Source organism: Podarcis vaucheri (genome assembly GCF_965113315.1).
Source record: "Podarcis vaucheri genome assembly, chromosome: 11".
Taxonomy (NCBI): Eukaryota; Metazoa; Chordata; class Lepidosauria; order Squamata; family Lacertidae; genus Podarcis; species Podarcis vaucheri.
The window spans coordinates 58,421,298-58,565,476 of NC_138749.1; the positions used below are offsets into that span (position 1 = coordinate 58,421,298).

Consider the following 144,179-nt stretch of genomic DNA (forward strand, 5'->3'; position numbering starts at 1 on the left):
TATCCTAAATGTTCTAGGGATGGCTCACAAATCACGGCAGACTTTGGAAGAAAGTTGGAACATAAATGTAATGGTGGCTACCAGGTTGGCATGCCTGCAGGTTAAAAAAGCAGGCCATGCCTAAAGGATAGCCTACAGCAACCTCTTAATATAAAAACTGCAGGGAGTAATATTCAGAGTTCACAGCTACTGCTAAAAAGTCAAGTTGTTGGAACCAACAGCTAGCAATGCTCAGTTTGCTGGTTTACACGAATGCAGCTAGGAAATGAGGAATGATGAAAAAGTTGCAACAGGCAACCATTTATTTGTAAAAAAACCTTTAAAATTTTACTACAACAAAGATTAAGGAAAAACAGTATTAATAATATATACATACATTGTATATGTATATACACATAATGTATCTTGTACAATTAAAATTACATGCTTTTCAGAACAGAAGAGTCTTGATCCCTCATACCAACTTTTCTTACCGCAAGAAATTCTTGCTTTCCTTAATTAAAATAAAAATCAAAATCAAACTTTCAAGTATAAGAAATAAGCACACTAGTATCTGAAAGTGAAAAAAACATTTGCTTTGCACAAATGATCACTGTTAAGTACAGAGTAAATCTGTTTAGCTAACACTTGTATATGTGCCTTGGTGAACTTTACAACTGTGTAAAATCTTTACCTGAGATATGTGGAAAGAATGGAAGGTGCAAGTTCATGGGGTTTCAATTTTTCCATTCCACTTCAACGGAAATAAAAACTGATAATGTCTTAATGTTTGTACTCGCACGGTATTCAACATGAGAGCTCTTCAGCAGAACAATTTTCATGTTACCAAGTATCTTAAACTCCAGAAAAACACAGAGGGCAAGCACCACTTGTAGCAACCAGCATGCAGAGACAGTGAAATAGAGGTAGCATTGTCTTATAGCTTCAACAGGATCACTTGATTTTAGCCACATTATCTTCTGCAAAAGGCACTCACTTTTTCATTTCTAAGTCTGGTGTTAAAATTGAAATATACTAGCATTGTTTTACTATAAATGGTTTTTTCGTTTTTAAATTAAACAAGCACGATAAAAAAGGAGAGGACTTAGGAAACGAGCTTTGTATCACTACGTATGCTTCTTCTGTTTGGAAAAATGACTTTAAAAACCTCTAGGTACCGAAAAGCTAGAGTCCTCCCAGTTAAAACGCCAGTATTTAAGCAGCACGATGTATAATCAGAAACAAACTGTGAAATACCCAGAAATACACCAGCCTTTTATAACTAAAATAAGAGCAAGAGGTCACAGTAAAAAAATAAGATGATTGGTCACTTAAAAAGTGGTGCTGGGAGGCAGCGGCAACCCATGAATGTAGAAACTTATAAATACATACAAAACTGTCGTACTTAATCCTTTGTCGCTATCTGCTATTAGAAAAGTGTGTGCTTTCTCGTGTTTGCTTTTACCGAGAGACAACTGAGCTAATTGAATTATAAGATGTCCCGCTGTTACAGCTTGAAGCATAGGCCTCCTGGCCATTTACATCTAAACTGACTCTAAACACAGAGGATGCTTTCATTAAAAAGTCGGCTGCATCTCTGCGCCCCAGTTCCCTCAGTTTAGACATTAGGGTGCCCACAGTACTTTCAGGGCTATTTCCCCATTCCTGCAGAAGAGCATAGGATGGGCTCGGGACAAAGTCATTCTGACTCCCATTGTTTGTATTGTATTTCGCAACCAGATCAGGAAGACCCAAGTTCATAGCAAGAAGGCACCAGTCCTTGCCCATGGGATCAGGTGGATCCAGAAGTCGACTCAGTTTCCTTCGTGTAAGCAGATTCAGATCAGACACGTGGATGTCCATCCCCAAACTCCCCTGTGAATAGACATCTAGACACCCAAAGCACAGTATACTGCTAAAGCTTTCTTTGTAGCCACCCATGGTATTAGTCAATGAGGTCTCCTTTTGACTTTGTGCGCGGAAAAAATCTCTCGGGTGGTAGATCATTATTGGCTCATGGTGTTCCCTCAGCTGCTGAGGACTGAGATAGTGTTTGACTGTCAGGAGTCCTGGTAATGTTGTGGCCATCAGGTTATCAATCGTACTGCACACAGAGTCCAGGAACAAGCAGCATTTTATCTTCTCAGTTTCCAGGCCTCTAACTTGAACCTCAATACCCTGACCATTGTTCACAAGGAGGACAAGGAGCTCAGCTCCACGGTTCACAATCTTTGACCCATTGATCCACAAGCGTATGTCTGCATCTCCCTCTGTGCTCTGTTGATGGATCCATCTACAAAGGTTCACCTGAACTTTGTGGAATATCCCACAAGGCAGTGGGGTGAGGTGTTCCACAGGAACAATTCTAACACCACCATAAATCATAACTTCATCCTCCTCGTCAGCCCAAGACCTATGGAGGCTATCAGTCTTGATTAAAGCAGGAATGTCAATCATTGTTCCACTGCTGAGATCCCTGGCACAGATGTCCATAGCGTCCAAGATTTGTATGAGTTCTTCTATATCGCTATCTGGGACCAGGCGCTGGATGTCCTCTATGGTGTAACGGCCTCTGTAGTGATGGAGGGCCTTGGGGTTCTCCACGGACAGGAGTCTTCCAAGCACATTTGAGCACAGCCAGCGAGGATCCAGCAGAACAACATCTTGGACTGTCTCGCTTTGCATGATATTGATCTGTTGAACAGAAGAAAAGCCACAAGTCAAATCCAAATACGAGAGGAAGGAAGAGTTTTGCAGACATCACAGCTTTAACTGTAAGAGGACTACAGGTTCTCATATGGTCCATTATCTACATCCAATGAAAAATGTGAATTTGAGAAAGGGAGGAAAGCTTCTCCTTGGGCTGAGTTCTCTGGCATACAGCACTTAAAGGACAGTGCAGACCACAAGTTATGGCTGGGTATCAAGCTGAGCCAAAATTCATTCACCTCTTTTGATGGCCAAGCTGCAAAGAATGCAGAGTTACCTACAGAATTAAAATTGGATTAATGCAGTTTACTTACTTCTCCTATACTGTGTAGTTGCTGGGCAATGTGCCTCAGCTCATCTTCGCTTGCTAATGGGTTAAGCTGATCTTGCACGTCATACACAAATTGCTGCAGTGACATGAGCTGGTTGGGTCCATTCACTTTTCTCCATGAAGGCAGCGTGGAGACGATTTTTTCGCACAAGTGTGTCATGGCTGGACATGTCTATGGAAAACACCAGATTGGACATTAGCTCTAATTCGAGAAGGTAAACTGTTATTTTTTCGCTTAAAAATATACATGCCGTCAGTCACTCATATCCTAGCAGGAACAGACCCAGTGCGGTGGAACAGAGTCACAGAGCCGCACTTCTGAGACTGGTGTTACTACAGCTTAGCCAGATGGGTCTGTGGCAGGGCAGGTGTGATGCTACACAGACACAACAGCAGAGCCAATCTGCTGCCGCCACTGGTGCATCTGCACAGTCTCTACCTGGCCAGGTAAGCTGAAGTACTGTGTGAGGGCTGGCTCCATGGCTCTGCCACACCTCACTGGATGCTGAAGAATAGAGCATTGATTCTATTTGGCCATGTATACTCCTCTATTGGTAATGATGCTAGAAGTGGAAGTTATTTCCACAACTGATGCAGCCCTAGCAGTACTGGCTTGCATGCTCATTCTGCTGAATGTGAAGGCTGTGCTATTCTGTCATTCCCATTTCAAGGCAATGCATTCTGTAAAGGAATACAAGAATGAGAGAAGCTATCAAATCACAGATTATGCTAAGTACTTAGTCATAGTCACTCCTGCTCCAGGCATCATGTAAACTGTATTTTCTTAAAAAAACAACAACGAACAAACCCCAAAGCAAACTGCGACAGCATAACTGTAACACTCATCCTTTTTATATTTGTAATGTGAAAGTATGTCACAGTACATTTTCCTCAGTTTTTGACGAGACAGTTAACAAGCCTTTTCTTTTCTATTACAAACATTTCAGCACAACGTGTTAGTATGGCTTGCATTAAATCTGTACTGGCATAAGCAGACGGGCTCTTGAAGTCTTTTTAATGGAAAAACTGTGCAGTAGCACAAACTTTCTGGAACAAAACAAACCCCGTTTCTTGGCACCATTTGGGCAAGTTAACAGAATGAACTTCAAGTGCATGCATGTGCTGCAGAAAAAGAGCAGTTAAATGATCACTAGTTTAGCTGAGTGGTTCTGGCAAAGAAGGACCAGCTTTTCACCACAACATTGCAATCTACGAATCATGTGAAAGCAGGAATCAACACACACTGCTTAAAAGGGGTTGCATTCTTCAGACTCCTGCCTCTGGCGAAAACTCATACTGAAACGAACTGTATAGCTGTTGCCTGTTTGACAGCATTGTTAAATACTTATTCTGGGAGTGAGAAACATTTTACACACCAAAAAAATCTGGTGGCAAACCCAGCAGTAGGAGAGTGTAAGAATTATGCAGCAGAGGAGAGATAGTTGATCTACACAGAAAAGTATGCTTCTGTATGCATACTATTTATTTTTTTACAAAAGCCCCCCACACAATTGGATGCCAGACAAATTAATTCCTCTTTCAAATCTGTTGGAAGTGAAAGTGGCTAAGTAAATGATGTGCAAAATTAAACATAGAAGCAGTGAGACCACCACTATGGTATGCTGTGTAAAATATTGGACTAGGACCAGTGTTCAAACAACCACTCAGCCATAATACTCAGTACGTGACCTATGGCAACTCCTGTGATATGAGGATAAAGTGGAATAGCTCATTTATTCCACTATGAGTTCCTTGGAGGAACGGCAAAGTATAAATGAGGAAAACAAAGATGACTCTCACTGAAAGGTTCAGGATGGTTTGGTCACATGCAATTCAAGAGGCCAAAGCTTTTCAGAAGAACTAGTTCACATGTTTAAAAACTTGCTATACTTCAATAAAATATTTATTAGGCCGTTTCTGCAGAATGAGACAAGTATATTTTCTATCTAAATTTACTTGCCCCCCTTTTTTTTACAAGGTGTAAGAAGGAGCTGAAAGAATTTGTGGGCTCATGATCTATTTAATACTTCTTGCTCACCACCAGAGGGCACTCAGGCCAATGAATTTAATTTATCCCATACAGACCTTGTTTGTACCTGATTCATATTTCTAACTCTCTTCCTTCCTTCCCATACTTATAACCACAAGGCAACTTCATAATTCAAGGTGCACTCAAAATGGAAATACTCTCATGAGGCCTGGGCCAATGGATGTACTAAGAAGATGTGACTTACAGAAATAATTTGACTACGTAATTCTTGGAGGTGGTTGCGGAGAATCTTCATATCTTTAGACCCAGATGCCCCAGCATCCAAAATAAATAATCTGTCTAAAATGTGAAGGTCATTTCCAAACCTGAAAGGAAAAGAATAAAGAACCTGTTTATCATTTTACAGTAATGCATCCATCTTTTTCGTTCTTATTCCATGTATTAATTGAAGCACTTTGAGGAAGCAAGTTCTACTAATATCATATATCTAGTAAAAAAAAACACCCTTGTAACTTGATCCTATTTCTATATACTCAGATCCTTCCAAATTTAGTGGTGCTTATCCCACAGTAAGTGTGCATATTTTTGTGGTACACAGTGCCCTGGTTTAGTTGAAATTACGTTGACCCCCTCATGCATGAGGGAAGGAAACTGAAACCTTCCCACTTTCTATTTTGAATTAACTGCGGTTTCCCATTATGCCCGGACTAAGAAAGCTGTGGGTTACTCTAACTGTGCTCACTTCAAACACGATCTGAAAACCATGGCTTAATGCTGCTTCGCTTGACTCAAGAGTTCAAACAAAATAGAAAATGGATGTCTGTTCAAAATGGAAAGCAAGCAGTTGCTTGTATGTGGAAGAAGGGAATGCCTGAGCTCACGTTTGCTGTGGCACATTTTCATAATGGAAATCCATTGTTTTAGAAAAACATAAAAAAAAGATTGCTCAGGCTTTTTACTGATTTTATATCTACTGATTTTTGTATTTTTTACTTTTGCTACAATAACTGCCTTTGTTTCTGATGTTTTTGATCTGTTTTATATTTGCTTTATGGTTCTCTTTGTTGTTGTTTAGTCGTTTAGTCGTGTCCGACTCTTCGTGATCCCATGGACCAGAGCACGCCAGGCCCTCCTGTCTTCCACTGCCTCCAGCAGTTTGGTCAGACTCATGCTGGTAGCTTCGAGAACACTATCCAACCATCTCGTCCTCTGTTGTCCCCTTCTCCTTGTGCCCTCCATCTTTCCCAACATCAGGGTCTTTTCCAGGGAGTCTTCTCTTCTCATGAGGTGGCCAAAGTATTGGAGCCTCAGCTTCAGGATCTGTCCTTCCAGTGAGCACTCAGGGCTGATTTCCTTCAGAATGGATAGGTTTGATCTTCTTGCAGTCCATGGGACTCTCAAGAGTCTCCTCTAGCACCATAATTCACCATAATTTATAATGGTTCTCTTTAGTTAACGATAAAAAAGGGAATCCATTGTTTCCTTTCTGCATCTGAACCAGTCCAATGGAAGGTGTAGATTTTCTTTATTTGTATGCAAGCACAGCCTTTTCTTTTTAAAAAAAGTTTAGCTCAAGGTCTTAACATGCACACAAGTTTTAAAATATACTACCGTATTTTTCACCCTATAGGACGCACCGGCCCATAGGATGCACCTAGGGGTTTTTTTTTGGGGGGGGGAAATAAAGAAAAAAAAATTATTCCCCCCCAGCCGCGGCTTCAGCGCGCCCCGTGCTCCGGGCAGCAGGCTGCTATCCGCAGCCTAGACATCCCTGTGGGAACTCCCGCAGGCTCCCCAGGCTTGCTGATAGCTTCCTGAAGCCTGGAGAGCGAGAGGGGTCAGTGTGCACCGACCCCTCTCGCTCTCCAAGCTTCAGCGAAAGCCTGCATTCGCCCCATAGGACGCACACAGATTTTCCCTTCATTTTTGGAGGGGGAAAAGTGCGTCCTATATGGCGAAAAATATGGTAATTTCTTAGAAAAGCAATTATTCCTTTCTTAAAAAATACAATTCCCCCGTCTTACCTGTTCCTGATTTCTTTCAGAAGAGATGTATCTTTGTCATACTGGAACTCTCCTCCAGCAGAACGCGGAAGATTGACAATGTCGGCATGAGTAGCCACCAGTGCAACATGTAGTGGGTTTTTTAGCTTTCCTCCAAATGCTTCAGGAGAAAAAAAAAAACCACAAGGAAGACTTTGAGAGGAAAAGCTTTCTCTTCTAATGGCATAGTTCAAATGTAACATATTATGGTATGTTAAATTGTTATAATTAGTTGACCATTTGAACTTGGACCAGCAGCTTAACCACGGTTTATTAACCACGAACAAAGCATACCTGTAAGCCATGGTTTGTTATTGGTCTATAAACTTTGGCTTAGCGTGATATCTGAACCTGGCGCTCAAGTCAGGGATTGATTAAATGTTTCCCCAAACTTAAGAGGCTGACTGTGGCTAGTGTGATTACATTCATAGCACAAAAATCACACATTCATCATTCCAAAGCAAAATTGATGGTCCATGTCATAAAACAGAGACATATTGCAAATCACAATAAATCTTTGTAAACCATCTATTTCGTTTCTAACAAAATATATGTTTGGAGAAGGGGCAATGCTTTTTTCAGCTACAGCTACTTTTTAAAAAGATCATCCACTGACCGCACTAGTCTATAATACTATGGTTGAGATTATTATAGGCAGGAAACAAACGATCTAAAAAACATTCATACAGTGGTATGAATGCAACTTTACAGTACTTACACAAACAAAGAATTCTCACATAAGTGAGAGTTAAGAAGGAAAGCCTGGGAGATACCATGAAAAAGAATGAGAGAGAAAGAGATACAAATGGGATATGAATGAGGTAACAGCACTGAACACAAATTTGTACAGCCTGCTTGCTTATACATCATCTTGATAAGATGAAAGTATTTTGCCAAATTTTGGAAAATACTGAATTTAACTTTATTGCTATTACAAGTATTGTGGCACATACTCTAGAGGCAATACCACAAAAATCCGAATGAGCAAGGGCCATCATATGCTAAACACATACATTCTTCAAATGCAGAATACAGATAAGCATACTTCAGACTTCCATGGAACATAAGCATGCCCAATACAATCCTTGGTTTCTGTTTTGTGCTCTTTGTAAATTCTATGCAAATCTAAAGGTAAAGGTAAAGGGACCCCTGACCATTAGGTCCAGTCGTGTCCGACTCTGGGGTTGCGGCACTCATCTCGCTTTATTGGCCGAGGGAGCCGGCGTACAGCTTCCAGGTCATGTGGCCAGCATGACTGAGCAGCTTCTGGCAAACCAGAGCAGCGCACGGAAACGCCGTTTACCTTCCCGTCGGAGCGCTACCTATTTATCTACTTGCACTTTGACATGCTTTCGAACTGCTAGGTTGGCAGGAGCAGGGACCGAGCAATGGGAGCTCACCCTGTCGCGGGGATTCGGACCACCGACCTTCTGATCGGCAAGTCCTAAGCTCTGCAGTTTAACCCACAGCGCCACCCACGTCCAACGTGCAAATCTAGAACACCCCAAATCCCTATATTGGTTCCAGCGCAAATATGATCTGTATTCATTCTAATGTGTAGCAGATCATGTGCTTTGCATGCAGAAGGTCCTATGTTCAATTCAAGTAGGACTGGCAGAGAGCACTGTCTCAAACGCCAGAGAGCCATTGGTAGCCAATGAAGACCAGGGGTGTTGTTAGATGACAACTCCCACCAGCTCTGACCATTGGCCATGCTTGCTGGGCTGTTCAGCAACATCTGGCAGGCCAAAGGTTCTCTACCCCAATATAGACAATGCTGACCTAGATGGACCAATTAACTGGTTCATCTTATATTCTTATATTCATAACAAGCACTATGGTCTTTGTTAAACCGTCAGTCCCATGATCGTTTAATTAATGGCTTTGTTGAACACATATCAGCAACTTTGCTGTTGACGAAGTGAAGCCAGACATCATGACTTTGTTCTTCCAAAAAACTTCCACAGTAGGTGAAGAGTAATTTACCATAATGAAGCTAGATTTATGATGTTAGCTAAACCTATATATTTATTACTTCTCCAAAATATGGAGCAACTAAGTTCGTTGGCATACCGAACTTTAAAGCAACATGCCCAGTTAAAATATTTGACCAGTGATCTCATTTAAGAAGTATACTGAACAGCAAAGAATTCTAAAAAAGTTAATTTGTATGAATCAAGGCAGTAGAGTAAAAAGAAGGATGGAATGGTTCAACATAGCTCTACAAAACCATGAACCCGTGTTGAAGGGCTGGCAGAGATAAAGTACTTGTGGCATACCTATGGATTCTTCGACTGGAACAAGAGATTTTAGGAAACTAAGCCAAAAGGTCACTTGGTTCAACTGTATTTCATAGGGCTCTTCAAGACTAAAAAGTACAACGTGAACTGAGGTGGGATCATTTGCAGCAAAATAGTCGTAGCAGCAGAAATACACAGGATTCCCAGAGAATTCCCACACACTGAAATCACCAACTCCTGCAACAAGCAAATATATATTATCAAGACATTAAGTAGAACAAGTTTTACAAACATTTTTATTCTTGTCGTTGTTGAAGTATACATATCATTATTGTTATTATTATTATTATTAGTTGTTGTTGTTGTTGTTGTTGTTGTTGTTGTTGTTGTTATTATTATTATTATTATTATTCAGAGACAGAGGCTGCAATCCTGATCACAGCTACATTTACTGATTTCAAAGAACCAAGCCACGTATACTGGGTGCAAGACTCCAGTCAAAATTAGACAGGTTTATCCACTGAAGAAATTCAAGTCTTCTTTTTTTTAACACAGTGGGTCTTACATTAGAAGACAAACTTTCCCCCACAACTTTTCTGTAAAAACTATAGAAAACATGATACAATATACCTACGACTAAAGCTGTAGTTTGTGCAGAAGTACACGTTAAGACCACTGCAAGAGAGTTAATTGCTAAGATATTAAATGAGTAATTTTATTATTTTTGTCTTGTTTGACAGAATCTGAAGCATACTATTACACAGGCATATTATTGTGCTATATAAAGTGTCAAAACAGGAGGTTTTCTATTTTAAAAAATGAGAACAGGCCATTTTGTTTTACAAGACAGTAGAATAATAATGTGTAATTGTAAACTCAGAGAGAGATTAGAATAGTCATAGTTCATTACTAACTGCCATTTTATGCAATACTTTATCATGCAATTTTAATTTTTTTAATTTTTCTGAAGCTGAGAGAAGCATATGTTTATTCCTTGTCCTCCAGAGAGTAACAGGCATTTTTACAAACTTTAATTAATAGGATTTATAAATAAATGCATCTCAGGAAGGCGGGAGCACTAGAGAAATGCCTCAGCATTTTAAAAGGAATTGTAATTTCAGATATTAGTAGTTCAGAAATGTTATCTTTATTAATCTGGAGGATTTGAGCAAATACTTTGGCTAGTGTAATAATCTCAATCTGTATATATAAACAGGATGTCAGGCTATAGCTGGTAGTGACAGTATGCTAATTCCAGGCTGGAATTTAAGCCCCAATGCATACTATCTTTAGGAATTCCTTCAAAAATTGTGACATTTTCCTAAGCTCATGATTTCTATGACAAACCCCTGGCACTTTTGACAAATACTGTGTCCTATGACGGTGGAGATGCAATCTATTCCTCCTTCTCGTGGAATATTTGGCTGCTGTTTTTCGAAGCTTTGAAGAATAACGAGTAAACATCTGAAATATCTACCCATTAGTACACCTGCAGGTTGGAATGACTTCAACCTTTCTTTGGGTACAGGTTGGCTGAATGAGAGCTTCTTAAACAGCAGTCTAGACCTGGCCCTGATACAATGCTCCCATCATGTCTGTTCAACCCTGCGTTGAATACCCGGGAGAAGACTGTCCCTCGTATAAGGGTTTCTTTGCAGACTGTAAAAGGGCCTATATCTCCTCAGACAGAGAATGTCTCTCTCCAGCTTGTATTCCTCATAGAGATGCTTGTACAGAGCACACAGCAAGTTAAATCACACTTCTGGGATTCCATCAATAAATGCAGCTCTTGCTGAAAATGTAATACCACCACTGGCTTTGGCCAATATCTCTTGGCTCTCAGAGGATTAGTGCTGGATTGAGATACTACACTGACACTGAAGAAACTTTAAAATGGTAATGTTTTTTGAGATATTGTGTTGAAATAGCAAATGTAACACCTAATTGTAAGCTTTTATTGTGTTGGTAGAGAGTCTGAAATTAGGGATAAAGGTAAAGGGACCCCTGACCATTAGGTCCAGCTGTGACCGACTCTGGGGTTGTGGCGCTCATCTCGCTTTATTGGCTGAGGGAGCCGGCGTTTGTGGCCAGCATGACTAAGCTGCTTCTGGCGAACCAGAGCAGCGCACGGAAACACTGTTTACCTTCCCGCCAGAGTGATACCTATTTATCTACTTGCACTTTGACGTGCTTTCAAACTGCTAAGTTGGCAGGAGCAGGGACCGAGCAACAGGAGCTCACCCCATTGCGGGGATTCGAACTGCCGACCTTCTGATTGGCAAGTCCTAGGCTCTGTGGTTTAACCCACAGTGCCACCTGCATCCCTGAAATTAGGGATAAAGCACTGATATACTTAAAGTGTGCCCCCTCTTAGAGAGGTTTGAAGGGTGGAAACTATAGGGGAGACTTGTGTCTGCAGAATGCTCTCCCCAATGATGCTCACCTGTTTTCACTGCCAGGTTAACACTTTCTCATTTCCAGGACACTTGATGGAACATGATCCAGCTGTGGTCTGGGTTACTGATAAATGTTTGTTTGCTGGTTTTCTGTGGTGGCTGGCACTGTTCTATGTATTAGTTTTCCATGCGTGTTTCAAACAATTATGGATTTTTTCAACCCAATGTAAGCCACCTAGAGCTTGCTCTGTGTTTGGCAACTAACAAAATAAACCAATAAATCATTTAAGTGGATTTCAGACTGAAGCATTTTTGCACAAAGGACCCAATTAGTTACATTGAAAGAAGAGGATTTAAGTTCATGTTTTACCATTCAAATATGCATTCTGAACGTCAATGGCCTTGGTTGACTGGTCATCTGCTGAGCAGTGGGAATGGTGAGAGGGCGAAACAAAGACTTCCAACATCCCTTTGGTAAGGCCTGGCTCAAACATCATGCTCCGGCTTCTCACACTAACATTCTCACAGCCAGGATACAGATTTGTAATACTTACTGAAACTGGATCACAGGAAGAAAAGGAGAAGGGCAAAAGAAGATTAAAAACCCTGAATTTTTAAAAACGGCATTATTACAAAACCATGTGGGCAGACCATTGTCTGCACAGAGCAGTTTCAAGAGTTGGTGGCAAAAATAAGGTGCTGGTGCTATCAGCAGCTGCCTGGAATATTCTCCTTTAAGACACACAAGTACACAACAATCAATCACAACCAAAGCCCTCCTATCTTCTCTAGAGGTGAATCAGCAGTTCAGAACAGCCCCTTGGTGCCAAAGGAGGTCATTCCCAGTTCACAGCTGGGTAGATTACATATGGTTGGAGACCTTCTTTTTTGAGGGGGTCGAGGCATTGTTACTTTACTTGTGAGGGCAATATTTTATCCCTCTCCAATTATCACTGCAGGGATCAATGATTTGAACAAGTATGTTATTATCTAAAGATTAAGGAGACTACCTATTAAGCATCAGTTTGAATAATAAATAGCAAACCATGAAGAAGAGGAGCCATTTCATTATCCATAACTTTTTCAGGATTAACGGAAACCATGCAAATTTAGTACAGTGGTACCTCGGGTTACATACGCTTCAGGTTACAGACTCTGCTAACCCAGAAATAGTACCTCGGGTTAAGAACTTTGCTTCAGGATGAGAACAGAACTCGTGCGGTGGCAGCGCGGCAGGCCCCATTAGCTAAAGTGGTGCTTCAGGTTAAGAACAGTTTCAGGTTAAGTACGGACCTCCAGAACGAATTAAGTATGTAACCCGAGGTTCCACTGTAAATATGTATAATTAGTACTTTTGGTATTGAACTAGCCTCCTCTAGTGGTTGAAATAATTAAGGCACCCCTGACATTTCTGAAGGCGCAAGTCAGCTTTGATCAACTTGGTGCCCTGTTTTTAGACTACGGCTCCAATCAGCCCCAGCCAGAACGGCCCTGGAGGGCACCCCGTTGGGGAAAGCTGAAATAAATATAAATACATATTTTAATATGAAAAACAGTATTATCTTAACTGCACCTTTAATGCTACACTGTGAATCATTCTCATCCATCTGAACAGTGGTGCATCCACTCTTGTTAGAAACCAAGTACTATGCTAGTGTACTACTGAAATATAAAATGTCAGGAGCCAAAAATGAATGGTGCAGACCATCACCACTCCCCAAGCAAAGCTCTGCCATTTTGTGGATCCTTCCTTCTAAAAATACCAAAACATTTCTTTCCAAGAGTTTAACACCTGCCATCTTTAAAGCTGGCATGTACCGTATTTTTCCATCTATAAGACGCCCCCATGTACAGTGGACGCTCGGGTTGCAAACGTGATCCGTGCGGGATGCACATTCGCAACCCGCATCTCTGCACGTGCGGGTAGCGATTCAGTGCACCTGTGCATGCGCAAAGCGCAATTTAGCACATCTGCGCATGTGCAACTGCCAAAACTCAGAAGTGACCCATTCTGGTACTTCTGGGTTTCGGCAGTCCGCAACCCGAAAAAATGCAACCTGAAGTGGACGCAACATGAGGTATGACTGTATAATTTTTGGGGACTCAATTTTAAGAAAATGAGGGGAGATGGCCCAAAATTGTTGAGCTTCTCCCCCTATGCAGCTGCGGGCAGAAAACACTCCCTAGATCGTTTCCCACATGCAGCGGCATCGGGGGAAGTTGCACTCCTGTCAACCAGCTGGCTGGCGGGTGCGTTGCTTCTCTTCCCCCCTCATGCCACTATCCGTGTATAGGACAACCCCTGTTTTTTGACAGGATTTTTGAGTCAAAAAAACCTCGTCTAATACATGCAAAAATACGGTATCTAGCAAGCCCCACTTTCCTGCAGGAAGGCTACTCTTCTGCCTTCTCCAATTTTGCATGAAAATTCATCACTGCATTACTGTAACTAGATTAGGCTCAGCACAAACACCACAAATTAAAACAGTTGCTGTAAATTAGTAAGTTCACCCAATGCGCTGAGGTAAAAAACAATGGCTATTAAGAGCAACAATATAAAAAGCTTTAAAATGGTACCTGATGGCTTATTAGATAAAGGTGAAGGGGGAAAACGGACAGAGTTTGTAGAGGAAAGCCTTGGTCTGCGCCTTCGGAAAAAGCTCCGCAGAAGCCCACACTTCAGAGACTCCACAAGAGTAGTTTTCCCAGATGCCGAGTGTCCAAAAAGCTTAAGTTTTATTCTCGGCTGCAGATTATGAGTAGGTCTAAGATGCTGGATGAAAAGTGCTCTGTGTGTATCCTGTAAGGTGAAAGCAAAGAATAAAACAAACACGTAATTGTGAAGAGAAACGCCAAACATCAAAATGCTTCTGCTTCTTTAAACATCCCATATTTTCCAGAGTAAAGCAGTTGTGCAGGAATTAGTATTCTGATTCAAGTAGCAGAAATATAATGAATGACAGGAGGGATAGGGGAGACAAAGCCCCATGGCACAAGAAGAAGCCTTTGTGCTAATGGAACAACTTTGCTGGATACGACCCTGCTTTCCTCTAGGGAAAAGGGAATGCTTTACCCTTAGGGCATTTTGTTAAAATTAAAGTGATATCTGTCAATGAATTACTAACCATTACTAAAAATTATTTTTCGATCTATTATTTTTCATAATATTTTGGGTTCAAGTGAAAAGGCGAAATAAAGATCGATTCCTCACTCATCTCCTCACCTTTTTTAATCTTGTAAGCAGACTGGCTACGTGTTCGTGTTGCTCTGCTCTAGCCAGGTCTTCTGCTGTTTTTCCATCCTGTTAGAAGACAAGTGATTAGCTCCAATGACTTCTGGCCCACAAGGGGAAAAAAAATGTTCCAGTATCCTCAGGGTGGTAAGAAAATAAATTATGTCAGAAGCAAATGGATTAAGGAAAGAAATAGCAAGGACCTCCTAGCTGGAATCTCTATTTTGTTCTCTTTCTGCTCTTTTTTCTCTTAATGCTTCTTTTATAGAAGCATCCTGATATTACAGAAACACTTGAAGCATTTATTTATTTTTACCACTTTCAGCATGATTGCTCCCGTCTTTACAAAGAAACAGGCAAAATGCTTTTTCCAAGCCATGTGTTCCTAATACTGCACATGAACAATATGAATCTTTAAAATGCAACTACGATGATCTGTTGGTGCTCATTTAAATAGGATGCAAGAAATCAAGAATTGTGTTTATATAAGCTATGAGAAATAGAGAGGGGGAAATGAATTACTTGGTTACTTTGTCTATCATCTCTGGGAGGTGTTAGTGCAGGGAAGATGACAGCGCAGCTTTAAACAGCTTAAGCAAACAGGAGCGGAGCAAATCTGTCTTCAGCATTCTGCTTTTGACTTTTAATTGCCGACATTCCATGAGTCAGCAGTTTGGTGCGAAATGAAGTATAAGAAAAATTGCTTACTGCAATAGCTTCTTAGGGCTGCATTCGTGTAACTGTTATAACTTGAGGACCTACGCATTCTGTATTTACAATCTTTTCTGAAACAGAACTGCATTTTCGATTTAAGCAAGGAGAGCTAATGCAGTCCTTGTGATAGCGTGTTAGCATGTCTTCCATTAAGACCACCAAGATCAACAAAATACTGAAACTCAAAGTGGTTCTTTTCTGCTAACCATTTGAAGACACTGTGCTACCTCATCTATCCAAAACTATGCTTCCATAATCACATATCCCTTAAGCTATTTAAATGAATGCACTTTATACCCATCCATTAAATAAAACACAAGAGTGTGGTGAAAGAATGAAAAAAGCAACCCCCACCCCCCAGTTTTTCAATATAACCTTATGATGCTGACCAAGTAGTAATTCTAATTGTTATTAGCTAGCGTGCATGCAAGTGTGGACATAGGTGGAGTTATTCTGGATTATTAAGTTCCAAGTAAAAAGTTAAACTCTTCAAAATGAGGCCCCTTTATTTCCCTACTCTGCAGTACGGTTCATGGAGATTCCTTTGAATACGTGAATTAGCTTTAAATCAGTGCTGTAGGGGCGATGCAAGCAGGTACATAAATTGCACACAGAAATTCTCTCTTTCTGTTTCTCTTTACAGTAATGTTGTGAGTCTATGACAATAAATAATAATAATTTATTTATACCCTGCCCATCTGGCTGAGTTTCCCCAGCCACTCTGGGCGGCTCCCAATCAAATGTTAAAAACAGTACAGCATTAAATATTAAAAACTTCCCTAAACAATAAAACTATTTGGCTTACAGCAGGAGAGCCCTGACAACTATGCAGGTAGACCGAGGGGAGAGGGCACACATTTTAGGTGCAATCTCTAGGCGCCTCCTGCAGAAAACCCCCACATGTTACTTAGTTAAAGTGCAGGCAATGATGTGTGTGATAGCTATTTGGTTCTTCAAGAAGGTCAGTTTTAGGAACATTACTCAACCCTGGTGAGAGCTGAAAAGACAGCAGGTGGTGCTGATTGGAAGCAGTGGCGCAGATCCGTTGGACAAGCAGTAATTGTTTTACAAGTTCACCTGCAAAGCTTGCTGATCCATTCACTCTGCCTCCTACACATGCCAGTACACTGTGAATTATCCTTCTTATTTTTAGCATGAAAGCTTTCCAGAGGAACTAATTTCAAAAAGGCCTAAATATTGTATTTATAGGTTTTCAACACACATTGTCAGGGGAATAGCTAACACGTTACTGGAAACCAAGTAGCCGAGTTCTGAGCAAGAATACTGTCGCTAAGCTAGGAACCACGTTCCAAATTAAATTATTTTAGGCTTAGTGTCAGAAAAGCCTGTATATTGTGTGTAAGATTTTTAAAAAACCTAAGTGTTTTAGCTCAGAAGCTCTTTGTGTGTTGGGGGGGGGGGGGAGGAGAGATTTCAGAAAATTGCCAAACCCATATACTAGGTCATACTTACAGAAGTTAACGCCTCCACATTTGCTCCACTTAGGCAAAGGTACCGGACAACATCAAGAATTCCATTGTTCGCTGCCAGATGTAAAGGTGTCCTACCATACTATAAAATATAAAATAAGACTTTGCTGAAACGATAATCCAGTCAAAATATTAAAATGTTGTGATTGGCTTGCAGACAGAGACATGGTCTTGCACTCAGTCCTCCTTTCCATGCAGCTGAAAGGAGACGTTTGGCGAACAGAAGTTTCCTATTTCCCCCCGAACTGGGAATCAAAGTTTATCACTAACTGCGGCTGGTTTAAAGACGTCACATTTCCTGAACCATGGTTTGAAGTTAGCTTGTTTGAAACCGGACCATATGGTATTTAACTATGATTCCTGGATAAAGTGGATCGTATTAAACTTTGATTCCTGGTTCAAATGAAGTGGGTAGCTGTAGTTGAGCAAAAGTGAAAGGTGTTAAACGCTTCCTCTTGGCAATGTGAGAGAAAGGAGGAGTTTGCAAGATCAAGGCTCCTTGTGCGCAGCATTATATCTGAACAGGGTCATACTCTAGGAGCCTCTCAATATACCAGTTTGATATAATCATGCCTCTTGAAGTTTAGTGACTAAACCATTCAGCACACCATAATCTAGCAAGGCGGTTTGTAACCCAAGAAGTGCACTCCCAAGGCTTAATCTTCAGCAGAAGCAAACAACTTTACAGTGGTGCCTACTTACTTTTTCCTCCTTAAAGAAACTTCCATGAATCAGTGTTTAGAAACAACATCTGACAGGAATGCTGAGGTCACAGTACTATAGTAATTCATCTTGCTGTCTGGAGAGGGGAACTATGGATTCACACTAAACACATTAAAGGAATTCCTACACTTGTTGATAACTTTTGCTTGAGGGCACTCTACTGCCCAGTACTAAAATCCTAGATATCTGCATTGTTTTCTATAGGCAGTTCTCATTTCCTCGGCGGGGGGGGGGGAGAAGGAGAGAGGGGGGAAAGCATCTAAAACAGCAGTGGCATCACACACACACACACACACACACACACACACACACACACACACACTTCTGCTATGACTATTATTTAGGGATTTCTATAGGATTGCAGAAACACAAGTGTCTGCATATTTTAAAGCTTGTATTAAGGCTTCTAGAAGTTTTACTTTTAAAATATGAAGTCATTGCAAATTACATACAAGTCTGTGTTCCTTTTGTAGGATAATTAGAACCATGTATGTTGTTACTTCTTCCATCGTTTTTGTGAAATCCTGGCTTTACTGCCAGACACAAAATGGACATTTACGTGGTTAATACATTTTCTGTGCACCTTCTAGGCAAAGCTGCTTAGTGATATTACTTTATCTGTGCTGCTGTAATTTCATCAAATATTATGACCTTTTAGAGCACACGCACAGTAATATTTCACCTTTCCTTAATTAATCTGGAGAAGCAGCAAAGAAAGTTAATAAGAGCTTGGTGGTTTGAGAACTACTTGCATCTCCAGTCAAAGGATCTTCAACTGAAGAGCTGGGAAAAATATTTTCCCCAAACTCTGCAGAACCCTTGTCAGTTAGAGTAATCTCCACTAGGCTGAACAGATTATTTACCTGACACTATGCAAGACAGTGACATATCCAATAAACTGCTTAATGTCACGTTTAAGGATCCAGAATGGATGCTTCATTAAGTCCATTATTCCTTGTCAAAAGATTTGATTGTGAAGATGATTTACAGAATGTTTTGTGCTCAAAGTCGAACAAGCTAGTTGAATAAAATTCATGGCATCTAATGATGTCACAAACCGAAAGAGCTTAAGGTGCAAACGATCATACATGTGTAACGAAACTACTTGACCTCTTTAGATGGAGGGGTTTGCTTTTTTCCCCAGGGGGAAACTGGTGCCAAGCCACTGAGACCAGTATAAGATTTTCAGCCATAAAGTCAAGCCTTTAGCTGTATTAACTCTGCTTCCCTGAAAACTGAATTTCTATCATGGTTCTGCATTTAATTGCTCAATCAGTCAGGATTAAGCTAACACAAGAGGGCAGAGGGCTTATTATCATAAGCTTTTTACTTGGCAGCTGGTGATACTTAAATTTAAAAATAATCCAAATAAATGATTGCACAGGGTCAGCCAAAAACCCGCAACTTTCCATGGTGGGTTGTAGAACAGAAGGTCATGGAGGGTGTTTAGGTGGTCAGGCTGTATTGCAATATTACAATGTTCCTTAAAAGGAATTCAAGGACTCTTGAATTGAACTGATATGTGTCATATAAAAGCTGCATTATTCAAAATAGCCCCCACTTCTGTAGCATTATAGAATCCAAGAATTGCCTCCCTCCCTACCTATACACACAGAGTGTGTCAGCTTTAGGATCTCTAAAGCCATTGAAATTAGCACCAGGAAAAATCCTGAAGTTCTACAAACTCCTACATGGAAAGTCACAAGAGTCAAACCTGTTAAGTACTGTATTTCGCTTTCCCACATACTGCCGAGCCATTTTCACAAAGAAGTAATACCAACACCACAGAGGCATACAATGTTTTTGCAATGCTATTAACAGCAATCTTCTAATGCACAAAGGAACAAGAGTTGCTGAGATGTATTATTTACCAGCTGCATGGAAGCAAAATAAAACATGAGAAGCTGTCTAAGGGATCTAAGCCTTTCCACCTTAGGACCTAAAATCATCCTTACACCCACATGCTACCTATCACCAATGCACCTTTTCCCCAGTTAATTACTAGTTCGCTTAATGCAGCAACTTTCTTGCTCGCTTCTGCTACCTCAGAAGCAGCTGAGCACTGCCAGAAGGTAAGTGGCCAACTTGCCAGGAGGTGGGTAGGCAATGTTGCTGAAAAACAGCTTTGAAGGGGTCTATCTGCCTCTATAATGTCAGAACCAAAAACTGCACTGATAAATTTCTGATTGCACAAGAACAGTAAGAAGAATTTTGTGTAAACTGGGACAACAGTGGTACCTCGGGTTAAGTACTTAAGTACTTAATTTGTTCTGGAGGTCCGTTCTTAACCTGAAACTGTTCTTAACCTGAAGCACCACTTTAGCTAATGGGGCCTCCCGCTGCTGCTGCGCCGCTGGAGCACAATTTCTGTTCTCATCCTGAAGCAAACTTCTTAACCTGAAGCACTATTTCTGGGTTAGCGGAGTCTGTAAACTGAAGAGTATGTAACCTGAAGCGTATGTAACCCGAGGTACCACTGTATGTGTCAAATTCAGATTCTCAGGAAATAAAATGAAGAGTGACTTAACCTGGCATGATGAAATAAAAATACATGTCTAGAAGATACAGTGGTACCTCAGTTTAAGAACACTCCTGTTTACCAATGATTCGGTTTACGAACTCTGCAAAACTGGAAGTAGTGTCCTGGTTTGCGAACTTTACCTCAGTCTCTGAACGGTGGAAGGGCACCGGCAGCGGAAGGCCTCATTAGGGAAAGCGTGCCTCGGTTTTAAGAACGGTTTCAGTATAAGAACGGACTTCTGGAATGGATTAAGTTCGTAAACCGAGGTACCACTGTATAAGTATATTAGCCTGCATGCCCGCCCAGCTTAGTATGTGAACAGACGAGGGAGGATAGAGTGTAACTTCTCTGGATACTGAGGCTATTCAAGTAAAATAATATAAAATCACCAAAGGACATGGGGGGGGTAGACAATCATGAGAACGACCTAATAGGTACTAATTACACTGATCAACGAGCATTCACTCTTGAAATGGAACCCCTAGCTGTAGAGAAATGTCCCCTTTCCTCCCTCAGAGATTAGCAATTGCGTTTTCGGTACTCAGAAAATGGGAGTTCTCATTTAATTGTAGCCTTTTTTTGGGGGGGAAGAACTATTTGATCCCTCTCAAGTGCAAACCTACTGTGCATTCAGTGCTGGAACAATTTGTCATCTGGAAAAGCCCTTAGTACAAGCACTGTAGGGTTGCTGGGTGTTGTTGTTTTTTTAAAGTACCTTATTGGTTATATCGATGTTACAGTTTGCTTCACAGAGTGCCATCACAATGGGAATGTTTCCATCTTTGCAGGCCACATGGAGAGGAGTGTTCCCATGTCTATCCTGGAAATCTATGGAGCATCCCTGTATGATAAGCATTTTAACCACTTCCAGCTGACATCTTCGGACTGCAAGGTGAAGGGCTATGTGTCCGTCCTAAATGCACACAAAAAAAGAATGACCAGCTATTTCTTGTATTGCAAACAAAATCAGTAACTGTTTTTTTAACATGTTTCTATCAGAAGCAAATACAATAATATTCAGTCATTTTGAGCACCACAGAGCTCCTTTTGGGCTTTGTGGAACCTGATAACTTCCTTGCTAAGTCAGTGTCTGCAGTTGGATGCAACACTAAACCGTGGTTTAAAATTACTAGAACAAGATTCACCTCCCTCTGGACTGCTGTGCTCCCTCTGTCCTCACATGACTGTGAGGAGGAACATTACTGTGATGTGTCTGGAATCTTCCACTTCAGATTAACTGCCATTTGGTGTGTCAACTGAACTCTAAAGTATGGTTAATGTCAACTATGTATATAAACCAGCTTAATAACCCATTAACCAAAGTTAAGATTAATCACACTTTAGAGGTTTCAGAAGGCATCCTAAACCGTAGTTAATTCTAGAGAGGGAAAGAGATGCTTCCATTCTTCCTTGTGGAACACCAAGGAAGGAGGAAAATGCAGGGACCAGAGGCTAGGATTGCTCTTGTAAGCTAAATCATCACATTACTTCTGTGGTCCAGTGGGCTGGATTGTAGAGGAATGTTCTTAATGCCCAGCTTGACCATGAAGTCCATTTGATGATCTGGGGTCCTCAACTTCAGAGTTGCGGTTAGGATAAAATGGCAATCACCATAGGTTTTCAACCGTGACCACCTTGGACTGAGGTACAATTGGTTTGTCCCATAAAAAGTTACATCCTTTCCTGCCTTGTTTGGGACCCAAATGAAAAAAGAAATGTTCTAGATAAACGAAAGAGTAGATTTAAATAGCACAGCTTAGCCCATGTACATTTCCCTGGTACTGAAAGCTACTCCTTGCAGGTGTCAAGAAAAAGACCAAACAGGAACTTCAAAACTACCTCATGAAAAGCTAGTCCTGTTTAATTAGCTGCACATTCAGTTAGCATTGTGCAGTGCTTAAAAGGTGAGGAGGAAATTTCTATATAAATCTATCACAGACAAAACCACTTGAATTTCTCCGCTTTCCGCAATGATTCTTTTGCTGTAAGCACAGTACAGATGCAGAGAATCGCAAGTAAGACTCACAATGAAAACTCTTAAACTGCAAAAGAAACAGCTATTTAAAGAAACCCCGAATTTCTAGTAAGAGAGATAGAATTGTATTTTTCTTCTTCAGTACACCTTGATGATAACAAATACTGCTGAGTTTGTACTCATTGTGAAACTTCTAAGCAGTAAGTGGAGCTTTGCTGGAGAGACTCTAACCTCATATATGGGAAAGAGACCTTGTGGTAAACGGAGGACTCACAAACACACTAGAGTTTCCTGGATTTCAGATACTTAAAAGTTGGAAATAAAAGCTTCATTTGCTTGCTCCCGGTATATGGGAAAGCATCTCTGAGTTATTCAAAAAGGGGCCCCAAATCTAAGGTTATTGTCAAAGACTTTTACATTTTTTGATTTGTTTCTTATACTGCTCTATCGCTCTATGTCTTAGAAGTAATTCACACTGAATTCAATGCAGCTTACTCCCAGGTAAGTGGGAAAAGGACTGAAGCTTGAACTTCTTATTCAGCTAAAAATGCCTTGTTTCTTTCCCCCCTTTGCCTTTTAAGTGTCTCTCAGATTGATAAAGAACCAAACTGAGCTCCTGCTGCAGGCAGGACAGAGGGCTCTGACCATGGATGAGAGGCCATCAATCCAGACTATGGATTATCCTTTCATAGGGTCAAACTGGAGTCGGAGTTGGATCAATCAATCTTCAAAGACTGGATGCAGACAAGGAAGAAACTGCAAACTTCTAGTAATCTATCTGTATGCTGAGCATCATACATTTTCACCATCTTATTTCTACTTCAAGTATTTAATAAAAATTAAAAAGTCTTGCTATCATTTGGGATGTTCTGGTGGAAGAGCCTTATGTCTCCCAAAATGAACAGCTGACCCACAGAGGAGATCACTATACAGTTATATGAAATAAGCATAGTAAATGCAATTAATTAATTTTTCACAGTGCTGTATCCTACTTCTTAAGACAGCCTTCATTTAATGATTAACAATGACATGCAATATCCAAACAAGTTATGAAAGCTATTTAAAGCTCTTCTCTACTATCCAAAACCTTTACAGACAATTTCTTGCTAAATGCGACGCAATTCAACCATAACTAACCTTGTCAGTTGCATCAAGGTCAGCGCCATGCTCCGCCAAACATTCCACAATATCATGGTAACCTCTAGCCGAGGCTGTCAAGAGTGGAGTTTCCCCTTCCTTATTTTTAACATTCACATTGCAGCCTGCCTTGCAGAGTGCTTTGGCAACAAGGTAGTATCCATGCCAAGCAGCACAGTGCAAAGGAGTTTCTTCTTCCTACAAAATAATTTAGAAAGATTGCTATTAACAAAGCTGACATTATGCTTAAACAACACTTCCAATTTTGACTCCATAAATCTACCGTATTTTTCGCTCTATAACACGCACCCGACCATAACACGCACGTAGTTTTTAGAGGAGGAAAACAAGGGAAAAAAATATTCTAAACGAAACAGTGGATGTATGATTTTTGTGGTTCATGCTGTGGCCACAGACATGTGATCTGATGGTGAACTTGGGGTGACCCAGTGCAAAAATCCTGAGGATCCATGTGGATCCGTGCTTTGTAACCACGTTTTAAGTGGGGAGGGAAGGAAAAGCACTCAAGGGACAAGGAGCACGCGTGGGGTGGGTGGAGAAGGATGCTGCTAATAATGAAGAGGGGTATAAGGGGAGAAGGCTCCTCTCCTCTCCCACTTTGCTCCTTTAAAGCAAGCAGCCTCTGCTTTTCTCCCTCCTCCCCGCTCATCCCCGGCTTAGCGAGCTGAAAAACTTTGCTGCTATGTAGCGAGCTGAGTGGGGAGGAGAGAGGGACAGAGAGCCTGCTTGCTTTAAAGGAACCAACTGGACAGGAGCCGCTTACACTCATGTAAGCGGCTCCTCTCCTCTTCCGCTTTGCTCCTTTAAAGAAGCAGGCTCTCTGTCCCTCTCTCCTCCCCACTCAGTGGCTCTTCTCCCACTTTGCTGTTTCAAAGCAAGCCACGGAGGAGGGAAGGAAGGGGAACCATGGATCCTCTGCTCACGACTGCAGCAGATCCCCCCACCATCCGTAGGCATTCGCTCCATAACACGCACAGACATTTTCCCTTACTTTCTAGGAGGAAAAAAAGTGAGTGTTATGGTGCAAAAAATACGGTAACTCCTAGGCAAATGTTGCAACCCCATTAAAAGGTTATTAACAGGATGTGCTTCGTATTTGTGAATTAGTGCCCTTCAATGCATCAATCAGGCATAGTGGCCCATGCACTGGGGTCGATATCTGAGGAAGCACACACAAGTAGGAGATTTGTGCATAGGCTTCATCCATGCAGATGTCCTTGTCATGGTCTCCAACAGCAGTGTGCTCCAGCTCCCCAATCGACATGCGGCAGACTTGTGAAACTGCAAATTCTATTAGTTTCATATCTATAGATCACAAACAATCCCAAGAGTTAATTCCCCCATCAACAAACACTGAAAAGAATATTATTACTACTACCATGATGATATCACTAGTAATACATGCAGTGAATGTATTACTGGCCTGCCTCAAGGGATACAGGGTAAATCCCACGTAGCACAGCTATGAATGGGATAGGGAAGGGGAACTCTTTATAAAAAAGGGGGGGGGAAGCTTATCATTTATTTGCAGAATTTTTACTTAGGACCAGATAGCCCAACAATCTGTGTGAACACGTGAGACGTCCCAACCATTCTGGAGCAATCACAGTGGGAAACAACTCATAAGGCTGCACTAAATAGAGGAAGTGGAGTTGCAATTTATTAAATCAGCAATGACTATATTTGTGACTGACTGGGTCCCATATGCTTCTCTACCAAGTTGGCAATTGTAAAACATTCACAGAAACATTCAGTGAGAACTAGCCTTAAACAGGCCTTTTCAGTCCAATATTTAGTGTTGGTGATTAGTTGGTGAAGGGCCAAAGTTCAGCAGTAGAGCACGTGGTTTGCATCTTCAGGTAGGCCTGGGAAGGGCTGCTGCATGAAACACTGGGAAGCTGCATGCTGTTACGTAACCTTGCTATATTTATAGTACTGAAATGTGGCTTTTTGGTGTGTTATATTTTGTTTTGCTTTGTTACTATGAAATTATTTTGCAGCTTGTTAGAAATGCATCCCTGTTTCTTTGCTGTAAGCCACCTGGAGCAGGCTTTCTTGTGGAAAAGTGGCAAAATGAATGAATGAATGAATGAATGAATGAATGAATGAAGAAGAAGAGTTTGGACTTGATATCCCGCCTTTCACTCCCCTTCAGGAGTCTCAAAACGGCTAACATTCTCCTTTCCCTTCCTCCCCCACAACAAACACTCTGTGAGGTGAGTGGGGCTGAGAGACTTCACAGAAGTGTGACTGGCCCAAGGTCACCCAGCAGCTGCATGTGGAGGAGCGGAGACGCGAACCCGGTTACCCAGATTACGTGACTACCGCTCTTAACCACTACACCACACTGGAATGAATGACTGTATTTTTTGCTCTATAAGACTCCCTTTTTCCCTCTGAAAAAGTAAAGGGAAATGTGTGTGCGTCTTATGGAGCGAATGCAGACTGCGCAGCTATCCCAGAAGCCAGAACAGCAAGAGGGATTGCTGCTTTCACTGTGCAGTGATCCCTCTTGCTGTTCTGGCTTCTGAGATTCAGAATATATTTTTTCTTGTTTTCCTCCTCCAAAAACACTAGTCTTGTGGTCTGGTGCGTCTTATAGAGCGAAAAATATGGTAAATCTGCTACTAGTACATGCGTAAGCATGGACTGCAGGCCTCATTACATGGTTGTCAGACCCATAGAAACTGGAATGTTAGGCCCACTAATTTCTACTCTAAGTAAAAAACCCACATGGTGATTTCAAGTACTGAATGGGAAGGAATCCTGGTTTTGCTTAGCAGCAGAATAAGGCTTAATCTCTACTACTCACCTTATCTTGAAAATTTGGATTTGAGCCAATGCTACACAAGACTTGAACCACATCAACGTGACCATACCGAGATGCCACATGAAGTGCAGTTTCTCCAGACTGAGAAGAAGACAAAACACACACAAGCGTTATTCTTCATGCCACACTGTGGAATACAGTGGTACCTCGGGTTACATACGCTTCAGGTTACATACGCTTCAGGTTACATACGCTTCAGGTTACAGACTCCGCTAACCCAGAAATAGCGCTTCAGGTTAAGAACTTTGCTTCAGGATGAGAACAGAAATCGTGCAGCGGTGGCAGGAGGCCCCATCAGCTAAAGTGGTGCTTCAGGTTAAGAACAGTTTCAGGTTAAGAACGGACCTCCGGAACGAGTTAAGTTCTTAACCCGAGGTACCACTGTACTCCCACCATCATGGTTCCTATAAATACTGGATGGGAACAATCTATAGAGAGAGGTTTGCCCTTTTCCTCCCATGCCAGTTCAACAGCAGCAATAATATGAATACTACAAATAAACATAAAGGTTCTGCTTTGGAGCTTGTTGTGGGCTACTGCTGGCTGGAAAATAGCTTGGGGTAGCATTACCTACAGGCATCCACACTGACTGCTGAAGAACCCACCCCATCCCAGTGCAGGTCAGCAAATGGCTACCTCTGGCACATACTAACCTTACTCTAACAGAAAACTTCAGGAGTTAGCATAGAACAAGTACTTTAACAGAATCAATGTTATTTAATTTTTAGAAACACTGTAGCCTGCCCTAAACTTGAGCACTGGATGGGTCAGGCTGCATTCACATACACATTTATTTCGGAGTATGTCCCACTGAAAGGGACGCGGGTGGCGCTGTGGTCTAAACCACTGAGCCTCTTGGGCTTGCCAATCAGAAGGTCGGCGGTTCGAATCCCCGTGACGGGGTGCGCTCCCGTTGCTTGGTCCCTGCCAACCTAGCAGTTTGAAAGCACGCCAAAAAGTGCAAGTAGATAAATAGGTACCACTCCGGCGGAAAGGTAAACGGCGTTTTTGTGAGCTGCTCTGGTTTGCCAGAAGCGGCTTTGTCATGCTGGCCACATGACCCGGAAAAACTGTCTGCGGACAAACGTCGGCTCCCTCGGCCTGTAAAGCGAGATGAGCGGCACAACCCCAGAGTCGTCTGCGACTGGACTCAACTGTCGGGGGTCCTTAACCTTTACCTTTCTTAGGTCCCACTGAAGTCAGTGGGGCTTATTTCTGAGTAGAGAAGCTATACGATGGCACCACAAGGCTATCTAAAATAGAAGTTTTAAAATAATGCTCCAACAGATTTAAAAGTTTGCCCTTACCTTGTCTCTAACATCCAAAGGACATTTATTTAGATGGAGGAATTTCAGAGTTTCGACGTGACCATGTCGAGACGCCCAGTAGATTGCATTAGATCCTGCCTGTCCAAAATATTTGATGATGGCAATCAATAAAACCATAAGCAAATTGCAGCAACATATTCCAACATACTTAGGATAATGTTACACGATGAGGAGAATTATCAAGATCTAACAAAGCGACTTTTCCAAAGCGGAAACATTTTGTTTAGCTATTCATTCAAATAAAATGAATTCATATGGGTATTAACTTGCTGATACTAACGAAAGGGTGAGAAATGCAATTGCTCTTTGCCAAATTTAGAATATGACTGGCTGAGCTGCAGGAATGATTGCAATCTATAATCTTCATTTACAACAATGTAAACAAATGTTCAATCTGTTTCCTTCTAAAATGCACTGCAAATAAGTAACACATTTAGATACCAATCTAAACAATTGTCTCACCTTATCTTGGACATCAATACGGGCACCTCGCTTTAGGAATAACTGAAGCATTTGAATATTTCCACATCCAGCAGCAATCAGAAATGGAGGTGTCCCATGCTGCAATGAACAAACTGTTAAAAACTGATCACTTTTCTCAATAATAATAATTTATTATTTATATCCCACCCATCTGGCTGGGTCTCAAGAGATTATGGGAGAGAACAACGTATATATATATATAGCTAGTTGATAGTCTCTGATTTAATTTTTTAACAGACTTTATTATATATGAAGACAAGATTGTAAACCACTTTGATTTTCTAATGATATAGTAGTATATGGATATTTATAAATGTTTTAGCTGATGCAAAATCTGTGTACGAAGAGTAAGCGTCTGCTTTTGAAGAGCGGCGTCAAAATCGCTCTGAAAGTCCAGATACATTTAACAAACACCCCAAAATGCAAAGCAATGAGTTTCTGAGAAAGATTTAGAGTGGGTCTGGTGCACCATGTACAATAGCTCTCTGTATGTAATAAAACCTATAGCTAACATGCAGAGTCTTTATTTTTCATTATTAGGATTATTGCTTTCATAATGTAGTGAGCGACAGCACTGCTAAATTTACCTTTGTGAGCATTGTGTAAGTTGGCATCGTATTTCAAAAAGGATATTGACAAATCATGAAAAACCAATTCACTGGAGAGATGCAAAGACAATGAAAGATTCGGAAGATAAATAATGATTGAAGGATAAAGGCGCTGAGTATTTTAATTATACAGGAAAGCAAGTTTTTCAGCGCTGGAGGTACACTGAAAAGGAAGAGGAACAGCTAACTATGAAAAACCTCATTTTCACAGCAACAACCATCCATTCCACCCACTCATGTAGGCAGCACCAGGAACCTCCCTCCCAGAACCACCCAATGAGAGGCAGGAATGGTAGCGTTTGGATCCCACATGGATTTTTTTCTTTTTTTGGGGGGGGGGGAGGCCTAAACTGCACACAACAGCCGTAGCTTTTCCTTCTTCTCCACTCATCACTGCTGGCAAATCTGGGCAAAGACATCAAGAATGGAAGTAACTGTCTATAGATGTTGTGATATTTTCTCAAAACGGGTGTTAAAAGCTAGGTATCAAGTGGGAGAGATAGCTCCTTGTCCACACATGCAAATAAAAAACCCCAGACAAAACTGTGTCCTCTGTAACCTTCCCAGGAAGATTTTCCTGAATTGATATTGGAATGCTCATGAGTCTTTGGGCTGATCTTTGTTTGTCAGTAAAAATGATAGCTTCTTCTTCTTTAGCTGCTAAATCTATACAGCAACAGCATACCTTATTAGGTTGATTGACATCATAATTGGTCAAAGAGCCCAGAAGGTGCTGGAGACCAGGAACGTTGTCATCATTGATGGCATGAATGATGGCTTTCATTACAAATGAATCTTCCTCGTCCTGATAAATTAACCAGAAAGTAGATGGGAAGGGAAAGACAAGAGAAAAGAAGTTATTAGCTTTGAGAGGGAGGAGGGTATGGAAAGGAAATAAACTCTTCAGCAGCAATATATTGTCATTTCACAGTATGACTGCCATTCCCAATGGGAAACAAGCTGTTATAACATCTGCTTAAATTCTGGAGGTAATTTACTTTCTCTAATAAGAGTCTCCTTTTTTATGCATCAGCACATATCACTGACCCTGATTTAAAAGAGCTCTATTATGCATTTCACAATTCATTTTTTAAAAGCTACATCAACATAAAAACAGGAATAAGAAGCATCTATTTCCCAAGAACAACATCTTAAAGCAGAACAGTGCTATAAATTAGTCCTATCTAGAGTTTATAAGGTTTTAAACCACAGTGGCACGAGGCTATAATTCTACTGGGAGCTGGTTCTGCAACAGTTACGATTACTGATTCAACATTAAAAAATAACAGCACATCAATAAGCAGAGATTTCATTTACAAAAATGTAGAAGTTAGCAAAGTGAGATAAAGAGAGTAAGACAGAAAGACTTGCCACTCTGCAGAATTTTTAATGTCTAAGGACTTTTAATTCTAAGGAAAAAAATGTTTGCATGATACTTATTAAAACTAGTACAGTGGTACCTTGGTTTAAGAACAGCTCTGTTTACGAATGATTTGGTTTACAAACTCTGCAAAACTGGAAGTAATGTCCTGGTTTGCGAACTTTACCTCGGTCTAGGAATGGAATCCGAATGGTGGAAGGGCACCGGTGGTGGGAGGCCTCATTAGGGAAAGAGCGCCATGGTTTAAGAATGGTTTTGGTTTAAGAATGGACTTCCAGAATGGATTAAGTACGTAAACCGAGGTACCACTGTATTTAAGAACACATTTCATAAAGTACAGAATCAAACCTTTAAAAAGAAATCTACAGGATTTATGCACCTCCAAGTGTAAATCAGAAAGACTCAAAACAGATAGCATACCTGCTTTTATGTGAAAGCATAAAAAGGAAGTGTTGCTGGTTTAAACTAAACACGCAATACATTATGATGTCTAAATTAAGAACAGCTGTTGCAACTATGGTTTATTAAAGCAAACCTAAACCAAATATCACAATCTGAGCCTGGCTTGTTTAAAAAAAAACAACATAGTTCAAAGTAACCACACTTTTGCTTAGTGTAGACATGATGAGAATCTAAAGCAAGTTTAAAACCAGGAAGCAAATGCTTCCAGTTTTTGCATTATGGTCACTAAAATATGGTTTAGTCTTAAAACCAAAAACTATGGGTGTTTTACTCAGCAGACCCACTGAAATTAATGGGTCTAACAGTTATGTTTATTAATTTTAATGGGTCTGTTCAAGGACCTGGGAAACCAGGATTCAAATCCTCAGCCATGAAGTTCACTGGGTGACCAACAACTTATTGGGAATGGCACAGAGTCTCTTCTCACATCTCTTGGCCAGCTACACGGTTACACTAAAGCAAATAAGGTGGCGCACCTCTCAACTGTATCACACTGATGGCAGCTCAGACAAGCGGAAGGGGGAGAATCTTCTTACACTTTGGTACCCCAATGTCCGCCAGCCAAGCCACTGCTGTAATTAAGGTGACCTGTACAAAGGAGGGAGACAAAATGCCAGCCCAATTTTCTGTTTGATACCTGCTGTTCCCCTCTATCTACTTGAGAGACTTCTGGCTTGTTTCTAGATTTAACCCATTAGTGGTGCTCAAATAGCACTGCAATGAATTAGCTTCATCCAGAAATATGGAAAGCTGAACTGACTGAGCAAAATTTAGTCATCTATCTTAAATTAGATTACAGGTATTGTCCACATATTGTCTTTTGTCTGTATTTATTGCTCAGTTCCTTGGGATCAATTTGAAACACCTGCAAGGGACATTACAGTTCCAATTACTGCAGTTCAGAAGATGTTATATGCTATGTTAACCCCCATACTCCCAAGTATTTACTTACCAGAGTGTCATCGCTCCTAGCCACGCTCATGTTACTTCTGGACAAAAAGGATCTTGATAATCTTTGGCATAGCGATATTAAGCGCACTGATTGCTTTTGTAAGAGAAGAGACAAATATTTATGTGAAACCATAAAAACTCATTACAGGAAACATTTCTGATACGAGTTCAGTTCCGCAAGAAATACTGCTAAACTGTTAGTAGTTGCATTCAAGCTAAGTCTCTAAAGTCTGTATTTTTATATGGTCCATTTGCCTCAAGATAATAGTATGGTTACACACTCCCTACTTCCCTGAGCATTCCAGGGGTTATGCTCTAAAATATAGTGTCCTATAGATGAAAGAGGCTGCAGACTCACAATGTATCTGCAATATTTGTTCAGCAGGATCGCTACAAAGGGCAGCAAAAAGATTTGCTCCTACATGGATTTTGCAGGAAGGAAGTGCAGACACCCTGACAGTTGTTTCCAGTCCAGGTTAAGTCCTGCTAAAACCTTTATCCCCCCTGCCCTTGTTGTATCCAAACTGAACCGCCAACTCTCTCCATTTCTTCCCACATTACCTTGCAGAACGATCCTCTCAGATCTGATTCCCTATAGACAAATTGCCCATCCAAAATATAAAATAAAACATTGTCGTCTGATGGTGAGTTAGCCAATGGTACCCCCTCCAGATGTTGCTGGACTTCAATTCCCATCAGCCCCAGAAAGCACAGCTGATGGTCCAGGATGACCAACAACTTCTAGAGCAGGCTTCCTCAACCTCGGCCCTCCAGATGTTTTTGGCCTACAACTCCCATGATCCCTAGCTAGCAGGACCAGTGGTCAGGGATGATGGGAATTGTAGTCTCAAAACATCTGGAGGGCTGAGGTTCAGGAAGCCTGTTCTCAAGGATACCATTATAGGCAACTCCCCAGTTGTGTGTGGATTGCGTTTTAGGTCATTGTGCACTTGTGTGAAATCATATGTAATCAGGACACCCATTGAAAAAGCCTGCAAACACCACAATCTGTCCCTGCCTTGCCTCTTTTGGTGACATTTTCAGGTCACTTTTGGGTCTGGAATGATGCAGTCGCACACATATCAGACACACCTAAAATGGTCACTGCCTGTATTTCCCACTGAGGAAAGATCCACTGAGCATCAGTGAATGATTGCTAATAAGCATATTAATAAAACAGGGTTGCCAAGCAGCAACACAACCAATATTACCATGTTAGTACTATGTGGCATATCGTTCTATGTGGCATATGGTTCAATGTGCATTTGGAGAGGCAACTAATTTCTGTCATATGGTGAATATGCCAAGGCATACTGGACATTAAGTATTTGCCACTGAAAACTGATATGGCCAAATAACCTTGGAATGCCTTATTATCACATTAGAAAGTCAGATCTAGGACAAATTTGGGATCTATTATTATAGGGCTGAATTCATCAACAGCCACATCTGCCTTGCATTTGCTGATCTCGTTTCCAAGAAGGAGTTATTTTCTTTGGTTGGACTTATTTGCTAACTCTCTCTCTCTCTACTAACAGTTAGTATCCCCTGATGATAATTATGCACACTGTTCCATATCTCTTTCTTCCAAGTTATCCTACACGTCTCTTTTTCACAGTTTGCAAGAATCTCCTTGCTGCTCTTACTTCCTCCTGCTCTTCTTTCATTTCTCACGATACACTGGAAATACTATCTGCTGCTCAGCTGTAATGCCCCGTACCAATTTCACTCTAAAAGTCTAACAAATATACAAGAAGTTCAGGACTGAACTTAACCAAATCATTTAAGGCCCAGATGAAGCTCTCAATAGCTTTCATGTGTTCATATATACTGGCTAGGTTGACATGCCATGTTAAACTACACTTAATCTTTAACCATTCATTCCCACTTGCTCCTTCTTTACTCCTGGCCCAGTTGTGCTGGGGACAATAAACGAGGATGAGCTGTGGGTACCATCATGCTGCTTGTTCCATGTCAGAGCATAGTTAAGCATTATGATTTCATGTGAGCCGCTGTTACATGTACTTATTCCAAAGCCAAAGAACAATAGTTACTATAAAGTACTGTTAGGTCTTACTTTCCATTTCCTTCGTGCTGCAAACTTCTTGAATTTTTCCATATTCACGGCAGATGCTTTTCTACTAAGTGCTTGAAGGGTATCCTTCGGCTGTGAGAAAATTAAAACAACACTTTGAAATGCTATATCCTTCAGTGAAGAAGCGAAGAAGATATTGCCTTCTACCTGGGCAAAAGGAAGAGGTAAAACTAATATAATAATCTATGCATTGCACACTAACCTTAATCCATGGGTGCTGCAAGCTGTCTTGAATTGTCATTCTCTTCCTTTTAAAGGAGAAAAAAAATATCATTTCATTTATTACTTTTATGGTCTGTATTTCCTTCAAAGGCCTCAAAAAGGCATATACGTACCCCTGTTTTTATTCCTACAACAATTCTGTAAGGTAGGTTAGGCTGAGAAATGATCCCATGGTCAGTTTCATAGATTAGTGGACACTTAAACGTTATGTCTTCCTGGTTCCAGCTGGAGATTCTGAACATTACACCAGACTGGTTCTAACATATTCTTCAGGCGGTTACTTCCACTACATATTTATACAGCACTGAAAACATGCTAGAAGTAACTAATAAATAAGCAAATACAAATTGTATAGAGTGGTGTGGTAAGGGCAGCAATGGGATGCGGGTGGCGCTGTGGGTTAAACCACAGAGCCTAGGACTTGCTGATCAGAAGGTCGGCAGTTCGAATCCCCGTGACAGGGTGAGCTCCCATTGCTCGGTCCCTGCTTCTGCCAACCTGCTCCAGTTCGAAAACACGTTAAAGTGCAAGTAGATAAATAGGTACCGCTCCGGTAGGAAGGTAAACGGCGTTTCCGTGCGCTGATCTGGTTCGCCAGAAGCGGCTTAGTCATGCTGGCCACATGACCCAGAAGCTGTACGCCGGCTCCCTCGGCCAATAAAGTGAGATGAGCGCCGCAACCCCAGAGTCGGACACGAATGGACCTAATGATCAGGGGTCCCTTTACCTTTACCTTAAGGGCAGCAAACGTGACAGCTTGGATCAACAAAACAGTGAAGAACTCCTTCACTTTGAAAGGCATAAGGGTAACTACCAACTAATCCTGTTTGCTTGAATCACAAAATGAATCCTGGAAGAAACTTACTTTGGATCCTTGATTAGTAGTCTTCTTATAAAATCTTTCGCTAAAGCACTGGTGTTACTGAAGAATTCCTCCTCGAAGTCATAGTTCACTGCAGACACATTGGCTAATGTTTCTTGTTTTGTCTCTCCCAGAAACGGCGATGCACCACTCAGACTGCAAAAAATAAGTTCACTCACAATGATATAGTATGACTCCAGGACAAAAAGTTTGGTTCCAGGATTGAGTTTTAAAAGTGATTCTGAAGCTCAGCCCAATAACTTAAACAAGGCCTCCACTATCTTCTCACAGTGACTGCAACTCTCATAATTTACATATTTTCGCTTTTCATCATTTATGCTGACTGCATGGAAAAACACACGCTATTCAAATAAAATAAAATAATGTTCCCACATAGAGGAACATAATAAATCGTAACATTGAAAATAAGGACAGCGACAAATTATGTTTGTAATCAGTAGTTTGAAGCATATATTTGGAAAATTATGTACAACTATCCAAAAAATGGGCCTGGATAGATTAGTAACCTTAACTTTGTGGAGTTGATTTAATAACCAAATGGGTAAAACAAAGTGATTTAGAGTGTTAATACTTACAGAATATACGTTATTACACCAATACTCCTGAAAAAAGAAAGAGTGTCTATCACTATTCAAAAAGACACCAAAAAAATTACAAAACTTTCCAAGTGCAGAAGAATTGTGAACTTACCACATATCTGCCTCAAGGCCCAGCGGTTCATAATTTACTATTTCAGGAGCTAAGAGACAAAGCAGAAGCTTTAGTCTATAGCAGAGCAGTTTCACACGAAACAATATATTTTTTTCAGCTATGAAGTATACATACCACAAGGGTAGGGTCTAGAATGAGCAAATGGAAAAAGCAGACTTTCCAACAGGAATCATCTGTACATTAGTTTACAAGCTGCATTAGTTTACACAAATGCAGATCCACAAACATTTTATCGTTAGTTTATTTTACAATTAATTCTACCACAACCTCACCCCCTTTTAAACTTTTTGTGAAACTGATTCAGACTGTTCTGTAAGATATTTATTCATTATGATCCCCGGTATTTGAAAACAACACATTCCATGTATATACTATTGCCAGAAGTATTCACGTTCCCAAAACATCTGCTGTGTATTGTATCCAGGGCTGATTTTGAAGACTGTCCAGAAACTTCAGCTGGCCAGGATCATCAAACCAGAACTAAAAATTGCCACATTTGTATCTGGAGAGATGTCAAAGTTTTTAACTAATAAAACTATATACATTAGTTTGGGACTGTCTGCTTCCATAGGAATCTGTGCATCAGATTTGGGAATGACCTGCCTTCAGTGATTAGGTGGAGAGTAGAAACATCCTGGAGGGGGTGCTATTTTCTCAGGAGGAGGAAAAGGTCAGAGGAGCTTTGGATCAAGTTTACTGTGCGATCGGCAAATGCCTACCCCAAAGTAAGGCAATGTCATTCCACTAAACTGATTTCCTTCTCTCCTTTTGCCACTGCTATTTTACTGCTACTTTGCCTGTGGTTTTGTTAGGGATTTTAGTTACAAAGCAATCAGGTAAACACAAAATTGCGATTTTATTTTTAAAGTATTGTTTTAAGTTGTTTTTACCATCTTATCCACCTTACAAGCTTTATATTGAAAGGTAGGACATAAACCTTTCAAATTAATATTTTCTGCCTGGACTTTCTATACTCTCTCTCTCTATATATAGTATAGAAAGTCCAGGCAGAAAATCATGACTTCCACATACAGAAAGGAAAGGGTGTTAAATTTGCAAATATTCAAATTCAAAGTAGTTTGAATGCAGGTAAATATTATCTACCTAGAAACAGTGTTCAAGAGGATGGGCAACATTTAAAGAGAACTTGTAAAGACTGAACACATGTAATGATCACCACTGCTCACATATGAAATGTAGCCCTAAGCAATAGTGACATGTACATATCAAACTGCCTAATAATAATGTGTTTGGCACTCTGAGAGGCTTATGTTTTTCCTAACATATAAAACACTACCACCCACTCTCGTACCATTTTCTTCTTTTATTTCTGCTTGATGAACATGTACATGTTCAACATTATTTCTCTGTTAATCTCTCTTCCACTTGCTATTGTCTCCTGTTTTGCTCTCTTAACATACGGAAACATACAAGCCCCAGAAGTCTGTTTTTAATGTTTTCCTGACTGTTCCTAGTCATATAAGTCACTTTAACTCCTTTGGTCTTGTATGCAAGGTTTTTGTGTGGTTATCTTTGTTTATTATCTTTATGACATTTTTTTTCTTGAGTTAATTTTAGAAATATTCCTTCTCCTCCTGCTGTTCAATAACACCCCCCCCAATTATTCAAATGCCTGGTGTCTTTGCTTTATGTTAACCTGAAGATTTTCCCTTTATCACAGCCCTTGTTCTATGCTCTCCCCATTTTCTTATTTCAATATGGAAACAACTTTGCTTTATATGGTTTATTTATACAATGCTTCCTTCTGCCTTCCTTCCCTATACTCCACAGTAGGAATGTTCTACATTGTTATTGGTATTTCAACATATTTTCCAAGTCATTATGGAGTCTATTTTAAAAACTTGCATTAGTTCCCAACAGTTTCCTCCCCCATGTGGACTATTTTTAGTGCCTGGAAGGAACTTAAAATAAAACATCCATTTTTTCCTTCTCACTGTCTTTGCTTTATATGTTGCTACATGCAAAGAGATAAATGAACACTCTTTTATGCATTAAATTAACAGCTATTCCTTTTATTCAATCTATGCACTTTTGTCAACAGCTTTTCCTTTCCACAGAATTTCTATTTTTGCATTAACACTCATCCACCTTGCTTAAATTCCTATATATTTTTTTTCTAATATGAACCATTTGCTGGTCTCTGAACTTTTCTTTTTCAATTACAAGTGTCTTGTTTCCTTCCTCCTTTAGTGGCACAATGTTTTTCATCTGTGTTCTTTTTATAATTTGGTTATCTCTCACTTTTTCTGTATTTGTTTACCTTCCCTTTGACTATTGCCTATCAGGCTACTATATTTCCCCCTTCAGTCTCAGGAACTGGCCTGTAGCTCAGTCTGCACCCTTTTCACATATTCTAAAATGGATGCGAGAATTTTTTTTTTAAAGAGATGTATATATTCCACACATGCTTTAGAACAGGGGTGTCAAACTCAAATTCATCGGGGGGCCGCATCAGCAGCCTGGCCACCCCCAAAGGGCCGGCTGCACCCGCAGCACCATGTGTCCACTCTTCATCATCACAAATTATTGTCACCTCATTCAACCACCACTGTCTCCTGTAATAATGCAAGCAACAACTGGCTCTGAAAGCAGAAACAGTCAGAACAATGGCAAGCAGACATTCAAATGCACAGGCTGGCCACTGCGGACACCGCAAATTCCCACAGGTTCCCCCCCTTCCCCCGGGAGCAAAACTCCAGAAACAACAAGTGAACTAGGCAAGAACCTGCCTCCTCCCCCCGCCCCCCACCCCCAAACCAGTCGCCTCAAGATCTCTCCTCCTCACCCCGCCCAACAGTAGGGCCAGCCCAAAATGCATCCCCGCCAGGCTCCTCTCCGCTCCCGATTCCACCGCCAGGCCTCTGCACCTCGGGGCCCCCGAGGGAAGCAGCAGACACACAGCCCGTCCCTCTCCCTGCCCGCTGCGGAACAGCTCGGCCCCTCGGACCAAAGCAGGAACACGGAAGCCGCCCAAGCTGCGAGCAGCTTCAACTGCAACCCCTGGCAGGCGCTCCGAAGCCAATGTGGCGGCTGCAGCTGCCCGCCGTTTCCCCGGAGGGAGATGGAGCGCGCGCCCAGCGACCCCTCCCCTCCTCCTCCTCCTCCTCCTCGCCGCCCGCCAGCTGGGCCGGTGGCTGGGAGGGAGCGGGGGAGGGGCCGGGGCGGGTGTGGGGAGGGGAGGGGAGGGGGCAGGACCGCCCGCCGCAGTCACTCCGCCGCCACACGCCCCAGTCCCGGGAGGGAGAGGGGAAAAGAAGGCGCTGCTCCGGCGGAGGGACACAGCGCGCCGTACAAAAACCGCGCCGCGCAGCCTCACATCCACAGCACCCCTGGCGAAGCCCAACCGGAGCCCAGCCTCCTCCCACCCCGCCACTCCCGCGCACCCGCCAGCCTCGGCGGCTGCGCCGGGCACCCGGTCAGGCCCGCGTCCCGGAGCTCGGCCGGTGAGCCCGCGCGGCCGATCCTCGCGTTGGAGGAGGGGGGCGGGCCGCAGCGCAGCTGGATCGCCGACCCTCCCCGGGGACAGCTGGCCAGGACCGGCGGTCTCCCCCACCTGCCCTCCCCCACCCCATCCACAGCTGCCCGCGCCGCGGGGTCCGCTCGGATGTCCCAAGAGGGGGGTGGGGGCGGGAAGGAAGCCCCGACCCGCGCCCTCGCCCCCGATCCCCCCCGCCCAACCCAAATCCTCAACCCTAACTCAGCCACCCACGCGCCCTCCTCCCAACTCCGGGGCCCGTTGCAGCCCTCGCCTCCCCTCCGCAGCAAAAGGAAGGGAGGGGAATAAAAACCCGGGGCTGCGGCCAGCTCCTGCGCCCCAGAGAAGCTGCCCGCCCGGAACCAGAACACAAGTAGATATTCAAATGCACAAGGGCCACACGATGAGGTCTGGCGGGCCGGATTCGGCCCGCGGGCCTTGTGTTTGACACCCGTGCTTTAGAACAACTAGAATAAAAACAATAAACCAGCATACAACCAACTAAAGAACAAATAAGCAAAAAATGAGCAGCAGCAGCCAGACAGTTATACTAAAAAAAGCTTTGGACAAATTTATTTTTATTCAATAAAATTTATATAGCACTTCATGGTAGCAAAACATCCAAATGGTTTACAAGAATAATAGAATTATAGAATTGTAGAGTTGGAAGGGACCACAAGGATCCTCTAGTCCAGGGGTCAGCAAACTTTTTCAGCAGGGGGCCGGTTCGTTGTCCCTCAGACCTTGTGGGGGGCCAGACTATATTTTTGGGGGGGAAATGAATGAATTCCTATGCCCCACAAATAACCCAGATATGCATTTTAAATAAAAGCACACATTCTAGCAATGTAAAAAAAACCAGGCAGGCCCCACAAATAACCTAGAGATGCATTTTAAATAAAAGGACACATTCTACTCTACTCATAAGGCCGGATCCAGACCCCTGCCCTTAGTTTGCCTAGCCATGCTCTAGTCCAGGGGTCTGCAACGGAGGAATCTTTTGCTCAGTCTCACAACCTTGAGAGTCTCACGCTCTCTACTGACTGAGCTGTATTAAAAGTCCAATAAAAACAGTTACAAACAATAACATTGAAATATATTTAAAATCAAGAGTAAAAAAGAGTAAAAACATCAACATGTCTGAATAAGCATGCCTAAGCAAAAATGTCTTAAGCGTTTCAAATTTATCCATTTAAAATGGGTGCCAGGATACCATCAATGCTGATCAGATGTCATTAAAAGCTTAGGACATTTCCTGGGAAGCTGCAATAAACGTGCAAGGCGAACATACCTAGAGAGAGAGAGAGAGTTCCATAATTTGGGCACCACCACTGAAATGGACCTCTCTCTCTGGTAGCCACCCTTCCAATCTCAAAAACTAAAGGAACCAAGATTTTAGTTGATGGTTATCTGGTAGAAAAGAGTCTCCCAGATACCCTGATTCCAAGCCATTTAGGTTTTTAAAGGCCAAAACCAGCACCTTGAATTGAACTCAACAATGAACGAGCAGCTAGTGAAGTTCTCCATACCACTGAAGTATTCTTGTGGTGCTGACTCAATCCTGCTACCATGCTCTAAACTAGCTGTAATTTCTGGATGTTCTTCCAGAGCGGCCCCATGTCTAACACATGACACCAAACCTGGATGTTTTTGGAGAATGGGTACAAGAAACATAGGCCACATGAGTATCCCTGCAAAGCAGGGGCAAGCAGAACTCAGAGAATGGAGACCTGATTCTCATGAAGCTCAACCCCATCCAGAATAGGCTGAATACCACTTTCCTGGATTGATAAATCATTCATCACCACCACTGTCTTTATCTGGATTGAGCTTCTATTTGTTAGCTCTCATCCAGCCCATTACTGATTCCAGATACTAGCTGATACCATGCAAACACCTGGGTCAGATATAAAAGAGAAACAGAGCTGGGTGTCATCAGCAGATTCCTGTAAACCTCTCTTGATATTTCTTTTGATGAGTAAGTAGGATATACTGTATTTTTCGCACCATAGGACGCACTTTTTCTCTCCTAAAAAGCAAGGGAAAATGTGTGAGTGTCCTATGGAGCGAATGCAGGGGGGAGGCAGTCGGGAAAAGCCCCCAAGAGCCGCACACAAGTTCCCTGCGCTCCTGCGGGCTTTTCCTCAGGAGGGAGAAGGGAATGACTGGCCGCATCAGTTGCTTCTCCCACCTCCCAGAAAAGCCAGGAGAAGCCGCGATCTCTTTAAAGGGGTTGTGCGGCTTCTGCGGGCTTTTGCGAGAGGTGAGGGAATCCCCCCACCTCCCAGGAAAGCCAGGAGAAGCCGTGCAGCCCTTTTAAAGTGTGCGCAGCTTCTGCCGGTTTTGCGAAAGGTGAGGGAATCCCCCCAGCTCCCAGAAAAGCCAGGAAAGCCCTGTGCAGCGTCTCCCAGCAAGGAGAGGCTGCACGGGGCTATGGATTCTTTAGCCCCATGCAGCCTTTCCCGGGAGGGAGAGGCTGCACGGGGCTAAAGGGGAAGCCAAAACAGCGAGCGGGATCCATCCCACCCCCTGCCTTGGCTTGCTCCATAGCTGCGCGCAACCCCTCTGGCAAGGAGAGGCTGCACGGGGCTAAAGGGGAAGCCAAAACAGCGAGCGGGATCCATTCCGCCCCCTGCCTTGGATTGTGCCATAGCCGTGCGCAACCCCTCCAGCAGGGAGAGGCTGCACGGGGCTATGGATCCTTTAGCCCTGCGCAGCGTCTCCTGGCAAGGAGAGGCTGCACGGGGCTAAAGGGGAAGCCAAAACAGCTAGCGGGATCCATCCTGCTCACTGCCTTGGATTGTGCCATAGCCGCGCGCAACCCCTCCGGCAGGGAGAGGTTGTGCGCAGCCTGTACGCTGCTCTTTGGGGCTGGGGGGGAAATTTTTTTCCCTTGATTTCCACCCCTAAAAACTGGGTGCGCCCTATGGTCCGGTGCGCCCTATGGTGCGAAAAATACAGCAAATATTTTTAAATAAATGAAAGGTCTCCCATCTGGCACCAGGAATGAGCTCCAGGTTACCAGGCGTTTGCAAATGGGTAGAACTGTTTCTTATTTTCGGTTTTGAAGTCAGGCCATCCATCTGTCACAAATTTCTAAGATTGGCATACAGGGACAGGAGGGCTGGAAAAAGGTGTGTGAACTTGTAATGTATGTTCCTTTATTTGCAGGGCAAATGGGAAACTGGGAGAAGTACACACTACAGTATCGTCCTAGGTAAATTCTTTGGCTGTGCAATCTGGACAGGTCGTGCTTGCCCATCCGCTGCCCCTGTTCTCAGCACAGAAAGTACAGGCGAAAGACTAAGTAGACTGAAGTTTCCAGCTCATGTGGGAAATGGAGGTCAGTTCTGCTTTGGCTATATGAACCAGTCCACTTCAGCACTGTCATGCAAACACACCACAACAGCTAAATAGGGAAGTACAATACTCACCAACAAATTCAGGCGTCCCAAAAATGTTCTTAAACTCATTACTAAAGTCTATTTTATGCGCTAAGCCAAAGTCAATGATCTTGATACGAGGCTTTGGTACATTTCTATCCAGCAGCATTATGTTCTCAGGCTTTGAAGAAAAAAAGATTGGTTGCGTGTGAGCAGTTGCAAAACACAGGAACAATTTGGAAAAATAATCTCTTCCTGACAAGTACTCAAACTCATATGCTCTAAGCATCACACTCAACGGAAATGGCCCTGTGGCTGTGAAAACACATTGGTTCCTCACACTGAATCCTGACTTGACATAGGGTTCCCAGATGATGATTTATTATATCCATACATCATAATATAATGGTGGGTCCTTCGCACAGAAGAGCTGCAAGACTCCAATTTGTTCTTTTCAAAATCAGGAGTATTCCTAAGTGCTTAAAATAATTGAGGCAGGGACCCGTAAAACACACATTTGCACATGCAAATGTAATAATATTTGTATATACAAATGCAAGTTTGGAAATAAACTTCACAGCAGCAAGCTAATTTATTTCTCATCCAAATGACCCTAAATAAAATAAATTCTTCAATTAATTTGAGCCCACCCCCCCATCTACCCCAAATCAGTGAGTCTTTAATGAAGTTCTCCTCACATCCAGTTCAAAACCAGAGTCTTCCTTCAATTAATAATTACTCACATTCATCAATCATTAAGTCTGGTTTGGCACTGAGACTGCACAGGTTCTTTCAGGCGGGCAAAGTGAGTGGACTAGTAGGTAGGGGCACAAAGTATTTAGGAAATAGTGCCGAAGCCCCAGGGCATGCTCCGCCACCACCATGATACTCTTATCAATAGCTACCTTTCACATAAATAATGGGGATTTTTATTATGCTACCCAAGTTCTAAGTGTTGCTTTAGGCACTATTCCCAAACTTAAAATCTATCCAACATACCTTGAGATCAAAGTGTGCAATTTGCAGAGAGTGCAGATAGTTAACACCATTGAGGATTTGCTTGAGAAATTCCGTGGCCTCCTCTTCAGACAGAGATTCCTTTTCCGCTAAAAAATCAAAGAGCTCTCCTCCTGCAACACTGTGAGAATAGGAGCAGCAGTTATTGACTTTAACCTATTGATTTTTTTTTTCCAGCTTAAGGACTTTGTACAGCCATATTAAGAAAGGCAATCCATTCTTAAAAGCTTCCTGCACAGGATCTGAACACGTTTGTTTTTGTTTTTTTTAATTACAATTCAAATGTTTATTTCAGTCTGCCATGTAACAATGCATGCTTGAAAATTCTAGGCACCTAGAAAATTGACGATTGCCTCTGAAGAATTGTTCTGGTATACTGAACTATTTTTCTAGCTTTATTATCATAGGTTGTACTTTAATTTATGAAAATCAATGAGGATCATACATTGTTTTGGATGGCAGGAAGTGGGAGTATTAGCAAATCTCCGGTGACAGGAGAGAAATAGCAATATTATATGCAACTATTGATTTTAAAGCAGAACACAGAAAAGTCACACATTGGAGAAGAGGAGGTTAAGGGGTGATATGATAGCCTGGAGAAGAGGAGGTTAAGGGGTGATATGATAGCCATGTTCAAATATATAAAAGGATGTCACATAGAGGAGGGAGAAAGGTTGTTTTCTGCTGCTCCAGAGAAGCGGACACGGAGCAATGGATCCAAACTACAAGAAAGAAGATTCCACCTAAACATTAGGAAGAACTTCCTGACAGTAAGAGCTGTTCGACAGTGGAATTTGCTGCCAAGGAGTATGGTGGAGTCTCCTACTTTGGAGGTCTTTAAGCAGAGGCTTGACAACCATATGTCAGGAGTGCTCTGATGGTGTTTCCTGCTTGGCAGGGGGTTGGACTCGATGGCCCTTGTGGTCTCTTCCAACTCTATGATTCTATGATTCTATGTTTCCCCATAACTCTATAAACGTTGACTCCTGCCATCTCCCAACCATTGCCATACTTTGGTTATAATTTTCACTGCTGCAGCAAACTTTGTTTTAAAAATTTCTGTGTACCCTTTGCCTGCATAAAGACTACATTTTAAAAGTTCTCAAATATTTTGATTGTAAAATCTGTCAAGAAACTCTTACATGTGTACATGCATAGTCCTTTTTCCATCCATCACTTTCTGTGATGATGAATAGCAGCTGACAATAACAGTTTACTGGCTCACCATCACATCCTTTCGTTCTATACAAAATTGAATCGCAACACTCTCTGAAAACAACTGAGCAATGTTCTTGGTTTTTTTGTTCCAAATGTTACTTCTTTGTGTCAGCATCTACATTATTAGCAACAAATATTAAGTGACAAAGGCGGATTTTAAAATGAAACATTGATGAAAAGATCCTTGCCTATTACCACTGTCTTTATCGTATTTATTACTTATTTATATATCTCCTTCCCATTCACCAAGCACTTTCAAAGCAGCAACTAACCCATAAAAAGAAGAAACTTGGCACTGAAACTCAACAGTGGTAATTAAAAAACAAAAAACAAAAAACCCAACCCAAAGGGGGAAAGATGCAGATGCATTAAGCAATCTTTAGAAGACAAGGGAGAGGAAGCCAACTGGATGGTTTTCCTTGTGGAGATCCACAACACACAGATGGAAAAGACCTTACCTATAACCGTATATAAATTGGAACCGTTTATAAATTTGAATTCTGGTGCTGGAGGAGACTCTTGAGAGTCCCATGGACTGCAAGAAGATCAAACCTCTCCATTCTGAAGGAAATCAGCCCTGAGCGCTCACTGGAAGGACAGATCCTGAAGCTGAGGCTCCGATACTTTGGCCACCTCATGAGAAGACTCCCAGGAAAAGACCCTGATGTTGGGAAAGATGGAGGGCACAAGGAGAAGGGGACGACAGAGGACAAGATGGTTGGACAGTGTTCTCGAAGCTACCAGCATGAGTTTGACCAAACTGCGGGTGGCAGTGGAAGACAGGAGTGCCTGGCGTGCTCTGGTCCATGGGGTCACGAAGAGTCGGACACGACTAAACGGCTAAACAACAACAACAACAAATTGGAAAGGTCTGAATGGAAATCAGTCTTCCCTCAAGTAACCTGGTTTTAGGCTGTCTGTGGCTTTAAAAATTAACACCATTATTTTTTATTGTGCCTGCAAACTACCTTGTAGGCAGTCAAGCTTCAAGAGGCACAATATGTGCTTTGTGATCAGACCCAGATAACAGTGTCGCTGCATCATTCCGAACAAGCTGAACTATTCCAGCCTTCCAAAAGTAGCCTTATACAGAACATGGTATGCAAGCCAATCTGGAAGCTACCAAAGTATGTATGAAACAGCGAAGCCCATATTTCTATTTACTTTAAAGCTCTAAACCAATTGTAGTACTGTCAGGGGTAATCAAGGGTACCTTCATCTCACCACTGGGGTGTTGTGCAGCCCATAGACAAAGACCCATTAAGTCCACCAGGGGTTGGTGAGATGTATCTAGAAAGTCCCATAACAGGGTGTGAAGGCAACAGCCTCTCTGTCCCACACTCCATCTTCCCTGCAAGAAACCACTAGCATACCTGGCACACAAATCTCAACAATGGCCTTATCTTTCACTATCTGACGCAGTGAATCCCATAATGATTTCTTGTTCATATGAAGACATACAACCACACATGCAATCACTGTCCTATATGGCTGGCTGAAGTGTTTTTTTCAATCTTTTTATGTTAAAAATGTTTTGCGATGATGGCTGACATATGTTTTATCCATCTAAGCTGGGTTTGGATTCAGTGCTAAATTTACAGTGGACCCTCGAGTTATGTACCTCTCTGGATACGTAATCTTCGGGTTGCGAAAGCGGCAAACCCAGAAGTATTTTTACGGGTTTCGCTGCTCACGCATGTGCAGAAGTACTCTGTGTGCCACGCGCATGCGCAGAAGCAGCGCCTCTGGTTATGGATTTTTCGGGGTGCATATGGACCCCCGGAACGAATTAAATCTGTATCCAGAGGGTCCACTGTATTGTATTTTTGTTGCGTTTATAACCTTGCTTACAATATTTGATGTATTGTATTTTATGAGGCGGCTAATATATATGAATAAATGCAATGTGCCCTTTATGTGCAATCAATTCTACTTTATAGCACAGCTGTGATCATACATTTGCATGTATGTAGGGCAATATGAAAATTTCATGTGAAAGGCAGGCATGCATATGGGTGTCCCAAGGATGTACAGAGTGTTGCCTTCCCTAGCAATCTGAACTAGTCCTGAGTGACCATCAGTCGCAGAGCATTATTAATTCTTATTGCTTATGCTGCTGCATCATTTTTAAGCAGCTAGAGAGACATGCTCATACCCAGAAGAGCTTAGTCTAAAACTGGACAGAAGACACAAGGGGAGTAAAGGTTTGCAGACAAAGATTACAAATACTCCACATGTCAATCCACATCCCAATGCTCAATTCAGTTCTCTGCCTTCCACTCAACTTTGAATAGCTCAAGAATGCAAATATCTCCCACTCGTTAGGGCCATTCACTGAATATCCTTTCACAAATCTGTGGCCTCCAGGTGCTGATGGACTACAACTTTCACCATTCCTGAGCACTGGTCATACTGGCTGGGGCTGATGGGAGTTGCAGTCCAATAACACCTGGAGAACCACAGGTCCCCCATCCATAGCTGTCAACTTACAGATTTGAAAATAAGGGACCAGCAGCCTCAAAAATAAGGGATCGGCAGCCAAAATAAGGGATTTTCCAGGCACAGGTATGTTCAACTTCTGCCAAAGGCAGGAAAGCCCAGCCAGCAGCCAATCGAAGCCTCAAGTGGTGGTTCCCACAGCGCAGCAACCCGGCAAAGGGGATGCAGCAAGGAAAACCACCATCACCTCTCCACTGGGAAGCGCTGAGCAAAGGCGAGTCCCCAGGCAACGCAGCTGATTTGATCGGCACAAGGCACGCAAGCTCCACCCCCAGTTGTTCTTAGACTCCTTATTGGGTGAGCAATGCAGCCAAGCAACACAGTTGGAGCCTCCCTCCTCCCTGGCCGGTAGGCAGGGAGGGAGAGGAGCTGCTTCTTTGAAACCCGGGAAATTTAAGGGACATCATCAATAAGGGACAGCAGCGGGACACAGTCTTATTTCCCGTCAAATAAGGGACGGTTGATAGCTATGTCCCCATCCCTAATTTTATAGAGTATAATTTCATTTTACAGTTTGCTAGTATGACAATAGCGCACGCTACTTTCATTTTCTACTGCAGAAGTTTGCTTTGTCCAAGATACATTACCTTTGAATCTCTACATCATATGCCTAACATGAATAACTGCACTGTATTCATGTTAGGTGTATAATGTATACCCTGTACCCGTGGCTCCTAGAAGCAGTGAGCATGCAACAGTGGCCACACACAAGGAAATGGCTTTGACTGGTCAGCTAAACCAGGAGAGGGTAACCTATGGGACTTCCCCTGCATGCGAAAAAAGGCTCTGGTGCATTGAGCGGTCTAGACCAACAGCGGGTCCAACGGTCAAGAAGGTGGTTACTGCACATGTTGTAGAGGGAACTGAGGGGCAGATGGGGCTAGTCAACCTGGGAAGGTCGCCCATCTAGGAAAAGGAAAGCTCTGATCCTAAACCACTGCTGCCTTGCAGCTCTACTCATTCATGAGAAGGGCTTTGGCAGCAAATCTGGAGGAAAAAATCTGTATCTGCTAAGGAGTAAACTCCACACAAATCCAGAGTGGAATCCCAAAGACAGTTGGATGGTGTCTCATACGCCTCATTTCAGCAACTCGTTTCTGCAGCCAAGCTAGTACCAAATGTACTGTTCTGCTTCCCTTTTGACCACATCAGTGAAGCTAAGTGTGGGGTCTTGTTGTCTGGGCCACTCAGGACCTCCATACACATTGCCCAGGCTTGCACCCCGGAGAGATCAATTCAGTGCTGCTAAAGCAGCAAAAACAACATGGGAGGCAGGCATTGTTACCTGTCTCCACAACCACAGCAGGCGCTGTGATTCTCCAGCAGTTTGCCTTCACCCCCAGAGGCACACTTCATAAGTCTCTTGAGACAGATAGATGCGAACAATAAAGACTGTATATACCGGTACTACAGAAAAACAACTTAATAGGAACAATTAAAGGATACAGTAATGGGCATAACCTATGGTTGGATTAGAGGGGATTGGAGTAGTATTGAAGAAATGAAGAGAGGAGGAAGAAAAAAAGTAGCGGTAGCCATGGGCAGGAAAGAACCTTTGCTTCTCAATGTGAAATGCAGGAAAGGTGAAACCATTGTAAATGGGTAGGCATTTCATCAAATAGGCTAGGGGGGAAAAGCCCACATCTAAGAGGTTTACCTAAGCAGGGCAACTGCTAACACATCCCACATTTCAGTGCACTGCTGCTTTGTGGTTCATTATAATGCCACAGCATGCACCAAGTTAAGCTTGAGCAGTTTATTCACCTTAATGGAACTAAAAAAGCAAATTATAAAATTAAAATGTGAATAATCTCCATTTCACCCAGATGAAGCCAGTGGAATGTTTAAAATTCTGTTTTCAGAAGTTCACTTCTTGAACATCTGCTATAAATATTTCTGAAAAGAAATGCAGCGCAGCAAAATGGTGCTAATTAGTTGATGATTAACTTGTCCTTTGAAGAAATAACTTGTCCCCTACATTAGCCGCCATATTTTTTCCACACAGGAGATTTTATTTGCAGCATATTTATGACAACAGCTGAGGGCAAGTCTAATGGATTATTTTCCTTCAGGTTCTCTAATAGGGATTACTGAGTAAATTCTGCATAGCTCCTTAAAGAACTGCACGCTCTTGAACTCTGATTAGCAGAACATTATAGTGAGTGCCACCCACAGACTCTAAATACTTCTAATGAACATAGCATATAATTACATTAAATTCAGATCATGTATGAACCCTGCAGCTTTCTCATTTAGCAGCAGAAAAGTAACCATTCCAATGCAATTTCTCTGATTCGTACCTAAAAGTTTATACTGACTGCTTCCCCAAGCATAAAACAACACAAAGATCACACTAAGCAAACAGCAGACACTATTAGTCACTGGCATATGCTGTATCCTCGTAAGGGTAAACAACTATAGAACCAACGTTTCAGCAACCTAACATTTCATTTTTGTTCTAGTTTCATCCTTAACATAAAACATTTTCCAGAAACAAGCTCTTTGAGTTTGCTTTTTTCTGACATGTTGGTTAATCTCTTATATGGAAGATGCACCAGCAACCAAGACCTGCACTCTGATTACTGTATTGGAGGTAGAAGCAACAAGAAGCCATTGCAGAGTTGGTTTTTCTGAGACCTATATACCCAGAGCAAAACAGCTGCAAACCCAATAAAACCCCTCAGTATTTAACACACAAGAAAGCTGTATCTACAGTACTCCCTCTCTGGATCACAAGAGGTAATTATATTTTTGTGCATGCATAAGGAGTTTACAAATGGAATCAACAGAAAACATACATGTGGAGTTGGCTATAGGTTCTAGTGCAAGGTTTAACTGAGAATCTTCAAGAAGATCAAGCACTGTGTTTAACAGTAAAAAAAGAAGAAGAAGATGCGTGCAGTCAACACTTCCATCCTCTGGGAGGAAAAATATATCACACAGCACTAGAAAATAATTATTTTTCAAAAGAAGCAAACAACCCTTTTTCAAGCTTTGGGATTAAATGCTACATCCCATAAGATATAATTATAGATTTTAAACAGTAACCTTGAAACAGATTAGCTTCAAAAACCAGCATCATCATTCCTTAATGAGCTAGTAGCATTGTACTTACATGCCTTTATTAATGAACTGATTAAATAATTAAGGCACCAGCTAAATAGTTTATTGTCCCATGGAGCATTTTAAGCCCAGTGCGTTTAACAAAATTTAAATGGCCTACATTGGAAACGGAGAGTAAATCAGAACAAAACAGAGATTAGCCTGATTGGTTTTGCTATTATTGGGGAACCTATCCTTTTTCACTGATCATTCATGGTGAAAAATGAGGCCTGAACGTTTAGTTAATAGCTTTTCTTCTTGCTTGATAAGATAGAAAAGAAAAGAGTGATAAAGTCAGCATAGGCGCCGACTTTAGCCCAAGATTGAGGGGGTTCAGTGGGTGTCACGTGTTTGTGACATCGTGTGCCCAATGTTGCTTCATCAGGAGGGGGCCAAGCATGGACCCCAGTGCAGCACAGCTTCAATGGCCAGCAGCTCCTTCTCTCTGGCTCTCAGGAGGAGCCAGTCACAGAAGCTACGCCGCACTCGGCCTCCTCTGCCCCTCAACACTGAGTGCACTCTCATGTTAAATGTGTATCCTTTTCAGATTCATCCTATGTATATTGAACACTAGATGAAATCCCCGCCCCTCATGGGGCTCAGCAGCGTTAACTAGTAGTGTTAACTTACTAACTAACTAAGTCAGCTAAGCGCGTTAACTAACAAGAAGGAATATTGTATTTTTTGCACCATAACACTCACTTTTTTCCTCCTAAAAAGTAAGGGGAAATGTCTGTGCATGTTATGGAGGGAATGCCTATGGGTGGCATGCCTACGGATTTTCCTCCTCTAAAAACTACGTGCGTGTTATGGTCGGGTGCGTGTTATAGAGCAAAAAATACGGTAAATTATAGGGAAATATTCAGCAATAACAGACCAGATGTCTGACAGTTAACCTTTATTGAAAATTGTATTTTTAAATGAGTAAGTTTGAAAAATTGATGGTTCAAGTTTCCAGCCCGACTCCCCAAACCAAATGAGTTCCTTTTTCATGCATTTGAGATATTTACTTAACAGTGCTTCGTTTCTGTCAGGAGCCAGTGCCAGGAGTAAATCAGCAATAAAAAAACAACCACTGGTGTCAGTGGATTCTTTATTCAAGGAAACCAAATCAGTGTAGGCCTAGTGATCATACTTGCGAGGACTAAAGGTCCCTGCTTTCCCACCGCTATCTTAGGCTCCTCCCTCTGTGCCTTCCCCAGCAGCCTAAGGCTCCTTCGCTTTGTCTCCCTTTGCTCTGCCCTCTTCATTTCTCTGTGTCCTGGGAGACCAGAGAGGAGGGGAGATGGCCGCAGCAGGAGGCAGACACCCCTTGATTCTTCAGCAGCCTGCTTCATCTCTGTCTCCTCTCCTCTCCTGCCACTGAGTCTGGAAGGCTCTCTGCCCCAGCCTCTTCCTGCTCACTAAACTCTGTTGCCTCTTCAGCTTCTGACTCCTCCTTCTCCCAGTCTGCTCCCTCTGACCATGCATTGGTGGAGCAATAGAGTACTTCTATTGCTCCATCAACAAGCAAAATGCAAGAAACTGGCAACCGGGGGGAAGAGAAACCTAATTGCTACATGTAGGTAAAAATGACAGGGATTTCCACTTCACCACTCAGTTTGATTCTCTTGTTTGTTTTCTCACTGTTTAACTCTCAAATCATCAATCTGCTATAAAACAAAATAAATTTTCTAACTCACCTCTGTGCGCACACACACAACACAATTCTTTTTCACAATTCTACCACCCAGAACTACCACCCTTCTCTCAAAAAGCTGCAGATATTTTATTAAGATCCGTACCACAGTTTTTTCTAGCACAAACTGACAGAAGGTGCATTTCCAAAAACATCCATTTCTGATTTTCAGAAACTGCCCCATCCCCTAAAAAGCAATTTCAAAACTACTTACAGTTCAAGAATAAGAATTACATCCATTTTACTTTCATAAACATCGTGCAGAGTAATCACATTGGGATGCTGAATTTCCTTCAATATGTTTACTTCTCGTTCAATGTCTTCTCGAGTAACTCCTCGGCGGCTGGATTTTGTTCTTCGTTTCTTGATGAATTTTGCAGCATACTGTGCCCCAGTGCTCTTCTCTCGACATTTCCTTACTACGGCAAACTGTCCACTAAAAAACACAAGACAGCAGGAAAGGTATTTATTAAGTATAGTACAAAAATATTTTCTATTGCTACACACAATAGAAATGACAAAAATTCGGAATTCATTGGCTTATGCAAAATTGGGTTAATATTGGAAAACTGATAAAAAATTATTCGGCAAGAAAGAAAGAAAGAAAGAAAGAAAGAAAGAAAGAAAGAAAGGAAGGCAAAAATTAAATATGAAAGGAACACAGAAATGTGCTCATACCTGGTGACACCACTGGTCCATTTAGCTCACTTGGTGCTAGCTACGGATTCAACCAATGAGCTGTGATCTTCCCCCAATACAACCACTCATTTAAAAAGAAATAAATCCCTAACTGCAATGCGGAAAATGTTTGTGGGGTGGGGAATCACCAGAAAAGCAATTTAGCACTAATTAAAATAGACTTTAAAATGCTGCACATAACAAAGGTTAGAGCGAATGTGTACCAAACTGATACCACCTTTTTGACACATCTCTGCCAGAGTCAAAACCCTGACATTTAAACAAGAAAGAGCAACATTTTAGGGTGGAATCCAATGTAGCACCAAGTCTCTCATTCCATTAGCACAATTATTTATCCACGTACAAGGGAACACCCTCTCACTCTCCTCCTCTTGCGTGCTTCCTAAATTTGCTTTAAGGATTCCACCAACCTTCTGGAGCAGATTTAGGGAAAGTGTGGAGTGTGCATGAGAGAAAGGGGGAAGGGAGTCCCTTTGGGCAAGTGGAAATCCTTGCACTGAATACCACCCTTAAGGGCATCTATACATGTGGATAGTGTGCCCAATCTTCTGGGGATGAATCCTAAGGAAAATACAGGATGCTGACCATTGGATGCCCCAATGCCCAGTAAGCCTGAAACTTGCTCTCACTTTACTTAGGCGATTGACACCTGCAACCTTACATGAGCGAGGTGGGGGAAATAACTAAATGGAGAACTGGGGGAACCCACTGCCCTCCGTGTCCCATTTATTTACAGTCATGGGAAAAAGAAAGTACACCTTCTTTGAATTCTGTGGCTTTACATATAAGGACATAATCACCTGTTCCTTAGCAGGTCTTAAAATTAGGTAAATACAACTTCAGATGAACAACAACAAATAATAATAATAATAATAATAATAATAATAATAATAATATTTGTATCCCGGTCTCCCCAGCCTAAGCCGAGCTCAGAGTGGCTAACAAGTAAAAATAGCACAGTGTACATAAAATCACAGTCAATTAATTCTAAAATCAATTCAGAATCAAATTAATGGCAACCATTGGGCTAGAGTTCTATGAGGATTACTGAAGGAGGGGGTCAGACTGTGCCTTGGCCAAAGGTCTGGCGGAACAGCTCCATCTTGCAGGCCCTGCGGAAAGATGTCAAGTCCTGCAGGGCCCTAGTCTCTTGTGACAGAGCGTTCCACCAGATGGGGCCACAGCCGAAAAAGCCCTGGCTCTGGTCGAGGCCAGCCTAAGCTCCCTGTGGCTGGGGACCTCCAAGGTGTTTTTGTTTGAAGACCGTAAGGTCTTCCGTGGGACATACCAGGAGAGGTGGTCCTGTAGGTACGAGGCAGACCCTGTGTCTGCCTTTGCAAGCAGACCCCTAGAACCAAACCCTCGCAAATGCAGTGGGCCCACTGTAAATGAATGAAGCATGGTAATTCCACATTAATGCCCAGTGTGGAAGCATCCCATGATAACCAAAACTCCAATGTAAAGAAGACTCTTATTTCATTTGAAGGGTGTATTTCATTTGAATTTAGTGTAACCAGTACTGCGATTCAGTTACATGTTGATACAAATTTCAAAGGTGGCTAAGATCTTCCTTTGTTCATAAGCAACAGCAACCCAAGGGGCAACCATTCTGTAGATGATCTCAGTGACTGAACTGCAAAATAAGGGTTCAGGTGGTCCCTAAGGTTCCTTGGACCTACCGTATTTTTCGCTCTATAAGACGCACCAGACCACAAGACGCACCTAGTTTTTGGAGGAGGAAAACAAGAAACAAAATATTCTGAATCTCAGAAGCCAGAACAGCAAGAGGGATCGCTGCGCAGTGAAAGCAGCAATCCCTCTTGCTGTTCTGGCTTCTGGGATAGCTGTGCAGTCTGCATTCGCTCCATAAGACGTACACACATTTCCCCTTACTTTTTAGGAGGGGAAAAGTGAGTCTTACAGAGCAAAAAATATGGTAAGTTGTTCCAGGTTTTGTGCGTTAATACAAAAACCTTGAATCTGACTTTGCAGGAGATATTTCTAAATATTATGGAAAATTTGACATTATTTACTGCATATGCCTATTTTCCAGTGTTAATTTATTTTGTAATGAAGAAATATCAACAATATATATTACTGATTCATACAATTAAGGACTTGTGGGATTTTTATTACTACAGAGGCAGGTTTAAGGGCTGAAATAAGAGAGCTTTCCTTGGGTGTTTGTGAGCTGAAGTGTGGGAAGAAATCCTGAAAGCCATTTTGCTAAAAATTAACTTCAACATTAGTGTGCCCTCATTTCATTACTATGCCTCGTCACAGCTGCCTATGCTGCAAATACAGGAAACACTCTGCAGGTTTCAAAAATATAGTGCCACGTGTCATAGGTTTTATTAGAATTGAAGAGATAATTTAAATAATAATAATAATAATAATAATAATAATAATAATGCTGCCTAGCACTCTACTTAAATAATATTAAATAGCATATATAATTCCCCTCATGGGAGAATATCAGTTGAAGACAGTGAGAATCACAATGAAAGCACTTTGCAAGAATAAGTGCTGTCTTTTAATAACAGTGATTTGTTTGTGATCCTGCAATTCTCTTTGAATTGGTGGATAATTGCTACTCTAAATCTCCTCTGTTCAAGGTGCTTGGCATCAGCCTATGCAAGTGTTGTATGCGTAGTGATTTTTTCAACCATCTTTCTGACCAGTTAGCATATCATCTGACAGATAAAATTGTGTTTTAGCGTTTAGTCCAGGAAATCATAAGCTGCTGCTTAAAACAAAGCGTGGGGAGGAAGAAGAAGGTGAAGAGGGAATTCACAATTTTACGTAAATGGGCTCTGCGTCCCAGCCCTCTTGTTGCTCTCCAGAACGGACAGGGTGCACACATAAGGGATTACTAATTAGCACAACATGGGCAATGATAACTCCCACGGCAGCCCAACTTCCTTCTCTTTATAGAAAAAGATAAAAAGAATCAGACATTGGAATGTTTATAAAGCTATTACTACTAGATGAAATTGGGGACATGGGTGGCACTGTGGGTTAAACCACAGAGCCTAGGACTTACTTGCCGATCAGAAGGTCAGTGGTTCGAATCTCCGCGACAGGGTGAGCTCCCATTGCTCGGTCCCTGCTCCTGCCCACCTAGCAGTTCGAAAGCACATCCAAGTGCAAGTAGATAAATAGGTACTGCTCTGGCGGGAAGGTAAACGGTGTTTCCATGCGCTGCTCTGGTTCGCCAGAAGCGGCTTAGTCATGCTGGCCACATGACCCGGAAGCTGTACGCCGGCTCCCTTGGCCAATAAAGCGAGATGAGTGCCGCAACCCCAGAGTCGGCCACAACTGGACCTAATGGTCAGGGGTCCCTTTACCTTTACCTTTACTAGATGAAATTATAGTAAGTTGTATTTACCATTTCCACCCCCTGCACTGTAATTAATTTAGAAATTCTGTAAGACTTTACAATACCAGTTTATCAGAAGAAATTTCACTGAACAAAAAATTTAAGCCTATATGTCTTAAAGGAAGCTGAAGTCCCATTAGTTAAATGGATTTGATTGTATTTAGTTCTGTGTTTCATGGTCCGGACAATATTCAGAAGTTGCTTGCCCACTGAGGTGGATCAACAACACAACCTTTCTTGCAGCAAAATCAGTGCCCTTGCTGAGAGGGTTGAGATGGACAGGAGGTCTGCATGGTGTAGGCAACAGGGATGCTAGACTGATCCTGCTGGTGTGTGCGCACAGCGCTGACCTTCCTGTCTCCTCACCCTTCCCAGTAAGGGGCAGTGACTCTACTGACAGGAGACTGGGTGAGTTACAATGCCTGCCCACTACGAGGCATATTTTTTAAACTTAATTTTTGGGTTTATGTCTCTGGAAAATTATTATGTCTGATTTCTTAGAAGGAGGGGAACGATGAAGACAGGCAAATGCACACAGATCAGTCTTGACCAAATAGAGATTAGTCTGTTAAGCGACAATGGAAAAGCTATTGTTCTGTGAATAGGACTTTAGCAATCAAGATGGCAAGGGGCCTCTTTTAAAGCCTTCAATTTAAAGCCACAGTTTTCTTAAAAACAGATGATACTGTCATTTCTTTTCTTTTTGTCAACTGTGTGAAAGGCAAAAATTAACAGAGGCAGCTGGAACTTAGGGAAGTTGAAAAAGGAAAATGCTAAGAAGTCAATTCATGATATATTCACAGAATGTATCACTCCCCACCCCCACCCCCCAGGGAGATATATACTGTACAAGATTTTCCCTTATTAAAAACACTCACTAGTACAGTAATATTTACAAAATGAAAAATATTTTTAAACCAGTTTACACTGCCTCCCACATCTGTCTGAAGGGAGTACAAAAAAGCCCAACACAATGATAAGATAATACAAAATAAATGCAGCTGAAATTGAAAATGAACAAATTAAGTGACATGCTGGATTTAAAAACCAACAGAAGCCTCTGTACACAAATATGCTTTGACGGAAGTGCTGAAAAAGTATAAATGATTTTGGCTTAGTTTGGAGGGAAGGTGATTCAAAATATGGGATAGCAGCATAGTAAAGGCTCTCCCCCCTGGTTGTGCTTCATCTTCTTTATGATCCAGTGCAGAGGCACAACTGCCAATCTCTTAAACATGCTTTATGGGGTGGGCTTGGCTTGTGAGCTACCTTCCCTTCTGACTTCTCTGTTCTAGCATCAAGTCATCCCTCCTTTCCAAACATTAAACATGATATAGTGTTACATCTCAATTGGCACCAACAGCATTAGCACTAACCAGAATTTGAAAAAAACAATATAAAAAACAGCTTAAATCTTCATTTAAAGCTCTGGTTAGTACTAAGGTGGTGTACAGACTGCCTTCCCCAACCTCACATCCTCCAGATGTTTTGGACCACAACCCTCATCAGCTAGTACGGCCATTGACCAAGGATGATGGAAGTTGTAGCCCAAAACATCTGGAAGGCAACAGGTTGAGAAAGTCTGATGTAGCCTTCAGTCTGCATTAGTGTGAAGTCTGGCTAACACTTACAAGAGAAGGAGGATTAATACGGAAGAAGGGAGGGTGTGAACAAATGCCCTCACTCATTCCCTGAACCATGGGATCAGCATGGTTAAGCGATTGTCAATATTACATCTGTACGGAGCTTTCAGGCGATGTATCCATAAGCTCAGTTATGTTTGAACCTATTTCAACACACAAATCATGCTTTGTAAGGAACAGACAAATCAGGACATCAGCCACAGTCTGAAGCTGGTTTGAAAACCAGTTTCTGCTGCTGACATATGAATTCACAAATCGAAGTTAGAGCCACGCTTCTCAATCTCAATGGGCTACTACAGAGACATGAAGTGAAGAACTCAAGAAGTTGTGTGCCGCACATGGAACAAAGTTGGGAAAGGCTTTTCTAGATACTGCAGGAATTAGTGTGCACAAAATAATCAAATACAAGAATCCTTGCATAATATTCATGTTGAGCAGGATGTAAGGAAGGTGTAGTAAAGGTATTAAGGGATGTGTCATAAATCTCTAATTTGCTGGAATTTTAATGCTGCCTGATGCCCACGGCTATGAATTATAACACACTAAAAAGCCAGTATGAAAACATTAAAAGCATTGTCCTAAAAAAACAAAAACACCACTTACGAACTAATGTTATGTTAGTTGTATCCACCTTGTGAAAGTGATAGAAAGCAGAGTTTAAGGGCAAGTAATAATGAACAAACAAACAAACAAGCGCTTCAAATTGCACATGTAAAACACTAACTGGTGCTATTTAATCTGTTTATATTGCAGTAATTCTTAGTGATAATCTGGCCAATATATTTTATATTAAATATCAGACAGGTACATATTGTGAATGACAGATTGTGGAACATTCCCTAATCAGAACAAACTGGTTGCCTAGTTTGATAACCTAGAACACACTGTAAACATGTAACATCTGATAATAACAATAATTTCACGACCTGCTTTTTTCCAGTGGGGGGAGGAGGGTTTACTCCTACAAGCTTTACTGCAACTTGTTGCCCATGAGAAAGAGAAAGAAAGAAAGAAAGAAAGAGAGAGAGAGAGAGAGAGAGAGAGAGAAAGAGTTTGTGTGATTGAGAATGAATCTAGTAAGGAATCTGTACACCTTTTCACCACCACTGGGCCTGTGAGGGACTTTGCAACTATGATTAAACATTTTGCTGACTAAAATCACTCACATTCAGTCAGTGAATGTTAAACTGGGCTTGTTAAAACTGTAGGAACTTTGTTTTGTTTGACAGCTTTTGCTTTTTGTATTGATGCTTTTATTGAAAGTCACCTTAATCTTAAGCCAAGAAGGAGTGCTAACACAAACATTGCCGTAGCTAGATAAATAAATGGAGCACACTCGTTTGTTTACTTTTTCTCACACACCTTCCTGAAGAGACACTAGTCCTGGTAGACAGTGTATGAAAAAGAGCAACTGATGCAAGTCCTACTGTTTGGAACTTTTAACACACAAATGCACACACAGAGAGATTCAAGGCAGATCAAATTTCCAAAGTTGTTCAAAGAAACATTCAACTCAGCACCATGAATCCATGACCACAAGTAAACTCTGTTCTGATGTCAGAAACAGAAATTAGAAAGCCAGCATTTTACGGTCAGTGTATGGAATCAGTTCCTTGAATATAGTAGGCTGGGATCTACCAGTGGGCCTTGTGCCAGAGCCTGGCAGAGCCTGGCATAGCCTCACCTGCTTTCTGTCCTCAAGCCTTTTCATTGGACCAATGCCAGCACCAGGCAACTCCTTGGCATGCAGAATGAAGACGGCCAGGAAACAGAGGGGTTCGTGGGGGAGAGGGGAAGAGGATGGAAGAAATATGTTCCTCCTCTAAGGGCTGGAGAAGGTATTGAAGATAATACAGTATAAATAAACTGGGAATATAAAGGAAGGGTATTGAAGGAAAGCTATCATAGGAGGAAGAAGTGAATGTAAAATGAACAGGGAAGAGCAATGAAAGAAATTTGCCTTTTGGGGAAAAAAGGTATAAGTTGAATGTGAGAAGGAAATTACAAGAAATTGGTAAAAATACTTTGAAAGGGATGTGGGGTTGGGAAGGAAAATACCAACAAAAATGCCTTCTCCATTTATGAGTCTGTGGACTCTACCTAAAATGAGTAGAGGCAAAATTCTCATCTCAGCCTTCCTGACTTAAGGAAATGGACATGTGCTTATTTCTCAATAAATATGCATAAATTGCACAGATAATTTAACTATGCCCAGCCACACGACCATCTATCTGTGGTTTTGGCAATAAGACTAACACATTAAAAACTGCAGTGAAACTACTGTTGTCCTGTGAATGGCCACAATTGGTGTAATTTTCACTGTTTGTATCTTCTGTGTTTCATTTCCTCCTTGACCTCCCTGTTCACAATTCCTACTGATCCACAACTGTGTCTGTATATACGCCTGTAGCTCTGGTTAACTCTTCATACATTTGATGCAGTGGCCAGTGTTAGAAACTGAGATATGAAAGCTAGGAGCTAAATGGCACCTTAAACCTAGGTTGTGGGCGCAACAACAGAATGTCTAAGCACACTTTTTAAAATAACAATACAAAGCTGAAAATGAATGAACTGTGGCTAAAATAAAATGTTAATTTTTCACATGGTCTAGTCCTTCCCTTGCCCTCCCCACTAATATTCTTAAGAGGGTCTCTTCTCCAGTCTTCAGAGTAGCTGGAAATGGGGAGGCAAAAAAGGTCCTCCTTTCCTTCCACACTGCAGTTTTTAATATGAAATCTTAGGTGCAGTACTACACCCAGAGCTCAGAAACTGCTCATGCTAATGAAATTCCCTGTCGCAAAATGCGCCTAGAACAATGGGAGTTTTGAACACTGGCAGTGGATTGTAGTCCATAAACGTTTATTCAATAATAAGTGTGTATGTCTTTAACATGCCAAAAATGTTGTTTTTGCTGCAGGAAACTATTACAGCTATGCCTCTGGAAATTGTTGTTAAAGTTTCTCTGTTCTCTTTTTTTACATCCTCTTTCTGTTTCCTGTATCTCGTAAGAACTTCAGCATATTTGTTTCTTCCAGATTATCATCTGTGGGTGCTTCAAGACCAGGCAGCTCCTAGGAGCTAACCAAACATTGGTCTTCTGTTGTAAGCTACATGTTGAATTTCAACTGACTTCCTACACTTTGGGGCAGTGTAGCACTTTTTAAGTGTCTATATTTTGCTGTGCTTCATCCATACTCACAAGCATAACATAGTCACGTGAAGCGGGGACATGCAATGTTTAAAACCATTTCTTAATTTGTGCTCACCTATTTTTTAAATGTCAGTTCCACTGTGCAATTTAAAATCAACAAATTTTACGTTCGAGCAAGAACACTTTAAATATATTTAATGGCAAGACCCACACAAACTAAAAAATCGGTTAAGCATGCAACTAAAATGACACTGGCAAGAAAAACACGAGTGAAGGTGTGTGGAGGTACATAGCAATTCACATAATGTAGCTCTCTGAAAGAAAGAAAAATGCCCAAGCAGTGGGCACAGTTCCAGTTATGCTTATCAAATCTGAAAGAGGTGTTTATCTTCTAAAAGGACTGTAGACTCCTGCTTAAAGGTTTTTCTGTCCAACAAAAAAAACAACTGCCTTGGCTCACTCATGGGTGCAGTACTCAGACCTTTGGCCTAGTTATTACCATAGGTTTAATCCAAAATTCACTACACAGTCTAAATATCAATCTGGTAACCAGGTGAACACTTAGCAGATTAATACTAAGCTCTAAGTACATGGCTTGGTGTTAAGGTAAGACATTATCCCAACACTTAACACACACGCTGAGCTCCCCTTTTGAAGAGCAGGCACAGTCTTACATGCAGATCATTGATCCACAGGACTGGGCAAGCAGGCAGGCACACCTTTGAGTAGGCAGAGTTTATTCACGCCACCACAGCCAGCAGCACTGTGTCCTTGAAGATGGAGGCAAGGTTGACTGTGCCAGTTCACTGTTCAACCTAGGCTCAGGTGCCTACCTGGGATGAGAAGTGCTTTGCTAGCAGTTGGTGAGACAGGGGCTAATTTGGACACTCCCCAGTTGGTGCCTGGGATGGCCAATGTCCCTGAGGTGGGGCTTTCTCCTGACAACCTGCTCAGCCCCTCCCCAGCATCCTGATGGGCACCTCCCAAGCTCCTTCAGACCAGCCCTGCCAGAAGTCACGACACAGGCAGCCCAGTGTTCATTAACTAAAAAACTTAGGCAACTTTTAGACTTCATGAACATGCAGACTTCATGTACAGAAATAGGTTACTTGCCTAATAGGTCATTTCCTAATCTCATTATACGTTGTTTGCCTCTATTATACAAAGCAATAGATAAAAGCACAGCAAGACTCACTTTTGCTTTCATCATAAGGTACACCAAACTAAAAATGTAAAGCAAGTCTGACTGAAAGCAAATTTGACTGTGGCTTTTCCAGAAAGCAAATTATCAGTGTACAATTACAATGCATTACTGTTAATAATATTCCTAAGAACAACACTTGCATAAACCATCATGGAAGGGAAATTAACGTCTACTAAAAGTATTGCTTACATAAAAGAAGGAGAAAAATTTCTGAATCATCCTATATTTATTTTAATATATATACATAATTGTATTTGTATGCTGCATTTCCATAATTCAAACCATGCACAAGGCAGCTTACAACATGTAAAAAAATACATAATTCTAAATGCTACAAAAGTAATCATGAACAATAAATAAAACATCAAAAAATACACAACCAAATTGAAATTTCCATATAAATCGTAATATTTTTTTTTTAAAAAGGAAATAAACAATAAATATCCATAACGGCAACACCCTCCCCCCACAATAAAACTCCCTAAACAATATCGAACCCAAGAGTCTGGACATACCAAGCACATAAATAAAAGAAAATAAGGCAAGTATTATTTAGGCATTAAGACTTCCAACTTGAAGTCATGGAAATTACCCTGTTGTATTCACACCTACAATGAGAGACAGATAAGACAACTAAATGCATGAAATGGAAAATAAACTCGACATTATTTCCTTTAAGCAACAGGACTTTCACTCTGAAGCAAGTCAGCAACAATAAATTTAATTTAATTAACTGATTTAATTCATACACACGTAAATTTAATAATTTTTATTTAAACGTAAGGAATTATAAAAGTTCTACAACAGATACAAAACAGAACAAGTAAAGCTCATCAATTATTATTCTGTTACAAATGGAGGGGAGACAAGTAAATGACGCATCAACTACTCTGCAAGAAGGCAGACTAAAAAGGAACCATAAACCATAATAAGGTTCAAGAAGATATTAGTAGTACACTACTAGAAACTATTTTTCTTTTAGAAAAAAATATTTTTACCATTAAGTCAATTATATCAATTCCATCTTTTACGCAAGTGCATTTAAGACGGCTCAAAATCTTAAAAAAGGTTTTTACACAGTGCAATCACATCCCATGCAAGGGATCTTTTCCAGAGGCAGCGTATATATGCTTAATCGCATGCAGCCCAAAGCTGCTGGTAGGCAAGAGAGGGAACCTTCGCATGGAGGACTTCTGGTGACTCTGATGCCTTTCCTCACTCCTCCATACATGATACCTGCACTGAGAGGGCCATAGCAGATTGTTTTCCTTCCTCTCCAAGGTATCGAGCAAGGAGGAGAGAGTAGGGAGTGGAAACCAGCCTCCCTTAGTTCCAAGACAAGTGGGGAAGCAGTGGAGGCAGACAGAAGAAAGCTGCAGTTCCATTTCAGAGGCATTCCAGCCTTTTTCTTGAAATGCAAGATGAGAAAAAGGTGTCTTGCCCAGCACATCCAGTGTGTCTTCCCTCACCATCAAATCATCACCAGAAATAGCCTATTCCCTGGATAACAGTTGCCATGTCAGGTGGTGTGGCTTCCAAGCATGCTGGAATCTCATTATAATAGATTAAACAGAAGCATACTGCGTTGCTTACTTATGTTAATCATTGGGAGCTGTCTGTCCTGCAGACAGATTTTTTGAGCCCTTCTCTCCATTTGTGGCATGCAGCAATGAATGGCATTTTATGGATTAAGCTCAGAAATGGACCTCGATAGGAAAAAACCCCATCTGAGGTGATATCCACTGTAGACCCAATGGAAATCAATTTCCTTGATTACGGTGGGCTTTCTCCCAAATATGACTGACGCTGGGTATCTCCCTTGGTGACCTTATGTATAAAATATCACTCCTTTCATGCAAATTTACTAGCTAATAACAGGCAGTCATAGTTGACTAAGAATGAGGGGGAGAGAAAGATGATGAAAGCTTGAAATGAAGATAAGCGTATCTGTGTCTCTCTCTTTTCCTGAGATTTCAATTTAAGATTAAACACACAAATACCGATAATCCAGCTTTATTGTATTCTGCATTTGGAGCTTTGCTAAAGCAGTGTGCTAAATATAAGCAGTATACAGCTGTCCTGAACTTGAAACAAAAATATGGATAGCAGAGCTTTACAGAGATAAGGTTTCCAACTTCCACCTTAGCGCTCAGAAAATTAAATGCAGGAGTCTTTAAAAGAATGAATTTAGGGAATTCTCTTCCCTCATCATCAATACAATCACATCTTTAAACTGCTGATCCAAATGGGATGACAGCTCAATTTATTGTGAAGTGGAAAGAGACAGTAGTACTTTTCCTTTTTTTCGGAAATTTAAGAATAGTCAGTAACCCTGATGTTTGTAGAATGGTTGGCGTTGGTGTTCCAAATATTATCAAACCTTCTTAACCTGTATAAGGTTATTCAATGAAATGACTGGTCAGCCTAGAACCACTGTTATTTCAAACCATGGTTTTGAAGACTTATATAAAACGTTTGAATTTCTTTCGTTTCTCTTGGTTTGCAATAATGCACTAATTGGGGACACTGTGGTTAGCATTAACCAGGATTGACTTGGAAATAGAAGAGTGCGAAAGCCTGTGGCACATTCTCGGTCTTTCAAACTATTGTTTGGCATATTGGGATCATGATGCTCAATTGAGTCTTAAACCAGGCTCAAGTTAGAAATAGTTTCCCGCTTTTCAATCAAGACACAGAAAGACCTGAGATCATGTGCTTCTTCCTCACCTTCAGCATAGCAGGAGAATGGAAGCTTCTATTTCCAATACAGCTCTCTGTTCTGTCTTATATCAGGGACTATTGTTTGTTTAAACCAGTGTTTCCCAAACTTGGGTCTCCAGCTGTTTTTGGTCTACAACCCTCACCATCGCTAGCTAGCAATACTAGTGGTCAGGAATGATGGGAATTGTAGTCTGAAAACAGCTGGAGACCCAACCCAAGTTTGGGAAACACCTGCTTAAACCCTAGTTAGGAAAAACAAACCAGGATGAGAAATGAGAGTTTGATATTCGGTGGTAGGAAACGTCCTTTGGAGATTCAGTCACTCCTCTTGGTGTGTTGTGCGCATATGCTGTGGTGGTGGTTAGGAATTAATCATCTCCAGTTATTTAGTAAATCTAAACCCACAAAGTAGAAAAACTAAGCAGCCTACTTGGTAAAATAATTACTTTTATTTCAGGTATTGGGAAAAATAAAATAAAATAAAAATACACATTTAGAAGAATAGAATCATATTTGGGTCATCTAGTCATCTAGTCCAACCCCTGCAGCCAAAGCATCCAGGACAGATGTCCGTCCAACCTCTGCTTAATAACCTCCAATGAAGGAGAGTCCACAACCTTCAGAGGGAGTCCGTTCCACTATAGAACAGTTCTTACTGTCAGAAAGTCCTTCCTCGGAATCTCCTTTCTTGTAATTTGAAGCCACTGGTTCATGTCCTACCCTCCAGAGCAGAAGAAAACAAGCTTGCTCCATCTTCCATGTGACAGTTGTTTAAATATTTGAAGACGGCTATACTATCTCCTCTGGGTCTCCTCTTTACCAGACTAAACATTACCAGCTCCTTCAACCATTCCTTATAAGACTTGATTTCGAGACCCTTGATTGTCTTAGTTGCCCTCCTCTGCACGCCTTCCAGCTTGTCAACATCCTTCTAAAATTGTGGTGCCCATAACTGGACACAATATTCCAGATGTGGTCTGATCAAGGCAGAATAGAGTGGTATTACTTCTCTTGATCTGGACGCCATACTTCTGTTGATGCAGCCTAGAATAGCCTTAGCACTTGCACCTAGTTATCAAATAGGAAGGGGCCACAGGTTTGTATTGTATTCTTAAAGCATGCAACTAAAAACAACACCACCCACTCACCTATACCTCTTTCCCCTTTTCTTCCTAATGTAACACTAATGTCTCACAACAAATGAAACTGATCTGTAGAAAACGAAACTTGGAAAAAAGAGACATTGCACATACTTTTGTAAACCAGGAAATCTTTAATAAAAATATATTTAAAAACAAACAAACAAACAATGCTCCAGCATTAGGCATCATCCAGCTACAGTGGTGCCTCGCAAGACGAAATTAATCCGTTCCGCGAGTCTCTTCGTCTAGCGGTTTTTTCGTCTTGCGAAGCAACCCTATTAGCGGCTTAGCGGATTAGCGCTATTAACTCCATAGGTAAAGGTAAAGCGACCCCTGACCGTTAAGTCCAGTCGCGGATAACTGCTTTACTGGCTGAGGGAGCCGACGTAGAGCTTCCAGGTCATGTGGCCAGCATGACTAAGCCGCTTCTGGCAAACCAGAACAGCACACGAAAATGCCATATACCTTCCCGCCGGAGTGGTACCTATTTATCTACTTGCACTTTGACGTGCTTTCGAACTGCTAGGTTGGCAGGAGCAGGGACTGAGCAACAGGAGCTCACCCCATCGTGGGGATTCGAACCGCCGAACTTCTGATCGGCAAGCCCTAGGCTCTGTGGTTTAACCCACAGCGTCACCCGCATCCCTTTGAACTCCATAGCAGTAGCCAAATTACAAAGTGACACCACAAATAAAGTCATTCTGCTAGCAGTCACACATGGGAGATCTACTGTATTTGGGACAGTGTCCTAGAACTCTGCTAAGAGGCAGGTGAACTAAAAGGCAACATAGCACAAGGACAGAGCTTTGCACAGCAAGTTACATTTGCACTCACATTTGGCTTCTAAACCATGATTAGTGCAAACCATAGCCTGTCACGGTATATGAACCAATTCTGTTGAGAAGTTACTGGACTTAACCGAGGACTACTTGCCAGGAATACTAGCTAATATTTTAATCTTCTTTCCTTAGGTTTAAGTCTCCTAAATTTAATTTATTTATATCAGTTATGGGGGGGGAATACTTGTCTGATAGCTGAATTTTAGGCATAAGTAGGAAGTCATCCTCCTCCAAGCACATCTATTTAGCCATTATTGTTTGCAAGGCCTGTTTCATCTACTTTTACTCTACAACTGTCAATTCATTTGCTCAATTTACTCTGCATTTGATCAGAGGCTATATTGTGCACTCCAGAAAACATTGTGGCAAACAATGATAGGAAACATGACAGAAAGTGGTGGGAAATCTAACAGCTGTAACTTAGATCTCCTACTGATGCTAATTCACTAACTAAAAAGCACAACTTAAAAAAAAGAATTTATGGCTAGAGGCCTAGCTGATTAAATGTAGGGAACAACTGTGATCACATGGAACTAAGCAATTAGGTCAAAGCCTGCTCTTTAAATTGAGACAGATGAAGGTCAAGGAATGCATGAATGGAGACAAAAGAAGATTTATTCTGTCCTCAGAAGTTATACAAGACTTCCAGCAAATAATAATTAGAACTTTTGAAACTTTATGCAAGTAACAGATACAGTTCTGTCCAAGAACATATAAAATAAAATACACTTAAGATTTCCCAGTAAGCCAGGAACTGACAAACCAGTACTCAAGCAGTCATATGCAAATCCCTCATAGCTAATGTTTTCTGAACATGGATGCACTGTTGTTTTTTTTAGTGGATATTAAAATCCAAGAAATAAATTTCCAGGGTGCATATATGGTTGATGTGCTTATTTTTCTAGCTACCGAATGATGGCGATGATAATTTAACAATAAGGCTTACTTCCAAGTAAGCAGGCTTAGAACTGCAGCCTTAGAGACTAGATAAGGATGCTCTGAGACATGATGCAGAATGCATCCATTGGTCCATTCACTGGTGGGTTCATCAAACCCTTCATATTGTGGAGTAGAATATGGTTTCTTTCAGCCACAGCAAGCAGAGGAGGTGGGTGAGGGATGAGATGATAACACAGGCTGTACACAGTGCCTCAGATCAAAGAAACCATGGGGTTCCTGCACATCACTATTTCAGTACAAGGGCATGGGACCAGGGTAATAAGCATGCTATAATGGGGTCAGAACAGCATACCTAAACACTTTTGTAGGAAGAAGATTGATGCAGGATCTTGATGCAGATGGTTTTGAGGATCTATGAATGATGCACATTTGTGAGGGATAGCAAATTCATGGGGATTATGAGCTTTTAAAAAAAAAATTATTAGAGTTTCACAACATGGTGCAGTATAACACATCAAACAAACACAAATATAACAAACAGAACTAAGAAAACACAGCCAGTTAGACAATCTAAATTGCAATAAAAGGGAGTTAAATCATGGGTGGGGTAGAACATTGTGCCAACATAACCGAGTCCCTTTAAAATGAGTTTTGAGATCACGAAGGTACCAGTCCCCTTTCTACCTTACTAAGAGAAAAGAAAAGAAGGGGAACTAAATAGATTCAAAACTCTTATGGTTTCAGAGCTCTCAAGCACTTAACTGCACACGTCAGTCATAAACACTGTCTTGAGAACTAGCACTGGGACATGGTTCATATTTTCTTTGTGGAGCTGCCAATACAAATGAAAACACACATACAGACAAGTGGATCGTTTCTTCCCCCCACCCTCAAACCTTCCATAGGGGACAATCAGAACAAATGCCACAACATTCCCAAGGCAACTCTAGCTTATAACACTTGTTTCAGAAGATGCTACAGCATCTTCTTGTTTGCTTCTGAAAACAAGAAACAAGTACAGCAAGATTAATTCCTCTAGCAAATGCCAAGTAACATTGTTATGGTTAAAAGGGGTTTGGGGTTGGATTTTTTTGCTACACAACTATTTTTTCAACAACATATCATGGTTAAAGGTAAAGGTAAAGGGACCCCTGACAGTTAAGTCTAGTCACGAACGACTCTGGGGTTGTGGCGCTCATCTCAATTTACTGGCCAAGGGAGCCAACGTTTGTCTGCAGTTTTTCCGGATCATGTGGCCAGCATGACTAAGCCACTTCTGGCAAACCAGAGCAGTGCACGGAAACGGCGTTTACCTTCCCACCGGAGTGGTACCTGTTTATCTACTTGCACTTTGACATGCTTTCAAACTGCTAGGTTGGCAGGAGCTGGGACGGAGAAACGGGAGCTTACCCCGTTGCGGGGACTCGAACCGCCAACCTTCCACTCGGCAAGCCCTAGGCTCAGTGGTTTAGACCACAGCCTCACCCTCATCCCATATCATGGTTAGGTCCCAAGGCCAAGAGACTGACCCTGTCCATGAATTCATACTATTCAAACGTATTACTGCTGCAGCAGGTGCATGTAAACTGGGCCTTATGCACGATGAATTTTTAATGTGATAAAACCCAATTTTTGAAATCCAGGTCTATTTTAGACAAACAGAGCACATAATAGTCCTTTCAGCAACCTGGTGTTTAGAACTGGGAATGCAGTTGCTTTCGCAAGTGTTTCTGCCTGGCAGTTTGGCAGACCCTCTACCTGCCATTAACTTTCAGTTGTCACAGTAAACCATAGTTATTTACTGTGCATGACCTAGTCATGTCCACTACCTCCTTGCTAGTGCTGGGGAGAAAGAAACCATGGCCCTTGGGCTTAGTATTAGATTGTAATCAGGGTCTGTTTCTATAGATTGTTTTGTTCATACACGCTACGATTAGGAAGCCAAGAAAAGCCTAGGCTATACCTTGCGACTTTTTTCTGAGTGAAACAAACCAAACTCTTTGTCTTGGACACAACACTAAACTGAGAATTCTGATCTGATTCTTCCTAGAACAATAAATCTTTAACTATACAGTGGTACCTCGCAAGACGAATGCCTCGCAAGACGAAAAACGCGCAAGACGAAAGAGTTTTCCATTTTTTGAGTCGTTCCGCAAGACGAATTTCCCTATGGGCTTGCTTTGCAAGATGAAACGTCTTGCGAGTTTGTTTCCTTTTTCTTAAAGCCGCTAAGCCATTAATAGCCGCTAAGCCGTTAATAGCCGCTAAGCTGCTAAGAGCCGCTAAGCCGCTAATAGCCGTGCTTCGCAAGACGAAAAAACCGCAAGACGAAGAGACTTGCGGAATGGATTAATTTCGTCTTGCGAGGCACCACTGTAGTTTATTATGATGTTCATGACTTTTGCCATCGTCTTCTTCCTAATGAGTCCCAAAAGGGAATGTCGTATAAAGGAATCTAGCACCGGAACTAGCACACTGTACAGGTGTATCAATGAGATCTCTCCTTGCTGAACAGGTAACAATATTAAGAAATCAAGTGGAAATGTGGATTGGCCCCTAAATTGCTTTAAAAGAGGATCAGACAAATTCATAAAGGATAAGGCTATCCACAGCTACTACCCACAGTTGCTGTGTTCTACCTCCACTGTTGGAGGCAGTTTGCCTCTGTTCTACCTCCACGATTGATAAAAATGCCTGAGTAGTTTCTGGGCTCACCTACAAGTCCCAATCAAACAGGAATTATACAACTGCAATGCCCAGGTACGACATCTACCCCTCCTCAAGTATAACTCCCACTCCCACACCTGGTATGACTAGCAAAACCCTATATATGAGTGCTCAGAAGCAAGTCCTACATGTTCCATAGGATTTACTCCCAGGAAAACACATGCACGGTTGCAACTTTGATTTCAGCGTGCTTCACAGCTTCTTTGCAATCCTCCTCTAAATATTCTGCAAGGCAAGGCAGCTCATTGTTCATCTGGAGAGTAGAACAGTGGGAATGGAAGTTAAAATAAATGGCTTTGAATGTGTCAATCAAGCTGAAAAGCAGCCTCTTTCCTAGATGATTTAACATCACTGATTTAAAAATCAATCCACCCAACCTCAAGACTGTTTTTAAATCATTTTTCTCAGCCAACTGCTGAAACTGGAAGCCAGCCCAACTTTGGGTGGGGAGGCAGAAGAGTTGTAGGGGAGGATTGCCAGACATGGGTTTTAAGCAGCCTTATCTCCCGCATGCCCACTGCTTTTTCCCTACAAATGCCATCTCTGCCGTCCACCCCCCTCCCCCCAATGCATCTTGGCAAACAAAGAACTGGAAACACAAGTTTGCCAAGATAACGTTAAGGTTTTTAAAGCAAAGATGTATTTTAATTACAGACAGTTACAGACACAGTTTAGTCTACTGTTTCGAAAAATCTATACAGTATAGCAAATAGTATGGAACTGAGATGGGGAGAGACGTTTAATTTTCACGCGGCCCCTAGAAATTTAATATGTGTTCCTCCCCTTACTTTAGTCCCAGGTCCAGTACTGTATCAATTGTCCTTTTAGGTTCTAAATAATATTGGCAGAGCACAGGGCACTGTGATAAAAAGGCAGGTAAAATAGCATCAGTGAAGTAACCTCAGAGGGCAGGCAATACAGAAATTTGGGCTGAGTGTTGCTGGGGTAGCAGATTAATAATAATAATAATAATAATAATAATAATAATAATAATAATAATTTTATTTATATCCCGCCCTCCCCAGCAGAAGCCGGGCTCAGGGCGGATAACAACAATAAAATAATACAACATTCTAAAATCATTTCATTAAAAAATTACTTCAGATCAAATTGATGGCAACCATTGGGCTAGCGTTCTGTGAAGATTGCCAAAGGAAGGAGTCAGGCTGTGCCCTGGCCAAAGGCTTGGCGGAACTGCTCTGTCTTGCAGGCCCTGTGGAAAGATGTCAAGTCCCGCAGGGCCCTAGTCTCTTGTGGCAGAGCGTTCCACCAGATCGGAGCCAAAGCCGAAAAAGCCCTGGCTCTGGTTGAGGCCAGCCTAAACTCTCTGTGGCCTGGGACCTCCAAGATGTTTTTGTTTGAATGGGTTGTCCCATTTGTTTGATATGGGTTGTCCACAGCTGTAAATCAACTGAGATATGACTTATCATTATTATTTGACTTGCATTTAAAAACAGAACTGCTGTAAAAGCTTTTCTAACATGTTTGATGGGGGCAGGGCACAATAAACTGTCCTAAGTGTGGTTGAAATGTTATATTCAAAGATTTACAAATCTGTATCTAACAGGTTTTCTCCATGGCACCACTCTAGTTATGGACTTCCCTCTCAGCTTTGAGCTACCCAGTCCCAGCGCTGTTTTGATTTAGGAGGCAGCTTAAGACTCATTTATTTTTGCAGGTCTTTGGTTCATAGTGGAAGTGGCCCTGCCAGTTTAATAGCATCTGTTCACTGATTGCTGGTGCTGCTGTTATTTCATGGTTTTTTGTTGGCTTTCTTCCCTTCTTCTATTTCTCATGAATTTACTACTTGATAGCCACCCCAGGCTGCTTGATAAAGGGATTCATTAATTATGGTGAGTTGCAATAAGAAATTATTTTTATTAGAATACTTGTAGATTTTAAAAGATGACAATTCATATTGCTAAACTTAGTTTGCAAACCCACTTCAAAACCTAGATTCCGATTTGCAAATCATATTTTGTTAATTTGGCGAACCCATAGCACAGGTAAGTTGATTTGAGTCAGTGGTTGCATTTGAGCTCAAGGATAAAGCCTGATGATCTTCATCTCAAACACTCCCTCAGTCTCTCCAATGCAGCCACTAGAAGAAGTTAGGAAGCTTTAGAATTTAGCATGTCCAAACCTTGACAAACTCTGGTTAATCTTAACTACAGTTTGTTTGAAACAAACTGTGGTTTTTGAAGTTGGCTTGTTTCGAGCAAACCATAATTGATGCTAACCAGAGTTTAGGGTTCATCTATAATACTTTAATGTGGTTAGTCAAAAATGGAAGCTAATGCCTTAGGTCTCTGCCTTGCACCCAAAGGCTTGCTGTGGCTTATTCCCATCACAGTGAACCATAGCTTACTGTGATGTCCAAATGCAACCAGTGTCAAGGCAGCAAAAGTTGTATTGAATAGCAAAGCTCTCATCCCCTAAAGTAGATATAACAGGACGTTACTAGAGGAAGGGCCATTGCACAACTCTGTCACCTAGCTAGTCTGCACAGTATATTCGTCCTTTTTTAAAAGGCATCTCCAAGCATATTAGAATGGATCTGCATGTATCAGGCTGTGGGCCTGCAATTTCACCAAGCGTTTAGCTTAATATAAGCACTTCAAACACAATCTTATTTCGTAAGCCTCTTATTTACCACTCGCTGTATTAAAACACACAGAACAGCTGAAGCCAAGAGCCAACTGAAAGGTGCACTGCTATGAGTGTTTATTCCAACAAAGTTGAAAGTTCCATGGTAACTTACTCTATACAACATACCGAAGTGGGACTCAAATAGCTGTAGCTACTAAGTATTTGCTCTGTGAGATAAAATCCAATTCCTGGATAGGGACTCAAATATGGGTGTACATTCCATCAAAGATAAGATTTTTTAAAGTGCTAACAACTTTCAACTAGACACTTTAATGAAATCATTGGGAGTTTCTGGACTAAAGTATACTCTGATTTTTTTCCTGGTGGTACTCAAAAGTGCAGAACTGGCACCTTTTTTTTCCTAGAAAAAAGCACTGATGGTGCCTAATAAAGTAAATAAAATTCCTAGGTAGGTGTGGGAGGGCACGATCCAAAGGCATCCCAGTTGCTGACTTGCACCACCAGCTCCAGCAAAGCAAAGGCAACAACTTCCGAAATACGGAGGGGAAAGAATCGAAGGTCTGCCTTGGCAGGAACTCAGCAACCCAAGCCAAGAAGTGAGGGAAGCAGCTCAGACCCAAGAAGCAGTTCCTCCCTTGCCTTCCATGCGTGCCTCTCGCTTGTTGCAAGAGACTCTCCTAGGCCTTCCAGAGAGGCAGAGCGGAGAGGGAACGTTTCTTTTGGGGAGGGGCGAAGCCAAGAGGAAAAACTACCGTAATGAAGTGCAATTGGGATGGAATAGCAATTGGAGATGTTAAATCAAACAAAGGACAATCTATTTAGGGGCAGGATCCTGCCATCTGCCTTCTGCAAAATGGATACAACTGTGCTCAGTGGGTAGTGGGTTTGAGTTCCATGTTGGGTTTAAGATTCCTGCAGGGCAGGGGGCTAAACTAAATGATCTCATGGTCACTTTCAATTCTGTGATTCTGTAAACTTTCTAGCACCTAATTTAAGTAGTCATGGGGGCGCAAGGCATTGGAGTTCAGGCCCCACCTCTGCCTTGTATTCAGTCTGCCTCCTTACGTTACTTATGTGCGTTTAGCTGAACACAGTGTTTGCAGCAATGACCAGTGGAATACCTATGAAAAACTGTCAAACAAGTTTCATTGGCAACTGTGTTCCCATTTGCATGCAGCAACTGTATTCAGAGATTGAGAGAAGGAACCTGAGCATTAAATGTGCAGTTGTATGAGACTTGTCTGTATGCATGAGAGAGGCAAAGCTGCATGAGTCGGTGTGAGTCAGGCTTGCTCCAGTTCCACAATGGGAACATTTTTATAGATGCCTTCCACACATTCAGCTCATTTAACATATCATGAACGACTTGACCAGCACTCTTGCAGTTCCACTCAACTTTTTTGTTTTTTAATGTGTGTGTTTTTCCTAGATGCAGGGCAGGTCTTTGTAAAACTAAGCCACCTTCATGAGGATTAAGTGTTTTGACTGTTTTGATCAGGAGCAATGAAAAAAGTTTCAGAAGAATGCAGCACTGTGGCAACCACATACACAAAGTCCTTGAAACAACAAAGTATCATAAAAGAACGGCAGAATTGTTTATTTAAAATGCACAGCCACACTGCTTGCAACCGCAAGAGAACTAAACAGAAACAGGCTTATATTTGCTTGCATTTCATAATCATTTCCACCGAAATCTGCTTTGGTCTTCTGAAATTGCATGATGAGCCGATTGCTTAAAACATCTGTTTAAAAGATAAGCAAGGGAGTACTTATCTTAGTTTTAAGTTTGGTGTTTTAATGGAGATAATTTGACTAAGTGAATATTTTACATTCCAATCTCAAATATTTTTAACCAGGCATTTCATTGATTTTGACAGAACTACTCTCAAGGTGACAAATATAAGGCCTGATTCATATAGTTACTGCCGCCCACATGAGAAAACATTTGGGTAATTACTTGATTACAGCTCCACAAAGCAAGGCATTTGTGTGATGTGGCTTCCAGTCCATATGGCAAGTATTCAGGACACTCTGTCTCGCTGGTTTAAAACAGGTAATTATGTTGCAGCCTTTGCCTATATGGCTGTAGGTTCAAATCTCCTATCACTCTGTTTATTGATTTAAAAAAAGAGAGGGTATCTACTTCTCAGTCACAAACATCCTCAGTTAAAGGATCTCACGTACCTTTGAGGTCTTCTGCTAGTCAGAATAGACTACACTGGATCAGATGGTCCAGTGATTTGACTCAGTATAGAGCTGCAACTTAATCCCTTAATTAAGATAATCCAGTTCAGATAGCTTTCTAAAACAGCACACAAATGAACATGCTAGATTCCAACTTAACTAGAAATCATTTGCAACTTTTTTTGCTATACTACGTATTTTCTCCATGGTGCATTATTTTTATTTTGCTTTGGTAGCACCCAGTGTTTGAAATTCCCCAAACACCAGGCATGTTTTGCTACTGGTGCGGATCCAATGGAGACTACGTGGAGATTGCTGGGCGCCAGGTTGGCGGCTGACCTCTCTATTGAGCCAGCTGACTCGTGTGTGGCAAAAGAGGTGCTTCCTATGCTTCCATGTGAATCAGGGGCTCCTGACCCAGAACACAACCTCCATACAAGTCGGGGTTTGCCTGCATTCGGAAACATACTTCCTCCACCTGCAGATGCACAACATTGCTATCATGGCTAGTAGCCCCTGAAAGGTTTGTCCTCTATGTATTTGACCAAGCTTCATTTACAGGCACCCAAGTTGATGGCCATCACCACCTCCCGCAGCAGCAGAGCTTTCTAGTTAACCACGCACTGCATTAAGAAGTACTTTATCTGCATAGCTGTCAACTTACAGATTTGAAAATAAGAGACCAGCAGCCTTGAAAATAAGGGATCAGCAGCCAAAATAAGGGATCAACAATTATTTTGATAAAATACATATTTTGTTGCGTGCAAATGGCTTTAGATACCTATTAGGTCAATAAATTACCATATAGCATATATTCAACACAAAAAAACAGCAACAATTTGTTGTTGACAAAGCAAGCTGGATATAGAAAGGGCCCCATTACCTTCAGTAGCTTATTTAAGAGACATCATTAATAAGGGACAGCAGCGGGACATGGCGCTGGAATAAGGGACTGTCCCACCAAATAAGGGACGCTTGACAGCTATATTTGTCTGTCCTGAAGCTTCCAACAAAACTTTTCTGTCCACTTTCTCCATGCCATGCATAATTTTATATGCTTCCATCATGCCACCTCCAACTCGCCTTTTCTCTACATTAAGAAGTCCCAAATGCCGTGACATTGCACATGCTACAATCGTCCCAATTAGTTCTGATCAGTATTCTGTTGAAGGATGCATTTCTTTATTCACTTACTGGGAACAAGTCCCACTGAGCTCAGTGGGGCTTACTTCCAAGCAGGCATGCACAGGCTTGCACTGTTAGTGACTACCTGTTAAGATGGTACTTGGGAATCATCAGTACTGATGCAATCTGCATGAAAAGAAGCACTGCCCTTAGTAAAATGGGAGAACATCCATGTTTAAATTTAAGCTGAATTATGGGAGCACTCCTTTTGTTTTCCCATCAGCCACTGTATGACTATTGCCAGAAACCAATTTAAAGGTCACTGAATTAAAAGCGATCAACTGTTTTACTGTACATTTTAGGGAGAAATGGATTCCCACATAACATGTCGAGGTACGGAATTTAGCTTTTATACACTAAATAGTGCACATTCAATTCACAATAATTAAAGGGACACTGTTCCCCATCTCCACTCCCCCCAAAAAAACCCCAAGTTTACAGCATTGAAATAAAAGGCTGCAGCATCAGATTTCTATTTTTGTATAACAATTTTGTATGATACACACATCACTGGTAAACGTAAACTCATTTAAGCAAGCACAAAAATCAAGATGGAAGCCAACACTAATGCTTTTCTCTCCAAGCGTGAGAGCCCCTTCATCCACAGGGCAGGCTCACAGTATAGACTTTGGTCAAGCCGCTAGCTCAGTTTAGATGTAATGACAAACAAGAGTTTGGTGAATAGGAGCATCTCTATAGGTTTAAATAAATGCATGTTCTCTCTTTGGATGAAAGTTCCCTCCATCCACTTACCGGTACTACTTTTTTGCTAACCATAGCTTGTCATGTTGTCCAAATTGGTACACCATGGTTAGTGATAATCTCTAAACTATTGTTTGCAGACCCACACCAAATCATGGTATGGAGGTCAGTGGCTCAACTTAACCTTCCCCAGAGTTGTCGTGATAGTAGTGAAGAATAATAAAACACTTAGGGGCAAATTTAACTTCACACCATGGTGAATGTGCAAGTGTATCAGCTTGCTAGAGAACCCTCCCATTCCTAAGCTGGGGGTTCACCCAACCATTTTGGGGGTTCAGGGAAAAAGCCTTATTGTGCAACCCTTGTGCAGAGCCTCCGCTTACAGAACTTGTTAGGTAAATCCTACCCTTAGTGTACTGCAGAGTGCTATACTGCAAAGCACCAATAGTTCACCTAGTTTTTAAATTTAAAAATTAGCAATACCTTAAAAGATAAAATGCAAGCAGCAAACACAACACACAGTAAAAAGCACACACTTCATTTAGCAATTAAGCTAGGAGATTTAAAACCAAAAGCAAACTATAATCTCTAGTCAATGGTCTGGGTTTTCCAGCACAAAGCTGTGGCATAGACACAGCATTCTGTAGTATTCAACTAACAAGCTTTATGGAGACCGTGTTAAATCTACACTGCTTAATGACTATAAATCTCTTGATCTGACATTTGACTGGAATGGAATAACTGAACTCTGATACCTTGAAACCGATCGATCTCCACTGGATTGAAAACAAATGCTAGAAATTATCTGTATTCAGGCACCCTCATACTTAAAGAACCAAGATGAAGCTGGATAAATTATTAATATTGCATGCTAGTATTAATATTGCAAACTGGTTTGCATTCTTCCACATACACTTATAATTCACTACTGTTATCATCAGAACTTAAGTGTGCATACAAAACCCACCCGCCTATGCAAACCACTTTTGCAATCAGCATAAAAATAGACATACAAGTATCAACTGTAATGTTTCAATCCTCTAGCCTTACATACAGAAGAAAATCGCTTTAGCTTAGAATCACCTTTCTACGCAATGTCATCTGAGTACATATAATGTATGCAAGGAGACACCTCTCTATGAAACACTAATAGCAATGCCAAGTGTAACACATTTTGCTTCTGGCTTACATATTAACTCTTATAAGGCACACAGGCTCTAAAATATACCACAGAACATTCCTTAATCTGAGGCATATAAGCAGCTCACTGGGGTTAGCAGCAAATGAATTTACACTCCAATCCAACACAGTCTGCTCATTTCTCCTGCTTCCTCCAACAGAACCGCTGGCTTCTCTTCCTCCACAGACCCTCTGCTATCTGGTCCTTACCGGGGGACAATCTTACTGATACAGGCCCACACCTGGCATGCACTTTTCCTTCCAACAAGTACGGTACCTTCCAAGTTCCTCCCCGATCTCATAGTGATCATCCAGGTTCTCTTGCCTGAAGACAGTCATGATAGCTGCCACTCCTCAGAAAGGAAAACAACACCGTCGCCGCCTTTCAACTCATCACATCCCTGGTAAAATCCTCCAGCATTTTGCGGCTGCAATCCCTGAAGAAACAGAGGTGGGGACGGGGAAGGGGAAAGACAGTTGTTTAGTTAAAACGCCTGCGTTTGCAAGAGGGGTGTGGTTATCTGCACACTGCAACATGCACCCAACCCGCACCGGTTAACGCCAGATATCAGCAGCGGCGGAGGCGGCGACCCCGGTTTCAGGATCGCCGTGCGGATCAGCCCGCGCGCGGCCTTGGGCTGCTCAACTTTGCTCTCCAGGAACCTCCGGGGCTGCGCTGCCGACGGCAAATGGAAGGCGCCGTTTCTTCCCCGGCCTCCCGTCCATACATACATAGGAGAGGGGCTCTCCCTCGCCTCCCCCCTTCCTCCAAAGCTGCAAAACGGGAAACGCGCCGGCCTGCGGGAGGGAAGGGGAGGGGAGACCCGACGCTCGTTTCCCGGATCGAGCCCCTCCACGGGCGAGAGAGCAAAGCGCAGCGCCCGAGCGCGCCTCACCTTTCGCTGGCCGAGAAAGCCGGAGCGGCGGCGGCGCGAGCAGCCACCATTTCCACCTCAGGAAGGCGCCTCCGAGCCGCCCGGGCGCCACATTCCTCAGCGACTCCCCCTCCGTTACCCGGTCAACTAGGACGTGCTACCGGGAGGAGCCGCCGCCGCCGCTACTACTACACGGTTGAAAAGGCGCCTGCCTCAGAGGAGACCACATCCATCTCGGGAGGCAGCCAGCGCCGGCCTGCCCAGGTGGTCTCCAGGGGCGCGGGGACCCTTTCTCCTTTCCCTTTCCCCTCCTCGGTGCTCGCACGAGGCCTCCTCTCCCCCACACGCAGCGGCGCCGGAGAAGGAGGGAAGCGGCCAGCAGCTCGGCTCAACTAACCGAGGGGAGGGAGCGGCGGAGGGAGGGAGGGAGGGAGAAAGGGAAGGAAGCCCTCCGCCTCGCCGCGCTCTGCTGTGGCGGCTGCAGCTGCAGGGGGAGGAGCGCGCGCCCCGGAGTTCTCCTTTGGCGCAGCGACCCTCTTCCCGGGTTGGGGCAGCCCGAGAGAGAGAGAACCCGCCCCCTCTTTCTCCTCCTCCTCCTCAGACGTGCAGCGCTCTCTTTCTCTCGCGCCGGCCACTCACCGGCCGCACTGGCTGCAGGCGGCGACCATCGGCCCCCGCCGACGTCCTCGCTCCCGGGAGAGCCCAGCAAGGCAGGAGAAGGGCTCCGGCCAGCGGCCAATGGGAAGGCAGCTGCGCGCGGCGCTCCCCCCTCCTTCTCCTCTCCTGACCTGCGCTCGGCAGCGGCGAAGGGGCGGGGAGCGCGGACGCAGGCGCGCAACGCGGCCGTACAGGTGTCAAGAGGTGCCGGCGCGCGCGCGCGGGGCCCGCTTGGGCCGCCTGAGGGTTCGCCTCGGTTTGCCCAGCGGGGAGGAGGAGGCGCTTAGGCCCGCTGCCGCACCTGCGGCGCCCTTTGGAGTGGCTTCGACGGCCCGGCAGCTCGGCGCAAATGGCTCCGCTTGGGATTAATCGACGGCGAGAGGGCAAAGTGCTAAAGCAACAACCTGAGATATGCAGGTGACACAACCTTGATGGCAGAAAGTGAGGAGGAATTAAAGAACCTTTTACTGAGGGTGAAAGAGGAGAGTGCAAAATATGGTCTGAAGCTCAACATCAAAAAAATGAAGACCACTGGTCCCATCACCTCCTGGCAAATAGAAGGGAAGAAATGGAGGCAGTGAGAGATTTTACTTTCTTGGGCTCCATGATCACTGCAGATGGTGACAGCAGTCATGAAATTAAGAGACGCCTGCTTCTTGGGAGAAAAGCAATGACAAACCTAAACAGCATCTTAAAAAGTAGAGACATCACCTTGCCAACAGAGTCAGTATAGTTAAAGCTATGGTTTTCCCAGTAGTGATGTATGGAAGTGAGAGCTGGACCATAAAGAAGGCTGATCGCTGAAGAATGGATGCATTTGAATTCTGGTGCTGGAGGAGACTCTTGAGAGTCCCATGGACTGCAAGAAGATCAAATCGATCCATTCTTAAGGAAATCAGCTCTGAGTGCTCACTGGAAGGACATATCCTGAAGCTGAGGCTACAATACTTTGGCCACCTCATGAGAAGAGAAGACTCCCTGGAAAAGACCCTGATGTTGGGAAAGATGGAGGGCACAAGGAGGAGGGGACAACAGAGGACGAGATGGTTGGACAGTGTTCTTGAAGCTACCAGCATGAGTTTGACCAAACTGCAGGAGGCAGTGGAAGACAGGAGTGCCTGGCGTGCTCTGGTCCATGGGGACACGAAGAGTCGGACAAGACTAAATGACTAAACAACAACAACAACAACAACAACATTGTGACTTCAGGCATGCAGGAGCTGGAGCCTGTGGTTGAGAAGAGGCTCCAAATCGCAGCTCTCTCCTCAGCTTGCCCTTTCAAGTTATGCTCTCTGGCCTAATAAGCAAGATAAGCTTATTAGATAAGATAAAGGACCGTATTAAAATGGATTGTCTTGTAGCTGCACCAGGTTAAGAAACATGAAACTTACTGGAACATAAGAGGTGAACAATAGCAAAACTGGAACAACTCACATAGTTTACTTTCACTACGGGGGGGGGGGGGAGGAGAGAGAAAGTATTGTAATGTTTGCGGTAGATGAGCCTTTCCAAAAGTGTGACGGATTCCAGAAGGCCTAAAATGATTTAAAATTGGCTGAGATAATGTGTGTTGGGGAAGATGGCAGAAGGTGCTAGTTTAAGTCTACTACTGTGCAAGGGACTGCTATTTATAGACTTTAAGATTTACAGCAACACCTACAAAACCAAATTAAAATACTGTAAATTTCCCCATCCTTCTGTCAGTTTATTTGTAATCACAACAAGTGAGTCCAAATAGGTCTTGCAGTGCTTCTGAAAGATGCTCTGCCATCAGCTTTGAAGGGTATCTGAAGAGAAAGAGTTGCATAACCAAGGGATGACTCTTATCTACATACCTTGCTAAATTTGCCTGAGAAGGGATACTGATAGGACTCTACCACTGGCTGATTTCAGATAACTAGCATCATTGCTTAGCAGAGGGAAAGAAGTGATTGGTTAAGTTTTGTTGTTGTTAGTCTGAAGCCTTTTAGCTGTGTATTGGTCAAAACCAGCTGCTAACATTCTTTTTAGAAGCAGACACTGGAACAATGTTGCCTGTGATCGATTGCCATTAGGAGGAGATGGGCTGATTTGCTCAGCACCAAAGACGAAACTCATATTAAAATGACATTACTGTTCAAAATATGTATGTTGATTTAGTTTGAATGAATTTCCAGAGGGATATCTGCGTAAATCTAATGCAGAAAAAGGAACAACATAAATGGAGCCCTGCTGAATCCTGCCAGAGGCCAGTCATACCCAGGATTATGTCCTCACAGTTGCCAACTTGATGTCTGTGAGAAGCCCGCAAGCAGAAATTAAATGCATCAGCAGTCTCCCCACCTATAATTCCTAGTAGCTGGTATACTGAGGTTATACTTACTCGTGAGAAAGGTTTTGGGAGTAATCCGCAAGGAAAAATCTCTCCTTGCTGCCTTGTGGGGCATCTTCAGGAGAGGAAAAGGTTAAGGAGCAAATCCTACACAAATCCAAAGTGAAGTCCCTGAGACGGCTTAATAGCATCTTGTATGCCTCTGGCCGGCAGCTCCTGCAGCCAAGCTGGAGCCAGAAGTATTACCTTGGACTGCATCAGTGAGGCCGAGTGGAGGATCTTGTTGTCTGGGCCGCCCAGGATCTCCACACACACACACACTGTGGCCAGGCTTGCACCCTGGAGAGGTCACTTCAGTGCTACTAATGCAGCAAAAACAATCAATGCAAGAGGCAGCAGTTATGAGTTACCAGTCTCTGCAGCCACAGCAGGCGCTGTGATTTCCCAGCAGTTTGCCTTCAATCCCAGAGGCACGCTCCATTGTATCTTGAGAAAGACGGATACCAACAAAACTGCCTCCAACGGTGGAACATCTCTCATGGGCTAGTAACCATTGATACCCTTGCCCTTCATGAATTTATCTAATCCCCCTTTAAAGCCATCCAAGTTGGTTGGAATCACTACCTTTTGTAGGAGCAAATTCCAATCTAACTATACTCAAGGTGAAGAAGAAAGAGCCTTGTATTACTCTGAAGGCTAATGCATTTGATTACGAGGTTTTTAAGGTTAAGAACAAAACTATATCCACATTGAATTTTCAGTCAATGTGAAAACAAATCCTGTATCCTGCTCCTGTTACATATTGACAGTACTGAAATTTAAATTGCCAAAACAAAACCAAGAGAACTGCCTAGAATTACCGTAGATATAGCTTGCTTCACCAGCTGGCTTATATAATATGATGAAACTCTTGGGATGACTCAGGATTGAAGAAAGGAAACCAAACGGAGGCAGTTTGGAAAACAAAATACATTCCTAATTATACAGAAATGTTGCAGTATTTATTAAATTTCACACTTTATTACCAAGATGAAAAATGTGGTGTGTTTTTTACTCATTAGTAAGTAAAAAGTAAGCATTAGATGATGATTCTACAATGCTACTAAATGTTTTTTTACCCATTCAATTCAGTTCTATCTTGCCCATTTCTTTTCATGATTGAGATTGTGATTCCACGATTCTACTAAATTTTTTTGTACCCATTTAATCCAGTATTATCTTACCTATTTCTTTTCATGCTTGAGACATGTCAGGTCATACGCAACCCCAAAGGAGCATAAAACCTACTGCAGATGAGCAGCTTTTAATTTTTGTGTGAACTCTTTTATCTCATAAAAAATGCTGATCATCAAAGGTCAAGGGAAGTACAACAATCAGACAAGGCATGTCTTCATACACAAGGAACCCCAGTTGTCTAATGGCTGGTGTGTAGGTGTACATATTTTGTCTCTCCAGGACTCAGTTTATCTGAACTGGTAATTTGGGTAATTCTGGGTGTTGGATACAGCATGATTAAGAACTGTCGACATGTAGTCTTTCTCATCCCAAGAAATATGGGATCCATGGCTCCCAACTTCCTCCACATAAACTTGATAAATAATATGAAGTTGTGAATAATAAAGATGGTGGAGAAGAGAACTAATTTGATGTAGCTGAATGAGGTGAATAGGTTTGATTTCTCCTTGTGCAAGCACCCAGGGTGCATTTTGTCTGGCATTGATTATGGTTTTTTTTGTATTTTTCTAAGGACAAGTTTAACATTCTGCTTAGTTTAGCAACTTCCCAGGGAGCTAGCGGATTCTATGATCAAATAGATAGAGGTGATCTTAAGCCTGGTGTTTGAAGCATTCTTGCTTATGGTACTGGATGTCCTCTGACATTCATGCCAAGGTCATCTGACTTAGGACTGTTGGGAATTCCATTCCACCCTTGCTGCAGATATGTGGGATTGTTACATGTCACATGTCTGTTTACATTCCAGCACAGATTGCAGGAGTCCCATGAGCGGAACATCCTCTCTGTATTGCTTTTGTTTTCTCTCTCTCTCAGAAGAACGACCATGTTTTTCTTTGTCCTGATTTATGTATAATAAATGCGTAGTATAGTCCAACAAGGACTTCATGGCTGTCATAACTTCCAATGAGTTGTCCTAGGTTATATTGGGAATATTAAAAAGTTACAAAGTTCAAGCTTTAGATTTACTTTTCAGTATTAGGCAGACTCCATTAATCTAAAATTATTAGTGACATTGATATAAGGACGTTGTTACAGATAAGACAGCTACCTAATCAAGGTTGCTTACCTCTGCAAGGATGGTAAACTACCGGTAATTGGGTTGGTCTGTTACAGGGATCCTAATGTAACTCTAATATATTCTATAATTATCATGGTGGGGTTACTAATGGAGAATGGAAAGAGGTTCTGTGGATACCCTAACCAAACGGTGAACATAGTTCCTTAAATTTAGCAAAGAGAAATGCTGTTGCAACCCCCACCCGCCCCCCACTAACGTGAATACCATTCTGTATCTGCTAACATGGGCCACCACGTTCTTCAATAGCTGGAAGTTTCCAAACCTTTTTCAGATACAGCTCTAGATAGAGTGCATTACAAGAGTGTAATCTGGAGGTTGCCAGAGCATGAATGACAGCCACCAGTCTCTGTATTCAGGAAGACAGTGTAGCATTGCGTACAGCTGCATTCTGATGGCATAGGACCTGCGAATGATGAAGTATTATTGCAAATTCTGTGTCTCTTGCCCGGAGCATTATCTGGATTTAAGACCATCTGGGAACCGTAAAGTTAGCCACTTAAGAGCAGAAGAGCAGGGTTACAAGTGCAACAACCAACTGCAGCCATTCAAAATCCAGACAGTTAATCTGCTAAGGCTATCACTTGTGTTGAATTTTGTAGAGGGTAATCTTAATTGCCTGAAATTTGCTAGTTGTTCATTAGGGCAAAGAGAGACAAGTTATTAGAATTATCTGGCCATATTTATTTTAGCAATAAAATATATTCTGTTATTGTGCCATCATTTGTCAGGGTCAATTAAAAATTTGCTGTATTGAATTGAGATGTAGAAAAGCTATATTTTCTCCCTAGCAATAAATAGTTGATCTTGTTTGAGGCAAATAATGGCTAAAGCAGTAAATTGGAAGTCAACAAGTAATGCATTTAAATTGGTATCTTCTATTTGAAGGGTCTCTCTCTCTCTCTGTATTGTGCAATGGCAACCCATAATTATTCCAACTCTAGGGTTGGGTGCTGATAGCACCTACACTGAATATCACAAGCATTAACGATACTGTTCACATAGTAAGAGACATAAATACATCTAATGGTTCAGACCATGCTTGTTTGACTTCCTTAAGTGTTCCTGGATGTATTTAAGGGAGATAGTTTTAAGCGGTCTTAAAACCTGCATTAATACTGGGTACAAATATAGATTAGTTTAATATCAACTGCATGATTATGTGCAATGTGTTTAATCTGTGCTACAGCTCCAAATAATGCAGAAATTATCTATATAATGCAGAGCAGTTGGCTATAATCACTGTTGCTGTCCTGGGATCTCCTTGGTACCAGAGGCTGTGTCAGTGACGGCTTATTCCATTCAACAATATTGTTCTTCCTCTCCAGTTTCACTGCGTCACAAAAATAATACTGTATGAGGATATCCTTTGGTAACCTGCTATATCCTGCTGGCTTGTTAAATGCTGTAATAAACAAGCAGGAAGGAAAACAGGCTTATCAGGCTTGATTCTAGAAAAGCTAAGTACTCCAGATTATCAGGTATGGCAACAACCCAAAAGGCTGGGCAAGTATAGCAAATTATTTTCCACACAGAAATAAGCATTAATTATCATTCATTGTATTTCTTAAGCAGTAGTTTTCTAGTGTCCAGACTTACTCATTTCCCATCCTCAAATAACTTTCTTCTAGATCTAATGTGTGCATTAAATGTCCTTCTTCAGCTGCCTTAGCATAGCTTTGACATACAAAGTGATATAAACCAAAATCTCTCTCTATGGATTTATTATCTTTCTTGCACTCTCATGACATTATATCACACTCTAGTATGAGACCCTGAGAAGGGCTACCAAAATATTGCGGTTCAATCTGGATATAACTGGAGGGGGGAAGTGTAAGATCTGCTGGGATTACCAGAAGAAGGGAACAAGTTTAATTGTTCTGCAACAGTATGATCTTGAAGTTTCCAAAGCAAGGATCACATTGGCTAGCCTATGTCTCTGAGACAGTGCCTTTAATAGTTATATATACAATGCAAAGGATGCAATAGTTATATGTACGATGCAAAGCACCGTGCATAAATAAACAAAGCATCACTTTTTTTAAGGAGAACAGAATCAAATACCCTGGAATCAGTAGCCTAAGCCAGTGGCATATTTCACAGAGGGGCACCGCAATTGCAAAAAGGAAGAAAAGCAAAGTCCTTCTTGGCTATAAGAACACCAACTAATGGAAAATGCTAATTTTCACAGTACAGCTCACAAAGGAGGGCAACTGTTGTTACAAAGGACATGGCAGCCATGTGTGGAGTTCTCACTTCCCTCCCTCTGGTAACTTTCTCCATTTATCTTCTGTCCTGACATCAGGAATGCACATTCCCCCCACCCAACCCTGAACCAATGGCAGCCAATGATGTGAAGCAGGAATGGGTAAATGCACAGTCCAACACAGCACAGGATGAGTTCCATTCCTTTTTACAAGGACTCATGATGGGCTTGCTGCTTTTAATCATGCACAAGTCTGCTATCCCTGGGTAAACAGACAATATTCTTCCCTTCTTGCTGAAAATGCAAAGGGCCAATATTACCCCACTTGCTGATAATCAAGGAGGCTTAACCTTCTAAAAGCCAAAGAGGATAAAATTGTGTTGCTTTGTTGTCTAACAACCAAATCACAAAAGCAGCTGTAGTGCAAAGCCAAAATTTATGTGACTGTTTGCCTGTTATTTGTATGTAAAGATGACTGTGTAAATTGAGCATAAGTGATACTGAAGAGGGTTGTAAATCATTTGCCTAGTTGAGATAATGGGACCTTTATTTCCGTGGACCATGCCAGGAAATATAAAGGCTTTCAGCCAGACTGGATTCCCTGTAATTAATAAAAGGCATTGTAATGAATCAAACACAATTCTAGAACAGTTGGGAATTGAAGGTGGCAACAAAACATTATCATAGCTTGCTCATGTCTGTATGTCCTTGAATGGTTTATACACTTAGGCACTGGGGGGAGAAATCCTATGCATATTTTGCAGGAAGTAACAGCCACTGAATTCTGTGTGATGTTCTTCAGGGTAAATTTAATGGAGGCTTACCCTGTATATTACCTTCCTATAGAGTTCAGTATTACAAGGTTTCTGTGCTTTTTGCTAAGGATAGCATTGCTGTTTGTCAACTTTGTTCGGTAAAATAAATCTTTCTTACTTGTTCATCTTCTGCCTGAGTCTCCAAGTAGCTAAGTTTACCTTCACACAAAACTAAAAGATAATCCATGGCAGTATTATAGAGGGGGTCCACCGCAAAACATTACAAAAACAATGCCACAACAGCACAGTAAGACAATGACATAACAACAATTTCATAATAACATAGCAAAAGCAATAATGTAGTAACAATTTCATAATAACAAAACAAAACAAAAATAATAAAACATGCAAAAATCCACATCTCAATACTAAATATAACCAGGTTACTTAAACAAGAAGGGACCCGGGTGGCGCTGTGGGTAAAAGCCTCAGCGCCTAGGGCTTGCCGATTGATAGGTCGGCGGTTCAAATCCCCGCGGCGGGGTGCGCTCCCACTGCTCGGTCCCAGCGCCTGCCAACCTAGCAGTTCGAAAGCACCCCCGGGTGCAAGTAGATAAATAGGGACCGCTTACCAGCGGAAAGGTAAACGGTGTTTCCATGTGCTGCTCTGGTGCCGGTTCGCCGGAGCAGCTTCGTCACGCTGGCCACGTGACCCGGAAGTGTCTCCGGACAGCGCTGGCTCCCGGCCTATAGAGTGAGATGAGCTCACAACCCTAGAGTCTGTCAAGACTGGCCCGTACGGGCAGGGGTACCTTTACAACTTAAACAACTTGCAGCATCTAATAGCAAAAATTAAAAAGGGAGCTTCACAGTTTCACCTTAGTCCTAGAAACATCCCTCCCATGATGTTGCTCATCCATGGCCATCCGTTTAATGTGCAGCAAGTGAAGAAGACCCATCCGAAATGTGACACAGGGCAAGAGCTTAGGCGATCCTCCTTGCTCCAAGGACAGGACCTATTTACAAGCCCATTTTATCTGAGTAAACATCAGTTCAGCAACCTTGGATTTATTAATTTTCTCCGTTCATTTAATTTTAAGCGAAAACACCGAAACCTTGCACATTAGGAAGCGAAATGGAATTCTGCATGAATATAACAGTTCCTTTTCTGTTTTGATACCAGACAGCCACAAAATGTTTTGGAATACACTGTCTTGGTTCTGTTGCCTTTTCTGCATTTTCTGAAGCAGTCCGTTTAGCATTTGTTGCCATGGATGCTGAACAGCACAATGAACTGTTTGGAAGCTTTTTTTTTTAAAAAAAATAAAGGCTGCAATGCTGCCCACATAGACTATATTTAAATTCCATCAGCTTCACACTGTGCTTCCAAAGCTGCTTTACATAACTCCAAACTATACATGAAGGTGGCAGATAAACCCCTGGATTTTCATGTGTAAAGTGGGAGTGTATTTTAAAAGGCTAAAGAATCACAGGGGGGAGGGATGTTAATCCATCTTCTGACCAATAGTCTTATTCCTGATTCCTGAAATCTATTCCGCTGTCCCCCGCCCCCAGATTGGTGTGTTTTGCAGGTGTAATCTGGAACATGTTGACACAATAGTACAGTTGTGGTGGATTTGTATCAGACCATCCACCCATCATTCTGCTTCGTTAGTTCTGTTAAGCTTCCTGAAACCACATCATTGCACTCTTGCACTATAGCACAAGAGAAACGGGATACAAAACTCACAGCCAGAACACTTGTGTTATAAAAAGTTATATGATTTTAGCAGGAAGTTACAGGACAGGCAGCAATGGGTATGGCTGCACCAAACCTTTTGGAGACGCAAAGTGGAAAACTTCCATCTCTGCCATAGTGTCATTCCTGGTCCCAACACACACAGTTGCCATTTTAAAGCAATTTAACCCAGTTCTAGGTATCACCACAATACCTCAGACTCTGGCTGAACTTGTCTTCTTTGTGGTGAGTCCCAAAGTGCGTTCATCAGAAAAGAGGACACTGACATTCTTTGCAGTTTTTAAACACATATCAGATAATGGACAGGGAAGAGCACTGTTGGTGAACAAGGAAACCTGGTGCCACTTGGAAACACACAAATAACTATGAAAAATAACTTTTTCCGACATTTGGTCTTGCATAAGTGATGCGGAGTTAACATGATGGACCAGAGGATCTGGTCTCAAGAATGTTATTAGCAAGGGTAAAAATACCAAGCTTAAATTATACATTTTTCCAGTCTTTTATTTTCTTTTTGCAGGCAGTTGCATTTAGATCAGAAGTCTCAGGACCAGGAGAATAAGCCACTTGGTCTGTAATGACATCAAGAGCACAGGTCCTGGTTATAGGTAGTTGTTGTTTTTTAGTCATTTAGTCGTGTCCGACTCTTTGTGACCCCATGGACCAGAGCACGCCAGGCACTCCTGTCTTCCACTGCCTCCCGCAGTTTGGTCAGACTCATGTTTGTAGCTTCAAGAACACTGTCCCACCATCTCGTCCTCTGTCGTCCCCTTCTCCTTGGGCCCTCCATCTTTCCCAACATCAGGGTCTTTTCCAGGGAGTCTTCTCTTCTCATGAGGTGGCCAAAGTATTGGAGCCTCAGCTTCAGGATCTGTCCTTCCAGTGAGCGCTCAGGGCTGATTTCCTTCAGAATGGAGAGATTTGATCTTCTTGCAGTCCGTGGGACTCTCAAGAGTCTCCTCCAGCACCATAATTCAAAAGCATCCATTCTTCAGCGATCAGCCTTCTTTATGGTCCAGCTCTCACTTCCATACATCACTACTGGGAAAACCATGGCTTTAACTATACGGACCTTTGTCGGCAGGGTGATGTCTTGTGTCCAATGAACCATATATAATGTTCTTCCTTTCATTTAAACAGCAAACCCTACGAAGGTCTCATTTTACCAGAAGATTAGACAATTTAATGGCGGACAAGGCTACCAGTGGCTCCTGGCTACAGTGGCTGGGCTCTACCTCCACTCTCAGAGGCACGATGCCTTTGAATAGCAGCTGGGCAGAGTGTTGTTGTGTTCCTGTGATGCTTGCAGGCTTCCTGTAGGCATCTTGTTGGCCACTGTGAGGATGCTGGCCTAGATGGCCCACTGGCCTGATCTAGCAGACTCTTCTTATGTTCTTATGTTTGAAATGGATTACAGCCATCATTTATCCATTATATCACAATGTGTTATGTTGAAGCATATTATTTATATTTTCTATATATGGGACCAAGGGTTCAGAGTGCTTCCATACACCCGTGTCTATCCCAAGGTCAGCTTCTGAGTATCTATCATTCTGTTGTTCTCGGCAGTGGCTCGCCCGAGAGATCGTGATTCAGCCAGTTCAATAAGGATATGTGTATCATTATTCAGTCAAGAAGATCTGAGGCACAAGAAGTACCTTGCTCAAAATTAATGCATCCATTACATCAAGAGAAAGGAAGGAACAGCCCTGCAGACTTTCTAAAAACGCTGCAGTGGCTGTCTAATTTTAAAAACTGCTAGATAGACTCATTCAAAGTCTATCACATGCTTGTAGGTTTATTTACATTCACCTTGTTTTATGTAAATTACCTTACCTTACCTTTATAAGCAGAAGGTGTTGCCTCTGTGTTTCTGGGAAAAAGCTCAGAGACAGCTCAAGCGATTAGAACCCGCAACGTGTCATTTAAAAACCTACTGAATAGCCATGCTCTGGCACTGCTTAATTTATTATCAAATTGCCTGTGAATCTCAGAATTCAGACTCAACAAATTATAATTAGAATCAAAGATTTCTACATCACTATAATCCAGCTGCCCGGATTTCAGCTCGCAAAGACCATCTGTGAAAACAGATAGCCTGATACAAGCCCAGAGACTTTTGGTGTCTTAACCTTTTCCCTGCCACATCCTTACATGTTCTGTGGTCAGGGGACCTTGCAAGCCTTTGTTTGACTGGGGTCAGGGTGGCAGTGTTGCATTTGGCCCAGATCTATTTTACTTGCCCTTCCCCACTCATCTGCTGCTGCAGCTTTTAATGAGTGAATGCAGGGAAGGCAGTGAGAGATTTTACTTTCTTGGGCTCCACGATCACTGCAGATGGTGACAGCAGTCACAAAATTAAAAGACGCCTGCTTCTTGGGAGAAAAGCAATGACAAACTTAGACAGCATCTTAAAAAGTAGAGACATCACCTTGCCAACAAAGGTCCGTATAGTAAAAGCTATGGTTTTCCCAGTAGTGATGTATGGAAGTGAGAGCTGGACAATAAAGAAGGCTGATCGCCGAAGAATTGATGCTTTTGAATTCTGGTGCTGGAGGAGACTCTTGAGAGTCCCATGGACTGCAAGAAGATCAAACCTCTCCATTCTGAAGGAAATCAGCCCTGAGTGCTCACTGGAAGGACAGATCCTGAAGCTGGGGCTCCAATACTTTGGCCACCTCGTGAGAAGAGAAAACTCCCTGGAAAAGACCCTGATGTTGGGAAAGATGGAGGGCACAAGGAGAAGGGGACGACAGAGGACGAGATGGTTGGATAGTGTTCTCGAAGCTACCAGCATGAGTTTCACCAAACTGCGGGAGGCAGTGGAAGACAGAAGTGCCTGGCGTGCTCTGGTCCATGGGGCCACGAAGATTCGGACACGACTAAACGACTAAACAACAACAAAAGGGAAATTGTTAGGACATAGTTTATTGCAACGCATACATAAGCTCTATGGAGGATTTAGCAGTGGTGGCTGGTGCCTATAGCAGGCTGCCATATGTCCTGGACATTACTGGAATTTCAAAGGCAGAAGTGACGTTTGGGGTGGATTTCTGGAAGGCGGCAGTTTGTCCTGGAACTTCAGCATGCAACAAAATTGGCGTTTTTTGTAATTTTGGGGTCTGTCTAAAAAGGGCTTTCGAGGTGTCCTGGTTTTTTAAAATACTATATGGCAATCCTTGGGACTGGTAGGGTGGAAAATGTGGAGCCTAAATGTGGGGAGAGCGAGAGCCAATAAGAGGCAGAGCCAACTAATTCTAGTTTTGTCTCCATCCTTCTCCCTGCTGAATTCTACATAGGCAGTGCCACCCCCAGGAGGCAGGTAAGGACTGGCTGAGGCCAGAATGAGATTTGTGGGCCAAGCCCCATTATCTCCAATAGAGCAGCTTCCACTAGTATTTAGCAAGGGAATTCTGTAATTCCTAAGTAAATAACTGGGTCATACAGTTATTAACTGGGTTTTCACTGTGGTTTTCCTATGTGCATCTCATAGTAGTCAAGAGTCAGGACAGATTAGCTCAAACATAAAATCAGCACCTGACTGGAATTAAATGTAGCTAAAAAGAAGAAGACACGATCACTTGGGGGTTACATTTTGAAAAGAAAAATAGCATTGTGAGTGTACATTTTGTCCTGTTCCAGTAGCAGAATATGAAAGGCAGATTTATTTTCAAATTCTGGAGCTCTGGAAATAACACATCTGAAACCAAAATGTGTGATAACTGCTTCTGCAGCATCCAGCTACCCCCAGTAGCAAGCCAAATATTTCCAAAAACTGCCCTGTGCAGCTGTTAGCTAAATGCTTCTTGCATGGTCTTAAATTAGCATATGAATGCACTATTTTCTGTGCGTATTTACCCACATCCCTTGGTATTTCCTAAAGTAAACACTCATGTATATGAAATGACAAGGATCAAATCTATGCAAACAGTGTCACCAAGACGTTTTAGAGATATTATAATCATGTGTGGCATATTTCACAGACGTACACTCCACCTGTCTATCTTGCACACAAAGGCACAGATCAGATTAAAATATCTGGAGCATGATATTTACACACACAGAGCTGTTGCGCTTCTTTCCACTTGGAACAGAAGTACCCTCATATGCGAACACAGTTTGGACTGAGGAAACTGTTGTTGTTGTTGTTGCTTAGTCGATTAGTTGTGTCCAACTATTCGTGACCCCATGGACCAGAGGACGCCAGGCACTCCTGTCTTCCACTGCCTCCCGCAGTTTGGAAACTGATGTGTGGATAAGAAGCTGCATGGATCCCACCACGCATTTGGACAAGGAGTGTCTCTAGGCAAAATTTGCAATGGGACACAAGGACCTCTAACTCCTTACCGTCAGGAGTTTCCGGCTCTTTAACAATTCTGTCTTCTCCTGAAATGGTGCTGTAGCCAAGTCACTTCCCCACCCATGTCCCCTGAGCCTTGCTAAGGTCTTCTGTCTCTAAATGTCCTGGGGGCCTGTCACCTGCATTTACAGTGTACATGTGGCAAGAAGCCTTCCTGCTGTCACTTAGCATCAGACGAAAGAGCTTTCAAGACCTGACCACTGGAGCAGAAAATAGCTATGCTTTCTATATGGCTAATGCCCTCTTCCCCCTCATTTGACTATGATTTTAAAATATAGGTCATTCTCATCTTTTGTCACAAAAACTTTTTAAAAAATGGCTAAAATTGTTTCATTTCCTGAAAAGGTGCAGCAGTCCATTTGAACTCTTAAGGTGGGTGTAAAAGACTGTACTTCATAGTCTCAGTCTCTCATTTTAGTTTTGTCTCTTGCATTTCTTCTTTTTGTTTTGCTTTTTAAATATGACATCGTGCATGATTGTAATATGCTAGCTGTAAGTGACTTCTGGGCAGTTTCTGTAGGCTGGAAGAGTGGGTTATAAAAGCTTTAACTAATTTAATGAATAATGCTTCAAATTCAAAGTCATTTATCATAGAGTAGTAAATTGGCCATACAATGATGTATGGAAGTGAGAGCTGGACCATAAAGAAGGCTGATCGCCGAAGAAATGATGCTTTTGAATTATGGTGCTGGAGGAGACTCTTGAGAGTCCCATGGACTGCAAGAAGATCAAACGTATCCATTCTTAAGGAGATCAGCCCTGAGTGCTCACTGGAAGGACAGATCGTGAAGCTGAGGCTCCAATACTTTGGCCACCTCATGAGAAGAGAAGACTCCTTGGAAAAGACCCTGATGTTGGGAAAGATGGAGGGCACAAGGAGGAGGGGACGACAGAGGACGAGATGGTTGGACGGTGTTCTCGAAGCTACCAGCATGAGTTTGACCAAACTGCGGGAGGCAGTGGAAGACAGGAGTGCCTGGTGTGCTCTGGTCCATGGGGTCACAAAGAGTTGGACACGACTAAACGACTAAACAACAACAGTAAATTGGCCATCAGTCAGCTGCCAATGGATAGGATAACCTCCCCTCAACATAGTACCTTCCAGATGTTTTTCACTGCAATTCACAGCATTCCTGACTATTGGCAGTGCTGGCTAGGACTGATGAGAGTTTTGGTCCAAATCATCTGGGGGGCATTAGGTTGTGGAAAATTGGACTAGGACATGCACCTATTCATAAAGTCATGGAATACTTCGCTATCTTGCCACCTCCCTTTTGCAGTCACTTATTAGTAGCTTAGGGACGCGGGTGGCGCTGTGGGTTAAACCACAGAGCCTAGGACTTGCCAATCAGAAGGTCAGCGGTTCGAATCCCTGCGATGGGGTGAGCTCCCGTTGCTCGGTCCCTGCTCCTGCCAACCTAGCAGTTCGAAAGCATATCAAAGTGCAAATAGATAAATAGGTACCGCTCTGGCGGGAAGGTAAACAGCATTTCCGTGCGCTGCTCTGGTTCGCCAGAAGTGGCTTAGTCATGCTGGCCACATGACCTGGAAGCTGTACGCCGGCTCCCTCGGCCAATAAAGCAAGATGAGCGCCGCAACCCCAGAGTCGGCCACGACTGGACCTATGGGTCAGGGGTCCATTTACCTTTACTTATTAGTAGCTTACAGTACAATCCTATACATGCCCACTTGGAAGTAATTCAGTGGGGCTTACTACTTAAAACTGGGTCTAGCATTGGAGCCTTAAGGGTTTTTTTAAACAATTGAAGAAGTTTCGTTCAGCTGTTTGACAGTGGAACTGACTCCCTTGGGAGGTTGTAGACTTTCCTTCCTTGGAGGATTTTAAGGAGAGGTTGGATGACCATCTGTCATGGATGCTTTAGCTGAGATTCCTGCATTGCAGGGGGGCTGGACTAGATGAACCTTGGGGTCCCTTCCAGCTCTACAATTCTGTGATTCTATTCATAGATTTGTATGGTATAATAAACTAGAATATATGGTGCAAAAGAAAGGCTGAAATCCTGTGCCCAGTTTTATATGCTGTGGCTCCTTGGTATTCAAGATACTTTCCAGGGAACCTGAGATTCCTTGGAAGCCTTTCAGTAGTTCCTATATGAGAAGATCAGAAGTGATGGACACGTTCCCCTAGAAGGCAGCTTCTCTGTCTTTATTGATCTCCCCCTTCAGCCTGAAGATGTAAGACGTATATTCTAGCTCACATTCTCCATTCTAAGAAGAGTAATTGTGATGCTCAAGTAGATTTATCAACTGTGGTGGAAGAAATTCCAGAAGATCCCCTCCCCCAATACTGACAGTGAATTTCTACCCAATTTGACCCCTTCAGCTCACCTTTAAACCCCAGGGAGAGTGGTGGGTCTCCCCAGAGTCAACCTCTAGGGCCATGTCTGTCCCCCTCCCAAACTTCTTGTTTTCTCCCTCCCTGCAGCTAGGTAGTTGACGTGCCACCTTCATAGTGAAATAATTGAAATTAAATGCTTTCTTCAGCCTGAACATTACAACGACTGATACCAAGAAGCATCAGCACACTTAGGGATCCGCAGAGTATTTGCATAACAGAACTCAGTAGCACAGCATTTTGGCTAATCTATGTTTATTTGCATATAATACACTTAGAGAATTCTGCCTTAGCTGCTTTCGCTTTCTCATCAGACAGCAAAGGGAGAGAAACAAAGGACAATAGTTCCACTTCACGGAACACAGTAACACCCAAACATCCTGTCTCCATCACTTCCTACGCTGTGGAATGAAAACATACACCATCATGTGATAGAGAACAATCCCATGACTGCAAACACGGAGCAAGAATCCTAACAGTTTTTACCTGAAAGCTGGGTTGGCTTGTCCTTGCCTTCCTTCCTTTTAAATTTGTATTTGAGCTGGCCTCTTGCTCTTCTTAGCAGATCTGGGTTCTTTTTTTAAGTCAAGAGAATCTGCACAAGCCATGTGAATGTTCAGCTGCACCTGCATCTCAGTCTTCACTACACTATTTCTCAGCCTGTTTCTGTCCTTGGGCTTTATTTATGAAAACTTTCTCACATTAGATCCAGGAATGGAAAGCGTGAAAGAGACTAGTTTGTTTACCTCTGCCCTCTGGCATTTATCTGCAAACTCTCCCCTCATCTCTGATTTATATTCTGCTCCTTCAAGATCATCTCATCCCTTGTTTGTTGCATAGCGCAGAAGTCATTGTACAGCTTGCCAATGTCTATCTCAATGTGGAGTGCTGTAGAAAGAGACCCTAAAGCTGTCCATTTCATGTCATTGTGAAGTGAGAGCACTGACATCTGTTTTTATAAGTGATGTTTCAACAGCATACAATTTCTCCAGGTATTCAGCGCACCATGTCAAGGATTTCCATCAGGTTGTGCAGAAAGTAAGCAAAACAAAGAAGCAGGGATTTGTGTTCTTCCTCACCGAATGCTGAACACACAATCTGAAACCCCCCTCTGAAAAAAAAAGTATGCCCTCACTGTTGACTGTCATGGTAGTATGATCATATAGAAGTGCTACCTTGCTGGCATGTACCTAAGCACACCTTTGTATTCTGGTTATACAAAGTCAAAAAAAGGACACAAGCGAGTTTATCATATTGACTGAGGAGGAAAGCACACTGTTTACTTTGAGGGCAAATCTTCCTACATCAAATTTCAAAGCCTTCATCTCATGTTTGACACAACTGTGGATTATATGACATTTAACTGTGGATTATATGACATTTGCATCTGACTTGTATCAGATGCTGATAGCCTTGATAGCTTTATCCACTGTGAAGTTGTCTAATCCTCTTCTGGAGATGCAACCATTGCTTGTGGTAGCAAATTTTGTACTGTGCACTTCCTTTTTGTCTGTCTTGAAACTCCCACACTTCAGCTTTAACTTAATTGAATGACCAGTTTTATGGAGAGAGAAGAAAAAACCTATACCCAAGTTTTCCACACTGTACACAATTTTATTCATGTTAGCCCGTCCCCTGCACTCCAAGCCAAAATCTCCTCATTGGAGAGCTGCTCCAGCCCCTTGGTCACTTTGGTCGACCTTTTATGCCTTAGAACAGTGTTTCCCAACCAGTGTTCCGCGGCACACTAGTGTGCCGCGAGACGTTGCCTGGTGTGCCGTGGGAGGGAGGCGGGCGAGTCGGGCGGTGAGAGGCGGGGCGGCGGCGGCGAGGAGAGGCCGCCCAGCGCGGGGCTCTCGCCGTCTGCCTGCCTGGCTGCCTGCGTGGCGCTGACGTCACAGGGCTGTAACGTGCCCCACATAGGCACACGCGGGGCGGCGAGCGAGCTCCCTCCCACATTCCATCGCCGCTCGCTTCGGCCGGCCTACTGGGCTGTCGCAGGCGGAAGGCCTGCGCATGCGCGAGGTTTTCGCGCCTTCGGGATTCCCTTCACGCCTTCCTCCTCCCGGGTCCTTGAGAGCGCGGGAAGCGGCAGCGCTAGACCGGCGTTGAGCCTGGTAGGTATTGCGCTTGCCAAGGCAGTCATTTGGGAAATGAAAACTTGCAAAGCAAGCAACCAGTTCAATCTGAAGTACGTGTCTGCTTAATATCCTGTATCTGAAACCTGTTCTGCCCCCTCCCCCACACTTGGTGCCATTTTCATCTACACATGCAGCAGAGTAAGTTGACCCAGAATAGTACCAATTCAGATGGCAGATGGGAGAATAACAGTGCTGAATGCTTTCCCATGTAGAACAGTCCCTGCAAATAAAAACCTAGCATATTTGGAAGAGGGATGCTAGCCTAACCATTACCTTCTATGCTGTTACTATTTTTTTATTTTTTTTTACATAAGTAAAAAGTGACCTTTCCCCATCTGGCATGGTGGTGTGCCTCGAGATTTTTTTCATGAAACAAGTGTGCCTTTGCCCAAAAAAAGTTGGGAAACACTGCCTTAGAACATGCCAAATCTGAAGAGTTTTGTGGCAGATATGCAGTGGTTCTGCAGCAGACAAGATGATGTAGAAATGAATCCACTGTACCCTGAAGGTAGACAATTTTAAGAATTGTTTATTTGAAGACACCTGGCTTAAATGGATGCAGCTATAGCTCAGATACAGGACTACAGCTGTACTTCCCGATCCAAAGTTGTGTGCTCTCTAGTGCTTCCCTGTTCAGCTTTGTACATTCCTTTGAAGCATGCCATTTTACATTTTGAAAAAGGAGGCAGGTTTTGCAGCAAGGTTGGAAGGCCTTCTTCTCTAGCATGTAGAAAACATTAAATTGTGCAACAATCAATGTAGACAACACAGATTAATTTGTTGCACAATTTGCTGGACAACTTTTTATGCTAGAGATCGTTGTTCCTAAGAAACAGAGCTCTGAAATGAAGAGGGAGATGCAGACTTCCCCGCTGCTAACTAAATACTGTCCCAACAATTTCTCATGTTGGGTGTGATGGGGCTGCCTCTGCCACTGAAATGGAAGTAGGAGCATTTCAGAGCTCCCACTCCTGCAAGGGACTCTTGGATCCTGGCACTATTGTTTAAAGGCAACTTTAATGGAAGGTGCACAGAGCTTGCAGCAAGCAGTTCATTGTATTACTTATTTCATATTTTAGTGCTTGGCCATAAACATATGGTCCTCCTGATGTTTGTGCTTTGAGACCCCCAACCACCCCCAAAAAATGAAGACACAGTGACACAGGATTTTAGTTTAAGTTACTGGGCAAAATTTAGGCCACAACTTTATTGACTACAGAATGAGAGCGGTATTGGCTTAGGCATTGGAATCATCCAAACTAAATGACTGGCAGAACCCGAGACCAGGGAGAAGAGTCGGTGGAAGAAGATTGGAAGAAATTTAAAAACTATTTACAGAAATACTGCAAAATTAATGAATGTTAGAATGATGTTGGATTGAAGTTAAGCGGTTTTTAGCAGCAATGTTATAAAGGAATATGTAAAAATGGATTGTTAATAGGTGATAATTTAAAGTTATAATATATTAAGATAAAAGGTTAAGATAAAATCAAAGAGGGAAAGGAATTGCTGAATTAACTAATTGAACTGGAATACAAAAAAGGGAGGTGTGAGGAGGTCAGGGAAACAAGCAAATGAAAGATAAGATATGGAAAGACTGATTTGTTTTTAACTGTTTTTACTTCGTATTTTCATTTTTTTTGTTTTCTCTTATTTTTTTCTCTTATTTTTGTAATATGCTGAAACTTTAATAAATATCTTAAAAAAAAGGAATCATCCAAACTATATCAGACTTCCACCTACATTGCAGGGAATCTGATAAAAGGGTGAAACACCTCCAGAGGGAGCCCCACCGATGTGAACCAACTCAAGCTCTCCCGGTGCCCCCGTGGGGTCCTGGTATGGCCCTAGCCCCTACCATGGGGTTTTGGACAATACCCAGGCCAACCCCTGATTCCTTTAACGGAATACCCTTGAGCTTGGAGGGGCAGGTGATGGCTGCACCTCCCCTCCCCACACATGGCTAATCCAATGCCCAACCGCCAAACTGTACAAAGTTGTGACGATTGCTATGTGGTGGGCGAAAACCAAATGGCTCTGCCAATCTGCCAGACGGAAAAATTCCTACCAGGCCCCCATTGCAAAAGAGGCAACCTACAATGTCCATAGCAAGGCCAACACACCAGATAAAGGGGGTTGGTGGGCGAGTGATCCGCTGCACGAAGGCAAAGAGGTCCAGCAAACATTGCGCAGGGATTAAAGAACATTTCATGGCCACCCCCCAAGCCAAGCCATTGGCTTTAGGGACCAAGATGCCTGGGGCCCCAAGCGCAACGCGTACCCTCCTTGAAGAGGATCCGATTTACTGGACTCCTGGCACCCATCAGCTATAGCCGGTACGACTAATGGTTAAGGATGATGGGAGCTGTAGTCTATCAATGTCTGTAGGGCCACAGGCTCCCCAATCCTGCTCTCCAAAATCAGCATGAGAGTTGCTTTGTTTCACCACCCTTTTCTCACAAAGACATTGACATAGTTAACGTTAAAAAATAATAATACTGGAAGTTCTTGTTTCCAACATGCAGGTATAGATCGTGGTGACATGAATGCATGCTCAGAGGCGCTCTCTCCTCACATGATTTTGTCACATGTCCTGGGTATGAACCTTTCAACTAGAAACAGGTTGTATGCTAAACTCACAATTTTCAGGTGCTGACTGACCGAACCCAAAGGGTGCTCATCAATGGTTCCTCTTCATCCTGGAGAAGAGTGACTAGTGGGGTGCCACAGGGTTCTGTCTTGGGCCCAATATTATTCAACATCTTTATCAACGACTTGGATGATGGACTCAAGGGCATCCTGATTAAATTTGCAGGTGACACCAAACTGGGAGGGGTGGCTAACACCCCAGAGGACAGGATCACACTTCAAAACGACCTTGACAGATTAGAGAACTGGGCAGAAACAAACAAGATGAATTTTAACAGGGAGAAATGTAAAGTATTGCACTTGGGCAAAAAAAATGAGAGGCACAAATACAAGATGGGGGACACCTGGCTTGAGAGCAGTACATGTGAAAAGGATCTAGGAGTCTTGGTTGACCACAAACTTGACATGAGCCAACAGTGTGACGCGGCAGCTAAAAAAGCCAATGCTATTCTGGGCTGCATCAATAGGAGTATAGCATCTAGATCAAGGGAAGTAATAGTGCCACTGTATTCTGCTCTGGTCAGACCTCACCTGGAGTACTGTGTCCAGTTCTGGGCACCACAGTTCAAGAAGGACACTGACAAACTGGAACGTGTCCAGAGGAGGGCAACCAAAATGGTCAAAGGCCTGGAAACGATGCCTTATGAGGAACGGCTAAGGGAGCTGGGCATGTTTAGCCTGGAGAAGAGGAGGTTAAGGGGTGATATGATAGCCATGTTCAAATATATAAAAGGATGTCACATAGAGGAGGGAGAAAGGTTGTTTTCTGCTGCTCCAGAGAAGCGGACACGGAGCAATGGATCCAAACTACAAGAAAGAAGATTCCACCTAAACATTAGGAAGAACTTCCTGACAGTAAGAGCTGTTTGACAGTGGAATTTGCTGCCAAGGAGTGTGGTGGAGTCTCCTACTTTGGAGGTCTTTAAGCAGAGGCTTGACAACCATATGTCAGGAGTGCTCTGATGGTGTTTCCTGCTTGGCAGGGGGTTGGACTCGATGGACCTTGTGGTCTCTTCCAACTCTATGATTCTATGATTACATGGCTCAGATTACTACCTGGGTACTAAGTACACTTGATGATCCTCAGCTTCAGCCCTCTGCGTAAACATTGTAAAATTAATGATCCATCTAGCATTGATATCAAACATTTCTAAGCATCTGAACAAGCCCTTGGAATTGTAATCATCACACATTTCCAAGGAGGACACTAATATAAAACCATGCCATCATTAGGATGAAGATATGGAACAGAACACAGAGCACCATGCTTGCCTGTGGCTCCACTTTCCAGCTATGAGAATGTATGACTCATAGTGCTCCTGCACAGGATTACAAACATTGTATGAAAGGTTGAATATAATTGGTGGCATCTTTGCCACTGCAGAAGGTCTTGCCGATGACAAATGAAGGATTTTTGCTCATTCTATGTGGCATCAATTCTGGCTCACTTGAAATGTTTAAGAAATGTGCCATCCTTATAATCGGTCTTTATTTAGTCAGACAAAGTTGTGCTTCATATTTCATATGCTTTTATTTGATATATCGTACCTGAACCTTGAAGTGAAAGCAGAAGTCATTGACAAGAGAGCTTTATGTGCAAATCAGAATTCCCACACTCAAAGCATATTGAAATGGGGCAATTGTTCATCATTGCCAGCGTTTTAGCCTGTTAAACAAAGACCTTTTTTGCATTATAAAAGTAGCTCATCTAATGAAAAATGAATGTCTCCTCTTAGCTAAAATTTAATGCACTGCTTTATGCATGTCTCTTGTGCACATTAATTTATATTAGGTCTTTTGTAATCACACACAGCCTGGAAGTCTAAAGAGATGTAAAAGAACCAGATGATACAAAGAGTTCTTATTGCTTGTCCATTTAAACCTACTTCCTATTAAATGGCGGTCTGAGCACCATGCAAATCAATACTAATGTGAGCCTTTTTTATAACTTGGCATCATTTACTCCTCACTATAAGCTGACTTGCTCCTTCAATGCACTTTCAGAAGTTTCTTAATGGATGTAATAGAATCTAATTAAACAATATCCAATACGGATATTCAGCGTGACATAATTAGCAGCATATCTAAGTGAGTTTTCTTACTCCAATAATAGCTGAAAAGGCACTGCTTGGGAGGCGGCAAACAGTGCGTTTTACATCCAAGGTTGGGCTAAAATTGCATCATCATCCTACATATGCTGACTCAGAAGTAAGTCCCATTATGTTCAGTGGGACTTACTTCTGCATAAACAAGCATATAATTGTACTTTTATGTCTGCAAAAATGCACCAGATATATGGAAAAGATCCATGTGTTTTGTTACATGCCACCCCCTCTCTGAACGGTGAGAGATTGCGAGGGTTCCAGGCGCTTACCGTACCTGGGATTTGGTTTCCTTGGGATAAAGTCGAGCGGAGACTGGTTTCTTTAGGAGAGATGGTTTTATCTGCACCTATATATGACCCGAGCCTGAGATGGGGGAGCTCACAACATTAACAGAACGTGCTCCTTCATTAGCACAGCCTTAGATACCCAATCAAGCATGTCTCTGTCTTTCTGTCTCTGTCCCTGCTGTCTTGCTGAGCTGATACACAACGTACCGTATTTTTCGCTCCATAAGACACACCTGACCATAAGACGCACCTAGTTTTTAGAGGGGGAATGCAAAACAAAAAAATTCTTTAAAGGGAGCGCTGAGCAGAGCCTGTATGCATCCCAGGCTCTGCTCAGCGCTCCTTTTCACGAGCCGCGTGGAGATTGTGTGCAGGCTTGCAGGCTTTTCCCTGAGGAGGGAGAAGCCCCCAAGACCCGCACACACACTTCACACGGCTCTTTAAAGGGAGTGCGGCTCTTGGGGGCTTTTCTGGGAGGTGGGGGAAGGGATAGAGGGGCTATCTCAGAAGCTAGAACAGCAAGAGGGAGCACTGCGCAACAATCCCGCTTGCTGTTCTAGCTTCTGGCTTAGCCACGCAGCCTGCATTCGCTCCATAACACGCACACACATTTCCCCTTACTTTTTAAGAAGGAAAAAGTGTGTCTTATAGAGTGAAAAATATGGTACTTTGGCTCTTGTCCTTCTAACGCCGAGACCACATAACACCAGTTATGTTCAAAGTGCTGGTGTTGACCTTTAAAGCCCTAAACGGCCTCGGCCCAGTATACCTGAAGGAGCGTCTCCACCCCCATCGTTCTGCCCGGACGCTGAGGTCCAGCGCCGAGGGCCTTCTGGCGGTTCCCTCATTGCGAGAAACAAAGCTACAGGGAACCAGGCAGAGGGCCTCCTCGGTAGTGGCGCCAGCCCTGTGGAATGCCCTCCCATCAGATGTCAAAACGATAAAAAACTACCTGACATTCAGAAGACATCTTAAGGCAGCCCTGTTCAGGGAAGTTTTTAATGTGTGACATTTTAGTGTATTTTTGGTCTCTGTAGAAGCCGCCCAGAGTGGCTGGGGAAACCCAGCCAGATGGGCGGGGTACAAATAAATTATTATTATTATTATTATTATTATTATTATTATTATTATTATTATTATTACCAGCCAGGTGAGGAGGGGAAAGGCTCACCCTTTTGTTCACAAGGCACCACCCCTTCTTTGGTTATGCTAATCATGATGCTCAACTATTCTGGTGCTCAACTGTTTACAACCATTGCCTAGACAAGGGGACTGGGATTGGCAAGCCTGTGGTCATACTTTCTAGCCCCTCAAACTCACACTATCCTCCTTCATGGTTCCCCCAGCCCCAGTTAATTTTCTTATGCTGCAGCCTTGGACTTCCATGGGTTTATTTGTTTACTGCATTTATAGATCACCTTTCCTTCAAGGAGATCAAAGTGGTATACATAATCCTCCGATATTATTCTTGCAACAAGAATAAGGCTGAGAGTGAGTGATTGGCCTGAGGTCAACCAGTGAACTTCATGGCTGAGTGGGGATTCAAACCGTGGTCTCCCAGGTCTTAGTCCAACACTTGAACCACCGCGCCACACTTGTTCTTCTGTGGAAGGCTGAGCTCGTATGGAGCTGAGGCAGCTAAACAGAGATGGGGGAACTGTGGCTCCAAAGACGATGTTGGACTCTGGTTAGAAAAGGCCAATGGAACTTTGTTACAATATATGATTACGGCTGCGTGTCGTTTAGATCAGTGTTTCCCAACCACTGTTCCGCGGCACACTAGTGTGCCACGAGATGTTGCCTGGTGTGCCGCGGGAAAAATAAAAAAATTTGAAAGATTTTTTTTTTTAAAAAAAGTCACATTTTCGATTGGGGCGCCATCACTAGATGACCCCTGGGGTTCCCTCCCTCCCTCCCGCTCTGCGCCTCCCTCCTCCTCCTCTTCCTCCGGGGAGGCCCTTCCTGGCTCTCGGCCAAGGCTTGGCGGCTGCCACTCACTCACTTGCTCGCCCACCCGTCCCTCCATCCCTGCACCCGGCCTCTCCCCCTCTGTCCCCGGCGCGGGGGCTGCCGGGATCCGTAGTCCCCTCGCCCTTGGGCTCCGCGCCCGCGCGGGGTGCGCGAACTACGTTTCCCAGCGTGGCCTGGCGGGCCGGGCGTTTTGTTTGAAGCGCTCTTCTCCCGGCCATGGAATGAGCGCAGCGGCGGCGGCCGGGCGGGCAGGGGCTCTTCCGCGCAGACCCCGTGCAGCCTGCCTGCGCCCCCGCGGAGATCGGGCGGCAGGATGGAGCCCGGGGATCCCCGCGGAGGCGGAGCGGCGGAGGCGGAGGCTGCCCCCCAGGTAGGGCTGCGTTGGGGTTTTTTTATTTTTGCAATGCTGCATCCGCGCCGGAGGGGACGCATCGGACCGCGGGGAGACCCCTTGGCGGGCGTGCAAGGCAATGCATGCGTGCAGGCGTTGCATGGAGTGCAGTGCAATGCAATGGCAACGCGGCACCCTGCATGCATGCATGCAACTTCCACCGGCGCTCCGGACCTGGCAGGTGAGGGGGGTCCCCAGTGGGCGGCAGAGAGAGCCGGGAGGGCGAAGGGGAGCCGGGGGGGAGCAGCGCTGCTCCCCGAGCCGAGCCTGGGGTAAAACTTCGGCGTCGTTGCGCCAGGTGTTGGAAGCGGAGGCTGGCGGGGGCCCCTCACCTGCAAAACCTGGTCGCCTCTCATATATTTCGTGCATTGCATTCATCGCCCGCTTTCTCCTCCAAGGAGCTCCCGGGGGCGCGCGTGGTTCTCCCCGTGTTATCCTCGCAACAACAGCCCTGTGAGGTGGGTCAGGCGAGTGGCCCAAGGGAGCACCCAGGGATTGTCCTGGCCAGGTGGGGTGATTTGAACCCTGCTTTCTGCCCGGTCTTCGTCCTCATTTAGCCCCCACATGTGCATGACTGTGCATGACTGAGGTTTTCCCCCCTCGTCTTGGCTATGGTGTGAGTCTGTGCTGTTAATTAATGGGGTTCTGCCTTCGGAGAAGATGAGCCAGCCCTCAAGGAGGTGATTATGTAATTTGCTAGCAATTCATGTCCCTCCCGGCGTGACGCTGCGCGCTGACGTCACGGGGCTGTAATGGTGGTGTGCCTCGAGATTTTTTTCATGAAACAAGTGTGCCTTTGCCCAAAAAAGGTTGGGAAACACTGGTTTATATGCACAAAGATGGAAGGACATATTATTACCAACAATGCGAGAATGGCGGTTAAAACTAACAGGCTTAGCTGAGAAAAGTCATTGCTAACATTTGTTGAAGACTAGAAACCCCTTGTAGATTCTGCGTGAAAAAGAAAAAGAAATAATGATATCTGAATTTGATGATTGAATATAATATTTGTTTATAGAAAGTGGCTTAGTTGGGTGTTATACTGATTGGACGAGGTGATTTTTTTTAAAAAAATAGCAGACAGATGAAGAATAGGAAGTTCTTTATTTTCTGAATCTTATTTTTCTATCTGTATCTTTTAACCTCTTTTCTACTCTTTTTCTTTCTTTTTCTTTCTCTATCTCCCCTCCACCTTTGCATTTTTATCGTATTTAGATAAAATTAATGGTTTGGTTTAAAAAAATGGGAAAATATATTAAGTTTTGTATTTTCCTCTATGAACCTTAATAACATTTATTTATAAATAAATAAATAAATGATGCCAGACTGGCAACTCCTTTCAACCCTGACCATTGGCTTCTGGCTGGGGTTGATGGGTACTGGAATCCAGCAATATCTTTATATCCACAGGTTCCACATACCTATTAACTATGCATACCTAAACCAAGCTCATTGCAAACCATATCATACTAATTTGTCTCAAAATGGTTTTTGAAGCCAATTACCTGGTTTTGATCCAATAAATTTTAATTGCACTCGGATTTTCATGCATTTATTGCATTGTTGTCTTTATTCTTTATCCTGAATGTGACAGGTTAGACAAAATAGCGTACACATGTAACCTGTTTTCCTACCCAGTTCTGTATAGGTATTTCCCTTCTTACTGCTGCATTAATCTCAACCTTCCTCTTTCCTTTCCCAACTCCGCCTGCTTCCCCTATCGCCCACGTGTGTGGAGATCTTTTTCTATTCTTCACTTGTAATGAAAAACTCCTTTCAGTAGAAATAGACCATTTTAAAAAACAGAGGACGTGAAAACACTGGGAAGCAAGGAGTAAATTGCTTTTGCTGTGTGTTGTGGGATGCTGGAAACAAACTCAAAATGAAGGGAGAGAACAAAGTATTGCTAGACTAATTGTACAGGCTCTTTCATAAGTGCTGAAATGCTAACTACAAATCTTTTAAACCACAGAGTATATCTCCCCCCCTTCGGAACTAATTCAGTTCCTTGGCATGAAGGGTATATTTTCTCCTGGTACATTTGAGATTTCTGCCCCCCCCCACCTTTAATCCTGTAGAGATATCAAATGCTGGTGAACGAGGGAGGCAGAAGCACACTGCGTAAATGCAGTAGTATTTCATCTCAAGAGAACAAGATGCAGCTTCAAACATTAAATTGCCTTGGCAGCATCAGTCTAATAGATGTTGGTTCTCATCTCATCATCAATAAGGAGAGCCGTCTTCAATTATACGTGAAAAGGTAGCAAAAAGTATTCCTAAGGATTCCTTTGCACTTGGATCGCTGAAGAGGTATTTTGCAAAATACCTCCCTTTTAACAATTCCAAAATCCATCTTCATTCCCTACTGGCCTGCTGTATAGCTAGCTAGCTACATGTTACACTCCTCCCCCAAATTTAAACCTCATATATAGTTAGCTACTGGGGAATATGATGGCAGGAACATTATTGACAGACTGAAGAACGAGTGGGAGTTGATTGCACATTGCTGAAAACCTGAAAGAAAGCCAGTTTGATATAATTTCACTGGGAATCTATTGCTATAGCAACAAAGAACATTTTTTAGGAAAAGGTTCCAGTTCAAAAGAATCACAAAAGCATAATTAAACCCTCTTTTAAAGTTGCTGGTTTATAGTCTTATTAATTCAAATATCTGGAGTGGGGGAGCTATTTCTTGTTCTTTGGCATCAAAGCTAAAGGATCTCTGCCAAAAAGTTTTTCCTCTCTTTTTAAATGTTATTTACTTGGAAGCCAGACACAGCGTGGACGGAGCTCTGTTGCCACCTTCAATTTGTTTTCCGCAAGACGACAGTTATTCCTTGGCAAGGCTATGGAGTTTGAGAACCAAAGCAATGCTCTTAAAAACACTTGTGCGCACGCATTCATGCAAATGTAGCAAAGCAAATGTTATTCAGTCTATACGGTTGCATACCTACTAACTGATGCTTCACAGGTAAGATTCACCTTCTGTTGTTTGGGCAGGGCAGTCCCTCCCCCTACCTGGCAGGGCAGTCCCCTGGCAACACCTCCCCAGGCAGGATTGGGCGATTGGCTGAGGTAGGCGAAGACCTCCAGGTATTCAGCCTGGGAAGGGCAAAGCCAACCCATACTACCAGGAGCTGCAATGGGATCTGGTGGGCTGCGTGCGACCACACAAAAGGCGCCCCCCATTGTAGCAGGAAAATGTAGTTTTTCCTCAGTTGGGAATCGGTCATGCTCTTCCTCATCTGCTTGGACTACTGCAACGCGCTCTACGTGGGGCTACCTTTGAAGGTGACCCAGAAACTGCAATTAATCCAGAATGCGGCAGCTAGACTGGTGACTGGGAATGGCCACCAGGACCACATAACACCGGTTCTGAGAGATCTGCATTGGCTCCCAGTACGTTTCCGAGCACAATTCAAAGTGTTGTTGCTGACCTTTAAAGCCCTAAACAGCCTCGGCCCAGTATACCTGAAGGAGCGTCTCCACTCCCATCATTCAGTCCGGACACTGAGGTCCAGCGCCGAGGGCCTTCTGGCGGTTCCCTCATTGCGAGAAGTAAGGTTACAGGGAACCAGGCAGAGGGCCTTCTCGGTAGTGGCGCCCACCCTGTGGAACACCCTCCCTTCAGATGTGAAGGAAATAATCAGCTATCCTATCTTTAAAAGACATCTGAAGGCAGCCCTGTTCAGGGAAGTTTTTAATATTAGGGCTGTAATGTTTTTAACACTATAAATTATATAATAATAATAATAATAATAATAATAATAATAATAATAATAATTATTATTATTATTATTATTATTATTATTATATAAGTTGCTTTCAGTGCAGATTGATTCTAGATACTGACATCCAGAATGGCAAGAATGATAATACTTCTAAACTGTGTGTGTACTATTTTAGAAAAACAAGTACTCGGTCTGTATTAATTCTAGGATAAAATGTTATGTGTACACAGGCTATCTCTACCTATACTTAAGAATAAGCAGAGTTTTATATGAGCCACAGCTTAGACCTAGAACAAGATTGGCCCTAGGAAATAAGAATAAGGAAGAATAAGTAATGGTGCGGAATAGCTGCAGAGTGCATAAGAACATGCACAACGATGCTTTTAAATGAAAATGGAGGGATATATGTTTTCTGTGGAATTGAGAGCTGTGTGAAAAGCAACAGTGCAGCAGTGTGCAGGGAAGACACACCCACAGTTAGGAAGACAGATAAGGCATTGGCCCTCAGTAGCACAGCTGGGCACACAGGAGCTGAACGGAACTGGCTCTCTTGCCATGATGCAATTCAACACCAACCCAACAAACGTGACATGCCCTATCTGTTCCTCTGCTGTTGCAAAACGAATACAGAGCAGAAATGTCAGCCAAAGGACAATGGGTACAGGACAAAATTGCTCAACTTGCACGTAAATTCGGATCACGATTCTTAAATAAACAGCCACGGGACATGTTGGGCCAGATTGGAATGATGACTGAGATGGACAGGCCATTCATCACAGGCATATTTCTTCCGTGTTATGGACGATAATGATACTGACCCAGAACACTCAGAAACCAACGAAACGTGCCTTTTGTGTTGTTTAGCAGTTTCAATGTATGTCTTTAATCCTTATTGTAAAAGGTTGGGGTGGAGGCCTGTGAATGGAGTCTGGCTTATGGAACAGAAGGCTCTGAGCTCCCATTAAACCTATGCACCCCCAAAAGACTGTATTAAGACCTTGAGCGCCACTGTTGGGGTGAGGGGGAATCTACTCCCCCCCCCGTCTGCAGAAGCTCTGCTTGATGCAAGGCCTTCTATGAATAGGCTCCCTCCATTCATGGAAGGGAACCTGGATCCATGTTTCTAGCATTTCATCGCTCGTTACAGCTTAACAAAGAAAAGCATAGCATTAAACATGTTGCAGTAATCTATACGTTATACGCAGGGCTGCCTCTGATGATGCCTCTGCTGGAAACTTCAGCTAGTGCAGAATTCAGCAGCCAAGTTGCTCACCAAAGCAAGACGGTTTGAGCATATTACACTGATCCTGGTCCAACTGCACTGGCTACCAATTAGTTTCCAGGGCCAATTCAAAGTGCTGGTTTTAACCTATAAATCCTTAAATGTCTCAGGACAGCAATACCTCAAGGACCACCTCTTTCCATATGAACCTACCTGGACCCTGAGATCATCTTCTGAGGCCCTTCTTCAGGTGCCTCCTCCTCAAGAGGTCCAGAGGGTGGCAGCATGAGAACGGGGCCTTTTCTGCAGTGGCTCCCCATCTGTGGGCAGTTCGCCTGGCACCTTCATTATACACCTTTAGGCGCCAGGCAAAAACATTCCTTTTTAACCAGGCTTTTGGTTGATTTGATTGACAACCTATGCCCTTTTAAAATGTGGTTCTTTTTGGGTTGTGTGTGTTATTGGTTGATGATGATGATGATGATTATATATATTGTGGTTTTCTATTTTGATTTTGTTCTGTGAACTGCCCTGAGACCTCCGAGTATAGGGAGGTATATAAATCAAATCAAATCAAATCCTGGAAAGCGTACAGGTTATCATGAATAAGCGTTGTAAATTGCAATCCCACATATCTTTAGCATATGAAACAGCTCTTTGAGGTTCAGGTAGGTAGATAAATAGACCCAGAGCCTGGACTATCAGAGCAGAGGGACTGACAGGCCAGCCGGCCTCTGAACAATCCCGACACGGGAGGCTCCTCTGAGAGTTCATTAGCGCAGGTGCAAAAGCAGCAGTTCCACAGCTGAAGTTTCAGACTGCACACACAGAGAAGACCTTAAATGCACTGGTTTGTAAAGCTGCAGCTGTTTCCTATTTGCTTTCTGTGGGCACTGTCAGTAATTGCCACAACTGTGATCATGAAGGCTAATTACACATCATTTAATTTTTTTACCTTTACTGCTGGAAGAACTGGACTTAATCATGGCTAACCTGGTGGCTCTTCTTTACGCCAGGCCCTTGGGCAAAAGGCTTCTGCAATGTTCTTGCATCGTGTTAAGACCTAGGGCTTGCCGATCAGAAGGTTGGCGGTTTGAATCCCTGTGATGGGGTGAGCTCCTGTTGTTCTGTCCCTGCTCTTGCCAACCTAGCAGTTCGAAAGCACATCAAAGTGCAAGTAGATAAATAGGTACCGCTCCAGCGGGAAGGTAAATGGTGTTTCCATGCGCTGCTCTGGTTTGCTAGAAGCGGCTTAGTCATGCTGGCCACATGACCCGGAAGCTGTACGCCGGCTCCCTCTTCCTGTAAAGCGAGATGAGCGCGCAACCCCAGAGTTGGCCATGACTGGACCTAACTGTCAGGGGTCCCTTTAGCTTTATGTTAAAGGGATGGTCACATCCTATGTGAGCCTATCAAACGCTATTCTGATGGTACCTGAATGGCCTCTTTTGCGTCTTCCCATCTTCCAAGGTTAGGAGATGACTGGAGAAGAGGGGCTTTTCAATTTTGGGGAAAGGGTTGCAGCTCAGTAGCAGAACACCTGATATGCATGCAGAAGGTTCCACGTCCTGTCCTTGGCATCTCCAGTGAGGACTGAGAAGGTCACCTTTGTGAAACCCTGTAGAAATGCTGCCAGTTTGTGTAGACAATACTGAGGTAGATGGAGTAGTTGTTTGACTTGGTATAAGGCTGCTTCTTGTGTTCCTATTTGTAGCACTTAGAATTAAATCTGATGCCTTTTTTCAACAAGCTGGAGAACTTTTTTAGTTGACAAGGCATTCCATAACCTCGGCTGATTTTATCCAATTATTTTTATGGTTTGAATGGTTCTTACCACTCTCATCTGTTTTTCTTGCTTTGGTTGACTTAATTTCAAACATATTTTTTTTTTATTCTGAGTTCTGTACTGGATATTCTTTTGTTCAGAGCTACCCTGAGAAATTTTAGCAACCTGGTGTACAAATGGTTCAAATAAATGACAAACAAACATTTGGTCAGATTGCCATGACAACTGCAGAATCATCTTAACTGCACCAGTGTAATGACAGTTGCGGCCCTGGCTGGAGGGTTAATTGTAGTCACCTCCAGTTGTGACAGTAGGGCAGGGTAATTTAGAAGGAAGATTTCAATATACCCTGCCACGGAGGTGCCCTCATTTCTCAAATAAAAGGATTATCAGTACGGAGCAGCAATATTTGAAAACAATAAACTTGATTGTATGTGTGCTTGTATTTTATAAGATGCCTAAAGCTTTATAGACACTGTACAAAAAATTAAAAAATGTCAGAGGCCCTGCCCTCAGGCTTACAATTTAAAAGATACAACACAATGGGAAAGGAAGATAGCCCCATACACCTGTACCCCTCCTATAGGTCACTTATGATGTTACCTTTTACTGAAATATTTTGTGAGGTCCCTGTCTCAATATGTATGTCACTGGTATGCAGGCTGAGACCCTACCTGCCCGCGGACAGTCTCACCAGAGTGGTGCATGCTCTAGTTATCTCCAGCTTGGACTACTGCAATGCGCTCTATGTGGGGCTACCTTTGAAGGTGACCCGGAAACTACAACTAATCCAGAATGTGGCAGCTAGACTGGTGACTGGGGGCGGCCGCCGAGACCACATAACACCAGTCTTGAAAGACCTACATTGGCTCCCAGTACGTTTCCAAGCACAATTCAAAGTGTTGGTGTTGACCTTTAAAGCCCTAAACGGCCTCGGCCCAGTAGACCTGAAGGAGCGTCTCCACCTCCATCATTCTGCCCGGACACTGAGGCCCAGCGCCGAGGGCCTTCTGGCGGTTCCATCACTGCAAGAAGCAAAGCTACAGGGAACCAGGCAGAGGGCCTTCTCGGTAGTGGCGCCCGCCCTGTGGAATGCCCTCCCACCAGATGTCAAAGAGAAAAACAACTACCTGACATTCAGAAGACATCTTAAGGCAGCCCTGTTCAGGGAAGTTTTTAATGTGTGACATTTTAGTGTATTTTTGGTCTCTGTGGAAGCTGCCCAGAGTGGCTGGGGAAACCCAGCCAGATGGGCGGGGTACAAATAATAAATTATTATTATTATTATTACTGGACATTTCACACCAAGTTCAGGGGCAGGATTGTGGTTCAGTGGTTAGAGCATCTGCTCTGCATGCAGAAGGTCTCAGGCCTAATCCCTGGAATCTCCAGGTAGGACCTCAGCCTAAAACCCAGGACAGCTGCTGTCAGTCAGTGTAGACAATACAGTGGTACCTCCGGTTGCAGACGGGATCCGTTCTGGAGGTCCGGTCGGATCCCGAGGTTTCCACAATCTGAGGACCGCTTCTGTGCATGCGCGCATGGCGAAACCCGGTCAAATACTTCCGGGTTTGCCGCTTTCGCATCCTGAAGTTTACGTAACCAGAGGGTAACCAGAGGTACCACTGTACTGAGATAGATGGATCAGTGTTTGGACTCATATAAGGTAGATACCTGTGTTCCTTTTTCCCAAACAATAGACAATATTAACAAAAATCAACCCTGTTTCCAGTCTAAAAACTTGTGTGAGGGGGTGTCCACATGATTTAGAGGTTAGTGGGGGCTGCACAGCGGACCACACATTTAAGATATGGTGACACTGTGCACATAGGCTATCCCTCTGAAGAGATCAGAATATAAAGACAGGATACTGGGGAAAGCTCATGACTTTTTTTTATTATTATTAAAGATTTTCTTGTTTTACAGAAGTATGTGTAATGTCCCTCGTAATTTTTTCCGTGTAACATTTTTTCAAATCAGTTTCATTTGTTGAGACATTGGGGCAGTGGCGTAGCGTGGGTTGTCAGCACCCGGGGCAAGGCAAGTTATTTGTGCCCCCTAACCCGTGGATTTGCGCCCCCTAACCCTAACCCCCAGATGTTGCGCCCGGTGCGGCCGACCCCCCCTGCACCCCCACGCGACACCACTGCATTGGGGGAGAGGGGGGAAGATGGGTGGTGGTGGGGGTCAGGTGGCGATGTTTCTATTTTCCTTAATGTATGTAGGGTTTAGTATCAGCATTGTTCGTGCAGGTTCTCTGCTGTTCACTTTGTTCCTTTGGTGGTGAGAGAGGTTGGGGTTGGCCTAGGGTGTGGTTGTTTGTTTGTGATTGGCTGTGGTGGTCTTTGTTTTCGTGTGTGAGTGGGGTGGGTGGGTGTTTTGGATCAGGTTAGCCATATTGATTTGTATGCTGTTGGTGGATTCTTATCATTGACTTGTTGGGCTGTGTATGTGATAAAGGGGAGCCATACTGGGGTAAAGGCGTCTTCTTCTGTTTGTCCCCATGTCAGTTTCAGTTTATTGGTTAATTTTTCTAGTAGGGCTGTTTCCCATACTATTTGGTACCATTGGTCTATGCTTACTCCTGACAGGTCTCTCCAGTGTGTGGTTATGGTGTTTCTGGCTGCTGAAAGTAGGTGGGTTATGAGTGCTTTGTGGTGTAAATGGGCATTGTTGTCTTGGAAGATGTTTAGTAGGGCTAATTCTGGGGTGAGGTCTAATACTTGCTTAGTTATTTTACATATTTCTCATATGGCTGTTGTCCAGAATAGTTGGATTTTGGGGCACTCCCACCACATGTGGAGGTATGTCCCTGTGGAGGTGCACCCTCTCCAGCACTTTGGTCAGATTCCTGGGCGTATTAGCGCTAGTTTTCCTGGTGTTAGGTACCACCTGTAGGTGAGTTTCAGAGTAGGCAAAGAAACCCCACTGCCCCTTGATTGATTGAACATCTCCTCACACAAGTAACGTCTGAAGGGAAGTACTCTTGCAGTCAGCATACAAGGGAGATGTTCTTATAATCCACATCATGGATGATCTATTATAAAGAAGAAAGAGGAGGGACCTGTGTTGAGCAGAGCAGACTAATTAGGCCTGGTTCTCATGTTCCTTGCCAAGAGTAATAAATCACATTATTTCCGTCTTTTGGAAATGTGTCTGGTTGCTTCATCAATGCTTCCGACGATTCTTACATATTCACAAAGTATTCCTGGGCTGCCGGAAAAAGATTTTATTGAGTTAGTGAACTCTACATTTCAGATGGCAGGTCTGCAATATATGGAAAGGGGTGATTCCTTGTTTTGCTTGACAAAACAGGGGTTGTCTATATTGTCTTGCATTTGTAGCAGTGAAGATGAATTGGCTGGGCAGCTGAGATGGTACATGTTCATGGCTATTCCATCTGCCGAGGGAACAGACTTCTCAGGAAGTTGTGGAGGACTCTTTGTGAGATAAATAAAAGTTGCCTCTCATGGACCCTAGGAGCAGGAATAGTTTTGTGGGGAAGGCTGAGGACCAGAAGAGGTCCCAGAATGTAGTGAAGCTAAAAGGCAGGAAGCCCAAGTGATAAAGCAGATGAACAGAGGATACAATGGATTAAAATAAAATAAAAAGAAATCTGAGGAATATACAGGGAGGGCTTGAGGAAAAAGGCAGAGAGGTTAGAATTTCACATAGCAGCTTGGTTTAACCAGCTAGTTCTTTGGTTGTAGGCTTCTAGATATAAAACAATTCATGCCTTTTTCTATAGGATGCACAAAGACGAAAAGCATGCTCCATTTTTATTGTGTCTTTCAGTATTTATCTGAACAGTAAATGTAAGATGTCCAGGCCTGCTATCCTGCCTCTCTTTAGATGATGATGATGATGATTTCTTTTAGATGCAGCACCAACAGCAGAAGGTCACATTACTTTCACCTGCCATGAAGTGTTTACCAGCAATTCCAAAGGCAAAATCAGTTTACAGCTCTTGCAAATCTCTTTCCTCTCTGTAAACGTCCTTGATTATTAACTGAGGACATAGCACACCCGCTGTTCTCATGTTGAAGTTGCACAAGCAACCGGAAAAAATAGTTTGCCACTCTTCTATGGACTGAACTGCAAGTTGTACCGCTGACTTACGCCATTAGTTGGGTTGTGCGCCGTGATCTAATCGGTGCTATTTCATTCCCAAGTAGGCTCAAATAAATATTGATTTAGTTGCATTGATGTTTGTTAGCCAACTGTGCTGTGGGCGGCTTCTGCCTTTTAAACAGAGGCCTATGGTTGAGCATAAGATTAAAGGATCAAGAGGAATGAAAGGTATGCCTGAACGAAAGATAACATCTCCCTAAAAGTCAGCAAATGTTTTCCCTTCACTTCCTCTCTGAGAACCACATTTTCTCTCACCTTTGTGCCGCAGGCCAGGAGAGAGCAAGCATGTTTCTGCCACGAGGCAAGTTTCGCTAGCTTATATATGGTACAGTTCAGTAGGAGAAAGTATCAAATGTAGAGGAAAATGAATTTCAGGAGCATGGGGACATGTTCTCTCATACGTGGTTTTTTAAGGTTTTTTTATTCAAAATTATAACAAGACATATTATCCGAAAATATATCATCCTTGTTTTCCCCCCATTTTTCCTCCCTCTCCCCTCCCACACATGCCCCCCCCGACTTCCCTCAGTTCCAGTCTTTGGTTTTTCTGCATGTTACAAAGTTGTATAGATCCTCAAACTATTTAGCTGATTATTACCAATAAAAGGTTTGTGAATGTTTATTCAAAACCTGCCAAGGAGTCCAGCTCACTTTGTTGCATCTTCAGATACTTTGTAAAGGGTTCCCATTCATCCTTAAAGTCACAGTTATCCTTATAGCTTATATGTCAGTTTTGCCAGTTCTGCATAGTCCATCAATTTTCCTTGCCATGATTCTTTAGTTGGGGTTTCTTCAGTCTTCCATCCTTGTGCTACCAGAACTCTCGTGGCCGTTGTTGCATACATGAAGATGTTTTTCAACTTTTTTGGCAAGTCCTCTCATACATGTTTTTACCTCTGTCCGGTGAGTGGATCATTAGGTCTTCCCACTGCTGAGCAATATGGTGCACAGATCTGCATCTGCTGAGAAATTCCTAGATGATACTGCCTTATGTGAGGGCAATGACCATTAGGAATGCCGGTGAATTCCAACAGAAACAGGAGCAGAAATTGCCAGTGTTTGCTTATCAATATCTGGAACCAAACGCAATCCAGTTAATCCAACTGAGTATTCATTGTTGTCGAGAGGAGTAAGCAGAGGTGTTTAATTAATATTATTGATAAAAATGAGAGTTAAAAACAAGTGAACCAAAACAAATATGAAATCCAAAATATGCATATAAATAAAACCAGCAGTTATAGCATACACTGTAAAGTAAAATTACATGTTATAATAGATGCCAGCTTTATTTATTTGGGTAGCCTTGCCTAAACAGCACAGCCAAGTTGTTCTTGGAAGAGAAGCTGTTCCAGCCTCTTCCTTGGAAGCATATATAGACCTATTAAAAAAGGTTTTATATTGTGAAGGAGATAAAATAGGCTTTATTTTGTATTTTGGTGGTTTTGAAACATTTAAAGCAAATACTATAAATAGGGAGGTGATGGTGATCTTTTCAAGAGCAGATGGTTCTCTCATGCCTAATGTGGGAGTTGACTTCTGTGCAACTGTTAGGTTTTTTGTTTTCTATTGCAGTTCAGATATCTGGGAGTGCACTGCTGCAAGGAAAAAAGCTTCTCCAAATTCTGCAGTTTTTCATTAAAGTATTTGTCAAATATTCAGAAGTTGTCATTTTGGATCAAAAATCTCAATTTCTGAACATTTGAAATACAATACAGTCATATCTTGGGTTGAATGCGCTTCGGGTTCAGCGCATTTGAGTTGCGCTCCATGGCAACCCGGAAGTAACAGAGCGCGTTACTTCTGGGTTTCACCGCTTGCGCATGCGCAGACGATCAAAATGACGCCACGCGCATGCGCAGAAGTGGCGGAAAGCGACGTGTGCATGTGCAGACGTGCCGTCACTAGTTATGTTTGCTTCTGGATGCGAATGGGGCTCTGGAACGGATCCCGTTCCTTTCCAGAGGTACCACTGTATTTGAATTAAAAACATTATTAGGGGTTGAAACTTAGATTTCACAATCATACCTTTATACTGTAAAAGCAAACCGAGAGCCCCAAACATGAAGTTTGTCAAAACTCAGAAAATATATACTCAAATGTACAAAAATATCTTTTTGATAATATTTGGATTTCTAAATCGAAATTACAAGCGTAGTATTTCTCTGCAGATTTCTGCCCTACACTTTCTTATGCCAATTATTCAGGCATGTGAGTTTTCAAAGGAGGCAACTGTTAAAGTTTAATGCAGAAAGAAAATGCCAACAAATTAACATGCCAACTAATTAAATGCCAACTACGGTGAGATCAGGAGACTAGATCGGGGGTCAGCAACCTTTTTCAGCCGTCTCTCAGACCATGTGGTGGGCTTGACTATATTTTTTGGGGGGAAATGAACGAATTCCTATGCCCCACAAATAACCCAGAGATGCATTTTCAATAAAGACACATTCTACTCATGTAAAAATACGCTGATTCCCGAACCGTCCGCGGGCTGGATTGAGAAGGCAATTGGGCCACATCTGGCCCTGAACTAGATGGCCTATTAGGCTGATTCAACAGGGTTGCTCTTATGTAATATCCAACCTTCTTCTTTCCCATAGTTACTGACCATTTTCTGCCTTTCATCCCCCAATATTGTACCATACATCTTAGTCACTTCTCTCTCTCTCTCTCTCTCTCTCTCTCTCTCTCTCTCTCTCTCTCACACACACACACACACACACACATATATATATAATTTATGATTTTCAGTTTTATACATTTCAATAATTTTACAATCAGTGCTAACCAGTGCTTTCCCCCCTAATAATAATGTTTAGGGGTACTCTCATTTTCTGACTCATATTGAAATACTGCCCCTCAATGAGGCCAAACTTAGATTCACAAAATGTTTAGGGGTATGTGTACCCCTGTGCACATACATACAAAAAAGCACTGATTCTAACATTTCAAAACTTGACTTCCTTCTCCCTCTTTCTGCAGTTCCTTAAATTTATTTTTAATATTTTCTGCATATCCAAATTAACTAAATTTGCTCATTTATTCATCTACTTTAAATATATACTCTTATAAAACTGCAGGTTATTACAACAATCCCGCCAATGTTCTTACCTGTTTACAGTTTGTTTGTAAATATTCAATAAACCATTTCTATTCTTTTATAAAAAGTTTGTTATCTTGATTTCTTATTTTTCCGGTAAGTTTCGCCATTTCTGCATATTTCACAAGTTTTTTTTATCCATTCTTCTTTTGCCGGGACTACTTCTTCTTTCCATTTTTAGGCAAGCAACATTCTTGCTGCTGTAGTTGCATACATGAATAAATTTCAATACAGTTTGGGTAGTTCTGTCCCTATAATTCCCAAAAGGAATTTTTGACCTTATTCCAAGCTGCCTAATACATGGCCATCAATTGATGACAGATATGCAATCAAAGCTAAATCTCTGGATTGAATGTTTTGAAATCATTACGCTTACTCGGGAGTCGGAGTGCCCACTCTACAGCTAAGCCTTCCTTCTGGAGCCTTAACCTGGCCTTCTCTAGGATTCTCTGGAAGTAGTCAGCTTTGCGTGGGCAGGCGGAGTCCCCCCAACCCCAGGCGACCTCCGAGTGGAATAATGACTCAAGGCAACGTGCTATGTGTTAAATTGTGGGTGAACATATGAGACGACACAGCGATTCTTCAAGCAGCTCTTGTTTATTCACAGGCCAGAACAGAACAGAACTGAACTGAAGGGTTCAGCCAGCCTGCTTATATAGAGCTCCAGAACAACGTAATTGTAACAACTTTCTGTAACTATCCAGTCACTGGACGTCACTTTCGATCCCTTATTTGCATATGTGGACCTGAACTACCTACAGTATCCCCCTGCTGGCCCAGGGTGAGAACTTCAGTACATAACACTATGGGATTAAAATTGGCCACAACTTTATTAAGTTTCAGATGTAGGGAGACCTTGGCTAAGGCATTGGTGTTTATTCTTCCCAGTCCCCAGCCGGGGACCTGGGAGACATCAGGGTTATCCAGAATGTGTGGGGATTGGGCAGGCTCTGGAGAACGTATGTTCAAGCAGAGAGCCTGCCCCCGTTTCTCCGCTGTCACAGGGGAAAGCAATAACAATCTCTCGGCGTATGGCCAATGCCTACCCTCAAGATCCCTTTGCTATGGGGAAGGCAAAACCTGCCAATGCAGGAAAATTCCTTTCCAGCCCTTCAACAGCGACCATGACGTAGCAGCGCCTGAGTACTTGTGGAGAAGAGGTTAACTTGAAAAAAAAGGCATAACTGAGGGAGGGCAGGGTGGGAGATGCTCTGGAGCCAACTGACGCTTCACAGGTAAGCTTCACCTTCTGTTGTGTGGGCAGGGCGGTCCCTCCCCCTACATGGCCAATCCCCTGGCAACGCCTCCCCAGGCAGGATTGGGCAACTGGCTGAGGTAGATGGAGATCTCCCGGTATCCAGCCTGGGGAGGGTGAAGCCAGCCCGTACTGCCAGGAGCCGCACTGGGTTCCAGGGGACTGTGCATGACGACGCAAAAATGTGGGGAGCGGTGATTCAAGAAGAGAGAACAGAGATGAGATTCAGACAGCAGTGAATCGTTTTATTGCAGGTTTGTTGTTTTGGTTGCTTATTATAAATGTGTTCACTTTCACAGCAAATTTTTTTTGAAGGTGCTTAAAATTCCAGCAAGTTGCCTGTATTGCTGTACCACAGACCCTGAATCCACTGTATGTAATCTGAAGACCCACTCAGCCACCCACCCTCCAAAAACCATGCTGAAGCTTGGAGGCAAACAGCGAGGCTGTTCTCACAGGCCAGATGCACAAGAATTACGTGACAACACATTGACTGCTGCCAGGCAGAATTAGGAAGGAAGGACGCTGCAATGTGTATAATCCAAAACAGTTTGATGTACTTGCAAGTGGAACAGCTTGTTCAGGCTTTTGTATGAAGGATTTTAAAAAAAGAAAATTGTGTTAAATTGTTCTTTGTGAGGCATCTGTAAGAGGCAGAGCACAGGTTCCGCCCCTCCTTTCCTCAGTTATTTCACACACCTCAGCCATGTTCACCAATCTTCTACTTTGTAAAAAGTGCCATTTCAGAGTGGGGGAGAAAGAGGGCAATATGGAGGTCTAGATGAAGCAAGGTCCATCATAATGGGGAAAATAATATAATGAACATTTTTGAAATGACCCCTGCTGTACCTGTAATATATAATCTATTGTCATTTCTCCCCTTCTCTTATATATCTAACAACAAACTCTATAGCAATGGTATCAGCACAGGGTAAGCAAGCACCTTATGGAGCAGAAATATGCAGTGCTTTTTTCTGGGGATACGCAGGGGTACAAATAGCCCTAAACATTTTGTGAATCTAAGTTTGGCCTCATTGAGAGGCAGTATTTCAATATGGGTAGGAAAATGAGAGTACCCCTAAACATTTATATATATATATATAGGAAAAAAGCACTGGAAATATGTATAATTAGCATATATTCATTTTATTTATTTACAAGATTTCAACACTGCCTTTCTGAGGGTTTCTACTCCACTCAAGCCAGCTTCCATAATTTAAATCTTGGGGTCTCAAATTTCAGTGGTGCCCTGTGTAACACCAAAATACAGTGTCGCCCACCTCTCGCCTTCCATTCTACATCATAGCTGTGGCACCCCCTATGGCTCCCCCGAGGCCCCGTGCCCTGTGCGACTGAACTTGTTGCACTTGCTAAAATGCACCCCTGCTACCACCTGGGTGCTGGCCTCTGTTTTTTATTAGCATGACCCCTTCGTCTTTCCTTTCGTGGTTCCTGTTTCCCTCCAGTTATGTGCTGAATATGAGCAAATCTTCCTCTTTTGTCTGGGAACACTTTCTAATCCTGTTGTATTCTTAGCATCTTCCTTGGGTAGAGCACTTCCTTAAAAACAGAGGGCTATGTGCTCTTATCAAAAGGGAACAGTGGTTTGGAAGCTCCCGGTGGTGCAGAATGCTGCAGCTAGACAGATAACAACCAGCATGCAACTTTGCTCTTAAAAGCTTACACTGACAACAGCAGCAAGAATACTTATCGCAAAATATTGGAAGACACAAGATTTACCCACTCTGGAAGAATGGCAGATGAAGGTGGTGGACTATATGGAACTGGCGGAAATGACTGGCAGAATCCGAGACCAGGGAGAAGAGTCGGTGGAAGAAGATTGGAAGAAATTTAAAAACTATTTACAGAAATACTGCAAAATTAATGAATGTTAGAATTATGTTGGATTGAAGTTAAGCGGTTTTTAGCAGCAATGTTATAAAGGAATATGTAAAAATGGATTGTTAATAGGTGATAATTTAAAGTTATAATATATTAAGATAAAAGGTTAAGATAAAATCAAAGAGGGAAAGGAATTGCTGAATTAACTAATTGAACTGGAATACAAAAAAGGGAGGTGTGAGGAGGTCAGGGAAACAAGCAAATGAAAGATAAGATATGGAAAGACTGATTTGTTTTTAACTGTTTTTACTTCGTATTTTCATTTTTGTATTTTTTTTTACTTTTTTTCTTATTTTTGTAATATGCTGAAACTTTAATAAATATCTTTTTTTTTAAAAGAAAAAAGCTTACACTGGCTGACCATGTTACAAGGCCAACTCAAGGTTTTTGTATTCATTTACAAGGCCCTTAACAACTTGGGTCCAGGATACCTGATCCCTTTTATCCCTGCCCCATCACTGAGATGTTCAGAGGAATCTCTGTGAGTTGTCTCACATTGTCTCAGATGCCGGACTCATATCCACCAGAAACTGTGCGTTATGGTCTGTGGTTCCATTTCTATGGCATTCCTTCCCTGCTGAGATTAGACAGGCCCCCCTCTCTAACTTCAGCCATTTCACTAAGATCTTTCGATTTCAGCAGGCACTTTTAAGCAAGTTTTCTGTTTTTCACAATTAATTGGAATTGATTTTACCCATTGCATGGCAAGGTCCCAGACCCTCCCGGGAAGCGGAATAAAGACACACGAAACAGTATTTTAGGTTAATGGGCGAAAAAGGCCACAACTTTATCGGTTACAGAATGTGAGTGGTATTGGCTTAGGCATTGGAAACAACTATATCTGACTCCTGCCCATCTGCAGGAGTCTTGGAAGGGTTAACCACCAGAAAGGGGAGCCCTGCTGATGCACGTCAACTAGGAACTCCCCCAGGGTCACCCCTAGGGGTCGTGCCATGGCCCTAGCCCACTTCTGTCTGGGGCTTTGGACATCGAACATGCCCCTTGAAATAGGAGGGGTAGGAGATGGCCACTACCTCCCCTCCCCTTCAACCTAATACTCCAATGTCTAACTGCCAAACCTTACAAAGTAAGGGAGATATTTTACTTTCTTGGGCTCCATGATCACTGCAGATGGTGACAGCAGCCATGAAATTAAAAGATGCCTGCTTCTTGGGAGAAAAGCAACGACAAACCTAGACATCATCTTAAAAAGCAGAGACATCACCTTGCCAACAAAGGTCCGTATAGTTAAAGCTATGGTTTTCCCAGTAGTGATGTATGGAAGTGAGAGCTGGGCCATAAAGAAGGCTGCTTTTGAATTATGGTGCTGGAGGAGACTCTTGAGAGTCCCATGGACTGCAAGAAGATCAAACCTCTCCATTCTGAAGGAAATCAGCCCTGAGTGCTCACTGGAAGGACAGATCCTGAAGCTGAGACTCCATTACTTTGGCCACCTCATGAGAAGAGAAGACTCCCTGGAAGAGAGCCTGATGTTGGGAAAGATTGAGGCCACAAGGAGAAGGGGATGACAGAGGACGAGATGGTTGGACAGTGTTCTCGAAGCTACCAGCATGAGTTTGACCAAACTGCGGGAGGCAGTGGAAGACAGGAGTGCCTGGCGTGCTCTGGTCCATGGGGTCACGAAGAGTCGGACATGACTAAACGACTAAACAACAACAGTTGATGGCCACTACCTCCCCTCCCCTTCAACCTAATACTCCAATGCCTAACCACCAAACCTTACAAAGTTGTGACAATTTGCTAGGAGGTAGGTGAAAAACCAAATGATCGGTGCCAATTTGCCAAGTGGAAAAAATTCCTACCAGGCCCCTGTTAAAAAACAGGCGACCAACCGAAGTCCATAGCAAGGTGAGGAGAAAAAGAGCCTAACCTACGGGAGGGAGGGTGGGAGAACTGACCAAGCAAGGAGAAAAGGAACATGTCCTTGGCCATGGGCAGTTTAAATAGCCCCCGCCCCACCCCCGGACTGTCTGGATTGGACAGCCTTGGGATGATGTGGCTGAGGACCAACCAATGGCACGGGGCTATCCCGCCCCATGCTCATGGGGAGGGCTTGCTCCCAGCCCGCAGCGTCATCTGCCCACGGACGGGAAATGGCTTTGTATGCTTTTTATAATTTTTATGTACACCACTTGCAGACTGTAGTGCTTAAGCAGTACATTAAAGGTACAGGGACCCCTGACCATTAAGTCCAGTCGTGGCTGACTGTGGGGTTGCAGCGCTCATCTCGCTTTATTGGCCAAGGGAGCCGGCGTACAGCTTCCGGGTCATGTGGCCAGCATGACTAAGCCGCTTCTGGTGAACCAGAGCAGCACACGGAAACACCGTTTACCTTCCCGCTGGAGCGGTACCCATTTATCTACTTGCACTTTGACGTACTTTCGAACTGCTAGGTGGGCAGGAGCAGGGATGGAGCAATGGGAGCTCACCCCGTCATGGGGAGTCGATCCGCCGACCTTCTGATCGGCAAGTCCTAGGCTCTGTGGTTTAACCCACAGCGCCACCCGCGTCCCAAGCAGTACATTATGAGTACATTAAATAAAGAAATAATAGTGAGGTTTCATTCCTTTCCCTCTGAGGCATAGCCTGCAGTCACAGGCTGGATAATGACTTGATCATGTGGAAATCATTGCATGACTGGAGGTGACAGGCAGTCTAGTGCCTGGCACTTATATAAACTGGCCTTTTAGACAAATATCTACATTGACCAACGATTGGGCTATTCCATCTTTCGATAGCACCCCCATTAAATGGCTCGTGCAAACAGCTGTGTATGTAAACTAAATATAAAACTAAATATAAACTAAATATAAAATCAAGGTTTTACATCAGACTTTAATTTTAAAAAGCAGAACTTACCTTCACTTAGTTCTGTAGGTGAATTTAGCACTTGAATCGGCAGGGTTAACATTTTTACAAGTTACAACTTGGAATACATTTGGGGTATTGAATTTCTAACATGTTCAGATCTCTAGAGTTTGGAGCATAAGAAGTGATGGCAACTTTGATAATAAACCTCCTGCTGTGATTCTACAAGTTTGGGGGGAAAACTAGAGCAGACTTTCTTAATGCATTTCTTTCATGCAGACATGTTATGATAAACTGCTCATTTAACAGTTTCTAAGATACTGTAGCATGCAGTGGCAGCGTTTTAATGAAAAAGGTTTCTGGGAGAAGAAAAAACCCTCCTGTGTGGGCAGGTACATATATTTTGGCAGCGAAGAGAACAGGGGAGGAAAAGAAGATGTTTTTGGAAATTTCTAGAGAGTTGAGCATTTAGAGAAAAATTTTATCCGGAGAACCACATGCTCTAAAATGCTGCATTTTAACACATACCCATTAGCATTTCTGCTTTAATCTTGTTATTTGTCATTTTGCTATTGCTGGAAAAATGCACAGTGTCCTGCAAGACACATTTTCCAGTGACATTTTCTCTGCCACCAGGGCCTTGTTGTCATTTATCTCTTTTGGTATGTTTTTAGGTGCCACAACAATACAGTGGTACCTCGCAAGACGAATGCCTCGCAAGACAAAAAACTAGCTAGACGAAAGGGTTTTTTGTTTTTTGAGCTGCTTCGCAAGACGATTTTCCCTATGGGCTTGCTTCGCAAGACGGAAACGTCATGCAAGTTTGTTTCCTTTTTCTTAACACCGTTAATACAGTTGCGACTTGACTTCGAGGAGCAACTCATAGAACGCGGCGTGGTAGCCTTTTTTGAGGTTTTAAAAGACTTTGGTGATTTTTGAAGCTTTTCCAAAACTTTCCCGACACCGTGCTTCGCAAGACGAAAAAAATCGCAAGACGACAAAACTCGCGGAACGAATTAATTTCGTCTTGCGAGGCACCACTGTATTTGATTCATGATGGTGATGGCGGCGATGTTATAATGTGCAAAACGACTAGGGAGTTGTCTCCAGTGCGGGGAACTGGTTGTCATTAGTGTGTGTCCACAAGTTGATGCTGACTTGGCTCCACTGTTGCCACCACGGCGAAATTTGGTGGGGCTTTGGTGAAGGAAATGAATTGTGTACAAAATGGGTCTCTGTGTAGGTGGGTTCGCTGTGGACGTCCAGACGTTGTTGGATCCCAGCAGCCCCACCATCCAGGATCAAAATAGTTTCAGGAAGGAAAGATGCTACAAGGCCTGGAAAACTGTGGCTTCTGCATCAGGGACGATGGGTCAAGGTCCATCAAATTGAGCTTCCATTCCTATCATTTCAGAAATTCATTAGTCAACAAAGTGCTGCCTTTTTTGTATAATCCCTGCCTTCATGACAGATACTAAACAATTTGGTAAGTGGGGTTCAGGAACGTATAATAATAATAATTTTAAAAATTTATTTATACCCCGCCCTTCCCGATTTAAAAACCGGGCTCAGGGCGGCTAACAGCAAATATAAAAAACTGATTAAAATGTGACTTAAAAACAGCATAAAATACAACATAAAATGCAGCATCAATATCAATAAAATTCAAAAAATTCAGGGGTCATTTTAGGAAAAAACCAAACAAAAACCCAGTCAGTAGACATCAAATGATCACCAGGGCTAACTGGCCAAGTTGGTCCTACTAGGGCCAACAAGGAGACCAGGGAATAATTTAAATGTGGGGTCCCAGAAAGGGTTTCTTCATAGACGAGGAAAGGGAAAAGGGAATCAGGCTAATTCAAATTGAAGGCCCATATGAATTGACCCATTAGTCTTTCCTTAAACAGTAAAAGGAATGTTTCCTTAGAGTTCTTGTTAGTATGATTTTTATTGAAACCTCCAACTGGCAAAATATACAGGGATAGGGAACCTACATTCCTCCAGTTATTGTTGGAGTCCATCAACCCCATTCAGCATGGCTAATAGTAAGGGATGATGGGATTTGTAGTCCAATGGCATCTGGACAGAACTATCTAGGCAACCCCTGATTTAAAGCAGAGGTAGGGGATCTGCCCCTCCATATGTCATTGATCTCCAACTCCCAACAGTCTCAGCCACCGTGTCTGATAGTCAATGATCAAGGGAGTTTAATCTAACAACATTTTGAGGGCCACAAGTTCCCCTGATGTATAGGACGCAGTTTACCAGACCTTGTAGCATTTTCCCTTCCTGAAACCATCCTGAAAGAACTAGATTCTTAGTAGAAAAGGCAAGCCCTCAGACCAAAAGCAATACTAGACAGCAACTGTTTTGGGGAAGCGGTTGGTAAACAGTTCGAGGTGTCTCAGTAGATATGTGTTCATTTGAATAAAATGGAGAACCAGATATTTTTGGATCTAATCATATAGACTTTGTGGAGAGTCTTATCACATTCTCATGCCAACAATTGATGTGATTCCCATATAGAAAGTGAAAGTATGGAAGCCACATTTTTCAGGAAGTCTGAGCCAAAATTTGAGGTGTGCATGCGAGGCCAAAGAGAACTGAATTATTTATTTAAAGCACAGCACATTGTCAGATAATAATCAACTCTTTTTGAATTAGTCAAAACTGTTGGGTGTGCTAACCATATGCTTAGATACTGACTTCTGGGATTTAATCTACCAAAATATTCCCTTTAGATATTCATGTCTAAGTTCTATGTCCTGTTTTTCAAATGGTATCAGGTCCTGGTATTTCCAGGGGATCTCCTGTGCTGCTGAATATTTGGGATTCTGAAGGCTACTGAAGATGGGTACAGACTTCCTTCCTTACATGTTTGTAGATATATTTTTAGTTGTAGCTGCTGCTGATTATAGGACAATGCATATTCTTCATCAACCAATGTTGAGGGAGCATATCTTAGATGCAGCTGCTGTGAGGCAGGGTCTAAGGCAGGCATAGGCAAACTTAGCCCTCCAGATGTTTTGGGACTACAACTCCCATCATCCCTAGCTAACAGGACCAGTGGTCAGGGATGATGGGAGTTGTAGTCCCAAAACATCTGGAGGGCCTGGTCTAAGGTGCCTTCTGAGAACTCAATCCAGTCAGCAAGACATTCCCTTAACTCTCCTTTTCCTTTTGAGAGTACACCATTTCCACCTGAAGATACCAAATAATACTTGGCTTGCCGATTGGATGGTTGGCGGTTCGAATCCCCGCGATGGGGTGAGCTCCCATTGCTCGGTCCCTGCTCCTGCCAACCTAGCAGTTCGAAAGCACGTCAAAGTGCAAGTAGATAAATAGGTACCACTTCAGCGGGAAGGTAAACGGCGTTTCCGTGCGCTGCTCTGGTTCACCAGAAGCGGCTTAGTCATGCTGGCCACATGACCCGGAAGTTGTACGCTGGCTCCCTCAGCCAATAAAGCGAGATGAGCGCCGCAACCCCAGAGTTGGCCACGACTGGACCTGATGGTCAGGGGTCCCTTTACCTTTACCTGCATACTGAGGTCTTTGGTGGAGAGCCTTCTGCCCACCAGGTGAGGTGAGATGGTGGCCTATTTTTCTACAGGGACCAGTGAGAAAAACATTTCAGTGGTGGTGTCACCCAGATGCAGAACTCCTTTTTTCAGAGGTTTTCCTGGCACCCAAGGTCACATGCACGGCATCTATTTAAAGTACATTCAAGTGCATGGCTTCTTGCCAAGATTCCTGGAAACTGATTTTACCCGTCACAGAGCTCTAACTCCCAATGCCCTATTCTCAGGAGCCTTTGTGGAAAGCCATGTGCTTCAAATGTGTGTTCAGTGTGCTTTATTGTGGATGAGACCTTATTCTCCTTTGAGAATGTGTCCCACTGCATGTGTTTGAGATATAAATTAATCTTGCCAACTGTTTTATGACGCATTTGTGGTTTGTGTAGCCCTTTATTTTATTTTCAATGACCATTCTATTTGTTTTATTCTTCCTTGTAAATTGCCCTGGGAATATGGTTGAAAAATGGTATGAAAACGTCTATAGTAGATAATTTTTCTAGAATGAAGAAACAAAATAAATACATTTAAAAATGTTCTTATCACAAAATGAAGTGAGGCAAAGGGCCCTCTGTCCTGTGTCAATCATCAGCTATTGAACCTTCAGGATTGAACTTCATACCTTCTGCCTGCCAAGCTATAGCTCTGTCCCTCAGTCATGACCTTCCCCCAATGTGCCTTGTTTTTCTGACAAACAAACATTCCCAAAGAAGCTGAAAATTCCAGCTGCTCTCTTCCCTTGGGCTTATTTAGCAAGTCAGCTACTTCTTGCTGCATTTGGTTTATTATCCAGAGTGATGGGAAGGATGATGACGGACGGGGGAAATAATTGCCGAGCCTATAGCCTCAAAATAGCTTTTTTAAAAAACCCAACTGCCCCTTTAAAAATCAATTGGTGATGAATATGTATTAAAGGCAAGAGGATTTCCCCACAGCGATGGTAATGTGGCAGCAATTGCTTAGGTGAGCCAGTTCCTTCCTATCTCTTGATATCTGGCAAGGTCATAAGATCAAGAATGCTCCCTCAAGGCATATGCAAAGCATGTGGATAATTCTTTTAGAACAAACAAACACCACAAATTCTGAAGTACACAATGCTGAGAGGGGAAGAAAACACGCACATTTAGGCCATCCAAGCCATGAAGTGACCAAAAGTGAGACGGCTTCATTTGCAGAGTTGCCTTCATCAACCTATCTAACCAGCTAGTGGCCCCTCCATAGGCTTGTCAAAGGTCTACACCAGCCTTTTCCAACTAGATATTTTAGACTACAACTCCCATCAACCCCACCCAGTACGGCCAATGGTCAGAGATGATGGGGGGTTGTAATCCAATAACATCTGGAAAGCAGCAGGTTGCAGAAGACACATGCTTCAGTGGTCAGGTTCGGAGACACTAGAAGTACCGTATTTTTCACTCTATACGACGCACCCGACCACAGGACGCACCTTGTTTTAGAGGGGGAGAACAAGGGAGGAAAATCTCCCCCTCTCTGCGCAGTGCCCCTTCAGCGAAGCGGCAGGAGAAATGGAGCCCCTTCCATTTCTCCTCCCACTTAGCTGAAGGGGCGCTCTGCCTTAGCTGAAGGGGCACCTACCCTTCAGCGAAAGGAACCCAGTGCGCACTGACCCTTCTCACTCTCCAGGCTTCAGTGAAGGCAACCCGAAGCCTCTGGAGCGCGGCAGGAACGCTCCCTCTGCACTTCGGAGGCTTCGCGTTGCTATCGCTGAGGCCAAGGAGCCTGCATTCACTCCATAAGATGCACACACATTTCTCCTTAATTTTTGGAGGGGAAAGTGTGCGTCTTATAGAGCGAAAAATACGGTATATGGGATGAAGCTGGCAACCTCCACCATCCCAGTGGTTTACAACTATATCTCTAGAGAGGCAAGTTCCCCATTTGAACTAGTGAGGCCAGAGAGGGAGAGCTTCATTGTAACTGACAGGGCACACTTGTAATTGGAGGGAATGCTTTTCCCTTGAGAGTTAATCTCGTTTAGTTCTCTGCCTAGCACAAACACCCCTGGACCAATTTTCCTGCAGTTTGGCAGGAAGCTCACCCGGGGACATCACTCCCATATCTGAAATGTTCAGACCGGTTTAGATAGATAAACTTTATTCGCATTAGCCAACGGCCATAGCAACATAAAACAAGCAATATATACAATTAAAAAGACAACAATGGGTAAAAAGGACAATCAAATGACGAAGATTGCACCCTCGATAAACCTAGCAACCTTTGCTGTTGTCTGATCATTTTGATCTGATAAAAGAAAGAACAATGTGGCCGCAGATGGGCGGCCTGGGATGGTAAGTAAGAGTGGGGTGATGATTTCATTCCTCAGTTCTTTATAAAGGGGACAGGACAGGAGAACATGAGCCACTGTTTCCAGTTTGCCATCTCCACAGGGGCAGAGTCGTTTCTCAGCTGGAATCTTTTGGTATCTGCCCTCAAGTACGGCAGAGGGCATCGCATCCAATCCGGCGAGTGTGAAGGCCATAGGCGCCGACTCCATGGGGCTTGAGGGGGCTCGAGCCCCCTCAAAAAAATTTTTTGGGGGGCTCAGCCCCCCCAATAATCTCGGGCGGGCGCCCTTCCAGTAGAGCGCCGCCGCCGTCCCCCGCCTCCTCCGCACCTGCTCCTTCGCCAGCCAGCCAGCCGCGCGCCCTAATCGGAGAGCCCCGGCTGCCAAGGCACTGCCGGAAATCCCGCGAGAACAGGGGAATCCCGACTGGCCACACCTCCCAGCCAGCCAATCGGCTGGCTGGGGGGGCGTGGCTTGCCCTATTTAGGGCCGGAGCCACTCTATTTGCATATTCATGAGCTTATTTATTATTCATGAGCTTTCCCGGGCCCCCCCAATATTTTTTCTAAGTCCGCGTCCCTGGTGAAGGCACGTCTGTATTTTGGGATAGTTAATTTATACAAATATAGTGCCAGGGAATCAAACTGAGAAGGGGAAAAAAGGCATACCAAGGGCAGAGTTTCTTTATAATGGCCAGATTGTTCTGTTGCTCCAAGTCTTTCAGACACTGTGTTCAGACCGGTTGCCCACAAAACACTTGGGGTGACTAAGCAATTCCTTTTTAAAGCCAACCCCAAACTGTAACAGCAGGCCCTCCAAGTGTCTCTATTTTCCAGGGACAGTCCCAGATTTACAGAAGCCATTCCGGTTTCTGATTTGATCCTGGAACGGCCTGCTTTTCCTTAGGACATCCCTCTTTTAATCAGAGGAATGTTGGAGGGTACGGTGAGTCTTGTTGTTGAAAGACAAACATCTCCACCAGGCACTGAAAGGGCCACAGGGAGGGCAATAGTGAATTGGTGTAGGGAAATAAAACAGACTCAGAACCTAAACTCTCCTAGTACCTCTTTTACACAGGAAGGCTATCTTCCAAAGTGCCACATCAGGATCTAAACCAAATCTTGTGGTGCACACCCTACTTAGAACCATTTTGTTTTCTCCTTGAAGATTGATTGGTTGGTTTGTTTTTTAAAATCCATATCTCAGGTTTGTTCTTTGGAAGCTCTCTGCAATTATTGTAGAAATGCACATTAAGTGTTGGCCAAAAGATACCACACAAGGCTCTGTCAAGAGTTTTTGGAACATGGAATTACCGGTAGCTCACCTTTGAATTAATAATATTATTTAATGTGTCTCTATGCATGAATGTGAAATATCCTATATGCTTGAGCTGTTACGATGGATCGGTGAGGTGGGAAACCTCTTGAAAGTTACCTTGTGAAATGTCACCTAGATGAGGCTTGTGGAACTGCTCAGTATGGCATATTTAAGAGGTCACTTGATAATTTATGGTGACAAATGGAATTGCTGTACCCTTGCAGCTGGACATCCAAGTGCCTTCCACATATAGCCATATTCCCTTCCACAGGAATCTCTGGAGGGTGATTGCTGAGTTAACAGTGCCATGTCTTTGCCAGTATGTCAGGCAAGAAAAATGTCCCTTTGTGGTTACTATGTATGTATTAAAATGATACAGGGTGATCTGAATTGCAACAAAGATGCATAGAAATATCCAAGTGTGCAGCTCACAAGCGTATACAGTCTTGTTAACATTCAACATGTGGAACCTGCAACAAAATTGCACTGTATGGAATTCCCTAAAATACTGCATTCCATTTCTGTTTTCTACCCGGTTGTCCTTTCCCTCCTTCATCCCCCCACCATCAGTCAGTATTCAAGGCCAGTGAGCATTGGACTGTTCTAACATTCCCCATCCGGCTTCGGCTGACATCCCCCTGAGCCCGGCTTCGGCTGGGGAGGGCGGGATATAAATAAAATTTATTATTATTATTATTATTATTATTATTATTATTATTATTATCCCTATTGGAGTTTCCTCTCCCCTAAATATTTTTGTACTTCTGTACACTTTGGGTTCCCTCATCTCTCTCTTTCTTTCGTGTGTGTGTGTGTGGTGCCATTTTGGACACTCATTCCAGAACACTGAAAATAGAAGGGATGATATGGTTATGCAAACTAGGAAGTTATTTAAGCAAGATAACCAGGAGTGCAAGGAGACCCTGAAAGAGGAGAAAAGTTGTGTCCTCTTGAAGGATGTAAATTGCATTGGCCAATGCTGTCCCTGTAATCAGCAATTTCCCCAATCCAATATTTTAGACAGTCTCTGCAGCACATTCATCACAAACTACAAGCTGCAACACCCATAGTTTTTATGCCAACTGGAACAATCTCCCCCCCTTTTTTTATTTGAAGTGTGCCTGCCTAAATATGCATTCTTCTATAACAGATAGTTATGATAAAACATAAATCTATGGTTCATTCAAATGCTTAAGATTCGATTGTATTAAAAACAAACCCCTATATGAAATTTATCCATGCTTTATTTATTCTTCTGTGGTTGATGGCTAATCCTGTCTTCATTTCAAGTGATTTGCACACTTAAGTGTGCAACACCACCCTCTGCTGGGCAGGTTTACTCAAGATTAGAATCTGAAAAAACAGAGAAGAAAAGTCTATACAGTTTAAAGATTGAGTTGTTTTAGATGGTATTTATTATTACTATTATTATTATTATTATTATTATTATTATTATTATTATTATTTAAGCAAACTCTTTTTATTAAGCTGAAAAGTAAAGAGAATGTCTGTCTCTCAGAGTTGTTCCTTATACAGCAGTGACAGGAACACGAAGGAAATCAGACACCTTTTGTATCAAGGAAAATGCATTTACAGAACATGTACTTTTCTGAAAGGTCGTGCCACTGAGGAGCTTGAGTCATACCTCTGGGGAGAATACTCTTTGCCCGAAGAATAATTGGAAATCTAGCAATGGTACGTGCGAAAATTAGACAGATAAATGAAGTCAAGTGTTTACTGAAGTGAAGTGTTTCATTTTCCTCCACCTCCGTTCCCACTATCAGAAAGTCTTGCATGGTAATTAGTGACCCAAAGCTTATGTTCCTGATGAGCAGAAAACAAGCAGTACTCTATTGAGTTTGAATTATTTCCTTCTTTGGGGAAGGCTTTTTTTTTTTTTTGGGGGGGGCTTTTTATGTATTCCTACTTTCTGGATAAAGAGGTCTTTGAATGGGTGATTTAAACCAAGGGGGAATGTTCAGTTTAGTGGGGAAAGTGGGAAGAGGAACTCCATTGAACATAGTGGGTCTTACTCCCAAGTAAATATGCACAGCCTCATGGAATAAACTTGCTTATTCCCAACTTGAAGGCAAATCTGCCGGTTTTGGTTTCACTTGTTTTCTCATTTTCCTAATCTTCAATTCCATTCTCTTGTTTTCACATCAGCAAGCAATTAGAAAAGAAAGAAAGACCTCATGTAAATTCACAAGCAGTTTAATATTCATTTATCCCGATATGCACATTTAGTATGCAATTTTGCCTATTTTTTAATGCAAATCAGTGCCCCCTGCTAGAATGCATTCCTGTATGTCATTTTCACTGATATGAGCATTTTTATGCACACTATAGCTTAGCATATGCATTTTTCACATACCTCTTAGCTGGATAACTGCACTGAAGTGTGAACTGCAAAAGATGGGTGTGTTTTGGTCCTCATATTGTTTCAGAAGGTGCAGATAAAGGAGGCTTGCCTTTAAATATAAATTGAATCCAGTTTCTTCACCATCCCTATGTATTCTAGCTCTACAAGTCCATTATAGAAAAATGCAAGTTCCAATAATGCTATAATAAGTTTATTATTACTATAATTTATTTGTAAATTTATTGATTCATACATAGATGCATTCGTTACATTTATAATCTGCCCTATCTCCCTGAAGGGTGCCCATGGTGGTTAACAACATATAATCGAATGAAACAATATCCAGTATACAATAAATGAAGCGATGGTGCCTAACGAAACCTGGCCCCTTTTAAAGGCCAAATATATCCATCTTGACAGCATCTTAAAAAGTAGAGACATCACCTTGCCAACAAAGGTCCGTATAGTTCAAGCTATGGTTTTCCCAGTAGTGATGTATGGAAGTGAGAGCTGGACCATAAAGAAGGCTGATCGCCGAATAATTGATGCTTTTGAATTATGGTGTTGGAGGAGACTCTTGAGAGTCCCATGGACTGCAAGAAGATCAAACCTCTCCATTCTGAAGGAAATCAGCCCTGAGTGCTCACTGGAAGGACAGACCGTGAAGCTGAGGCTCCAGTACTTTGGCCACCTCATGAGAAGAGAAGGCTCCCTGGAAAAGACCCTGCTGTTGGGAAAGATGGAGGGCACAAGGAGAAGGGGACGACAGAGGACGAGATGGTTGGACAGTGTTCTCAAAGCTACCAGCATGAGTTTGACCAAACTGCGGGAGGCAGTGGAAGACAGGAGTGCCTGGCGTGCTCTGGTCCATGGGGTCACGAAGAGTCGGACACGACTAAATGACTAAACAACAACAACAACATCCATCTTGAAATTCCTTCTGAACATGTCCAGGGAAGCCATTTTGCATGTTCCCAGCCTCTTTGCCATTTGTGGCAGTGGTACAGTGATAAAGAACTTTTCCCACAATACAAAAATATAAAAAAGGTGCTCCTTTAAGTGCAACTGATTGTGTTGAGCAGGCATAAGCAAACTTGGCCCTCCAGATGTTTTGGGACTACAACTCTCATCATCCCTAGCTAACAGGACAGAGATGATGGGAGTTCTAGTCCCAAAACATCTGGTGTCGAGAGTATGTTCTTATGGCCATTGGCAGCTAACACACTTAGAATCCCTTTGTCTTATTTCAGGCTATGAAAAAGGTGGCAGTGCTTGCTGTTCTGTAGCTAGTCAGCTGCATGTTCTGCCCAACTATGTGGAGGTTTCTTATTAAAGGATCAAATAATTACAGTTTCCATAGCCACCAAATTGACCTTTGTTTAAGGGGCTGCTATTCTCTCGGGCCAGGGATGTTTCTGCAGTTCCTCTCTCTGAATAATGAGTAGTGTCTTTTGAAGTCAGTCATCATGTTGGTCTCCACCCCTGTCATTACTGTATCATTTAAGAGTGTTGAAATCACGGCAATCTTCGCTAGGTTGGTGGAAGCAATTTGGAAGGATTTAAATGTATTCAGTGAAGCTAGTATTACCAGTCGCTTTAGATATGCAAAAAAAGTAAATGGAACTAGAACACACGTTTTTGTTCTCTCTTTCACTTGCATCAAATGAAATATCTTCACTGTGACCAATGAATCTTGAAGTTAAATGACATTTGATCGTGATAATTTGAGGTATTTTTTGCCTATATACATCTCTTTTCTTACTGACATGCATTTTAATTTGTATATCGCTGCTGAAGGCAAGGGAGAACATTTAGTACAGAAGCCCTGCGAATGTTCCTCAGGGAGCGTGCAGAGTTTGCCGACGTGACCTTTTCTTAGCCTGCTGAACAGACAGTTCATGCTTCTTTCCAAATCCCTTTGAAACCTTGGAACAAGGGGTCATGGGGTGTGTGTGTTGCCTTTTAGCAATAAACAAGACGCAGAAGACATGAAACACAAGACCTTTCCAGGACATTTTCTATTGACAACCCCTCTTAAGCACAAATAACAATATAATGACTTGTGTATTTTTATTTCTCCCCTAGATGCTTTCAGTGTGAGAAGTTCACTAAGCCCCGGTCATAAATTTGGGGGGCAGCAGATGCTCTTTTGCATGTCTCTGACCTGCTGCTTGCTGTTACTGGCCAGCCTTAACCAACCTGAAGGGACGCGGGTGGCGCTGTGGGTTAAACCACAGAGCCTAGGAATTGCCAATCAGAAGGTTGGCAGTTCGAATCCCCACAATGGGGTGAGCTCCCGTTGCTCGGTCCCAGCTCCTGCCAACCTAGCAGTTTGAAAGCACGTCAAAGTGCAAGTAGATCAATAGGTACCGCTCTGGCGGGAAGGTAAACAGCGTTTCCGTGCGCTGCTCTGGTTCGCTAGAAGCGGCTTAGTCATGCTGGCCCCATGACCCAGAAGCTGTATGCCAGCTCCCTCGGCAAATAAAACAAGATGAGCACCATGACCCCAGAGTCGGCCACGACTGGACCTAATGGTCAGAGGGCCCTTTACCTTTAACCAAACTGATGCCCTCCAGATGTTTTGGACTGCAGTTCTCATCTGCCCTGGCCAGTGTGGGCAATGGGCAAGGATGATGGGAGTTGTACTTCAATGATATCTGGAGGTATATCTGGGGAAGCCTGCTGTTGATAGTTGAGAGCTGCCTGGTTGATTGGGATAGGCACCAGGCCTTGGGGTAAGATGCAGTTTGACTTACTTTCCTTTGTGTAAAACAAGCCCGAAGGAGGCCCCCCCACCCGCTCACGGGTCCTTGTATGATCAGTAGAAACAGTTGGTCCTGGCAATTATTAACCACTCTCAATTCCACCCTGGTAATTGCCACCTGCCCGGATTTTAACTTGCCTGAATTAATTTTAAGATGTATTCTAATTAATTGATGTCTGTTTTTATGCTTATTGTGTTGTTTTTATGATGTTAGCCGCTCTGAGCCCGGCCTCGGCCAGGGAGGGCGGGATACTACTACTACTACTACTACTACTACTACTACTAATAATAATAATAATTTACCTCTCATAGTCAAATCCTGACTGTGGATTCTTGCCTGCAGGTTGGAGAAATGGCCCCCAATTGGCTTGTTGTTGTTGAACTGCAAAATTGAGAGAAGTACAAATTTTAGAAGGATAGTTTCACTTTGCTTATTGTGTCAGAAAGTGGATTACCTGAATTTCTACCCAATTTCTCCCCCTGCCACTCACATAGAAGGGTAAATGACAAAGTTAAACAATAACTGAGTTATAAATGGAGCCAGGGCTGCTCCTGAGCTTTTCCCATTTGTACCTGCTTGTAGTCAGCACCCTTCAGCCTTCATTTGCATCCAGTAATTATTTTGCCCTTCTTTATCTAAATTTCAAGATATGTTAATCAGAGTAAAGTGGGGAGTGAATTTTTGTCAAGTGCTAATTAACTCAGCTAGGGTCCAATTTTGCATACATTAAAATCAATGGGAGTTCTGCAGGGAGGCTCTGCTCTTAGTGCTGGATAAATAAAATAAAATATCCTCTTTGACTAGTCATGCATAATATTCCAAGCCCCGTTTTTGATTATTACTGGCACATCATTTAAGATGGAATCACAATTTATGCAAGTCTCCTCCCCATCCCTGCCAACTTTGCCAAATGACGGAAAATTCTCTGTTTACAGAATGCCCTTGCACAGGGCAGTACAGATTTCAAATGTCCTCTGAAATGGTAGAGAATCACCATAGCAGAACAGGTTAGCTAAAGACAAAAACCAAAAAAACACAGAAAGGTAGATTCACTGGTACAGAACATATATGTTCAAAAGGGCTTTTATATCAAAGCTTTGAAATCACATCAGTTTACAGGAGAGAAACTGATCATGGCCCAGATTTTGTTTTTGTTTATTTGTTTTTTAAGGTAAGATTGGTAGTTTGTGGTACATTAAGAGTGAATTGGAAGGTGCGAGAGAGTGGGATTTAAATGGATTATTCGTTAAACAATCTAAAATACAGGAGGACTGAAATATGAGGACTGAAATATTGGATTATCTGCTGCTACTTGTGTAAAAATTTCTCACACCCAGGCCTTAGCACTGGGAATGATTTCCAGTTTTAGGGCTGAGTGGTTCAATGTGTGAAGCTGTAATAAAAATAAATGTCTCCAAACGTGTACAAGAAATAACCACCTTGGGTAATCTCTATAGATGTACCACTCCTTGTTTTCTGTGACCTCCAAGTGAAGCAATTTTCATGAACACTAGAGAGATCCTGAAGGAGGTTCAGTCTAGTCATCGCCTGGATAAGTGACATCCTAGGAACCACGTGTGTGTCACTTAGAGTTCCACGATGGAAGAAAGGTGGGCTATAAATGTCATTAAATGAATCATAAATAAACAAGCTAGACTTCTACCCGCCAGTGCAATCAAAGACTCTGTCCCATCACTGGTGTTGCAACAAGATTCCACAATCAGTCAAGTCAGCTTATGTAGATGGATCAGAGAGCACCATCTTGTCCTTTGCCCCAGGCAGCAAAATATTTTGAGCCAGCCCTGCTCTCAACATAATTCTTCTTGAAGTAAATAATACTGCTGCCCCCAGAGAAGATTGCATTTGCAATAGGTTGGGCTTTTGGTAACGTTTTAGTAAGAATGAACCTTGCAGTTTGAGGTTTGCCTCTCCCCGTGCCCGCCCTGTTTATTGATACTCCCCCTCTTGCACTTTTAATACAAACACTACTGTCCTGTTCCAGAATATCTCCATTTTTTATATACTGGCATTTCTTAGAAGATCTGTTTCCCCCTTTATGGCCATAAATAGAGGTCTGTAGACACAGGTTATCTATGGATCTCTGCACATAACAGTGGCAGGCTGGGCTGGATAAAAGCGAAAACATGAAACAATGCCTTCATTGTATTGCTTAGAGTACTTCCCTGTGCCCAGAATAAGCACATCATGACAATTTAGTTTTTAAGAATTATTGTTCTCTCTCAGGGCAGTCCTATACTCAGAAATAAGTCACTTGGTAACTCAAGGGGGCTTACTCCCTAGTAAACTGTGTTTAGAATTGCAGCCTTAAATTGATTTATTTGCTCACCTGAGCCAGAGAAAGCAACACCTGTTTATTAAAGGAATATTTAATCTACCTCATTCATTAGTTAGTTGCCTAGGAACAGCACATTACTCAAGAAGTGTTTCTATTAAAGTGTTCTTTGGAAATCAAAGCTGAGCCGCTATTTTTATATAGGATTTTTTAAAAAACTAAGGTGCTTTTACACAGAGCTTCTTTGTGATATATTTAAAGTATTTGTGGCATGTAGCTGGAGGGCTCAAAAGTATTATATGTTTTTGGTGAACAAGGAACATACTATGACTGTCCAAACATCAGACAAAAATAGGAAGAACTTGGATACATAAACAAATAACAATTTTTTCTACCCAACCACTTGTGTGTTCATGAAATGCATGTGATATTTAATTTGTGATTGACTTGGCCTAATCTTGATTAGTCTTGGGTGGATTTCAGCCTATCAATGTCCTGGTGGGGGCTATTTTTATGATAAAGTATGGTGACGCGGGTGGCACTGTGGGTTAAACCACAGAGCCTAGGACTTGCCGATCAGAAGGTCGGCAGTTCGAATCCCCGTGATGGGTTGAACTCCCGTTGCTCGGTCCCTGCTCCTGCCAACCTAGCAGTTCGAAAGCACGTCAAAGTGCAAGTAGGTACCACTCTGGCGGGAAGGTAAACGGCATTTCTGTGCGCTGCTCTGGTTCGCCAGAAGCAGCTTAGTCATGCTGGCCACATGACCCGGAAGCTGTGCGCCGGCTCCCTCGGCCAATAAAGCGAGATGAGCGCCGCAACCCCAGAGTTGGCCACGACTGGACCTAATGGTCAGGGGTTCCTTTACCTTTACCTATGGTGACAAATACTAGTTGAAACATATGATGGCAATATTACAGTGGGAAGAGTAAGTTTATACACTTTCTGTGTAAAGGGCCCTGTTTTATTTGCACAGGCTTTCCTCATGTAAAATAAGTGCCATACTTTTCTGTCTATAAGACGCCCCCCCCCCCATGTATAAGACATTTTGGGGGACTCAATTTTAAGAAAATGCGGGGAGATGGCACAGAGTTGATGAGCTTTTTTGTGGGGGGGGGTATCAAGGATTGTTTGGCTTTTTTTAGGGGGGACTGCCAAAAATCGATCACTCACACACTTCACAAAATCCGCCTCCCATTTGTTCCATCACTGGCAGAAGCTGCCAATTGCCCGCCCAACAGCTGGAGCGTCAGCCAATCAATACCACCCATTGACACAGCAACCAATAGCACGCACAATAGCCGCAGACAGCTGTGGCAGCAACCAATCAAACATCCTCTCTATGCACTATCCATGTATAATACGACCTCCACTTTTTAGCTTGATTTTTTTAAAAAAAACATAGTCTTATACAGGGGAAAATACGGCACCTCTTAAACTGTTATCACACCTTTGTCTTAGGCACTGTGGTGCAAAAAAAGTCTGGAGTGTCTCATGTCTCCCATTGCAGTCTACAGTAGAATAATGCATAAAGGCAAGGGCTGAGTTTCTGTTTCTGAGCTGCAGGCAGAGATGGCTGGAAAATGCATTTGCTTTGGTAAAGTGTGCATAAAAATGCACATATTAGTGAAAATGGCATGCAGGCTGCATTATAATAGGATAACGTCCAACCATGGCCATTGCAAATATAACATTTTAAGCGCATTATACAAATGTGACACTAGATGGCGATGGGGAGCTAATGGCGAATTTGACATATATTTTAAAACTTTTTTTAAAAAGCGTTTTCACAGCGTTTTTTATATATATGCCTAGATTCAGCCCATGGGACAGGGAGCATCGGTGGACCTCAGGCCACTTTCAACTGAGCCTCCGCACCACAACCCACCCCAGGTTGGCTGGATATTAGCTGTAGCTGCTCTGGACTTATGCAATGCATAAATGTGTGTGGAGACAGGATTAGGCTAGAGAGCAGAGTGAAGCATGGATAGGAAGAAGAGAAAGAAAGAGGAGGACATGGACAGTGTCGTCAACTGAGTATGATGGATGGAAAAGAAAGAAAGAGAGAAGTGGAAAGGCAGAACTGAAAGGGGCGAGAAAAGGAGAGGAAAATGAGAAGCCCGTGGGACCTACGAAGTCTTCCACTTCTCTCTCTATCGCTCTCTCCCTCTCTCTCACCCACACACCCTCCTTCCTTCCTTCCTTCCCACATAGTCTCCTGTCAGGAAGCTTCTCCTTCCTCCCCCGAGGTGAAAAGTCCAGAGAGGGCATTGACGGATATTAGGTTAATGTTTTTAAAAGTAATAAGAGAGCAGGAATAAAGAGGAAGAAGATAAGAGACGGAAGCTGTTATAGGTGGAAGGCCTGGATGTTAAAAAAGAGAGAGATGGATAAAGGATGAAAGAACCTGGTAATTGGGGACAGGAATAGGGTTCAAGTTAAGGGTGGAAAGAGAAGGAGAAAAGAACTGACAGGAGTGAGGTAAATACTCTGAGGTGTGTGTGAATATACTGTACAACCAAAAGTCTAAGAGCAGGAGTGGAGAACATATAGCTCTCCAGATGGTGATGGACAGCTGTAGCCCTTCTCACATAATTCATGCTTGATGCCATTCATGATTCAGGGTGATCTCTGATTACCGTATTTTTCGCCCCATAGGACGCACTTTTTCCCCTCCAAAAATGAAGGGGAAATGTGCCTGTGTCCTATGGGGTGAATGCAGGCTTTCGCTGAAGCCTGGAGAGCGAGAGGGATCGGTGCGCACCGACCCCTCTCGCTCTCCAGGCTTCAGGAAGCTCTGCGCAACCCTCGGGAGACCGGCTCTGAGGGTTGCGCAGAACTGCCTGCAGTCCCGGGATCAGCGCAGCTTTGCGCAGCCACCGGGAGCGGGGCGCTAAGTCCCGCCCCACTCCAGATGGCGGCACAGAGCTGCCTGAAGTCCTGGGACCAGCGCAGCTCTGCGCGGCCACCAGGAGCCGGGGGCGAAGCTCCGCCCCGCTCCCGGTGGCCGCGCAGAGCTGCCTGCAGTCCTGGGACCAGCGCAGCTCTGCGCCGCCATCCGGAGCGGGGCGCTAAGTCCTGCCCTGCTCTGGATGGCGGCGCAGAGCTGCCTGCCATCCCGGGATCAGCGCAGCTCTGCGCGGCCACCAGGAGCCGGGGGCGAAGCTCCGCCCCGCTCCCGGTGGCCGTGCAGAGCTGCCTGCAGTCCCGGGATCAGCGCACTTCTCCCCATCGCCAGCCCCACAAGCTCGGGGGACAGCGGGGAGGCAGAGCGTGCCTTCCCACTGTTCCCCGACCTGGTTCTTCCAGCCCCGCACCTGGGGGGGGAATATTTTTTTTCTTTATTTCCCCCCCAAAAAACTAGGTGCGTCCTATGGGCCGGAGCGTCCTATGGGGCGCAAAATACGGCAATCCTCTCATATTTTAACTACACAATATGCCAGTAATTTACTTTGAAACCCTGTGAATGTGCAACAATATATTTTTGAACTTATAATGGCTGTTCTATTCCTGAATTAGATTTCAGTTCCAGCTGCCTGCTTTTACATTTTAAATAATCTGAATGCGCTCTATACCACAAATGCCCTCTTTAAAACCATGCCTTCCAAAAATATCCCTTTAGGGAACTGCATGCTTTTAACTATTAGAAGATATTAGGAAGAAATAAAAGAACACCAAAGCTGATGTAATACTGTGGATGACTATTCATAAGCAATATTTTGTATTATTCATGCATAACTAGCATTCAGTGCTTTGCTTTTTTATTATTATTGCAAATTAGCATGCAGTATTAAGCCTCTTTGTAATTATATCCAATAGCTTCAGAGAAAGGCAAGACATTTCAGTGAAGTCTATATAGAAGCTGAGCTAAAAAGTACCGTATTTTTTGCACCATAACACTCATTTTTTCCCCTCTAGAAAGTAAGGGGAAATGTCTGTGCGTGTTATGGAGGGAATGCCTACGGGTGGCATGCCTACGGATTTTCCTCCTCTAAAAACTATGTGCGTGTTATGGTCGGGTGCGTGTTATAGAGTGAAAAATACGGTAAATATGATCCTACACTTTGTTGAAGGGAAACTCCCCACTCTATATATTGAACAGATGGAAAGCTCTTCAATCTGAGTAGGCTGAAAGCAAAGAGTAAGGTTACCGTAACTTCTGTCATAGAGCTTCAGTATGCTGATGACAACGTAGTGTGTGCACACTCAGAGGATGACCTCCAAACCATCCTAAATATCTTCGCAGAAGCTAACAAATAGCTTGCCCTATCACTCAACATCCACAAAACCAAAGTGCTGCACCAACAAGCACAAAACAACCCCTCTGCAGTGCCACAAACCCAATTAAAGGTGTAACGTTGGAAAG

At 42.9% G+C, this 144,179-nt stretch overlaps 1 protein-coding gene across 2 annotated transcripts; it reads right to left on the minus strand.

Moving 5' to 3' along the window:
- Positions 1–273: 273 nt before the first annotated feature.
- Positions 274–79,813, minus strand: DAPK1 (death associated protein kinase 1). 2 transcript variants are annotated; one of them, XM_082241495.1, is made up of 26 exons: positions 79,627–79,813; positions 78,390–78,549; positions 52,062–52,283; positions 43,333–43,471; positions 42,385–42,514; positions 35,434–35,482; positions 35,319–35,345; positions 34,726–34,878; positions 33,841–33,886; positions 33,621–33,710; positions 31,545–31,637; positions 29,435–29,554; positions 28,121–28,219; positions 27,638–27,736; positions 26,313–26,411; positions 23,480–23,677; positions 21,083–21,280; positions 17,107–17,205; positions 14,911–14,988; positions 14,265–14,487; positions 12,058–12,246; positions 9,331–9,528; positions 7,034–7,172; positions 5,254–5,374; positions 3,003–3,191; positions 274–2,673 (listed from the first exon to the last, which is right to left on the minus strand). In XM_082241495.1, the coding sequence occupies exons 2-26, from the start codon at positions 78,449–78,451 to the stop codon at positions 1,441–1,443; spliced, it is 4,293 nt and encodes a 1,430-aa protein (XP_082097621.1). In that variant the 5' UTR covers positions 78,452–78,549; positions 79,627–79,813; the 3' UTR covers positions 274–1,440. The 2 variants fall into 2 exon arrangements, with proteins under 2 accessions (XP_082097621.1, XP_082097620.1); XM_082241494.1 differs by lacking the exon at positions 79,627–79,813 and adding an exon at positions 79,009–79,579.
- Positions 79,814–144,179: the final 64,366 nt, after the last annotated feature.

Bases quoted from the DNA above. Each gene is read 5' to 3' on its own strand.
- DAPK1 (XM_082241495.1), bottom strand. From the start codon at position 78,451: ATGACTGTCTTCAGGCAAGAGAACCTGGATGATCACTATGAGATCGGG. The intron at 42,515-43,332 runs GTATGTTGGATA...TTTTCTTCAAAG, and splicing joins TTGCACACTTTGATCTCAAG to CCTGAGAACATAATGCTGCT. The intron at 5,375-7,033 runs GTAAGACGGGGG...TTTTCCTTTCAG, and splicing joins CTGAAAGAAATCAGGAACAG to GTTTGGAAATGACCTTCACA.